Genomic DNA, 144179 nt, shown 5'->3' with positions numbered 1-144179 from the left:
CCTGGATCCCGTGTTGGCTTATAGAATAAATACTTCTAATCACCACTTTTGCCTGGCGTGACATCTTTACATCCACACACGCAGGCAGACCCGAGGAGCCATGCCACGGCTGGGCCGTCCTATGCGCCGTCTGCGCATGTCTGCGCATGTCTCGGCGCAAGCAGAAGCGCATGCGTAGCACTGGCCTTCGTCGTCAGAAGTACAGCCTGCGCAAGTGACATAGGGCAGTGTCTCGAACCCTTGAAGGTACGCATGCGCCTTACCTCGCCTTGACCAAAGAACTAATGTCTGCGCATGTCAGACAGTGCTCTGGCTGAGAGGCAGAACATGCGCATGCGCTATACGTGGTCACTGGTACACAACAGAACGTGTCACGGGAGTGAGCATGCGCAGTCCGTTCACTCAGGCCCCGCCCACCCTCCAGTACCTGCTATTTCACTTCCCATGTCTACCCCCCCAAGCGCCTAGAGGTCTCCAACCCGGTCAATGAAGCCCGCGAAAAACAGGAGCGCTTTCCTGCACGGTACGTGGCTTTCACTGCTCTGCGCAGTTTATACCCTGCTGTTTCTCGTCGCCAGATGTTGTGAAATGAAGGGCTCACAATGTCCCTCTCCAAACACAAGTCTTTGCTGGGGACTTTGAAATGGCAAAGCGGTAGGTTTTTTTCAAAGTTATTGGGGCGCTTTACATGAGCACATTTCACAAGGATACAATCATTTTTGGTAGGCACAGGAGACCTGGGACTCAGTGCAGTCACCCCCTTGTGCAGCACGCCCTCCCTCTGTGTTACTGTACAACTCGCTCCATTTTGGAATATGCAACGTTTTTTTCTACTTTAACGTCATGAGGCGTCACTCTCTAGGTTTCACCAGCACCCATCCCTGCACTTTTGATTTCTTCAGAACTCCCTCAATCCATGCTCTTCTAACCCTCCTTAGGGAGCCTCCACTCCCTCTTTATTGAGGCATTAAAAATACTTTTAAACTTCTTTCAGGTGCCATTACACTCCTCTTCTTCAAGAACACTGAGTCCCGGGTTCTTTTAATGTCCCACAGCCACAGAGACCTTTGAAAGAGAATGCACATCTCACCTGTGTTTCCGGCTGTCCCATCTGGTTACTGGCTAATGTCACAGTATGATTCTAGGACTTTGGTCAGAGGGTGTTCCTCTGGTCAGTCAGGCCAGGGGAAGAGGGAGAAGGGCCTGGATAGGGTTATTCCAAAGCTCCATTACTTGCCCCACCCCAGAGCTGAGAGCCAGAGATCCCATGCATTATAGGTGCAGCTTTCGCCCAGGGCAGGCAGGTCGGAGACCCCAGGCAGCTGCTTGTGAAGCACTCCTAGCTGCGTATCCACAAGGCAGTGCAGGACCACTCCTCTGACGCGGCACTGCCTGCTGCAGGGCTGTGGGTGAATGGTCAGTGCCTGTGGAGGGAGGCCTGTTTGTGACACATACAAGCATGGAGTGGTAAGCTCCCAGACTGGATCCTACGCAGACAGACTGTCTCTCCTGTTGTTTGTCTCCCAGAGTAACATTTACAGAGGTTGTTGCCGTCCTGTGTGCAAGACACACAGATCAGAGCACAAAGCTCCCCCACCCCATCTCCCCCGACACCGGCAGGATCTATGTTCACTCTAAATTGCTTTACATGAAAGTGTTCATGGCAATGAACCATGTGATTTTTCAAGTCCATAATGTTGATCTTTTCGTTGAAACCTTCTGTTACCGTGAAGGTGCGGCTTCCTGGAGGGGCTGCAGGTGCTCATGGTTACCAAGGTCGTCGTGTTTCAGTCCTACCCCGTTCCTTTTACAAATCCTTGCTTTGAGATGTTAGTGGGATTGTAGGGAGGCCTACAACTCCCATACTTCACATGTTGTTAGAAGCCCAGGAGAGGAACAATGATAGCCGTGGTCACATGGGCAGTCGCGGCCGGCACAACTTGTGGGTGGGGGGGCGCAGGATCTTGCGGGAAGGGGGTGGGTTAATTGAATAAAATATATATATATCGATAGATAGATAATTAAACTTACCTGGCTGGGTCCTGCGTCTTCTCTGATCTCCAGGAACAGGAAGCAGTAGCAGGCTCCCTCCCTCCCCTAAGCCAATCACAACGCTGCTCAAGCAGCGTTGTGATTGGTCGGGACACCGACCAGCCATGGGCTAATGGGGAGGCATTTTCTCCATGTAGGCTGCATGCATGCAGCCTACATGGAGAAAAGGCAGACAACGCATGACCGGTTTGGGGGGCCCCAGGGGGCGGACCAAACAGTCTTTGCGTACTCTAGAGTGGGCAGGCACACCACTCCTACCCTCCCCTGCTCTCATATCAGCCCGCCCATCTGCCTGCAACCAAACCTAAAATGGTAATAGGGGAAAGTTATTACCATTTTATGTTTCTGCTTCTCGCACTGCGAGAGCTGCTCCTGCACATGGGGCACCTGGAAACCTTGCCAACCATCCGCCTTGCCCCAGGTGACTCTTTTCTGGGGCCCCCAGCCGTCGTAGTCTTCTGGCCTTTATCTTGATTGTTATGAAGGGAGAAATTCTGTTACTATGCACAAAGATGAATGAACGAAATGCACTTTAGAATGTTATTAGTAAAGTGAGAATGGATACATTGCAATGTCTGTAGAACTCCGCAATCCATCAGCGACAGAGTAAAACCTGCTCTACTGCAAGATTCGCGTGCTCGGGAGGGAGACTGGTCATCTCGGGATAGATGAGCCAGTTCCAGTCTGGAGGAGACAGGCGGTGATCTGTGTGCAGCAGCAGGGTGACACGGCTGATGAAAGTGGGACTGCTAGGCTCCCCTGGTTGTACTCCTCCATTGGGCCCCCTTGCGTATTAACGAGGGACGTCTAGGAACACATCTTTGGGTATACAATGTATGGATGCCGGAATATGAATGAATGGTGACAGTAACTAACAGTAGGAAAAATGGGATCCTGATCCTGCTGAAAGCGAGGGACCCCATTCCGGGGCCAACCTTAAGGCTGAAACTTGTTGACCCACAAGATGGGTAAGTACTTACCATTCTGATGCATCACCTATGGTTTTATTGATCTTCCTACCACCCAACATTAAAAGGGTAATATCCCGGGGAAGGCAACTAAGATTTGTATCTCAAACTGGATTCCCCTACACACCTTGCAAAGACAGGGGACCACATGCCTTTATGGCCATTGATGAAGTATGACACCCAGGGTGGTGTCTGAGACCATGCCTTACACCGTTTTGTAATTCTTTGTTCCTTTTATCGATACCTATTTGAACAACAGGGTCCCCAACAGAAGGGTGATCCCTCCAGGCAGGGACCTCGTCATAGCGGTAGTCAGTCACATTTCCAACTGTGTGCTATTGGACCAGTTTTAGTGCCAACCGTAGTGCCCTAATCTCTGGCTGCCGCCGTTCCTAAGTGTTTTATAGCAATTTAGATGTACAGGGAAATAGCTGGTGGTAGCGCCTACATGCAGATGCCGCTCACCGAAGAGTAGAGTGTCAAGGGGCCACGTTTCCTATTTAGGAACTGAAATACTAAGAAGCTGGCCCTTTAGAAAATCAACAAAAAAATCTATCTATTTTGTAAAACCTCTGTAGTAATAGTTAATTTATACTAATTTTGTATAAAACGTCACCTACCTGTCGACCTTGAGTACTTTGAGGATTAGAGTGAAACCAGAATTAAATAAATATAAATAGCAAATTGCCATTTTAGTCAAACTCTTTTCTGAAACACTACTCTGGGCATCTAAAGCTACTCCCCTCCATAGGAGCGGGGAGAAGTAGCATGGCAAGTCCAGTGCTCCTGGTTTCGTGGTGGTGATAAGTTATCGATTGTGAAATACAAGCCACACATTATTTTCCTCTCATGTGTTTTTAAACTGCTCAAGTCCCGTTCTAAAACTGTATTTAAGAACAGCATAGAAGGATCGGATAATGCATCTGTGCCTAGGTTCATAGCAAAGTATCCGAGGCTCCGATGGTTACAGGTCTTCTCTGAGAGCCAGAAGATCAAGTTTTTAGATGGATCTTAACAGTTTGTTCTGATCCTGGTTGCTGTTTTTGGAGTGGATGGATGTGTGCTTAATTATAGATTTCCTGTTTTTTCTTTTTCACCATTTATGGATTCAGTGTGTTCATTCCATACTTGGTGTATATTATGGTTATTTTAACTCTGTGTGTTTTTTTTATTTTTTAAACAAACTTTATTGATTTTTCACTTTACATCACTTAGGCTCAAAATGTCGTCAGTTCTTGGCAGCATGAATCTCAAGTGCCTTAATAAGCATACAGTCCCTTAATCTATAGTGAGCCCCCACACCCACTTCCATATGATATCTCTTAAAGGACAGTTAAAAAATATGGAAGACACAAAAGATTGTGATTGACCCATTCCAAGAATACAACCGTTCTCATTAGGCTATGTCTACACGTTATAAACCCACTATAAAACATAATCAGTCTAATCTAATGTACCAAAGTTCCCAGCTACCCTCCTCCCCACCCCCCAGGCATGTCGCTACTAATATTATATCTTCCAACAATAACCTTCATCAACTCATGAATGAAATTAGTCCCGTGGTCTGGGAATGTGAACATGTGCGTTGCTCCGCTCCCTTATCGCCTATCCTATGCGCTGCAAGTGCATCCCCGTCTTTACTGTTGTGGGTTTGCGGGGTGTTGCTCTGGTTCCTGTGTGAGCGGTGCTGTATCATCTTCATTATCGCTATCTGGATCTTTCAGCAGTCCTACCAAGTGCTTCCATGCCCTGGCCGCCTCCAGTGCCCGCCCGTTCCCCGATCTCTTTGCCATTTGCAACCGCAGTATCCCATTGCATTCCGCCCATTTAATGAATTCTTTCTTCCATCTAACTATGTTAGGGGCCACTCTCGCTTTCCAGTGCATCGTGATTTCCCTTTTTGCCAACAATAACCCCATGTCTATGAACTTACTAGTGACCTTGGTTTTAGCCGTATAAGGAAACCAGTGTAGGACGCATGTCCCCAAGGCCAGATCCAAACCTCTATCCGTCACTACATTCAGCAGGTCAACCACCTCCGTCCAATTATTCACTAAAAACGGGCATCCCCATATCATATGTGGGAAATGCGCTCCCTCCCGTCTACAGCGCGGACACTCATCCGTTTCTGTGTTAAAATATGCTTTGATTTTTGCCGGGGTGAGGTAAGCCCTATACTGGCAACCCAAGGAAGTTCTAGGTTCAGTCTGGCCCTCCTTCCAGTGTGCCTGTATGGCTGCCATAAGAGCCGCATGCAGCAAAAAGTCCCCTCCTCGCAAGTCAAAGCGCTCCTGCAATATGTGGAAGGGCTGCATAGTCCAGTCCTCATATAGGTCCCCAATAGTTGTTAGCCCTCTCTCATCCCATTTGCTCAAATTGCGCCAGGAGCCCCCATGGGGAAGTGCCTCGCACATGGTAAGCGGTATATCAGGAGCATATGGCAATCTCATGCCCGCTCGTCTAACACTCCTCCTCCAACATCGCCTCGCTGTCTTAAGGTCCTCAGATAGGTCAACTTTCCGGACAGGAAGGTCCAATAGGATTTGTGAGAGCAACCCCAACTCTGGGGCTCCCCCTCTTTCTTGCTCCGGGCCTCGAAACCTCAACGCCATTGTCTGTGTCAACCACTGCATCTGCGCAGCTAAATAATAAGTTTCGAAATCCAGGACCGCCCATTCACCCTCTGACTGTGGACGCTGTAATGTAGATAGGGCTACCCGACGCCTCCCAGTGCCCCAGAAAAAGCCCGTGATCATGTATGTGAGTTACTTAAAAACCCGCGCCGGTATCCAAATCGGCAGTGTCACAAAGTAATAAAGCAACCGAGGGAGAGCCACCATTTTAAGTAAGGCCACTCACCCCGCCACCGATAATGGCAGCGTGCCCCAGAACTCAAAGCTGCCCACCAGCTCTCTCAGCGCTCTAATCACATTACCATCTAACAAATCCGGTCGTGTATGATAAAACTAGACCCCCAAGTACGGGTGGCATCTATTCTCCCACCTCACTCCTGCCACACTTTGCGGGCCACCCCTATCGCCGTCGGTTGGAAATAAGCAGGATTTTGCCCAATGAACTCTGAGGCCAGACACCTCTCCCAAGCTATGCAACTGCGCCTTTGCTCCCAATAACGCCTGACCCTTGTCCACTAAAAACATAAGTAAATCGTCCGCCTACAAGGTTATATGGTGGGTCTGTTCCCTTACTTGTAGGCCCTGGTAGGACCTCCCAGTCCTAGCCTTCATCGCCAAGGGTTCTATAGCCAGTGCGAATAGGAGCGGGGACAATGGGCATCCTTGCCTCGTGCCCCGTCTCACTTCACAAGCCTCAGATATCATCCCACCCGTTCTGACTCGCGCCGTGGAGGACTGATAAAGTAACGCCGTCCATGCTATAAATGTGTCTCCCAACCCGAAGCTGGCCATAGCATGAAACAGATACGGCCATTCCAAACTATCAAATGCCTTTTCTATATCAACGACAAATACAGTAGCAGTGTCTTCCGCATAAGAATCCGCTTCGAGCACCTGCAATAAGCGGCAAATATTTAAGGCCGTGTTTCGGGCAGGAATAAAGCTGGCTTGGTCCCGATGAATTAGGGTCGGCGTGTGTGGTAATAACCGAGTAGCCAATATGCGGCTTAATATCTTATAGTCCGTGTTAAGCATGGAGAGCGGGCGATATGCTGCCCTGTCTCACGCTGATTTACTAGGCTTAAGAAGAGGGATGATAACCGCCTCCCTCGTGGAGGCCGGGAGGTGGCCCAGGCGTCTCACCTCGTTATATAATTTTACTAATTGCGGAGCTAAGTGTTCAGAGTAGGTTAAATAGAATTCAATCGGGAGGCCGTCCATTCCCAGCGTCTTATTCCGTGCCATATGTTTAATAGCCGTACGCACCTCTTGCAATTCAATATCTGCGCCCAGTGCCTCCGCCTGCTCGTCCTCTAATCGCGGAAATTGGAGCTCGCGCATGAACTCCACTAGGTCATTTCCCGTTCTAGTCATCTTGCTCTTGTATAATTCCCTGTAAAAATCATAGAACAGCTCATTAATACCCTCCTGAGTAAAACGGGCATCTCCCTGGTCATCTCGGATCTTCAATATTGGCGTCCCTCTCTGCGACGGGCTAGCTAACCAGGCCAGAAGAGCCCCCGACTTGTCCCCCTCTACATGGGTACGGGTAAGATAGGCCTTATAGTCAAAGCAGCGCAAACGCTCCACTTGTCCTGCCACTAACTCCCTTGCATCCAGTAGTTCTGACTGTTTGTCAGGCCGGTCTTTTTCTACATCCAGCAGCCTCTGTTCTGCCTCTGCCACTTCTGCCAACAACACTCTACGCACTCCTTCCGTTTCAGCGATGCTTCGGCCCGTATCACTGCCTTAACGGCATCTCATTCCACCAAGAGCTTGGAGGCGGTCCCTTCATTGTCCCCAAAATATTGCGTGATAGATTCGCCCACTGCTTTGTGGAATACCTGGTCTTCTAACGCCTCCGGGCGCAGGTGCCATGTCGGGATTGGGGCCTGAGTTTATGTCCATTGCATCCAGATCAAGACAGGGTTATGGTCTGAGAGTGTCCTAGCAAGATACTCTCTCCCCTGCACTTCTGCATGCACATCCGGAGTACACAACAATGCATCTAGTCGCACGTGAAGGTCATGCAAAGCAGAAAAGAATGAATAATCGCGCTCCTCTGGGTGTTGAGCCCTCCAAATGTCCACCAATCCCCATTGTTGTTGCCAATTACGTCTAGCCTCTGCAATCTTATGTGTGGGAGCATTTGGAAGCGGGGGGTGCGATCGATCCAATAGTATGTCTGAAATGCTGTTAAAATCCCCTCCTAGCAACACGGAACCTGTGAAATAAGGAGCCAGTTTCCCAGATAACTGCGAGAGAAAGGCCGGCTGCTCCGTATTGGGAGCGTAAATGCTCCCTAGAGCAATGTCACGTCCATCCAGTTTCCCAAGGACCACTACATACCGACCTTCTGGGTCTATAGGTTTTTTCCCTGCATTGGAAGGGCACCCCCGCCCTAACCCAAATTAACACCCCACGAGCAAAATCAGAATAGGTAGTATAGAACAATTGATCACGCCATCTTCGCTTCAATGCTACTCCCTCCCGTGCCTGTAAGTGTTTACTGTAAGCATGCAATGTGTACTCCCCTCCGTATCAAGTAGGCATGTAACTTTTGATGGCACCACAAACAGTGCATACCCCGCACATTCTGTGATAAACACTTCAGGTTATTGGTGGAGCCCATCCCAACCGTGTCAAATAAACAATTCTGAAAGCGACTCTAGCGACATGCCTGGCCCAAACACTCCCCAATATTAAAGAACATCCCCAACTCCCCCTCCCCAGGACAGCTGCTCTGGAACTAGTACCCATCCAAACCTCAAAAACACACAAATTTCCCTGTCGGCTACAGAGGAGCAGGGGAATGCGGCTGGCCTGGCTCCCCCTTCTCCATGTGTATCAGCCCCCTCATAGAAAAAAGCCTTCCTGGCTCATTAATAGCATCTCCTCATAATCCGTAATCAAACAGATCCCCTCTTTTCGCCCTCAACTGGAGCCCTTCCCATCAATTAAGCCATCTGCCGTCTGTGGCGTCACCTCTGGCATGCGATCCCCACTACCCGGCGAAGTGTCTGAGTCATTATCCACTGAGTCCCCTGTGGTGCCAGCTTCTTCAGTCGACACAACAGCTCAATCTTGCACCAACGCCACCACTGCCTGCTGTGCCTCCGCCCTTTCCCCGCCATCTGAGAGTCTTTGGGCTTCTTCTGGGTTCTGTTATGGGGCCGCCTGCGTGAGCCCCTCGGCCTGTTCGAATTTCTTTCTTATGTGCCCTCGGGTTTCCACCTCTCGGTGCCTCCTTTCTGAGGATTCCAACTAGTCCCATGCTTCATTAGGGGAGTTAGTATAATGCGTAGTGCCATTCGGGATTATTCGCAGTCTCGCTGGAAACATCAGAGAGTACTGAAGGCCCTCATCTCTAAGCGCCTTTTTTACTGCCAGATAGGAGGCCCGTTTTCTCTGCACCTCCAGCGTGTAGTCAGGAAACAACGTGACCTTTGCATTATCCACAGTGAATGGCCCTCCCATTCTCACTTTTTGTAGGAGCAAGTCCCAGTCTCTAAAATGAAGTAGGCGAGCCACCATCGGCCTTGGTGGTCGTCCTGGGGCCAGCGGCTTTGCCGGAACTCTGTATGCCCTCTCGAGGGTATAAAAGGCCGTGAGACCCTCCGGGGCCACAACAGTACTAAACCAGTTTTCCAGGAATGTCACAATGTCGTTCCCTCCTGCCCCCTCAGGTAGACCCACCACTCGCACATTGTTCTGACGATTGCACCCTTCTGCATCCTCTGCCCTACGTTCAAGCACACTCCCTCTCCCCGTCAAGGCCTTTAGCTGCTGCGTCGCTTCAGTTTGTGCCGGTGCTATTTCTGCGATGGCCGCTTCGTGGTTTTTTTTTTTGTGTTTTTTTTAACCTTCTCTGACCGCTTTTTATGTTCGTCCCGCAGTAGTCCAAGACCCACTGCTACCGTGCTGATGTCTTGGTGGAGTGTCGCTTTCGTGTCTGCGATCGCCTCCAGTATCTTCTGGAACTGTAATTGCATCTGGTCATCAAGGGGCGATCGCAACTGGGTTGCTGGATCATCATCTTGTTCTTGGGCAGCACTGGCCACACGGCCCCTGGGTTTGCCCATGATGGCCGAGACCTGCTCCGCTCCCTCTCATTTCCTCCTATGGCTGGCTCCGACTGCTTCCAGGTGCGTTTCAACTCTCGTCCTCTTCGTGATGGCAGCGAGCTATGGTACCACGCTCCCCCGGTTCAGTAGGGCCGCACTTCCAGCCATCCGTTTGGGACGTCTCCACCGATGGCTATCTCAATGCTTTCCACCTCATTGGTCTACACGGAGAAATCCCCGAGTCTCCGGGAACCCGGGCCCACCTCCTCCTGCTGGGTCTAGCCCCCGCCAGGGGGACCCTCCTCCGGTTGAATTCCAGTTAGGCTGTTCATGCCATAGGCCCTAGATGAGGCAGGCGCAATTCTTGATTCATGCAGCCTTAGGGAATACATCCGCCACCTCGGCTTCAAGAGGCAGTCAGGGACCCCAGACAGCGCCCCCGTGCCAAGGCCTCGCCCCGCCAGCCACTCACCAGCTCATGTGCGGACCGTTCTCCAGGGTGGCATCTGCTCTCGGCCCCCAGGGGGAGAGTCAAGTGTGCACTGGAAGCGCGCCCGCAGCCCAGTTCCCGGGGAGGCACCGGAGCTCCACCCGAATGAGGCCCGCAAAGGCAAGAGGCGGCAGCCACTTTACCAATTAAGATCAACTCTCCATGATGTCAGTTGTTGGGGCATTTGGGGAGCCCCCCGCTCCGCCCCCGCAGCAGTTAGGTTCACCTTGAGGCCGCAGTCGGCAGGCCCGCTACGCGGTCGCCGGCCGGCGGTGATCCACCCAGCTGTTCTCTTGTTGCCCTGTCGGACCTCAGCTGCAAGTTAGTCCCAGACGAGGGCCGCACCGGCGTCCGATGCCTCCCGCAGGACCATGTTGGTGGGGCTCCACCAGCGGGGTAGGCTCCTGCTTCTTTGCCGCTCTTCAGTCGATCGGCCTGCCTTCCCCGGCCGGGGCTCCAGACGTGGCCGCCGCCTCCAACTTATTTCTTTCCCACCTCAGGTCCCGGCAGCATTTCTGCCTCGTGGGCGGTTCCTCGATACCGTAAACCCACTGCTCAGTTCGCTCATAGCGCCGCTCGATCAAGTGTCGTCCCACTTTTCCCCACAGCGGCGGGTCTCACTTATCTGGCTGTAGCACACTGCCCCCGCTTCTCCGAATGGTTCTCAGCCCCTAAGCGATACTGCGCCATGCACAGTGGGGACATCCTGGCCTCGCAGATTATCTTGGGGCCGCCATGTTAGTGGCCCCTGCTACGCATTTGCCACCGCCGGCTGCTGCGGTCAATCACCTGTTCCAACCCGGCTCAGGGTCCGTCCGGGTTCTCCTCGTAGTGGTCGATTCCTCCAGGGGACCAACAGGGTAATTCAAAGCGGCCCCAGGTGCATGATTTTTTAGGATAAAAAGTGGGCTGGTGCGGAGCTCACAGCTCACGCATCCCCCATGATCCTCAGCTAAGCCACGCCCCCCTTAACTCTGGGTGTTGTGAGGCAGTTTGATTGATAGTGTCTGAGGTACGTTTTTCTGCCATTAACAAAGAGGTGCTCTACGATCCACCAATAAAACCTGCTTTATCTCCTCGCGTAGGTATCCAGTATAGCTAGGGCCCCTGGAATTATGTGGCAATTGAGGACCATATTTTGTATCAGGTATGCTAATGATGCAGCAGAAGCATGCGTAAATTATTTGGTGAGCCCAGACATGTGCTACCTACCATTATCATAAACTAAATCTTCATCAGACTATTCGCAATAACACAGTTTGGCCCATAGAAACTCTTCAATTAATCACAACCATTAGGTCCTCCGATAGATCTTTGTAAGAGCTAATAGGGACATAGATCATTAGAGACAGATAGTCACTCCTTCATTAGGACCTGGAATAAAGAAGTGCCAAGCTAATATCAAAACTTTCACAATATCAATAATATCATCAATAAGAAACACAAACACATGGAATAATCATCAAATAACTTTATCTAAACTTCGATATGAATGGTCAAAGCACAAATAATACATTAGAATAATTTAATAGCAGTATTTCTTTAGTAGTGCAGGTAAATCACAATATATCACTGATTAGAGCAAATACATCATCAAAATAACATCATGTGTGAGGGAAAGAGAAAGTACATTGCAAATTACAATATGCAATTCAGAATCATCCAAACCAAAGATCAGTTGTAGATTTTCAGAATCAGGACCTGAGATGAGCCCAATAGAATGCTAGAGTACAGCGTACAATATCCAGAGTCTCGACTTCAGCAGCCGGGAAAGTGCAGAAGTTATCAGGAGAGTTCAGTTCACGGAAAGGTTGAGTTCAAACTGACAGCATGTCAGGTTCAGGATATGCAAGGAAAATGGCCAGGAGAAGCAGCACTCGTCCTTTTCCCACGGGGTAAATATACCTTTGTACGTCTGCACATACTTTTTCGGAGTTTGCATGATTTCCATTGGTCAAATTTTGTGGTGCCTCCGTGGTGTGATCGTTTTCTAACCCAAATCGCCCGGGACACAAACGTAATGCCTTTGTTAAATTGTCGCTGTTTTCTAAGAATGTACAATATAATTTCCTTTTGGAAATAGGAAATACATTTGCAACTTATCATGTCCGCTTAGCACGCTCACCTCTGTGCTTGCAACAAGGTTGATACAGATTTTAGTTACAGAGAAAATGTCCATTAATCAAACTGTAAGAAAGAAACTTCAACGATAATTGCTACAATGCAATCAAGTTAGCATTTCTAGTGCATCGGAAGGAAAAAAAATATATATATACTTTTTGAAATTCAAGGCCTACATGGAAAACTACTAAATCATCATTTTCTAATGAACAGACACGTTAATATTAAATACGTTTAAAGAAATAAAGGTGCATATATGAAACATCATTTCATGAAATTTATGAGCATAGTCTGATTACGATTCATTAAAATAGAAGCAAACACTTTCTTCTTAGATTTGTATGTCAAATAAACTATAGGCAGAACTGAATTTACTTAAACATTTTTCATAATCCTATTTTGCTAAACTACGATTTGTATTATTACTTTTCTTAGTACATTAGTAGGTTTTTCTCTGTCATGAATGAATTTAATTTCAAACCAGTTTGTGACTCTTCTGCATACTATTAGGATGCAAATTTTACACACTTCTGCATGCTTTTACGATGCAGTTTTAACTTTCACGTATTCATGAGACACTCAGTAATGTTTCTTAAGTAGGTATTAGTATCACACCTATTGGACAAGATTTGATCAAGTCTGATCATCTTAAATTATCACGCTCCACCACTAACATGTAGAAAAAAGACATCTTAAGCAGCATTACATGGCATAGTCTGTGTGTTTTATTTTACTATCTTTTGATTTTAACACACATTATACAAAAGGGATCACAACGATGTGCAAGATGCAAAAGTTTCTTGAGGGAGAAAACATTCCCCAGATCGTATTGAAAATCCTATTCACCAATAAATAATGATTCTGCTTTACACAGAAGTAGAGGAAAACTGTGATAGTGTCCCAGGTAATTCCCAGAGTAAAGTACTTTGTGTAATGCAATGTGTAAAAACAAAAAAAAACAAAAAAAGGCGACATATAAACACTTATTATTTTTTTAAAGTCACACAGAAAAGCATTTTCCATTACAAACGTATTGTTTTTTGTGTACAATTTAAATGTCTCAATAGGAGGCATTGAGATTCCGACATTACATGTAAACATGAGAAGTAAACTGTACAGACATTCTCTATACATCAAGTTTGCCTTGCAGATGAGGGGTGTTACCCCGAAACCGGTCCCAGGATGCTTGATTCCAGTCCAGAGAAAGGACCTGGCTTGGCAGTTCAGGCTGGACTGTTCCCATGAGGCACAGGGTCAAGACGATGATTTTCATATGGCTGGGTCCAAACTGGGGTAGCGAAGTGAGCTACAGAATGATGGATTTCAACCAGATCTGTAACTGGGAGTGAGTGACTGAAAAGTTTCAGCGCTCCGTCTATCGTCTCCTCGTGTTTGCAACGTTCTCTATACTCCCTGCCCTCTTGGAATAACCACCGTCTTGAGCAGTACTCTGATACCTCAAAGATGCTCCAAAACGATTATATTTTTAATCATGCAATCAATATAAAGGGATCAAGGCGTTTTGATACAAAGTCGGCCAGGCAAAAATGAGAACAATGCAAAGTGGAGCTACACATTAGGAAGTAAACACAGAACTATATACCAAAAATAACCAGAAGTTCAGAGAAGGGATTACCATCGGAGGGAAAGGACATTGAGACATGTCTCTTGGGTCTGTTGCTTGTTCTCACTCGCGAGGCGCGCTAGGGCCTCCGCCTCAGCACTTTCTGAGACTGGCTTTGAAGGGTTTGGTCATCACTCCCATGCTACGTGACGGGCCTGACAAAGGGGCCGAAGTCAAAAAGTGTTCACCTACAAGGTCACTTTCCAAGCAATTTCCAACACGACCTTTATCATCAAAGAAACAGGCCCTCTCTGTTAGATATTGCGGTATTTGCCTTCAAGGCCCATGCCACTGGGAGGATCGCCATTGAGCAGGACATGACAACAAAACCTTTGACCATGAGGATTTCAACATTGAACTGGTCCTTGCACTGCACCCATTGGGGATAGAGAAAAGACCTCTCTGGCTCGTTCCTCCCAAGAAGAGACGTCCCAAAAAGGACAAGTGGCTAATACACAGCGCTAGGAGTTCACTCCAGATAAAGATATCCTTTTCTACTCCACAAGAAACATTCAAGAAGAGATGCACCCAGACTCCTCAGACGCGCAATAGACCGGTGCTTTACTAGAGAGAGGACAGTGGTAACCATGACAGCAAGGCTCCATGTCCATATAAGGCACACACCGTATGAGTCATCAAGTAGGTTGTATTCTCCCACGTCATCAATTATAAGATCAACTATAAGCAATATTATATCTAGATCTTCTAGTAATTGTGGCCAGTAAATTCAATAAATCATTTGCTATTTCTCAAACCACTTTGGTTTTCAAGGTCTTGCAGCACAGAGCTTCAGAAAGATTGCTGATGCCTCTTACATCAGGTCAGATTTACCTAAAGATGGTGCTACTCGTCCTAATCCCAGCTACGATGATGTCTGCAGCCCATAGTTGTCGAAGTATGGACCACAAGAGCAAACACCTGTTTTCCTGATATCTGATTCCCCAATTGATTTAGTAATTGTGTCTGGAACGATGAAGCCAAGCTCGGTGTCAGCATCGTGGTCCGTACTTCTTCACAGGGAAAAATAAAAGGCAAAGGTAGTGGATAGATCTGTGGTACATCTTCCATGACCATGAAGATAGCAATCTTCACTGCTGTCCGGGACTTGTCATTCCTGTAATTAGGCTATTAAATGCAACATTTACACACAATATCACCTGTGTTAACTAATTTGTTTTGTGCTAGGGGCTGCTAAGTAATTATTGACTGGCACACATAACTTCCCTCCCTCTGTGTTCACTTGGAACTTTGGGTCACGTGCTAATTGTATTGAACTTTGCCAGGGCAGATGGTGAAAACCTGAAACTGTCCTGACTTATAGGGGATGCCTGGACACCTGGTCTGTGAGAAGCAATGCAGAGGGTCTTAGGTGGCCTTCCCAGAGACGATAATGTAGACTTCGTGAAGCTGCTAAATTCAAAGCCCAATTTTATCCATCAAGGATATCCGTGCCACAGTGTCTCCCTAAACACTCACCTTTCTAATACCGAATCACAAATGGGGCTTTGCAAATTTGAAAAAGTCTTTTTGCACTTGCGAACAGACGATTCTGCGAATTGGCCCATTCGCGACCACAAAAAGCCTCTGTACATGTCACCCGGTATGTTTAAGACTTCTGCTAACTTGAAGGGCATACTAAAGAAATGATTAACGCCAACTCAGTTGTTAGTAATCTGTTTAATCAATGTTGCATCGGCTTCAGTTACTGCAGATGAATTGTTTTATTCCCTGTACGCATTTGAATTTGGGTAAATGTTAGATAAAACTCAATAAAAAGAACTGTTAAAGAGCTATTGAGTAGTCCTAAATTCAGCTTATTTTCTCATTATTGAGAGTTGGGATACAAAACAAGTGAGTACCTACCCTTACTTTGATCTGTTCACATAAACATATGTTTGCAAATACTTAACAGGGATAGCCTGAGGCCTGAGCCAGGAGACTGCTATAGCGTGAATCTGCACCATTTGCTAATTTGCACAAATCATTGTTTTTAGGACTGCCAGGATGGTCCTGATTTTAGGTGTTTTTTAACTTGTTCTTATTCCAGTTACCTATAGAAATTGTGCTGTTTTAATCTGGGGAATCTTGTTTTGTGGGACTCTTAAAAACTCACCTGGGCTCTGAGGGATCTCCGCTGAACTTCGCGGTCTGCCCTCACGCTTAATTGTTCACGTTGGGCTCGTACTGGCCCTGTGGGATTAAGCGGAGCCGCCGTCTTGGGGGAACACTAGGTTAGCAGGCCAGCTCCTCGCCCTGTCTACCTACAAATGCGCTTGCTCATACGACCGCGCAGCAGATGCGTGCAGCGGGCTCGCCGCAGGCAAGCCCGTCTGCGCCCGTCCGCGCTCGGATCGCGCTCAGCGCCTGTCCCCCTGTATTTTTTTAAATCAGGAGTGGCCCCCGCTCTAAGTTACACTAGAGCACAGTTATTAAATGAGAGACCAATTTATAAATCTCCTGGGTGTTTGTGTCTGACGTGGGAATCATGTCCTCCCGCTTCCTTGATCACTTGCACGAACTGTGGTTGCACATTACCCAGAATTCTGTACCAAAATGCTAACCCCATAGCAACAAAGAAGCAAATGGATATGGTACCGGAGAATACAGCATTTAAATGTATTTTGCTGAACGCCAGATCTTTAGTTAAGCTCAGTATAGAATGCGCGGACTTAATTGAGGAAAGAGATATTAAAATGGCGTTTATTACTGAAACCTGGATTGACGAAGCCTCAGGGCCTGATATTGTCAAAGCAACACCTCCAGGGTTTCTCTGCCACACCTTAAACAGACCTGTCAGGAAAGGTGGGGGTGTAGCCAGAATTTATCACAACTCACTGAGGGCGGGTTTTTTCATTGCTTCGAACTCCGCCTGTGAGGCGCTTTCCTTTAGCCTCTCTTTGTCTGATCGCCATACTTTTAAGGGCATCCTACTGTACAGAACCCCCGGGCCCAGAACAGCTTCCTTGAGTCCATTGGGAATCTGTTGGAAGTAGGTCTATGCTCTGACTCCTTCATGATCCTGGGTGATTTTTAACTACCATCTGGAGGCACTCTTGGATCCCGATACACTGGCTCTTATTGACACAATGAAGAGTGGAGATCTCAATCTCAAGGTGACAGGACCTACGCACACAGCAGGCCACACTTTGGATGGTATCTTTTCTAATCGCCCTCAGTTGACATGTATGGGCGTGCTTCCCCTTTCATGGACTGATCATTCAGCCGTACTTTTTAAACTGACCTGTCCAGGTCACGGCGCCAGCAAGGGGGGCACTAAGAGACAAATTGAGAGTAGGTCATGGAACAGAATTGAGGGCAAAGAACTAGAGGCGGCACTTATAGCAACTTTGGGTCCGCTTCCCACAGGAATAGATGAGGCAACAACTTCTTATACTAACTGGTTGGGATCAGCTTGTAATAAACTAGCCCCTATAAAACTCCGATTCCCAAAAAGATCTCACCCAACAGCCCCCTGGTATACGGAGGAGCTGAGAAATCAGAAACTCGTATGTAAATCCCTTGAGCGGAACTGGAGAATAAAATATGAGGAGTCAGATAGAAAGAGATACAAACAGTCTTGCATCATATAAGGTTTTAATTTTCAATGCTAAGAAAAGTTTCTTTGCAAATCAAATCAATTTAGCAAGAAACTCGGCAAAAGAAATTTTTAAAACTGTTTCTAATCTGGTCTCCCCACATCCAGTAAAAATTGAATCTAGTCAGGAACTATGCGAGGACATCGCGAGGTTCTTCCTGAATAAGGTGGAGGTCATTTTTTCGGCATTTAATCTTTTAAGGGCCACAGATTCGGCAGTTCTGCAGGAAGGAGTTGAGCCTTCTAGAGACCCTCCCAATGTCTTTAATAAATTTACCGATATATCTCTAATGGATACTAAGAAACTTCTCATGGCAGCGAGATCAGGCTCGCCCTTCGAAACCTGCCCGGTTTCGGTGACGAAACTCGCCCCGACTCCTGTAGCGCAGGCACTTACTTCCCTTTTTGGCATTTCCCTAAATTGTGGAAATTCGCTTCAGTTCTACCCTTGCTAAAGAAGCCTAGCCTCGATCCCAAGGACCCAAACAATTTTCGACCGATCTCTCGCCTCCCACTACCAGCGAAGATCATTGAGAAGGAAATGAATATGCAACTCGGTGTCTTCTACGGGACAACCAAGTGTTGGACCCCATGCAATACGGTTTTAGAGAGGGTCACAGCACTGAGTCAGCATTAATAAAATCGACAGAAGAGATCAGGGAAGCTTTAGATAGGGGAGGTAAGGCTGCCCTGATCTTGCTTGACCTATCGGCAGCCTTTGATACGGTCCATCATGGCTTACTGATGGACCGTTTGTTGGCTTGCGGGGTTCGAGGTAAAGCTCGGATGCTCCTAAAGTCATTCCTATCGGAGCGTTCACAAATAGTTGCATTGGATAATTTTCACTCCAAGCCTTTTACCCTGCCTTGCGGAGTGCCTCCGGGGTCTTCGCTTGGCCCCCTACTTTTCAATGTTTGTTTCATCACTTGCTCCATTGATCAGCTCCTTTGGTTTTAAATTGACATCTTACGCTGATGACACACAGATTGTGGTGTCACTGCGGCCAGGCCAGGATACTGAACGAGATAATTAGTTCCACGATTGCATAGAAGCTGTGGAGAGGTGGATGACACAAAATTGCCTTAAATTAAATTCAGGCAAGACGGAGGTTATCCTTTTTGGGAATGATGCTAATTTTTGGACCCCGAATTTGTGGCCAATAACACTTGACACTCTTCCCACACCGTCAAGGAAGGTAAAAAACTTAGGCATCATGATAGATGACAAGCTCAATTTTGGAGATCAGATCAACTCAATTTCATCTGCCACCTTCCATGTACTTAGGATGATCAAAAAAATTCTCCCCTTTTTACCGCCTGACAGTCCACGAACAGTGGTCACAGTGCTTGTCCTGTCTAAGATCGATTATTGTAATGGCCTCTATGTGAGCCTACAGGAACGCTTTATGAATAGACTCCAAATGCAAAATTCAGCAGCAAGGCTGTTGTCCGGCACATCCAAATATACATCCATCTCCAAGGAAATCAGTAAACTTTACTGGTTGCCAGTTAGGAAACTGGTGTGTTCCAAGGCCTTGAGTATTGTGTTCAAGGCCCTTCAGGGCACAGGCCCTGAGTTTCTGAAACAAAACATTCGATGGTACTGGCCTAAAAGGACGCTGCGCTCTATGGAAGCCAAGTTGGTTATTGTACCACTTATAAGAAAAACCTCCTGGGGCGGAAGAAGTTTTGTTGTGCGGGCCACAAAAGCCTGGAATGCCCTTCCGTTCCAGCTAAGAAAAAGCCCAGACCTTCTGATTTTTAGGAAGAGTCTGAAGACCTGGCTTTTTAACCTGTAATAGCAGTTCACCGTCTCTTTACTTAGGAATAATAATCAGCGCCAGGACACCTCCGGCTAATCGTTGCGCTATAGAAGTTCCCTTAACATAACATAACATAGTAGATTTATATGATTTCCTTCATTGGGTAACATTTCTTCATTTAATACTGCACACCGCATTTGACGCACCAGCTATGTAAAGGTTCAAAATTACTAGTTTTCTGTTCTGTTTGTCCTAATTAGCAGATTTTTGTTTTTTTTTTTACTCCTCTAAATATGTAGGGGCTCCCAAGAATATCTTCATATTCTCAATGAAGGCATGAAACTGGTCATATTTGAATCAAGTACATCTCTTTATAGCAGCGCAAAGGTTTTCTCAGCTTTTTCCACCATACTCTGTTTCTTGTCTCAAAATGTTAGTCATTATTTCAACAATGCAGAATTTAAAAAGTGTTTTTGTTTTGCGTTCCAACAATTTTCACTGTTTTGTTTCGTTCAAATTCTTGGACTATAGGTCATTGCAGTATTATAACGGATTTGGCATTATATAAACATGTTGCTAGAGTGCTCTTTGGTCTTATTAGTGTGAACACTACAAGATTTAGATCCCACTGACTGATCACACTGAGTTTGCTTTGGTAAATGTTTGGATTCGGGGTCCACAAGTAAGACCTGGTGGAAGGGAGAAACAGTGTCCATAGTACTTCGGTAATAGTACCTTAAGTCTTGCACTACACTAGCACAGAGAAATAGTTTGGTTTGTTTACTTTTTGTTTACAGGCTAAAGCTAACAGTCTGACTCTCCTTTCAATCCATCAGGTCATTGGTGCAGGAGCAGAAATGCCGCTAAAAGGAGTCTGTTAAATTTCCCGAACTACTAAGGCAATGCAAAGTGCCACAGATGAAACGGAGTCCCCAAAATCTCAGAGAGATTTGACTATGAGCTACAAGTGGGTGAACCCTACTGAATGTGAAAGAAGTTTGATTTGCAGCACCTTCCATGTTATACCAGTTGAACCCCAAAGTGAATTGGTAGAATCGATGACCGATCAAAGGAACACATCATGCCTCCAAAAGACAGAAATCAAATCTGTAATCTACCATTCCTAAATTACTGTACTGTTTGCAATACATTTAATTCAGAAGGGATCCTGTCGAAATTCAGAGAATGCAAATAGACAAACCATTGCAGCTCACTTTTTATAAGAAACGTCGGTGGGAAGGAATGTCTTACTAACCATAAAGAATGCTGGCAGTCAAAAATCAGTGTGGGAAGAGGTCACATTGTAAGGAAATCCCTATGATCCATGAGAATCCTCACCAATGCACAGATTGTGGGAAGCGATTTAGACATAATATACATCTTTCAGACCACCAGAGAACACATACAGGCGAGAGGCCCTATCAATGCACTGAATGTGAGAAAAGCTTCAGTCGAAAGAGTGTTCTTGTTATGCATGAGAGGACACATACAGGTGAGAAACCATATCATTGCTTCGAATGTGGAGAAAGCTTCCGTTACAAGATGGGTCTTACAGTCCACCAAAGAACACATACAGGCGAGGACCCCTTTCAATGCACGGAATGTGGGAAAAGCTTCGGTCTGAAGCGAAATCTGAGAATCCACGAGAGAACACATACAGGAGAAAAACCTTTGACCTGTTCTGAGTGTGGAAAATGCTTTAGTGATAAGAAATCACTTATCTACCATGAGAGAACGCATACTGGTGAAAAACCGTTTCATTGCACTGAATGTGGAAAGCGGTTCAGAGAAAAGGGGCATCTTAATACGCATGAGAGAACACATACAGGTGAGAAACCTTACCACTGTATTGAATGTGGGAAAAGGTACTGTCACAAGAACTCTTTGACCATACACCAGAGAACACATACTGGTGAAAAGCCATATCAATGCACTGAATGTGGGAAAAGCTTTGCCCAGAAGGCAAGTCTTAATAAACATGAGAGAATTCATACAGGAGAGAGACCGTATCGGTGCAGTGAATGTGGCCAAAGTTTCATTGAAAAGAAAAGACTGAATGAACATGAGAGAATGCATACCGGAGAGAAACCTCACCATTGTGTGGAATGTGGTAAAAATTTTAGTAGAAGGGACAAATTAATTATCCATGGAAGGATACATACGGGCGAAAGACCTTATCAGTGTCCCGAGTGTGGGAAATGCTTAAGGTATAAATTAGATCTCCTGGTTCATAAGAGAACACATACTGGTGAGAAACCTTTTGAATGCACTGAATGTCGGAAAAGATTCAGCTGGAAAGCACATCTTGCTATCCACCAGAGAACACATACGGGTGAGAAACCATATGGTTGTGTAGAATGTGAAAAATCCTTCAGTGACAAGCGCAATCTTCATAGCCATGAAAGAACACATACTGGTGAGAAACCTCATCATTGTACTGAATGTGAAAAAAGCTTTGGTCGCAAAGATCATCTTACTAAACATTTGAAAACACATTCAAGTAACAGAGTCAATCCAAAGAAGAACAAATCATCCAAGCCTAAGCCATACTTTCAAAAATTAAAGCAAGATAGAAAAGTAATCTGACGTCTGAATTCAGGTGATAACAAGAAATAAGCAGAAGAACAAAGGACTGCGACCCAGCCTACACTGTCCATAATTATTACAAGAGAGGAAATTGTTAAAAGGTTTAAAAAAAAAAAAAAGGTCCTTTTGCAGAAAAAAGAACCATGGGTGTGTGACACATATATATTGGACCAGTGAGCACTTGAAAGAAGACAAAGTGGTGTTGAAGAACAAACTTCTAGTCTGTATTGGAACAGAAAGAAACCGAAATAGAGGTCCGCCAACTACAGATGTTACCAGAAATTAAAAGTACACTAACAATTGGGACCATATTCAGAGAATAAATCTGGCACTTAAACACATTGGAAGGGATTCAGGGGACATCACTAAAATAAAAATGTCTCCAAAACTCAACCGACCAGTTAATTACAAATAAAATATTAACATCAAAGAAGCATGTCAGAGTAAAGAAAAAAAACAACCACAACCCATATGGAAGCACAGAATAGACTGAGAGCCGATGTGCAGTGCTTGATGCGGATTTGAATAAAACTAGGATAACTACATTCCTGAAAAAGATTGAGGTATTTAATCAAGAAATCTTTACCTCAAACAAAGACCAGGAGCACACTATGGAAAACTACCTGTTCAAAGGAGATCTATGGGACACTGGTTGAAAAAAAAATCAGATTATAAAGCAAGACAGAAAAGGAACTTGAACTGTTGTATACGAAAGTATGAAAATCCTGTTATGCAATGTTATACTGAATAGCTGGGCTCACAAAGTGAAAGAATATATATCTAAATTCAAGTTTGATATAAGGGCCACGAAAAACAAAACAAAATTATAGAACACCTTAAAATGGTCTTAAGTTGGAAACAACAGTCCTGGGTGATACGCCAATGTCTGTGTCAAATAGAGAACATACATCAACTCGGCTAAGAACAAAAATTATATTTTTCTTCCCAAAATTGTTCTACTTCACATCGAAATTACAGACCTGTACACTATGGACACAAAACTTATATAAACTATAAATAACATAATACTGACTGGATGTACACACCCACAGAATCCAATAACACAATTGTAGCAGAAAAGAAGAGAAACTACAGGCGATAGTACAGAACCCAAGTCTGGCTAATGTTTAATTAATCCAACACAAAATCTCCCTTTCAGGGTGGGGGCAAGAGATTATCTTCCTTTACCTTCAGTCTCCCTACTCAACCTATACACACACACAAAGAAAATGGGAAAGGGGGGGGATTCAATAGGACCAATCTGTCCCTGTGTGCCGCTTCTTTTCCGTTTTGGAAAAACCAAATGGTTTTTAATACTGCCCTCACACACTAAACAGTGTAATGCGTCATCATAGGGCCACATCTACATCAAGACGCAGACCAACGTCATTTGATGAAGCGGAAAAAAAAACAATTCTCAAAAATAATTGAGGGGATTCATTTACACCCTCTAACCACACTGGTATCAGGATCCTCTCAACACAAAAACGTTATTCTTCCCTTCTCCTGGCAGGGTTAAAATCAGTATCTTGGGGGTGTATTGGCTATTTAGTATCCGTACCCCCCTTACATATAGTGTTGTTAGACTATCAACATGTTTCGGCCATCCTAGTGCCCCACCGGGTCTTTCTCTGTGAGGGCTTAATTTCTATGTGTGTTATTAATTCTTCCTGTGAAAATAATGCCAGAGGTTACCCAGCTTCATGAATCAGTGTTTTGTTTAATTTTATTTTTTAAATCAAACTTTATTTGTGGAAGGGCTTGAAATGCCTCTGAAGAAGCATTGGTAGTTGCAGGTTTCATTGAACAGTGGGACTGCTTGACATTCCTTATCAGGACAGGGATTTGGAAAAAGTTATATACCTATTGTGAAATAGCCCTTTTAAATCTCCTTGTTATGAAGCGAAGACAGTAATGAAATAATTGTGTTATTGAATATGGAGAGTGGTTTAAGACAAGGTGATTCCGTCTGTATTATTTACGTACCCAGATATATTGTGTTTGCAGTAAAGTAAATACAGCCCTTTATAGCAGAAAATGTGGACCTATAGGACATAGGATTTGATTGCATGTTAAAGGTTATTTATTTTCCGAATGTTTATACAAGTCATAGGTGAGATGTCATTTGTGGCAGACTTATTGCAGGTCACTCTGTGCGAGGGTTTGATTGTTTTTTTTTGTTTTTTTGTTATTTATACAGCTAGACCTGGAGGGATCTAGGTCTGTGCCATACGGTAAAAGAGTAAGATATGAAGTTGCATATTTCTATTATTGATTTGTTTATCCCCCCCAATGTGAGATAACACTTGTTATAATTTTGTGTGTTGCCCTGAGATAACATACGTACTGTAAATAGATTTGCTGCTGACTCACATTCAGCGTATGACGGTACTTAAAAGAAGTTTGTATCTAGGGTTTGTAATGCTATTTATTAAAAAAACACAAGTGTGTACTTATTTAATAAAAACTGTGTATTGGGTCGCAGTAAGTGTTTGCTATTGGTATTGTAAATGAAGATGATGTACCAGGCAATTGATTAATTATGCATTAAATATTTTGAAATTATCATTTTGATTGAATTAATAATAATTAAAGGTGGGCCAATCAATACATTAGTCAGTTTCTTCTACAATAACCATTGGCAAAGTCAATTGGTATGACCTTTCTGCCTTTGACTTAGCTTTGTGGTATATAAAAAACACTTACAAATACACATACATGATAGTGGGGGTGCTTTTGCATGTGTGGTGTATTGAGAAGGAGAATGGAATAATAAGTCAAAGAATGAATATTGCTGAGTGTGGAAACTACATGTTCTGATATGTGAAAGAAAGTGAGGTAAAGAACGATGATGGATTCAACCCAGATCTGTGACTGGGGGTGAGTGTCTAAAGTTTCAGCGCTCCGTCAATCATCTTCTTGTGTCAAATATGTCAAAGAGCCTATATGTTGACTTTGTGAAGACTTGTTGTTATTGTGCTTCCTGTCTGGTGTATAGGCCTTTTGCTAAGCACTCTGAATCCTTTCAGAGGTGGAATTAAAGACATAAATTAATTGAGAGACATTATCTCTGGGCCCTGGGGCAGAGTGGTTGCTGGGCAGAAATGGCCATGGACATTGTTGTTTACCATTTATGATGGAGGGCTTAAGATACTCTTTTATTCCATTTGCATAGCCAGATCCCTCCTGTTATCACTCTTCACCCTTTAAGGGTAGCGACTGCGAGCAGTGAATGCTAACTTTTAATATGTGGTGGAAGAACAAGTAGACAGATGAAAAGTGACACTGTAAGTAAGCATACTTATTGTTCAAGTTAATTAAAAAAAATTACAATAATAATATCTCTGTATTAAAAACATACATCTAAAAACAATTGTTAAAACACCATGGTAATCAAGTTGCATCGATGTCTAAAAGGTTTATAGATATTACTAGGTTAATTGTAACAGTTACCACGTTTCACAGTCTCTGTTGGTAATGTTTTACATACATGATGCAGCCAAAGTAAGAAATGTTATTGTGCAGCCAATGAGTTTATTTAACAGATCCCAGAAGCAGAAGGATGTAGTACCTTTTATTGTCCTTACTCCACTCTAAGGAAAAATTGGTTTTAAGTACTTGCTCCTTACGTCGGTGAAAACTAGGCAAAGACGTAAGATATGTTCACTTATTTCCATGTAGCCATGGTACAAAACTACATTTCCTATTTGTATTTCCGGAGTGTGGCCATGATCGTTCAAATTGTAATACAGGATGATTATGCAGTCTGAATCTTAAAGCTTTTTTAATCCATGATCCTTAAGTGAAATCCAAGGACACATATTATATGAGTTTTTCATTATAATTGGTGTTGTTGTATATGGCTAGGTGCTGCATTTTGGAATGGTATACTAATTTTCTTAATTAATAACTTCCTTGTGTGCTTCGTTTACCTTGCAAGTTCCAAAAATGGTGGAAGATTACTGTCTATTAGAACTTTCTTTAATCCTTCTTCTGATACCAGAATTCTTTTTCTTGCAGTTATACTTAGATCATCTTTTATTATCTGTTTGAGACTATTTGCTGGAGTGTTGTGGCAATCCCAGAGGTAATTCACTAAGTGTATTAAATTTGAGGCCTGTAGATGGGAAAGACTAACCTGACAAAGGGAAGTCGAAGATCGTAAGTGAAAGATCCTCACAAGTTTAAGAAATAGAGAGTCAAAGTTATGTATAATTTGTTTTTGAAGATTATTGCTCCGTATAGGAGTACCAGCTGTATTTTTGTTGCAATGGTGGTTAGAGTAGGGCCAACTACCTCTTCTATATTTACTTGCAAAACGTTCTATGTCTTAAAATGTATAATCAACTGCTGTTTATGTAGAGACCAATTTAATTTTGAGTCAATATTTAAAGCAAGACAGGTGTATTGTGATACTTGCTTTGTTCCCCAAAGTCCATGCATTGGTCAGTTTGCTTTTCCAAATGACAATGTTTTTGTCTTACTGTAATTTATTAGCAAACCATGTTTTCTACTGTATGCTTGTAGATTGTTTAATTGTTTTGTAACCTATGCACAGCAGTAGATGTTAGAACAAGATCTGCTGAGGCTAGTAGGAAGATTCTTTGCTCAACAAATTTGGGTGGATTGTCTCTACTTTGATTAAGAATTTTAGGAAGGTCTGCAGTGTAGAGCGAGAAGAATAAGAGGGACCAGAATACAACTTTGTGTGAACCTGTTGTTGATAAGCATTCTTGGCGTCAAACCTTTTTATTAGTCAGTTTGACTTGGACCCAAGAGTACGTGTGGAGCCACATTTAAAGATGTTATAGTGCATACTCTATTCCCCAGACCTGGAGTTTTGAGATAGCCTGCTTCTATCTACTTTATAAAAATCACTTGATTATTCAACAAACTAAGATTAGATTGTGAGTTTGTGTTTTCCATTGAGATAGTGGCAACAGTATCTAATGTAACCAGCGTTGGTAAATGCCATAGGTTTTGCCTATGTGATTACTCATATTTGTAGTTCTCGCCTAGCGACGCAGCGCATGCGCTGCGCACCTTGGCGAGACCTATTGTTGTCAGTTTGGTGGGCGAAGGGGGACAGGACGTGTGCACGCGTACAGACACGCGATGTGCACGTGTACGGCGTCTCTTTTGCTGAGGAGATGTGCACGTGTACAGACACGCGTTGTGCACGTGTACGGCGTCTCTTTTGCTGTGCGGTCCTAGTGGCTCTCTCCCTTCTCGGGCTGCGGGCCCGCTTTCGGATGTCTGGTTTTAGACAAAGTTTAGCAACTCCCAGTGGAACTGGATCAGTCACTGTTTGGAAGTTTGACAGGCGGATTTGTTTCCTGCGTCTAAGTAAAGGTAAAAGATTGAATGGAAACTTATTGCACTGCACCCAAGGTTACAGTCAGAGCTGCCCAGTTTCGATATGTGGAACCAGCTTCCAGTCTCTGGGTCGGGTCAAGTCGGATCAACATTCTTTGATTCAGAGCAAATTCCCCCCCCCCATACCTTAAAAAAAAATGTTCTTGTACAATGTCACTGGTGCTCATGTAGAGCACTCCCATATCTTCCAGTCGAGTTCTCGCTATATTTATGTATTTTTTATTTTTATTTTTTTAAACGTAAAAGAAGTGACAAAATGCTCCTCCATGGACTCTCTGATAGTGGAGCAAACACAAGTATAACTGCGTAATGCGCGTGCACGGCACACACAGCCACAATGGGTGCAGCGTGGCTAGGTAAAAGATTGAATGGAAACTTGTTGCACTGCACCTAAGGTTACGGTCAGAGCTGCCCAGTTTCGATCTGTGGAACCAGCTTCCAGGTTCGGGGTCGGATCATCATTCTTTGATTCAGAGCAAATTACTCCCCCCATACCTTAAAAAAATATTTTCTTGTAGAATGTAACTGGTGCTCATGTAGAGCACTTCCATATCTTCCGGTCAAGTTCGCGCTATATTTAAAAAAAAAAAATGTTTCAAACGTAAAAAGAAGTGTCAAAATGCTCCTCCATGGACACTCTGATAGTGGAGCAAACACAAGTACAACGGCGTAATGCGCATGCACAGCACGCACAGCCACAATGGGTGCAGCGTGGCTTGAAAAGAGGCGCGCACGCTTGAGGTGCCTAGAACAGACGAGAAAGAAGGGCAACCTCCATGGTTAATTGGACGGACATGGCTTTGAGCATAAGTGGCATAAAAGCAAATAAATGGAAGGTTGGTGGAAGGGTTATGACAAGTGATGAGGAGCACGGCCTGTAGTGTAATGGAGAGAAGCAGGCTGGTGGGAGTGAAGAGCAGAGGGGTTGTGCTGCACAAAGCAGGGAGTTAAGTGCTGTTTTGCAGCATGGAACTCCCCTGTATTGCAGGTGAGATGGCCCCTTTTATGAGTGCAGGTAAGCTTCTGCTAACTTGCATGGAATGGATAATAGTTATTTCTCTGTTCGTCCGCAGTAGCTGGGTGAATAAGAGGACCATTAAGCTGCCAGAGATGCAAGTAGTTTCTTTGACTTTCCTAGTGCTACCTGGACGGTCTGCTCTGGCTGATAGCATGTCGTGCACTTTGTGTGAGGCAGCCATCTTATGTTTTCAAGAAATCGTCAATGGCGCCATTTTACTTCTTCTCGCCAGAGCTCTAGTGCCGGTCAGTGGTGTAGGGTTCTTTTTATTACACTGTGTTTACATTTTAAGGCGCCCTGTCACCCCAATGTGACTTGGCTGTGGCACAAAGAAAAGATGGTGAATGAATGAAGACCCCTCGGATTCAGCACACTGCTCATGTTATGGGACTGCCAGGGGTGCCCAACAAAAAGGTGGAAGGGAGTATTGGGGGACTAGAAGATGTCAGCATGCTGTAAATGACTGGATGCCATCAGGTTTACAGACCGGAGTGAGGGCTAAACTATGATTATTTATGCAGTTTTATATAGTGCTGATGTTACCCAGAGGTGTTGGAGCACTTTACAATAGTGCTAGAGCATTACAAAAGCATAACCTTTTACACCAGCCATAAATCTGCATAGTACAAGAAATGAACAGGTGCAAGGCATGAAGAGCATCTTACAGGAATGAGGCAGAGGAGGGATCCAACGGGCACTTAGTGTCTCTCACATAAGAGGGATTTCAGTTCAGATTTACAGACTGACGTTGGACATGTCTGGGGTCAAGGAGTTCCCGACTGGTGGTGCTTCCTGGAACGGATTGAACCATAAATTGTTCCTTTTTAGGTCAAGCCTGGGCAGCGCATGTGCTGCTCAGGGAGGCATGCTGTATTGGCGTATGTATTTGAAGCCCCGCCCACTCTCCGCCCATATTTGTCATTGGTTTGTGTCACTCTCCTTCGTAAATGCTGGCTTCTGACTCATTATGAGGCCTGTTAGTCCCTTCTTACTACCGCCTTGTCTTCATTTGTAACCTCCCATGAGGACTGGACCTTTTACTTTGGTTGTTACACATATGTCTTCTTTAGTCTGTAAGCACTATTTTCTTTAATGTGTTTCTCTTACTGCAGGAGGGTTTCTCGTACACAGTTGTGACCACCGGCTTCTTTATTTAACTTGTAGCAACACGGAGCTCTTCAGGGGCCAGGTAGACAGAAGGGGCAGCTCAGCCATGCCTTCAAGCATTAATGACAATGCCTTTTATTTATGTTTTAAAAATAAAAACCTAAATAAAAGCATTGTCATTTACAATGCCAATAGCTCAAACTTGTGTAAATGCGAGACCTATTGCATAGCAAATGCCTGTTTGTTGTTGTGAGTGTTAGCTTGGTGAGCAATTGTGTTACTGAAACTCCGTAAAAGTGTTATTACTAGTTAACTGAGAAAGGCAATATTTGTGCATTTACTGATGGTACTATAAAGTGCAGAGAATTAGGTAAAGGGTGGAAGAGAAAGGAAAAAAACATGCAGCCGACAAGCATGCTTGAAATGTGTGCAACCACAGGAGATTAGGTGAAGGGCGTAGGACAAACCAAACAAGCATAGCGTAAACACTGTGCAGGCAAAACCTAAGCAAGAAAAAGAGAACGCATAGCTCATGCAATAAGTAAACAACTTGAGATGTTGAAGCAAGGGTGTGTGCACTAAAGCCAAGACAAGGTGAATGCATTAATGGTAATATTAATACTAAAGGTTCTTTCATACAACAATAAGCAACCTTAGCAAAGTGTGATGGAAAATGTCAGAAGGTTTGCTCACCACATTTGTGGGAAAACATTTACCTGCAAGAGTTTATTTTGAAAGTTGAGCTTACAGACAAAAACTCTGCCTGTATTTACAATTGTGCATAGCAAAGCCCAGCAAAAGGTATGCAAGGATTCTTTAAGTGAAATTTATGCTTGGAAACTGTGCCTGGTCAAAATGATCGGCATTCCTCAGTGTGGTTGTGGAATAAGTGATGTGCATGTGTACGGAAAAGATGTTGGGATGACAAACACTGTGCCTGCGTTGGGAATGTCACTGTATCCAGCTCTCAAGCCACTGAGCTGTTTTACCAGAGCAGGCAGGCAGACAGACAGACAGACAGACAGACAGACAGACAGAATATGGTGACATCGGGGGAGTTGCTGGCAGTGGCGGCACACCCTGTCATCAGCAATAACATAGATGCACCCTTGGAAGGACATGCTTGGGTGCTCAGCGGCATGGAGGATACACATTCCACAAGGTTTGTAAGGCAGATGTACAAGACCACACATGGTGCACAGTTATTAGATGTCTTCAGTTCTGTCCCGGTCTTGCTCATCATCACTCATGTCCTCTATGCCTGAGTGGACTATGCACAGAGGCGGAACTACGTTTTAAAAACTACTGCTTCTATTTCAGAGTCTCAAGAAAAAAAACCATGATAAAGAAAGCGAAAGCCCATTTTTAAAGTAAAACGCTGAAATATATGGAATAACCTTTAATTATAAAAAAAGAATGCATTAATTAGGGAAAGTCGACCACCATTCTGTCCGTGGGGGTCTAGGTTTCTAGCGCCAGACCTTGCTTTCAAAGCGAGTGTGATTTGGCATTTTAGTTCACAATTTGAAGTGATTTGAGACACTCTTCACAGACTTTAGGAAATTATTTTAACAAGTAAAACAAGCTATTGCTCTACGTGTACTGTGCTAGATGTATGCTAGATTCTCGAATGTGTTTTGTTGTAAGAATGCATCTGGTGTGTCTATCGAGGGAGTATTCACTTATTGTGAGCACCATGACACCCACTACATGGCATATTGGCGCAGCGTTTGGAAAAATACATTGTGGGCCATTTAGATAACAATGCAGTGTTTAGGGACACGTATGAATGCCAAATGTTAGCGTTTCTGCAAAATATTTAAAAAGCCAGATCATGCAAGCTAATCAGAAATACCCCTGCAAGTACCTGGAAAATGTGAGTAGTGTGACCCCCGAGTCCGGACGCATCCTCAAGCTCCTTGCTGAGGCAGAACACCGGCAATGCCGAATTTAACTATAGAGGCCATGAGCCCATGCCTCTGAAGAATCAGCGAAGAAAACCTGACCACCATGGGCATGGCAATAGCACCAGCAAAATGAAACAAGCAAGAATAAAATAAAATGAGGGAAAATTAAGAACTCGATACATAAATAAAAAATGGTGGGAAAAAACAGCTTCCTTAATTTTAGAGCAATGCCCTGCTAATGGGAACTACTGACTCAATTGGCAAGTTTCAATACTTGCAGCATGAAGGATACTGCGTTTCTGCTTTTTAGGTCTCGTCTGAGCCAGCGCATGCGCTGCTCTGCGAGACATTTAGTAAGTGGGTTTTCAAAGTGCTACCACACGCTTTTGCTGGCCTCAAGCTTGCGGTTACACGCGCAGCCGCCATCTGGCTTTTTGTTATGGCTCATTAAGCCTTACATTGCGCTGCTCGCCTTCAACGCTCCTCCGTCCCTCCCCCGCCGCTTCTCGCGTTAATGGGAAACATATGTGCAAACGCGGTTCTTTCACTTTCGCCGCGGCGGGCACGCGCGCGCACCACTTTTAAAGCCGGGCTTGTCTTGTTTGAGTTTGTTTGCTTTTTTGTTAATTGAGTTAGATTGTGCATTTCCGCGCTCAGCTTTTCATTTCTGATTCGTTTTGTATTTCCACACCTCATGGCGTAACCAATGAAAACCATTTGGAGAGCAGTGGAGACCTTTTTGGAGAACCTTTCTTTCATTTTCACAACTAGTATGTGATTCCCACTTTACATTTTCCTTTGCTCTTTAGCACGAAGTGCATTCATCTATTTGTACTCTCTTGTTTTTTTTAGTTTTAATTTTTTTATTTTATTTATTAAAGCAGTGTCCTTCTTGTCCCTCATCGACAGATTTGGTCCTTCTCTTCACCAGCCCTCTTACTGCTGTTCTTCTCACATATTGCATTAATTTCTACCCCAGATCCCGGACACACACATTTGCTTCGCCTGCACTCAGCCTGCTGCAGGTTCCGTTTGGACGGGCGGCCTCCGAAGCTAATTCTATTTCCTGTTTCTTTTAGTATCCTTTTCACAGTAACTGTTTCTCACCAGCAGAGGGCTCCATTTCCGAAGGCAGCACTTTGTCATGATGACAAAGAAGAGGCGGTACTCAGGGCAGTGATAAACCCACGTATATCTGTTATTATAAATACAGCTTCAGTGGATTACAGATGTGGAATTTGGGTTTCCTGAACTATAAAAACCTAATCTGCCTTTATTGTTTCTACCTCTATTCGGTGTCACGAAGTCTTAACCACAGCAAACTTTGTGAAGTTTGTTTCCAAACTTCAGGATCTCCAAGCAGTTAAAAAAGATTGCAAAGTTAAAAATCAAATGCAGGGATAAGAAGCCTTGCAAAATGAGGACTTGCAAGAAAATACCCTGCAAAAAACGTATTTTTCCCTTTAGTTTTTGCTTGGGACTTATAGCCTGCAGGGGAAGGCTTCCTTAGATGAGGAGTTATGTAAACTTCATAAAGGGTGAAGTTTTAAACATATCCGTCTCTAATTCATATCCTGTTCAATGCTTCTGGCCATTTTGATTTAAACATATGTCAGATTTAAACATATGTATTTCATATTTATATGCTGTCATGGAAGCAGTTCGGTTCACTTACCATTCTTAACTTGCAGTCATTTACCAAAGGCCTGGGTAGAGCTTTCTGTGCACTGGACCTTAAAGATTCCTATTCTTGACGCGCGCCTTGTGAAATCCCGTAGTAACAGACCTTGCTTAATTTGTAATAAAAGAAGTCCCGGGCCCCGGTCAGGAGGCCACTAGAGCTGGCCCCACCCACTGCCCCTGCCATCGCTGCCAAAGTAAAGCAATTAACCCTCACACTCCTAAAAGTGTGAAGAGTCCGATTATACCAGGCCCCAAAGCTGCAAGAATCTCTTTGACTGCAGTTATTAGTAATTTTTTATGTATAATTATTAATAACAACACAACTATTAAGCCTCACACTCCTACAAGTGTGCCCTGTCAGCATAAGGCCCCGCCCACCCGGACTGGAGATTTTGCTTGCGCACGCTTGTGCACGGCGTCTCTCCCAGACACGTGTGTTTATATATGCATCGCGCTTTCACTTAAGGTGAAAGCACAATGCATATATAAACAAGCGGCAGACACGCGCGATGTGCACACGCACGGCGTCTGTTGTGCACAGCGTCTCTTGTGCACGGCGTCTCTTCCGTCTTGTTGTTTTCTTTTTCACTGGTCAGCGGAAGCAGTTTTCATTTTGCCGGTCTCACTGCAGACACCTTTAGGAGGATTTTGGTTTCACCTTTATAATCAACTCGCACCAAAGCAGTGGTTTGTTTTACAACCCCCTTCCTCTTGTTCGCTACAGTTAAACACGCGTTTTACCTTTTCAGCTGTTCACAGGAGATTTGTGTTTTTTTGTTGTTAATAATTAAGCTTTGTCGCTTTTTTTCCTGTACTTGATTTATTTGGACGTATTTTATAATTCATACAATGTTTTGCTATCACGTGTTGCTTTAACTTGGTAAAGTGCCTTGTGGCGCCTGCTTTGCACACACTGTGAGGGCGGGGTGACAAAGGGTGTCTGCTGCCTCATGCCAGACAGGTGTATACCGCGGTATAGACACTCAGCCGCACATAAAGTGTCTACGTTCATGGTGTAATGGCTTCAATCCACGCGTGCTTACCACAGGCAACACGTGGCTTCACCCTCCCCTCTGCCTCGTTTTGAGCTGGCTCCATCATATATACATTTTACTTGTTTTCTGCACAGACCATCAGGTGTCCGAGGCCATGTTGTCTCCTGCACGTCACCCGAGTGATTTTGTCTCTCTGGGGCATTTCTCAAAGTTGCTCCGTCACGTGCGGCATATGAATAGTGCCTCTCTTGCGTTTTATGTTAGAAGTATGGCTGCAGATTTTTTTTTTAAATGTTATACTGTAAAGCAACTCCACAAAAGCGCCCCCCCCCCCCCCCCGAGCAACGCGGTTTAAAATACATAAGCAGTCGTTCATTATCTCGCTAGCTCCATTCTTCATACCATGTCACAGGAAGTAAACCAGATTTATAACACTAACCACAGCATATTGGGTAGAGAAAGGCGGCTGTGGGTGTGTGCTACTAAGCGCTGTAATACCAGGAGCTCTCATTACCAAATTTAGTGATACATTGAGGGCTTCAGAATTCTTTAGACCGAGGAACATGGGACAGCAAAATTACTTCATATGATGAGGTAACTCAGTTTAACCCTGAAATGACACAGGCAGAAGAGAGGTGAGTGTGCATGTGCAGGGTGGCAGCATCCGTATTTTTGAGTCTGACAGAAAATGGAGTTTGCTATTGGTAAACAGCCGTCTTCCAATGACGATTTTGTAGTCTCGTCTAATTTCATCACTTCTGGAAATGTAATCCGTATCCCTAGGGGCACAAAGTCTTCTGTGTTTGTTCCCTTTTTAGGTCTTGCCTGATTCAGTGCATGTGCTGGTGCTTGTAAGACATTTTGTTAGCTTAAAGGTGGCTTAGATATCCACCCATTACTTACCGCTGGTTGGCTTCATCTTCACTCACAAGAGTTTGAGCTATTGGCATTGTAAATGACATGCCTTTTATTTACGTGATAATTAGCAAAACATATAAATAATAAGCATTGTAATTTTCAAAGCCAATAGCTTAAACTCTCGCAAATGTGAGACCTATTGCATTGCAAATGCTTGTTTGTGTCTTGAGCTTGTTCTAATTATGAGATGATCAGGTGCAGAATGCCCATGATGATTTTTATGAAGTACACATAAGGGAGACCAAGCCCCTTTCCCCCTCTGTTTATACTTTCCCGCCCTCCAAGCGTAACAGCTCCAGACAGGAAGTGATGCAAGATGTCATTCGATGCAATGAAAATAGAATTTGAAAGCAAATAGAGGTCATACCTACTCAATGCAGCAAAGCGCACACAGAAGTCACACTAGAATGTGTTTTTGTTGCAGTTGAAAAAAGAAAACGATATTTACATATCACACATACCGCCACCTACCCTTCTCTACCCAAATAACTAACATATCCACGACTCAAATTACTTCATATTATACTATACTAATTTTCAACACAAATCCTTTATGGGTTCCGGAGTGGCGTGCTACTCGCCAGAAAAGCGCTTCAACACCCATCAGGGGTAACAAGTGCTATATGAATGCAAACCTTTCTTCCCTTTTATCTCTCCGCTATCTTTCTCACTCCAAATAACTGACTAATATCCACCACTCAAATTACTTTCATATTTCACCATACTAATTCACCACTAATCCTTTATGGGCTTCCTGAATAGTGTGCTTCAACACCCCATCAGGGGTAACAAGCGCTATATAAATACAAACCTTTTTTCCTCCTCTATCCTTCTGCTATCATTCCAAATAACTGACTAACCTATCCCCCACTTAAAATGTACTTGCATGTTTCACTATACTAATTCAACACTAATCCTCTGTGGGTCCCGGAGTAGCGTGCTACTTGCTGAAAAAGCGCTTTGACGCCTCGTCAGGGGTAGTAAGCGCTATATAAATGCAATTACAATACAATATAATACATTTCTAATAATTTTACATTCTTTAATAATACATATAATACCTATTTTTTATGAATCCGCATGTGAATATGCCAGTTTAACGGGTCTTGTTTGCCTGCCCGGGTATAACTTAGGAACTAGGGGCTGGAAATGAAACAAAGGCGCATGCGTGGCGGACATTTTGAATCGGGAGTGTGTCTGTGGGTGGGAGGGTCGGGATGTTAGGAAACAAACGAGTCCTGGATTGAATCATTTTTAACAGCGGTCATTGGGAGGAGAGACCGAGTGAAGAACATCTCAGACCAATAGAAAATGGGGAGATACAAGAGATCTGATCAGTAAACAAGTACTGAAGTGGGTCCCTGCTTGTGACTCGGGGGCTTTGTCCGCAGAAGGAATAAAAGGCATATCGGAGGATCTCTTCCAAGATAATAACAGCGCGCTCAGCACACAGCACTTAGACAGCTCTGTAACTTTTAAAGCATTAGTGTAGCTCTTGTTTTAATTTGGTTTTCTCAATCATGGCTTGAGATGCTTAAAAGAAGTTCCACCAAAGCGGATTAACACAGTACTTTGCCTGCGGGAAACTGATGAGAGAAACGCACATGGGCAAACTGGAAATAAAACGACTACAACTGATAGAGATCAGAAAAAGTAAACTGACAAGCACAAGGACCAATAGGAAGTGCAGGCAGGATGTAAGTCCATTTTAAGGTATATTTAATACAATAGATTTCACAAGCCTAAACCTAAAAATGTTGTTGACAGTTGAATATCTCAGTCCGAAGCCTCTTCCGTTCAAGGGGATTATTTCACTTGCGTCGGACCATTTTGTAAGAAACGACAGACGATGTTTGGCAAAGTTCTTACCACTGCATCTAGGAGTGCAAAGAGTCAATAACTACCCGGTCCTGTGTCACTGCCCTTTTTGAAAGAGTGAGCCTTTACAGGTAGGAAGGACCTGTCCATAAAAGAGTCACGTGGAACCGAGAAGATAAAATACAGCTCCAAAGATGGATGATTTCGTTGTCATTTGCAGACTACTGTTTGGGCGCATTGCATGTGAATCTTGACAACTTTTCATTAATAATTCCACCTCATTTTGCAAGATTTTTATTGTTGACTCAGTTCATAGGGTCATTTCTTAAGTATTTAGCAGCACTGCGGATTAAGTTCCTGATACAAGCTTTCCAACTGAGGTACGAGGTGGTACTCCATATTCTGTCTATGTTGCTGCTGCAAGGGTCTAAGATTGACCAGAATTTACGAATGTTCTTTTTGCTGATTGCTACTTGCAAATATATCCACGCACCTGCCATCGTCTTTTGCCTTATTTTGTGCACCTTCTTTTTGTAAACGTATTCATTTGCTCTTATCTTTTAACACTAGAGTCTTCGCTTCTGTATGACACTGTTTATCCCTGAAGGGTCTTTTTTGATTATCAGGGAGTTGGCAGGATTACCCTTTCATTCCCATTTTAAACTGGTCCCAATATCTTACCTAGAGGTAAAGGTCTCTAATGTCAATAGCAGTGTCTAAACAATGGTTGCGCTAAAGTGTACCCCATGTCAACACAGAGAAGAAACCATTCTGGATCATGGAATAAGCAACCATTCATACTCCTCTGACGAGGCACTCTTGTGGAAATGATTATATTGTCTCAATACCTAGTCTGTTTTTCAACCACTTCAGTGTTATCTAACTAAAGGGTTTAACTTTTCTTCTTTAAATCACGTATTACCAAATGTAAGTGGGCTAGGGTAAAAAAACATGTATGCAGAAGCAAAGATGTTGTGCTCTGTCCCAAGGGAGTGGGCTCTACCCTGATGTTGACAAATACCGCACAGAAGCAGAATTGGGAGCATAAAGTTTTTGGAAGGTGAAACGCTGACGCGATGGAGTATAAATGTAGATTTTTATTGACTTCAGGGGCAACGACCCATGAGGAGACCCGGCACCTCTAGCAATCGCCTGTCCTACGCCCCTATGGGTCCACAACCTAGAACCCAGTGGAGATGACGATTGGAATTCATATGAGGTTGCTAGGAGTCAGATGTAACACATATCTCCTCCCTTTAATTATTCACAAACAAACCATGTTTAAAATACATGCTTAATATACCTAGACAAACTCATCAAGTGCAGACAAAATTCTTCTGCCATGCTGGTTTGAACTTGATGAGCCCAGCTCTGCTAAACTCCTGTCCAGAATCAACTTGAACAGCAGAGGTGAAATATCCCCCCCTTCTTCCAGTCTTTCCCACTTCTGCTCCAACTTATTACACAATGTAACACGATGTATATTCCACCTACTTCCATCCTCCAAACGCACACAATTCCCCACTACTTCAACCACACGCCTGGACTTCGACCACTTTGAAAGGTTGGTTTTCTGGTTCCCAAAAAGTGAAGTTCTCACCCAGTCACCCACCTTCAATTCCCACATCTTCTTAAGCTTATCATTATGCCTATGCACATACTTGTCTTGGTAATTCTGGATTCTGTGAGCCAACAACTCTCTTCCCACACATATCGAACTGACCCTGTCCATCCAAGCAGTCGTTACCGAAGTGCATGCCTGCCGACCTTTGAGAAGAACAAAAGGAGTCTCCTTCATAGCAGAATGGGGCATGGTTTGATAACTCCACAACATCTCCTTGACAGCACCCCTGCACACCACACCAGATCCCTCAGCCAATTGCAAACATTCCTTCAAAACACGGTTGAACCTTTCCACTAGGCCATTTTCCCTGGGATTATATACTGCTGTGGTTATTTGAGACACACCAGAAACCGATCAATATTTTTGAAACTCGCTAGCAATGAATTGTAAACCGTTATCCATTATTATACATTCAGGGTAACCTTCTCTGCGGAACACCTCTTCGCAGAGTCCTATAATATTGGATGCCTTGACTTCCCTCAGAAACGCTACCTCCGGCCATTTTGAAAAGTAATCCATTAAAACAATGGCATATTTCTCCTCAATTCCTTTGACATTAAAAGAACCACATATGTCCATTGCTACTCTCTGCAACTGTCTATCCGGCAATTTGGTGGGTACAATGGGGAACTCACCCGACATGTGGGACTTATCACTACACATGCACGCCTCACAATTATGCACATGCCTTTTGATATCTCTGTCCATGCCCGGCCACCAGAAGTCACACCTTGCACGTCTCTTCATTCCAGACATTCCACTGAGACCCTTTTGCAGCAATTCCACCAATCTGGAACGCAGGTTAGAGGTGACAACCAATCTATCCATTCTCCTGATGATCCCATCAACTATCGATAACTCAGATGACACCATGCTGTAATCAGTATACTTTTTTTTTTACTTCTACATGGCGTATGGAATTTTTGACCAAATCCGGGATCATATGTTTTAACGTATCATCCTCCAACACACCACGTTTGCACTCCTCTCTACTCACTGCACCCTCACATGCTTCGTCCACGCTGACCACCAACCGCTCTTCTCCTTCCTCAACTTCACCCTCATCATCTGCACCATGATCCTGCACGGGTAACCGTGAAAGACAATAGGCATTCACATTCTTGTGTCCCCGGTACATATACCAACTGGAAATCATATTCCTGAAGGCGATAGAGCCCTTTGGCAATTCTTGGCGTGGCTTTGCCTGCACCTTTAGTTGTGAATATGTCTATCAGAGGTTTGTGATCAGACCTCAATTCAAGTTTGTTTCCACACATGTAACTTTTGATATGATTGACACACCACCAGCACGCCAGAGCTTCCTTCTCAATGACCGAATATGTAGGCTCTGCACCTTTCAGTGTGCGTGACACAAATGCCACAATGCGTTCACACCCATTCCTCTTTTGCATTAGAACTGCTCCTAAACCGTAAGCACTGGCCTCAACCACAATCGTGGTCTCATCACAGAGATCGAAGGGTTTGAGGACCGCTGCTTTGATGATGTCAGACTTTATGGTGTCAAAAGTAAATTTACACTCGTAGGATCATCCAAATGAAACACCTTTCTCCATAAGTGCCCTCAAACTGTATACCTTGTCAGCAAAATGTGCCACAAATTTTGAATAATAATCTGCTAAACCTAAAAAGGAACGCACTTGTTCCTTATTGGAGGGAGCTGCAGCATTTTCGATGGCATCCAACAGTTTTTTCTTCTGTTTGACCCCTTCACCTGGCACAGTGTGTCCAAATAGTCTACCTGTAAAACACCAAATTTGCACTTGTCTACACTTACAGTTAACCCTGCATCCTGCAGTTTCACCAGAACATCATTCAAGATTTCATCATGCACACTCATGTCTGCACCCCACAACAAAATGTTATCCTGGAAAATAATTACATTTGTTACAGCTCTAAGTATACTAGACATGAGTTTGTCTCTGGAAGACCGCAGAAGCGGATGCTAACCCAAATGGCATGTGTATAAATTGAAAAGCCCCCTTCGCTGTGACCACTGACTTTAAGTGTCTTGACTCTTCATGCAACAGGACCTGTGACAAATTGATGATAGAAAAATACTTAGACCCTTTTATGCTAGACAACATTTCACTTATCTGTGGCAAGGGATGATGGTCCACCCAAATATTCTCGTTTAAGTCCCTCAAGTCCACACACATGTGCAAATTTCCATTGGATTTGCGTGCTAACACAAGGGGACTGAGCCACTCAGATGCCTCGATTGGTTCAATCACCCCTGTTTTGCACAATCTATCAATCTCATTCTTCAATTGGGCATGCAGTGTGAAAGGTACATTCCTCACCTCAAGCACCATAGGTGTATAATGTGATTTAAAAAATATCCGGTGCTTAAACTTTTTCAAACAACCCATCTTGTCTCTGAAAAATTCTGGAAATGTCTTGCTCCACATAGTACTATTGGATTCAGTAGTTAACAACACTTGGTCAGGATCCAGCACAATACCCAAAGCTTTTTGTTCCTTCCACCCCAACAAAGCCTTGCATTTGTCCACAACATACACTTTTCCATTAGTGTTTCTGTCTTTGAAATATAACTGACACTTGAAATACCCCAACACAGGCAGTTTCCCTCCACAGTATCCCTCGGGTTCAACTTTGAGAGGTGACAACTTCCTCATGCCTACACTCTCCCACAATAGCTTATCCATGATGGTGAACGGGGAACATGAATCTGCCCAGACTGTCACTTCCTGCCCATTGACCTGTAGCATGCATTTGGGAGGATTGTAGTCTACCTTTGCTTCCCGCCCAGAAGTATCACAAATCGCTAATGCCTCAACATCATCTGGCTCTCCGCCCTCTAGAAGATCGTCTTCACTGACCAACACCGTATTTACTGAATTTACTGATTTCCTCCATGTTCCATTACCACCCATTTTACACATTCTGGAGAAATGTCCCATTTTTGCAATTGAAACACTGCACTCTTGTGGCAGGACATCTGTCAAATTCTGCTGTGTGTCTTTCACTACTACACCTGTAGCATATGCATCGGTTCCCAATAACTGATGAGCTGCTCAATGCGTTTCTTGGTACTACCTCAATTGATACATCAGCCCCCTTCCTAATTTTATGGATAGCATTAACTTTGTCGCTGTCTTGTAAGTTACCTTTTGCGTCATCCGTGAGTTCTTTTACATACATAGATGTATACTCCACCCGCCTGGCTACATCTATGGGTTTTTGCAATGATGGATCTTTCAACTCTAAAAGCCTCTCCTGGATGTTGTTGGTCCTGTTAATAAACTGATCTCTAATAATTTCTTCCTGCAGATCTTTAAACCTACAAGTAGCCGCTAAGGTTCTTAATGCTGAAATATATTGTCCTGCCGTTTCTCCTTGCAATTGAGTTCTGGAGAAAAATCTGTGCCTTTCTACCACTATACTGTTTTTTTTGCCAAAATTGTCCTCCAATGTCTGCATAACATCTGTGTACCCATCACAAATTACTTCATCAGAATTGGACCCTTCCTCATCTTCACCAGCCCGGTTAGATGAGACCTGTGTAATTTTAGGTAAAGTTTTCAAAACCTTCCTACCTTCTACTCCCAAATTGTGCTTAAGTAATGCCACTTTGCGTGAAGCTATAAAGGTTTCCCCTCCAATCGCCTTCAAATAAATTTCAAAAGAGTCACACCAGTCTTACCAAACCATTGTTGGAACACCAGGATTTTGTAAAAATCTGGGCGGTGCAGATTTAGACGTGGTTTCCATTGTTGTGTTCACCTATGATATCTATTACTCACAAACCAAATACAAAACCAAAACTTGTATCTGCAATCAACTGGTTAGTGCTAATGAAACATATGAAATCTCTAATTAACAAAACAAATTAAAAAATAAATGAGGTAGTCACCGCTAATCTTTGCCTCCTTCACACAAGAAATTAAAATAAATAACGTTGTCACCGTTGATATCCGTCTGTTCCAGGAAACATAAAAGATCCAAAATCCAAATGACTGAATGAAGCTCCGCTGACACGTGTTTCAGTAGGAAAAGCGTAGCTCGACTTCCTCTACTGCCCACAATGTACTGGTGCACGTACGCGTAGCTGTGCGTACGTCTAATGCAGCCGGAAATCAGACACTGCTGGTGTGACTCACCCACACGCCACATGACTTAGGAATGTGGAGCGCAGATCGAGTGGAATCCAAGGCATGTGATTGTGCAGGCGCACAGTATTCTAAAGACGGTACGTGCCGTATTCAAAACAAAACTCCACTGCATGTGCGAGGTACTTGCGGACAAAAGAAAAAAAACAATTTTGCCTTTACTTGCTAATGGTACTGCTTACCAGGTACTTGTGAACAGCCATAGGTGTAGCAGTTTTTTTTTAATTCTGATTTCCAAGCTTTATGGTGATTGTTTTCAGTAGTTGAATCTGTAATGCAGATGAATGGTTTTCCCCAAGGGTCGTCACGTCTAGCCGCTAGCTCGTCGCCACTTTTGGAAGATGAAACGCTGACCCGATGGAGTATAAATGTAGATATTTATTGTTTTAAGGGGGCACGACCCATAAGGAAACCCGGCACCTCTAGCAACCGCCTGTCCTCTGCCCTTTTGGTTCCACAACCTAGAACCCAGTGGAGATAACAATTGGAATTCCTATGAGGTTGCTAGGAGTCAGATGTAACACATGTGACCAATACATTCTGCATAGGAAGGTTTAATGGACAATACCTTTGTAGCTGGAATGGGTGAGCCTTACTGAAAGACTGGGTTTGACTTTAAGTTCGGGCATCCAATATATTTTAATAAAGTTAGGTTAGCTCTGCTTAAGAATTTGTTACAAACTGTCTCCACTTTGGGAAAGCCCTGCAGCTTGTATCGAATCTGGTGAGTGTGGGAAGTCTCTACCATGGGTGACCTAGTAAGTGAAGACAATGTGAAATCTTTTGAAGAACTAGACTACAATTTTCTTCTCCTCTTAAGAGGAGCTTGTGAATTGGCAGCTACAAGAATAGTTACAAAGCCAGCGTGACTATCAGTCAGTCACTTGCGAACATATGATTTCGGGTTGTCTGTCACTCAAGAATTTTTGGGCGTAGGAACAGAGTCGCTTGAGTCAGCTGGGAGTCACTCCTATCTGATTATAGCCAAATACGCCCTCCTCGGCTTCCTGGCGACATTTAAAGTGATTTGGGCTGAAGTCAACCAAAGAGTGTTCCTCTCCACTCTTACAGTCAGGAGGGGGATAGCTACAAAATGGAAGTATGAGAATCAATGGACTATTCACGGTGGGACAATCTCTAGTAAGAAAAGATGCTACTACATCAGTGTGGGTATAACTACAAACAAGGAAATTACTTTGGACTCGCTTTTATCCTAGATAACTAGGGACGAGTGACAAGAAAGCCAAATATTGAGTATTGAGCTACGCGGTGAGGATTGTTGGATTGCGCAAACCACTTTGAATTTAATACAAGCTGGGAGAAGGTGGCCTGGTATATGATGTCCACTTATGTAAGTAGGCACCTTGAACCAGTCCAGACAACTCTTATGGTGATTTAATAGGTCTTAGACAAATTTGGAAAGCTCTCTAAGTTGTAGCTGTGGAGAGCAGCCTTCAGACTTAGTACAGGAGTGTAAAGCAGCTTGTTTTACCAGAATTCAATCTTATAGTATAGACTAAGTGAAAAGAACCACACCAAGTATTTATAAAAAAATATGTATTTATTATATAATACTCTCTAATACGTTCAAGTATCTCCCACCTGGAGATAAACTCAATGCACACAATACTTTAGCATGAAATAAAGTAAATAGCACGGAATACACAGAGGGGCGAAGGGGGGTACCAGACGATATATGAAGAAAGTGGTATAAGAACCACAACTCGAGTCAGGACAATGTCGAGAAGACCTAGAATTGCTGGGGACCCACAGAACCACCCAAGGTGTGTAGATAGGGACCCCACGGAGAGCGTGTGCAGTTTGTGAACACGACTGCGTACTCCGTACAAGTCTATGTGAAAGTCGCAGTTGGATTTTTAAAGATTAAGGACCCCTTGGAAGACAGAAGGTTGGAGAGCCACCCCACCCGTGGACACCCTAGTACCCACGTTACCTACACCAGCGAAGCCGGGTGCATACGTGTGAAGTGGTGTCAGAAACTGCTGTCGAACCCAATGAAGGACTTTAGGAAATTGCTGCTGTGGAAGAAGGAAGAAGTGTCTGATGGATTCCAAGGGTGTATTTTTGATGAGAGGTACCTGCAAGCAGAGGGGACAGAGTCTATGTCACTCTGGGGTGACCAGGAGACTTGGAAGACGAATGCCCTCCGATGTCGGGTGTTGCAGGATGGATGACGAGGACCTTGACTCTGCGGCTGTGAGGGCCAGGCAATGCTGAGGAGGACCAGGAACCGTGCACAAGCTGACCCACAAAGGATGTCGAGTGCTGAGGGGTCGGTGTCCAGCGGGAGTACCAACCAGCCTTGACAAATGCAACCAACGCAGGAATCAAAGAAGGAGCAACGTCGGGACCAGCAAGGTCCAGGGTGCTCACCTAAAGCAGGGGTCCGGGCAGACCCCAAGCAATCAGGGGAGCCCAAAAGAAACAAGCGTGACCCTCAGCTGGACCCACAGGCCAGAGGCACTGGAGTCTGGAGAGGACCTCAAGCACCTCACCAAAAAGATGCAGGCCACGATGCACATGATGCGGTGTGGCTGAAGATTCGGGTGACAGGAGATGCTCGATACTGGGGCTACTTGGAGCCCGAAGATCTTCTTGGAAGAAAGCCAACAAGCCTTTGCAACTGCAAGTTGGACGGGGTGCAGAGGGGTTTGGTTATTGCAACCCCCACAAGGGATACTGACCTCAAACTTGGTGAGAGGGCAGGGCAGGCCATGGGAGCTGTGGAAAATCACCACCTGTGATGCAGAGCCCACGGAGTCCAGAGGAGCTCAGGATCTGCAGCCAGGGCGACTTAGTTGTGATGCCTGCGAATGCAGGAGAGTTACTTCTTCACTCCAAGGGAGATTTCTTCAGGTGTCTTTTATGTTTAACAGGCCTTGGAAGGTTCCTGTATGATGCACAGGCACAGACGATTCAGCAGACTGTAAGTAGACTAAGTCAGGCCCAAATGAAGTCCAGTGAAGTCCAGAGTGTCCAGACGGTAGAAGTAGAAGTGGTGTCTGATCCGAATCTTATCCCACGACAAATCTAGGGACCTACACCCAGGTAAGCCCTTAAGTACCCTAAGGGAAGGGTTGGGAAGATTCAGGTGACCCTCACAGGGGAGGGTCTGGACAGGGGGGAGGTTCCTCCCATGTCCCCTGTCCAGTTTTGCGCCAGAGCGGGAGCCAACAGCTCCCAGAACTGGTTTGGACTGGACTATGCACAGGGACACCAAATGTGCTCCACATGCGGACTTTCTGGCACTGGCAAGCGCACCCTCCCGGTCCCAATATACTAAATCCTTTCTGGGAGGTGGCCACATCTCCCTGTGACAGGATGCCTATTGTTCCACCTGCTGCTCAAGCTTGGCTCAGCAGCAGGAGGGCAGAAATGCGTCTCTGGTCGGCAGCAACCATTTTGTGCTGTCCGGGTCTAGAAGGTAGGCACCAAGAACTCTGAGAGCCTAACGGAGGGCTCTTCCAGTGCCTGGAATCGTACCTCCCACACCCTGACGAATACCAGAGCGACCCATTTGGACACGACAAATATTGGCAGAAACATGTTGGTATCTGCAGTGGGGTTATAGGGGCCGTTACCTTCCCTAAATATCCCAGATCTTATGTTTTAATCCTTCCAGGGGTTAACAAGAATGTAAATGGAATGTTGCCTTCTAGGGAGTTTTAATTATATGTATATGCACTTTTTGGTCCCTCTCATATACAAATTGTTCCTCTAATTTGTGTCACTTTTTTGTGTTTTGCTTTGTATTCCTTTGTATTCACTCTACCCTCACCACTATTCTTCATTCAAAAAATCATTTTGCGCTCCATCCAGGGTGTTGGTCTGCACCTGGATGTATGATGCGGCCCTATGATGAAGCATGACACTGCAAAGTGTGTGAGGGCAGTATTAAGACATTCATTGTCTTTTCTTTTCTTGTGTGTTGTCTCAGTTGAAATGTGGTATACCCCCCCCCCCCGCATTTTAACGGGTTTATGAATTGTAGCAACCCCCGGTTTCTCATTACGAGGAACATAGTTTACTTTTTGTACACTTCTCTGTTAAGTGAGGTGTTGATCTCTGCCTTGCGCTGCTTCTGATTGCAGCGTTATCTTAAAATTGGCTTTAATTTGCGAAGTAGGGTGGTACCTCTTTTTAAGGCCTTCCCAGCAGGTTCCTGGCCAATGATGCGTAGACTTCACAGTGAAGCTTTCGCTATCTTCAAATGCTTTACACAGGCTATGGTTGTGCTTTGACTCCACATACGCAAAGCGTTGATTCAGCATTTCGACTCAGGCACACGTGGCAAGCACAAGCAGTTTGCTGGACCACGGTAAACTCTCTGAGATTTGCATAGTCAATGTTCGGGTTACTTATCCCCCGTCTCCTCGCCAGCTGTAGTGTTCACCCCAGCCTGGGTTCCCGTTATTGACAATGCCACACACGAAGCTTGGTATTACCCATCTTTATTCTTCTGCTTGTTACAACGAACTCTATTCTAAACCTGCTCTCACTTCACTACGGTCTAACGCTTATGTCCCAGGTCTACGGAGTCTATCAGGAGCCACAAGAGTTCTGTTGTTGCTAACTCACACAGCACTATACTGGTAAGTCTGGGGATGGGCCTAGGCACCCACCCCCTCCTATCCTCCGTTCTCTATGGAGGCGAGAGCCCAATTCAAAACTGCTGCCACCACTTACAAAGCACTTTATTCCTCTTCAACCTCCTACGTAATTGAGAACCTAAATAGTTGGGTGCCTAGGGAGGCTCAAGAAACGCTCAATCCCTGACCCTTGAGCCCCTCGCCTTTAATCAGGAGTATTGCATGGCAGAATACTGCCTACACGAACTGCTGATGATGCATCTCCCTCCCCATTTACTCACTCTGCCATCTTCCCATTCTTATCTTTGTTACCCATTCTCATGATTCTTATCTTTGTTTCCCATGGTTATATTTGTTTCCCATGGTTATATTTGTTTCCCATGGTTATATTTGTTTCCCATGCCTATATTTGTTTCCCATGCCTATATTTGTTTCCCATGCCTATATTTGTTTCCCATGCCTATATTTGTTACCCATGCCCCATGCCAATATTTGTTACCCATGCCTATATTTGTTACCCATGCCTATAATTGTTACCCATGCCTATAATTGTTACCCATGCCTATAATTGTTACCCATGCCTATATTTATTTCCCATGCCTATATTTATTTCCCATGCCTATATTTGTTTCCCATACCTATATTTGTTACCCATGCCTATATTTGTTTCCCATGCTTATATGTGTTACCCCGCATGCTTATATTTGTTACCCATGCCTATATATGTTACCCATGCCTATATATGTTACCCATGCTTATCTTTGTTTGTTACCCATGCTGCGATTGTTATGTTTTTGGTTCTCTTGTAAAGTGCTCTGATGCCTCCGGGCAAACTCTGCTCTGTATATAAGATTAATAAACCACCCACCGCTCCTCCCATGGTGTCCCGCAAGGCGGCAGCTACTGCCAGGCTCCAGCGAGAAGCGTCTGTGGCTCTGCGCATGCGCAGTGCAGTCTAGTGCTATTGGCGGAGGAACCCAGGGATCTCTGTCCTTGTTCTGCGCATGTGACATGCTGCAGAATAAGGGTTATTGACTAATAATGTATTGAGAACTAGTGTTCGTCGTTCTACGCATGCGTAGTAGGTCTACGGGCTGCAGGTCATGCCCGTCAGAGGTGCGCGCATGCGCAGTAGAACAACGGGCCTCTTGAACGGAGGGGTGTTTGCCGGTGTATCTTCTGGACCTTGTCCCTCTCTGCTCGGGGTCAGTGCGGCCCAAACCCGGCCTCGGAGCCCAGCGACGCCAAGTACTCGGGGATCGAGCCAGTGATGCCGACGCCGCAGCCCGACGAGGTGAGCTGGGCCCCTGAGCATTGGGTGGGAGGGAGGGAGGGAGGGGGGGGGGCACAATCTAAAGGCTTGCGAAACTCAGAGGCTCCTGGGGACTGAGAGGCCGGCAGCAGCTCATCAGTCTCACAGCGAGCGACATCAACCACACACGTGGGAGCTGTGGCAACAGGCGATACAAGCGTGAGCTGTGAATAACAACAGCACAAGTGTGAGCTGTGAATAACAACAGCACAAGTGTGAGCTGTGAATAACAACAGCACAAGTGTGAGCAGCAACAGCACGAGTGTGACCTGTGAATATCAACAGAACATGTGTGAGCTGTGAATATCAACAGCACGAGTGTAACCTGTGAATATCAACAGCACAAGTGTGAGCTGTGAATATCAACAGCACGAGTGTGAGCTGTGAATATCACAGCACGAGTGTGAGCTGTGAATATCACAGCACGAGTGTGACCTGTGAATATCAACAGAACATGTGTGAGCTGTGAATATCAACAGCACGAGTGTGAGCTGTGAATATCACCGCACGAGTGTGACCTGTGAATATCAACAGCACAAGTGTGAGCTGTGAATATCAACAGCACGAGTGTGAGCTGTGAATATCAACAGCACAACAAGTGTAACCTGTGAATATCAACAGCACAAGTTTGAGCTGTGAATATCAACAGCACGAGTGTGACCTGTGAATATCAACAGCACGAGTGTGAGCTGTGAATATCAACAGCACGAGTGTGAGCTGTGAATATCAACAGAACATGTGTGAGCTGTGAATATCAACAGAACATGTGTGAGCTGTGAATAACAACAGCACGAGTGTGAACTGTGAATATCACAGCACAAGTGTGAGCTGTGAATATTGATAACCAACAAGCGTGAGCTGTGAATATTAACAGTACAAGAAGCGTGAGCTGTGAATATCAACAGCACAAGTGTGAGCTGTGAATATCAACAGCACGAGTGTGAGCTGTGAATATCAACAGCACAAGTGTGAGCTGTGAATATCAACAGCACAAGTGTGAGCTGTGAATATCAACAGAACATGTGTGAGCTGTGAATAACAACAGCACGAGTGTGAACTGTGAATATCACAGCACAAGTGTGAGCTGTGAATATTGATAACCAACAAGCGTGAGCTGTGAATATTAACAGTACAAGAAGCGTGAGCTGTGAATATTGACATCACAAGAAGTGTGAGTTGGGAATATTGACAGCACAAGAAGTGTGAGTTGGGAATATTGACAGCACAAGAAGTGCAAGTTGGGAATATTGGCAGCACAAGAAGTGTGAGCTGTGAATATCAACAGCACTAGTGTGAGTTGTGAATATTGACAGCACAAGAAGCGTGACCTGTGAATATTGACAGCACAAGTGTGAGCTTGAATATTTTTTTCAACTCTTTTTAATAAATGTTATAATGTACATTACAGTCTTATGCATCACTTCAGATCAAAGACAGACTACAATTCAATACTGAACATCTCATCTAGTGCCCCCCTCTCCTTCCCCCATTCAGGATTGTGTCATGCATGTGTCCGGTCCATTTCTTTGTTCTGACTGGGAGGTGCAAATGTTACCACGATATGCATTCCATTTCCCCCATATCTTATCCCACTTTTTGGGGCAACCTCTATTCGTGTAGACTCCTCGCTCTGCCAGCATATACCAATCAACATCCCGTTTCCATTCTACAATCATTGGTAGTTCTGAAACTCCCCATTTATGGGCATTATTACGCTTCGCAAGTGTAAAACCGTTGACTGCCCACAATTGATCCATACGGTTGAAGTCAGTGGCGTCCCAGATGTTGAGGAGACATGTCTTGGGAGATAGTGTTAGGGCAATTCCACTCACCTCACTCACTACTTGGTTAACTGCCTCCCTGTAACTCTGTATCAAGGGACAGTCCCAGAATATGTGGTTGAACGTACCCGCCTCCCCACATCCCCTTCTATAGTCTGTCGAACTACTGCGCCCCATCTTGACCAATGTTGTGCATGTAATGTACATACGGTGTAAAACTTTCAATTGTACCAGTAGCAGCCTTGACGGTATGGCTACCTCGCGCGGTGAGGACTGCGCATCAAACCAGTCCTCTTCCTCTGAGTCTCCTTCGTCAGTCTGCCAGCGTATGTATAGGGGGGTCATCGGGTCTGGTGAGCTATTGATTATTTTCGGGCATGTGCGGGAGATTGCTTTACTCTGCATGGGATCTGCCAGTAATTCTGTCTTTCAGGGGGTGGCATCCGGGATCCCATCTAACTCTTTAGTTGCTTCTAGTAAGGCATGATATATTTGTAAGTATCAGAAGGTTTTGTCTACGGATAGTTTGTACTCTATTTGCAGTTATGCAAAGGTCAATATTTTACCTTTCTCTATTAAGTCGCTAACTTGTGATATTCCTATGGTGTCCCATTTATCGAAGCCTTTACATCTACTTAAATTGCCCAAAATGGCAGCATGCCATAGGGGTGTCATTAGCGTCAATTTATTTCTCCAGCCAAGTCTTGTAGTGGTAGTGTGCCATATGGCAACCGTTAGAGCAGTGGGCCCAGTAAGCTGTTGACGCCGTCATTTTTTGTATAGTGCCTCTCTGTACCCTCTGTGGCCCATCAGCCATCTATCCATCTGACAAGCTGGGTCCTGTTGCGATCCATATACCCATTTGGCTATGATTTACAGTAATAACGTCGGACGTCTGGTAGGGCAATTCCCCCCATCACACCACCCACGGACAAGTTTCGGCCCAGAGATACGAGGAGGCTTCCCGTCCCAAAGCAGATTCCTGATTACAAACACTACATGAAGGTCCTAAGTCGAAAAATAAACAAAATGCCGCATGATGCTGTATGTGCTGTCCCTTACATCAAAACATTAAAGCATTACTGCATCACCAGGCAGGGACATTAAAGGGTCTATCGGGCCACCCTTAATGGCGGAGCTTCGTCATGTACGACCCTCGGGGATCAGAGTCAGGGCCCCTACTCTCTTGAGCCACCCGGCTCTACTGGGTACCCGTCCCAATGTGTGCAACAATATTTCAAAGAATACAAAAAAGTGCAGTGCGATAATGTGATAGTGTACTAAAAATGACTACGTGGTCAAAAAATATGTTTAATGTGAATTAAACGACCTAGACAGACCAAGTCAGGAAGTAGTCATTTATAAGTTTTTTGACTAATTTGGTTTTTTAGACATGACACCTGGTCAATTCACATTAAACATATTTTTTGACCACGTAGTCATTTTTAGTACACTATCACATTATCGCACTGCACTTTTTTGTATTCTTTGAAATATTGTTGCACACTTTTGGCAGGAGATTTCCTCTGTTAGGGATCATTGGGACGGGTACCCAGTAGAGCCGGGTGGCTCAAGAGAGTAGGGGCCCTGACTCTGATCCCCGAGGGTCGTACATGACGAAGCTCCGCCATTAAGGGTGTTACGACCAGGCATGAATCCAGATTGGTCTGGTAGTACCAACTGTGTGCTGACTGGTAGCAATCTGTTGGCTAACACGTTTGTGAGAATTTTAGCTTCAACATTCAGTAAAGATATCGGTCGGTATGAGGCCAAATCTTTAGCCGGTTTCCCTGCCTTGTGTATTACAACTAAGGATGCAAGCCTCTGGTCTCTGGGGAGCATTCCGATCGATTTGCTCTCAAGGTAGATTTAAAGGAGGTGTGGTGCCACCTTGGACGCTGTTACTTTGAGGAGTTCCAGTGTGAGACCATTGGGACCCCCGGCTTTCCCTGAATGTATGTTGAGTATGGCGGCTGTGACCTTCTCGACAATGATATCGTCCTCCAGCAGTTGCTGGTCATCTGGGGTTAGAATAGGGATTTGCATATCGGTTATTTTCTCCTGTACTTTTTCTATAGTAACTGCTGCAACCGGTGAGTAAAGTTGCGTATAATATTCTGCAAACCCGTCTGCTATATGTTGTGGGTCACACAGACCGGTCCCATTCTCATTGTTTATTACTCTGATCCAGCGGTCCGCCCTTTCCTTCATATCTAGCCATGCTAGGAGTTTACTGTCTCTGTCTCCCTGGTCCTATATTTTGAAAAGTGTGGCATGGTGTTTGAGCTTGGCAGTTTCATTGGCTAGGCATCTGTACTCTTTACGTTTAAGTTCCAGAATGTGATTCTCTGCCTCGTCTCGGCTGACCCCTAACGCTTGTTCCCTTGCCAGGATGTCCTGCTCCAGTCCCTCTCTTTCCTGCGTCCTACTGTGAGTGACAGTGCTCGACCCTTAATTATTGCCTTATAGGCCAGGCCTCCCACAGAATCTGCGCCAACTGAACCGTCCCCACATTTTCAGCGAAGTAAAAGTCTGTGTCTTTGATCAATGCATCTTTGAAAAAGGGGCTCTGAAGGCACCGTGGGTTGATGGGAAGTGTCCTGCGGGTGGGGGTAGCATATACTGCATATCATGCCTTTACAGGAGCGTGGTCAGAGATGCCCCTCACTGTAGGAGAGTAGGGTCTGCTATCCTATGGTCACCCCAAATTTTTGCTTTTTGCTTCACTGGTTTTTGACATATTGAGGCTGTGGGCCTGCCAATCAGACCCCCAGCCTGCTGTTCTCTCTACTAAATTAAAACTATGCACCCTAGGTGCATAACCAATTGGAAGTGGATCACCCTGTCAGCCCCTGTACCAGTGTACACTAGGTACCCAGGGCATTGGTGTACCCAAGGCCTGCCAAGGGCTGCAGCATGTATTATGCCACCCCAGGCTTGGCCTAACAATCTGACACAACTGGCTGATCACTCAGCTGGGGTAAGTTGGTGTAATCACCTCTTACTTAGGTGTAGTATACCTATACCTAACCTTAAATGGGACACCTGGTAACCTATAAGTCACTCCTATGGCAGGCCTTAACAATCCTGAAGGCAGAGTGCTTGGTTCCATGTGAGATGGTGCTCTGGCATGAGCTGAGCCTGTCTGCAGTGGTCGGAACAACTTCCTTCTACTGTTTCCAGATATCGTCATACCATATACTCTTAAGTGCATTATGAACCTCGCGGTTAAATGCTATCTTTGGTTTGGCTTTATCAAAACATGTCGAGTAAGGTGTCATACGAATTGGAATACTAACCCCTCGCCAATTCTGGCGACGGGGTTAGCATTCCACCCTTCTAGAGGGACACGACATGTACAGTACCTGAAACCCGGGTAAAATCAGACATAGCCTCAGCTCCACAAAATGGATGCTGCCACCACAGACACAAGTCTGCCCTCCTGCTGCTGGGAGTCCTTCCAGCTTGGGAGGTGTGGACAAAGGGTTTCCTGCCAGGGGAGGTGCATGCACCACCCCAGACAGGATTTTGTGTATTGGTCAGGTAGGGCTTGAAAGAAACCAGACATGCCTGTGGCTCACAAGGAGCCTCGGTGCATATGCCAGTTCAAACCGGTCCTGGGGCACACCAGTCCCGGGCCTGGGGCGAGCTTGACAAAGGATTGGGGGTGTAACCACCCCCCTTCCTGGTCCCACCCATAGGGAGGGACCTAGCAGGTAGTCCGGCCCCTAGAATCCGAATAAAGGTAGGAGCTGTGTCCTAAGACTTCAGACATCCTGGAATCAACTTGAAACTAAGAAGAAGACGGGAACTTCGACATTCTGCTGCACAGAAGACTGAAGTAAATCTCCCCTGTGGTCAGGGAGTGACCACCTTGCTAACGCAAGCACCATCCAGCGAATCACCGTCTGCTTTGCCGCCGCCTCCCGCCGGAGCCCGAGCCCAGAGACTGACAAGACCTGGACCTCCAGACCTCTCACCGCCCGATCCACAGTCCCTGCAAAGAGGAGACCCGTGGAGGCACCGAGACACGTGGAGCCAGCCATCTTGGAACGACTACGACAAGCTGACCAGTGCAACAACCGAGGCTCCCTCCAAGTTGTGCTTTGGGTCCTGAGAAGCCCAACCCTCGAGCAGCATCTGCACCAAAGGTGAGCCCTCCAGCATCTCCACGATCTGCGTGGGGCCCTTCTGCATTTTGCCACTCGACGCGCCTAACCGGTTGCTGGCCCGCTGGCTAGTGGCCATCTTGGCGACGAAATCTACGACAAACACCGCTGGTCTGGTTGCTCCAGACTGGCCCTTGCTCCCCTCCAAAGGAGCAATCCCTCTGACCTTGCTGGTCAGAACCAACAGCTGATTTCCGAATCCTCCTGCAATTGCTTTTGCCAAGGCTTGTTTGCTTCGATCAAGTCGCCGACACCGCCGACAGCGAGAGCCTGCGTGGGACAGCTCGTGAGCCGACTCCTGGACGTCGTCGACCTTCAGGGACCACGTGGCTGCGGAGACAAGCTACCCCTCATCACCTGTTTGCACCCGACATCGCCTGGTACCCACCTGGTGCCACGCTGGTCACTGGCTAGTGACTGTGAACACTGTCCCCTCTGCTTACAGGTCTTCAACATCTCCGATCCACTCTTGGATCCACTGCATCTCTTCCCGACCGACCGCCTGCAGCATCTTTGTCCCAGGCTCAACGGAACAGATAGAAGAAACCCGACGCACTTTGAGGCCTATGCACCCGCTTCCTGTGGGTGAGGTAAAGCTGGTACTCCGGTGCCCATGTGTAGTAATACATCTCTAGTGCCTGTGTTCCAAATCTTAAGTTCCTAGGTCATCCGGAAGATTCCTTTTGCAGTAACTTTGTACTTTTTACGCACCCATTGAAACCTATGGGAGCCCGCGTGTGACCATTTGCTCTGCACACGCCACCCGTGGACCTCCTGGTCACTAACTGACGTTAGCTCCTTGTAGGCCCAGCGATTCTAGAGGCCCTAGGCCTTTTCCCTTTTCTGTTCGTGGTACTTATACCACTATTTTAGTATATGGTTTGAGTGGCCACCAGGGCCTATCCATATAGAGTGCAACTTCTGTGTATTCTGTGATAATCTTGTTTGACGATTTGTGCTCCTGTGCTCATAAAGAGACTAGGGGTTACTTTGAGAAATAAATACATATATATTTTGAATATATATCTGTGTGGTGTCCTTTCATTGGTATAAAAGGGGGTTACTATTGGTAAAACAGCTTGCTTAACACGCATCACGAGTTTAGCCTCAAAGACTGCTTAGCCTACGCTACCACTAGGGCAGCTAGTCCAAAAAGGTTGACTTACAACCACACCATAAGGGTTGCTTGGCATGGTACAAGGTGGTCACTAGAACTAGTGAACAGCATATACCAGGCCAACTTCTCACATTGGTGGCAGCGGTGGGATTTGAGCTTGCTGTGTTTTACCATTGTAATCTCTTGGTTACCAATTGAAAGATCACATAGGTACCTGTAGGTACATATAAAACAAGATTAGATATACTTAAGTTCTACTGAACTTAGTTGTTGTAGAGCAAAGGGAGTAGCACACCCTGACTACAACTACTAGATAGGTTTAGTAGGTAAACCCAAGTGTAGGTAGATTGCAACACATCCACCCACACTTAAGAGCAATGGCCGGGGCAGAGGGGTCCACTGTACCCATCTCTGTTGAGAGTGACCCCCAGAGGGCACCATCCAGCTTTGCTACCCGTAATCAGAATGAGCTCAGGCATTTGGCAACTCTTAGAGGCCTTAAACAGCCCAAGAACCCAAACTCTGCTGAGCTCAGAGAGCTCTTACAGAATGATGAGAATCAGAGAGCACTCAAGAAAGCTTCCCAGTTAGCCCCCTTAGGGTCAGGAACAGGAGGCCCCCCTTCTGAAGATACTACAGAGGTACCCAGTTCCAATAGTCACCCCTTAGATGGGATGCCTACCACAGAGGATGAGAGTGAAAAGGATACTGACAGTAGTGAGGATGAAGGGAGAACTAGCCCAGTGCCAAGTATTATACTTGGCCCAGCTAAACCAAGGCTATTGGGGACTGACAGTGGGTTCAACCCACTGGATCTCCCCAGTGGACTTAACACAGGGCTTGGAAGGCAAAGGAATCGCTCAGGTGACTCCCATGCTTCCCATGGCTCTAGAGGCTCTCAAGGTCACTCCAGGAGAAGGATGACCACCCCTCAGAGGAGGGAACATGAGGCCAAGATGCAAGAGGCTCAGCTGAGGATCAGGAAGCAGGAGCTAGAAGTAGCCCTGATGGAAGAGAAACTTAGCAAGGCTAGACAGCATAAAGAGAGTGGGTCTATACCCACTGGTGGCAGCATTGTCCCTAAGGACAAAGATAGGGTCTTTGACAATAGGAACCTGTCTAAGGTTGTGCCCCCCTACAAAAGTGGGGATGACATCCACAAATGGATAACTGCTCTTGAGAGAGCCTGCAAAGTGCAGCAGGTTCCTGAAGACCAGTGGGCAGCAATCTTATGGCTCTCCTTTGAGGGGAGAGGCAGAGATAGACTCCTCACTGTTAGAGAAGAGGATGTCAGAAATTACAGAGTCCTGAAGAGTGTCCTAGTTGATGGGTTAGGCTTAACCACTGAACAGTACAGGTTAATGTTCAGAGACACCCAGAAGACACAGACTCAGGACTGGTCTGAATATGTGGAATGTGCCACTAAGGCTTTGGAGGGTTGGTTGCTGGGAAGTAAGGTGTCTGATTATACAGGATTGTACAATTTGATGATGAGAGAGCAGATTTTAAGTAATTGTCAAAACCAGCTTCTCCATCAACACCTGGTAGACTCAGATTTGACCTCTCCCCAAGAATTGGGAAAGAGGGCAGATAAATGGGTCAGGACCAGGATCAGGCCTAAAAACCAGGGTGGTGACCAAAAGAAAGATACCACCAAGCCTCAAGAGAAGGGTGGGGATAAAGAAAAAGAGAAACCTTCCTCAGGGCCCCAAAACTCCACACAGGGTGGTGGGTCCCAAGCTCCCTCCTCTACCACAGCCAAAAAGCCCTACTGCCATGAGTGTAAAACTCCTGGGCATTGGAAAACTGACAGCGGTTGCCCAAGGGCTAAAAACAAAACTGTTCCTCCAATTACTCCTGTCACACCACCTATTACTGTCAGCAGTAATCCCCCAGGTGGTGGGAGTGCCCCCAGAAATCTGGGTGGGTTTACTTGGGGAACACAGGGGGACCCTGGCTTAGCCAATTCCCCTGCAGCAGATACTCTTGTCTGTGATGGTGGCATGGGGTTTGCCAACTTCACTGCCTGTCCCAACACTTTGGGTAGGTACAGACAGGAGCCCTACATCAATGGTACAAAAGCTGAGGCCTACAGAGACACTGGAGCTAGCATCACAATGGTGGCCCATTGGCTAGTTCCCTCTGAGCAGCTTTTGCCTGGTTTCTCCTACCAGGTGACCAACATTGATGGCAAACAGAACAGTCATCCCATGGCAGAGGTATGTCTCAGCTGGGGAGGTGTCACTGGCCCTAAAAGGGTGGCAGTGTCCCCAACCTTGCCTGTAGACTGCTTACTGGGGAATGACTTAGAACTCTCAGCTTGGGCTGGAGTTGAACAAGACACCCATTCTAAAATGGTAGGCCTGTCACAAAAGGGTAGGGGGGTTGTTGAACCTCAGTGAAGTGGTTTGCAGTGTCAGCCAGAGATAGTACGTGATCAATACGGCAGTGTCTTTTGTGAGCGGTCGAGTAGTATGTATACTGCCGTGTCTGCGGGTGAGCTGTCCGCCATATATCTGTCCGGCGCAGTGCTGATGTGAATTCAGCCAGTGTGTTTTGTGTTCGTGCAGCAGCGCCCCGCGGGGGTATCTGTCAGCTTGGTCACAAAGCGTCATATTGAGGTCACCACCCAACACCACTTCACCTTCTGGTAAGGCTAGAATCATCCTACTAAGTTCTGGTAAAACTAACTTGTGTAAAGCAGGAGGTATATACACGGAGAGGACATTCATAGTTCTACCCTCGCAGGTCCCCGACATCCCAGCAAAGCGTCCATAGTTATCTGTTTGCGTCTGAGTTACAACAAATGGGAGATTTTTCTTCAATAGTATCCCTACCCCGCTAGACCCAGTAGTAAATCCTGCATGGACTACAGGTTTGTATCCCCATCTATCAAGCGCCTTACGGGTGTTCCCGACGAGGTGGGTTTCCTGCAGTAGAACCATGTCTGCCGCCTGTCGTTTGATATATTTTAGCACTACCTCCTCTTAATTTTATCCCCTAGCAAATTGACATTCTAGGAGAGTAGAGTTAGTGTCACCTCGAGTCTCATGTCACAGGGGGCATTGTTAGCCGCCATTATGGTTGTATGGGGTTCCCACTAGTCCCACCGCTTCTACGGCACGGAGAAGTTAAACATATGCATTGCAAACAATCTCCGGTTATAGCATATGCATAGGCTGTCCGGAATTCGGTTAAAACCGACTGTGCTCGACAATACCCTACCGACGGAAAATCAGCTGACCTGGTTAAAACCGAGTCTCACTGATTTTTCAAATTTATTCCACAGCGCGACCACTTGAGGGAGCCAAAGCAGTACAAACAGAACTGTACTGGAAACAGCAATATGAAGCAAACCCTCACTCCCACCCTCTCTCTGCACGTCCCATCTGCTCCAAAATCTTCAGAGCGCCTCGCACAGCAACATCTTAGCAGGCTGCAATGGCGAATTCCGAGATGGGGTAAGGGTTGGATTGGGATCACAGTTAGAGCCGGGCACTTCAGAAAAAATGTCCTGCATTCCCAGATCGTGCCTTTATAGATCGCTGTTTTTTTACCAGATTGATCAGCGTTAGAATGCCCTGACTAACATGAAACTGTGTACTAAACCTGGCTAGATATTTTGTGTAGTTTTATATAATGTGATCTCGGCCCACAGGCACTAGATAGATTTACATGTGTGCCGAATACATACAAGACAAAGTTTCATTTTATTGTAGGCCTTTAAAGATTAAGTGAGCTGCCCAGAATCACAGACTGCTGAGCAGACGCTCGGATTATGTCACTTCACCGAAGTATACACTGGGGCCGATGTGACAATACCTGGGCCCCAGCAAGCCCCTGCATACTTCTTCCTCTCCCACCCACTATGGCCTGCATGCGGCAGCCTGACGGGGAGGGGTGGGTTGGAAAACACTGCTGCTGGGCCGGTCTGACACTTGAGGTGCTGAGGTGTGAATGGCTCAAGAGCCGGAGCAACACCTGGCCCCCACCCTGGCTCAGGGGGAGGGGGTCACTGAGGTGACGATGGCCCAACGGACGACGCTGCTGTACTCCCCCCTCCCCACTGTCTCGCTTCAGTTTGTCAGTACGGCAGGGGAGTGGGACAGCAGGGAGGGTTCTGTGTGCTGGTTCACTAAGGTCCTAAAAACATCAAACAATTAGCCAACATGTGATCATTATCGGCTTGCGGGCAGAAAAGCGAAGTTAAAATGAATACGGAGGTTTGTAGGAGTCCTCTTTAATTATCATGTCTAGGCCTTTGCACGTCAAGCACTTGAGACTGCCTCCATGGCATTGGGCCCCTTTGTCCGGGTCATGGGCCTGTGCTTGCAAGTACAGCTACTTCTTAGAGGACCGGATGCACAACTTAAGTCTTTCTCAAGATCCCATAGTCCTGTGTCTGATATCTGTCTCTTTTGGGCTGGTGCACAGCTGGCAGTCCAAGTCTCAGTAAATAACAACTACAGCCTGGGTGTGGCAGTAGGATACTGCTGCATTCTCCATTTTACAGAGCGCACTTTTACCCCCTAAAAAGGTTTTATAAAAAACAATATTTTAAACACTGCTGTTCGTGGTGGCAAATATCTAATGGCAAGCTGATGGTGATTAACTATTACATAAAGCGAGTTTAATATCGAATAAGGATGACATAGCCATGCCTGACACCAAGGAAGCTCAGGAACCACTGAACGTGACTGGCGCACAGTAGTTTACATCACAGATGGGCACACTAGAAATTAACAGAACACAGATTCAAAGAGCAAGATTGCAACAAAAAAAGGCGCTCATGTAAAGCACTCCAGTACATTCGGGTGGAGTTTGCGCTATAAAAAATTGCACAAAAAAGCATATATATTTTTATTGACCGAAAATAGCAAGGGAATAAAATCTGGAGGGCATTCTCAAATGTCAAAGTAGCATATCTAACTAGATATTTTGTGTAGTTTTATATAGTGTGATCTCGTCCCAAGGGCACTAGAGTGATTTACATGTGTGCCGATTACATACAAGATAAAGTTTAGTTTTATTGTAGGCCTTTAAAGATTAGGCAAGTTGCCCAGAATCACAGGATGCTGAGCAGGTGCTGGGATTCTGTTGCGTCAAAGGGAGGCCCAAGCAAAGGCACACCCCTCCACCAAAGCCTAAGACACTAGGGCCGAGGTGACAACACATCGAGGCCCTGCATACTTCTTCATCCCCCACCCACTATTGCCTGCATGCAGCGGCCTGAGGGGGGGTTTAGAAAACACTGCTGCTGGGCCGGTCCGATACAAGGGGGCCGAGGTGTGAATGGCTCGAGAGCCGGAGCAACACCTGGCACCCAGCAACACAGCTTGTGGGCATGAGATACGAGGGCTTTGTGTTATAAAATTGTTTCATTTTACATGAGGTGATATAATGAATTGGGGATCATAAAACTTTGTGATGCTCAGTATTGATACAGAAACATTCTGCCTAACAACCCTGATGACTAGCAAGAGAATATAAAAATTGCTTGCTTTTTTAACAAACATTGGAATCCCGGTCACCACAGGTGTGCTGCCTGCCAGAAAAGATATTAACAACTTTTGTTTACTAAGTAAGCGAAGGCAGAGTTTTAGGAAAAATATATGTTTCTGGAACATGGAGAGAAAAGGAAGCACCTTAAAACAATAAATGTAGGAGACCAGTAACAGACTCCATGGGGGTGGGAGGGCAGCCATGTGGCGGGATTAACGTCTCATTAATCCTGTGAACTAAATTGAGCACAGAAAATACTTTCCAGTAAAATTGTTTTTGTAGTAGACTTTTTGAGCTCAAATAAATTTTATACGAAATGTGTTCTCCCTTGATGCCCCCTGAATAGCAGGTTCTCGCTGCGGTTTCCTACCATAAATACCTACATTTATAGTGTTTCTCAATCACAGATCTGTGTTTTGGAAAGGTACAATAGGATCGCACATCTGAGAGCATAAAAATGTGTGTCAATTAATGTGTTTCTTTTAAGTGTAGAAAACATGTAATGCTCCAGGTGCGGCATCTAACTTTTATTTCTGAAACACATGTGCCTTGTCCTTACTCTGGTCCCATCTCACCTTTGATTAAAAGGAGGTAATAACTCGTAGCCCCATTCCTCCAGCACCCCCTGCTTCGGGGCTCATTACACCACTTCCTGGGCCAGCCATGTCTTGCTCCCACGCTGGCCAGATAACCGCACATTTGGAGTAAGCACAGATTTTAGAAATCATTTCTTGTACGTTGGTAGGATGCGACTTTGCAAAAACGGTTTTGTGAAGTGCCTAGTATTAATGTTACTACTAGTTGTTATATGGGGATGACATGACACGTCTTGATTACTATATATCAAATCCACATGTTCCTGTTCATGGCACTGGCACACATATAATTATTATTAGAGCATAAACCAGAGGTACACTGTCTATATACCATGCATCAGTGAAGAAAGCGAGCAATAATAAAAGCGATGCATTCCATAAACACCGGTAAAACACTGTTTCTTCTGTTTTTTATGGCGCGCAAATGAGTAACCACTGAAAAGCACTGTTTTTTAAAGGTATTGAAATCACTGGAAAACACTGAAAAAAACCCACCAGAATTTACCAAAAATAGAAACTGAAAACAGGAGCGCCTACATATGAATTTCTTGTACTCAGCCATTCCCAGTCCTGGGTGTCTCCTCTCCGTTTCCTCAGCAGCTGCCGTTAGACTTCTCCAGGTTGGATCGAATACCAAACAGTCCGGCGAGGAGCTGCAAATAACGTACGGCTGGCAACTTATGTTCCTCTGCCTGCTTTAGCTATGTTCCTGTTCCCCCTACATTATGCAGGACCAGTTTGGGCAGTCTCTGTTCGCTCTGTATCTGTGGTATCGCCTCCCTCTCGTTAAGACATTTTCACTTTGTGGTCCTTTCCTGTTCTCATTCGACGTCTGTCCCAGTTATGCGTGCTTCCAGCCACTCCCAGACGCCCTCCGGCTCCGTGAAGAACCATGCCTTGCCTTCAGCTTCTACCCTGAGTTTTGCAGGGAACAACAGCGCATATTGCAGCTTTCTATCCCTCAGGGCCTTTTTAACTTCCAGGAAACTTCTGCGCTGTTGTTGGACCTTCAGGGTGAAATCCAGGAAAAACATGATGGTGCTATTGTCAATCTTGATCGAAGGAGCACGTTGCGCAGTTTGCAGGATTATGTCCCTATCACGGAAGTTGAACACTCGGGCCAAAATGGGCCTGGGGGGTTGTCCAAGCTTAGGTTTGCCTCCCGGCACACGATGCAGGGCTCGAAAAATCCGAAAATTTGTACTAGTCTAGTGCCTTGGAAAATCCCCTCGACCTCACTTCAACCTACTTGACCTCCGTTTCCGAAAACGGAGCAAAAGTGACAAGATAACAAGATTTAAAGGCATCTTTATTGCTCATTCCCTTTGTGAGCAATAAAAATGCCTTTAAATCTTATTATCTTGTCACTTTTGCTTTGTTTTCACAGACAGAGGACAAAAGTTAGTTTCTCTTCCTACTTGCCAGAAAGGGCGAGTAGGACCTAAAAATAGCTTGTCCTCATCAATTCTCCCTCGCAAATGCGAGCGGGCGAGTGGATTTGTCGAGCCCTGACGATGTGTGCGTTCAATTGAAAAGTATTTGGAGAGAGTCTTAGGCTGGAGCCGCTGTGTGATTAGTTCCTCCACGAACCAATAATTCACACATTATTCCTCCTGGCCCTTCCTTCGTAGTCATCGAGTTGGTCCTCAAGGTCCCTGGTGGTATTCTGCAATTCCGGGACCTGCTTCTTTAAGCCCTTGGAGGTGGTAGTCAGGCTTGGAGTCACTCCTTCCACTTCAGTGTCACGATCACTCATTTTGCGACAATCCACGCGGATGAGGCCAACTTCAATGGAGACGGAAACAATACGGGATTCTAATGACATGCGTACCGATGTGACAGCATTGAGAATGTCTTGTAGTGTAGGGTCCGCTTGCGCTGGAGGGGTGTCGCGGGTTCCAGGTGGTGTGTCCACTTGCAACTTGGGCCTCTCCTGATTCTTGAGCCATGATATCTTGCCCAGTTTGGGCTGGTGTGAGCCACAGTTGCCTTTGGTGCTGGACATGGTTGCTCCCCTGAGGAATTCAGGTAGTACTACGTGGGGGGGGGGGGTAACCGGTGTCTCGGGGCCTCCCCACCGCCTGCCCGGCGTCGTACCCCCGTTGGCCTTTTGGCTTACCCCAATAGACCACCACTTCCCCACCGATGATAACAGTGCTATTGCTCCAGCCCTGAATACCACAAATCCCCTCGCTACAGACCAGACCACAGATCTTTTCAACGACCAAATTTCATTCACTCATTCACTGGTGGGGCCCATAACACCATTCATTCATTCTACTTTCAGATCAATGGTCCTCGAGAGAGGGGAGTCCTTTCTCTATTCCATGCGCTGGAAATGGGAGGAAGATTGCATCAATCACCTGATGAGTAACAACCAGTTTACCTATAACTCCGTACCTCACCAGGGTCTCAATACATTTAACCTAGCAGTTCCTCCCATACTATTGGCCATGGATCAGCTAGTTGCTGGGAATAGCATCACTTAACTCTTCTAAACAATATACATCGAAATACTTCAAATAATAACCCGACACAGTTCTTTATATGAAATAATATGTTTATCTAATTAAAACAGAAGGAAAATCATATAGCATTCAATATGTTTGGCTCGCATATTTACCTAATCTGGCTAAATGGCGTCCTCTATGTTAAATTCAGATCTTTCGTCTCTATGCCCATAAATCAAAGAATCAGTTCGTAAGTTAATTGGGCATCTGACCAGTCCATCAGAGTCTCTGGTAAGCAGCTGTCCAGCAATGTCACCGTCCTCTCCGTCAGCATAACGTCGGGCAATCTGGTAAAGTGAAGGTGTGCGAGGGATAATGTCCTACCCTCTCTAGTCTACTTTTATAGTAAAATTTTGACAACAAATGTTTCAATACCTGTTTTAGAACAAATTTGATTGGTTGAACCTGATTCCCATGCATTAGATGTTGCATTAGATGCAGCTCTCAATTTATTAATAAAATAGTAACAGTTTCTAGTCCATTCAGGGCATGTTGATTCCCATGCGGGTTTGTGTCCTTAGTGTCATCAATTATAACAGTTCATAGTTTAAGGAAGTTCTTTGTTTAAGGCTTGGCACTCCTCCCAGGGCGTCCTTCATGAGTACAGTCTGCCTGGGGTCAGGACGAGGTTATTGTTGCTCATCTTTTAGCGCAGGCGCACTTCACTCAGTGACTTCTGTATCTTGTCTGTGCGTCAAAATAGGGATGGCAGCCATTTTGTGGCCGCTCCAGAAAGGTCAACTTAAGCAAAGAGACACAAAACGTAATTAATACTTTGAAATGACTATTAAAATGTTATTCCCTCACTAAACCCTCTGTGTGTGTGTATTTATCTAGCATAAGCAACACGCATTGCGGTTCATACTCACAATTTAAAGCACGATTCACAAATCACATCACATAAGCAATATATAATATACAAATTCTAAATATCTGACATTAGTATGCGTACGAAATTAGTTTACGTATCAATCAGGCCATGCAAATGCAATTCCCCCGTGTATTTTCTAATTAGTAATGTTGATTAATTAAACACACAGCAAACCATTAATACCATTAATACTACTCAGTTATTCATTTTAATTCTAAATGATAAAAATGGAGGAGGTATACAATTCTTTGGGAAAACCTCGCTCCAGCACTATCCCCTGGCTGAGAGTAATTGCGCCACAACCGGTCCCGTCCACAGTGATGGCACTGCAAGGGGTGTAATCACGTAGGGCCATTCATTCTGATGCAGCCAGTTATGCACAGAGACGAGGGAGATTCTCCGTGCGGCTAGGCTCTATCAAGTGGATGGCGATGGCAGTAATATGGCGTAGGAATTCGGCTATGCATCCATGTCTCCCTGCATGTCGTCTAGAAATGCCTGATTATTCTATGCCTCTATTATTTGACTGGATCCGGCGCACTTGTGTGTTATTTCAGGACCGGGGGTCCGCGAGGATCCCTCTATTTTATACTAGGCATATGGTATGCTGCTGTTTCAGCTGGGCCCACGTGGAGCTATCTCCCGTCGAAGACCGCACTCCGGTTGTCCCGCACTCCCACAGCACCTCTCTCCGCGGCTGGGCCACAGGGCACACCCAAGGTACGCACAGACTGGCACTTGCCGTTTTCGTGGTGTGTCCTCTGCTGCACTGTGTCCTTGCGTTTCGCTGTACTGCAGAGCTCTTCGTGTTCAGGCTCCGGTTGGGGCGCCTACTTTTGCTTTCGAGATGGTCGCAACTCCCGGCTGTGTGATTACGCAACACCGGGGCTGCACGCGCCAAGCAGGCCGCCAATCGCAGCACGATACAAGTGTCTGTCTGGTCCCGTTTCAACACCGGATTTCGGTCTCTGACCCTCGCACCGTTGATTACGACTGAGACGTGTCTGCAGTGAAGGATAGGTGTGTGGATATTCAGGGATTTAGGGGGATGAGGGCCGGAGCCGCACTACAGTGCGGCCATTAGCTCCGGCGGTTGGCCATGCCCTGTGAGCTGTAAATATTGACAACACAATATTTGTGAGTATTAACTACCTATGAATCGTAATGTCCACATATGGTGGTCCGCTGATAAACAATACATTCCCCTGTGTCCTCTAGTAATCACAATTTCAAACAGCTAGACGTAAACCATAAAACAGGGAATGAGTCCACAAATAAGAATATCAGTAAATTCAAGAATATGAAGAAGGGAGAAATGAATGAAGTGAAAGGTAAGAGAGCAAAGGGATATTATTATTAATTAATATTTATAGAGCGGCTGGCTACCCTTAGGCATCCCTGCGCTATCAGTGATGAGCAGAGCACAAGCACAGAGAAAATGAGCTGATTAAGGCAGACTCTGAAAAAGCCAAGTCTTCAGCTTCCTCCTCCGGAAGGAGAGATGGTGAATAGTTGCACGCAGCTGAGCGGGAAGAGTATTCCATAATTTAGCAGCGTTGTAAGAAAACTGGCTGACGGAGACATCTTGTTGGATGATAGAAGGCCATAAGAGAGTGGTTTATCTTGGGACCTGTCCTCCAAAGTGTTTTATGTGCTCTGCACAGAGGTTTAAATTTAATCCTTTAATTTATTGGCAGCCTGTGGAGTTTTTTTTAGGACCGGCTAACAGATTGCCAATAAGGGGTGTGATACAGCAGCTTGGTTGCACAGTTCTATACCACCTGTAGTTTCCCTATAGTGGCCTTTGTGGTGCCTAGGTGGAGGGAATTCCCATAATCTAATCGTGAGAGCACCAATGCCTGTACAATAACTCTGCGTGCCGGAACCGGGAGCAGTGGGGAGGTTTTCCTCAGCATTTAGGCCATTTTAGTCCCACTGATTCCATTGAAGCGCAGGGGTGGTTATCTAAAATCATTAACTCAGTCTTGTCTCCGTTAAGCTTAAGACAAGACTGATCCATCAAGGTGGCCACTGTTTCCATACAGGTTTCAAGATTAATTGGTGTATTCATTGGGTGCTTTAATGCTACTACCAATTGCGAATCGTCTGCGCATGTGACAATTTGAATCCCATAAGGAAGTACTAATTCGACCAGGGGTTTAAGATAAATATTAACAAGCATTGGCATAGCCAATTGGTCTCGCTTTTGGGACCTTATGCAGCACAATATCCTTGGTGCAACCACATCAACTGTTGCATGGCTAAACACTTATAAGGTCCCAAAGGCGAGACCTATTGGCTATGCCAATGCTTGTTCTTTCTTATGATCGTCTATATAGGTTTCAATTTAAAACATGTCTTGCATACCTCCGATGTACTTTGTCTGTCCACACTGTACCATCATATCTGAGAAGCAAACTCCAGAGAAAGATATGAGGAAATTATTGACCGGCTTAAAGATCCAGAACGTTGCGTCTGAATTACAGTGTACAATCTATCCTTGACTACTGTATGTGGCTCCTCTTACAGTGCAACTAAAACAATGACAAGCATGCAGTGTCTTACCCTGTAGTGAGCGTCCTGTGAAATGTCCTATTCAGAAGATTATGACACAAGCTCTCTATCTGTTGGGCATTCCGAGTTCAAGCCCACTTATGTAGCGACCTAATTCTTGAGTTGCGACATGTTAGTATAGTGCTGCGCTTGCACGTCTCACGCATCAGATACCACAAGCCTTTAGTTATCCAGGTCCCAGTCTTATGGGGTTAGTAATCGGGGAGGTAAAAGGGCTGAAAGCAATGGCTGAGGGTTTTTGGAAAGAAAAAGCAAAGACGGGAGGGTGAGGGGTGCGGGAACTGAAAAAAGTAAGGGAAGGATGAAAGTAGAGTAATTGAACACAGCGACGGGAGGGGGCACGATTGAAAACAAAGACGGAAAGGTTAGAAAGCAGCAAAAAATAATAAATAATGGCAAAATCTGCAAGATTGAAAACTCACCAAGAGCACTCTGTAATATCACATGGTGACGCAGGAAAGCGAAAGTGTTCTGCTTCTGCTTAATGAGGAAGAGGGGGGTGCGGGTTGGCGCGGCCCTGAAAGTGATGCGGGAAAGCGAAAGTGTTCTTAGTAATTGGGGAGGTAAAAGGGCTGAAAGCAATGGCTGAGGGTTTTTGGAAATGAAAAGCAATGACGGGAGAGTGAGGGGTGCGGAAACTGAAAAACGTAAGGGAAGGATGAAAGCAGAGTAATTGAACACAGCGACGGGAGGGGGCATGATTGACAAAGACGTAAAGGCAGAAAGGTTAGAAAGCAGCAAAAAATAATAAATAATGGCAAAATTAGCAAGATTGAAAACTCACCAAGAGCACTCTGTAATATCACATGGTGTCGCGGGAAAGCGAAAGTGTTCTGCTTCTGCTTACTGAGGAAGGGGTGGGGGGCGGGTTGGCGCATCCCTGAAAGTGACGGCGCGCACACAACAGCAAAATTGAAAGCAGGCTGGCGAGTGGCAAATGGCAGCTGTGCACGTCGCGCGCGCTTGTGCGCGTAACAGCAAGCTGGTGGCCGGCAAAAGCCTGTGGGTAGCACTTTGAAAACCCACTTACTAAATGTCTTGCCAGAGCAGTGCATGCGCTGGCTCAGGCGAGACCTAAAAAGTGTGGGGCTCAATGATGAGCCCTGGGGGACTCCACACGTGAGTGGCAGACATTTGGATGTGTAGTTCCCCTCAAACACCTGGAATACTCTGTCTTTCAGGAAGATTTAATCCATGGCAAGACCTTGCCTGAGACTCCCACCATTCAGAGCCTGTCAAATAAGATGTTGTAATTGACCATATCAAATGCGGAGCTCAGGTCAAGTAGGATAACTGCCATTGTCCCTCCCTGATCAAGGATTTTACTGGATTCTTCCACTACTGCCAGCAAGGCTGTCTCTGTCCCATGGTTTGGCCGGAAGCCTGTCTGGGTGGTATGCAGGAGGGAGTGATTCTCTAGGCATTCTGAGAGGAGTTTATTTACTTATTTCTCAAGTATTTTGCTATTCCCAGGAAGCAGGGAGACCGGGCGATATTTACTCCATACCTCTGGGTCAAGGTTGGGCTTTTTCAAGAGAGCTGCTATCATAGCATGTTTCCATGCCAGAGGTACCTGGCCACCGGATAACAAAGAATTTCGTGCCTCCAGCAGAACTGGGAGAATAGTTTCTTCTACTTTGCGAAGTTTATGAAGGGGATCCGGGTCTAAAGGGGAACCTGATTTAACCTGCGCAAAGAGCTGGGATAATGTGGCCAGATCCATTGTTGGAAAATCTTCCAAACGAGGAGTAGTGCCACAGTTGGGGGATCTATTTCCTGATCCCACTTGTCTATACTCCGCCAGTTCATCGCATCTTGTCTGTGCAGAATCTGAGGGAAGATCTGGCGCCGGGCACCTAGTAAGCTAATTTGTGATTTGAAATATTTCCCTAGGCGCATTCACTACTGCTGTTATTTTCTCCTTGAAAAATTGGGCTTACGTTCTTTTTATTTCCTATTGATGCAATTTAATAGCCTGTCGGTATATCTCTTTTTTTTCAGCATTATAGTCTTTCCTCTAGACTCTCTCTAGTTTCTTGCATTTTTGTTTAAGTTCTCTCAGTTTGGGTGAATACAAAATAACAGAAAGAAAGCCCACCTAACCTCTGTCATGACCAGTGCTGTGTGTCACTCCTACGTGTGTTTTGTATCAGTCTCCAGTCATAGCCATTCACTTCTGGGAATTGCAAGCATATCTATCAATGTGCCCCAAAAGTGAGAAGGGTGGTTGGGGGAGTGGTACCTTGATCTGGGGAAAGCGTTTCCTTCTGTGCAACTACTTTTTTCGCTCTGCTACGCTCGACATAACAATAATATCCATGTGATGCTATGTTTAAATGGTTTAAATTGTATTTATATAGTGCTTACTATTCCTGATGAGGCATCTAAGCGCTTTACAGCGAGTAGCACGCTACGAAGGAGCCCAGAGTTAGTGGCCGTCCATTAGTTATAGGGGTTAGTTTTGCATGCTCATTCCTTCATTCAATCCAGTTTCTTTGTGGTACTTTGTTGTGGGATCATTAGCGGGGGTTTTGTGAGACGCTTACTGGAAGTAATAGACATTGTTATGGTGTCTAATGAGCTTTAAGGCAGATAGTAGGCATGAGATTTTGAGTAGCTTGTATACAGGAAAGGCAGACAGATAGAAGGAAGCAGAATTTGAAAGAATATGACTGGTTGAGAATTATTGCCTGCAATTTTTGGATGTAAACCCGTTGAAACAAACGGTTTCAAATTCTGCTTAGAAGGAATATAGCTTTCACAATCATTCTAGAGGCACTTAAGGGGTGATACAGCTATTTTCCACAGTTTTAAAAAAGCACATTGTTTGTTGAGACTCCTTTATTTCAAGCAGTGTGACAAGAGACTATTTTTATATATACACACTACAGAATATTTAATACTATAAAGTATTGTTACTGTTTATGCTAAGCATACAGACCATAAACAATATATAAATAATATAAACATATGTTATGTAGACGCCCACCGCATTAAAAATATAACAAGGCAATTGATAGACACATTGCAGTTATCATTAGTATATTCAGTGCCCGGTTCGGAAGGTGCTGTCCTCTGGTATGTTTTAGTGATCAACAAATAATCATGTTTTTGTGAGTGACTTACACTGTCTTGTAAATGTGTCAAGTTCCGTCTTTTGGATCCTGAGCCATGATTGACCATTGCCTGGCCATATGTCAAATGGTCAAATAGCGGCAGGTTTCATCTCGACGCCAGAGAGAGGTCCCGTATCTGAAGATTTACATTTTATAAGTTGCCTTCTCGCAGTGTGCAGTTTGTTGGAGCCATTCATCACCAGTGTGGGCAGTAGGTGTCCGTCAGTGTCTTAATATGCATTTCTTAGCTGCCGCCAAGGATGTAGCAATCTATCTGCTACTGCGTACCGTCAGCCCTACTACATCTCACACATCATGCAAATGGCCATATTTACAGTTGGCTGCAAGGCAGCGCTACTGGTACATTGTAATTCAGCCCAGACTGGTGATCAAGCAGTCTTATACGATATGCTATATATTACATGTATTAGAGGTACATTTCCAGCATTTGGCATGAGTAAGTCATTTACATCTCTTTAATTTGTGAGGGTCCGATACCAGACCTTAAGAATTTTGGGCTATAATAAAGGAAGTTCCTATGATGATCTTGTGGTAAGGAGGCCCAGCCTACTAGAGGGTACTCTCTGCTCACGAGGGTTCACCAGAACAGTCTAGGGCACATCTCATATACATGAAGTACAAATCCATAACAATAGCTCACAGGGGCAAGAGGCTGCCCTACAGTGAAGTCCACACAATCCCAAACACTGTGTAATGGGTTTATTGGTTCTGCCCCAACCCAATCAGTCAAGGATACGATTGACCAGCTGTTGATACTTGCAGTTGTCTGCCTTTTTCAAGCCGTAATCTACTTTCCTTCCCAGGAATAACCTGGATTAGGAATCCTTCCTTCAAAAAACGGTAAATATACGTAGAGCTTCTTCAAGTCAGTTTGACCGATAGATATCTTTTCCACCAATCTGAATGCCAGCATGATGCCATGTAGGTGCTTTCTTTTAAAGGTGTGAGTGTATTCTAACTAACCTTTGGATAGATTTCCAGGCCATAAACCTCTCTGGTGCAATAGAATAATGATTGTAAACCAGGGGCCGTATTACGCATTGGCATTGTTTGCGCCCAGCGCATCTTTGAAAAAGTGCGTCGGGCGCAAACAATGCCAATGCACCTCATTGTGGTGAATGCGCTGCCCTGGAGACAGCCGTGAACTTGCGCTGCCCTGGGGACCGCGCATTCATGTGAAGACACGGAGCAGCTGCTCTGTGTTTGCGCAGTGCGGGCGGCACCCGCCTGCACTTTCAAAAGGGATTAAAGATCCCCCCGCAGGCGGGTGCAGTTAGTGACTATAACCGCCTGCAAAGGGATGTCTGGGGGACCATGGTACCCCCTTTGCCCCCTGCAGAGGGCTGCTTTCAAGGGGGCATTGGCAGTATGCCACCCTTTAAATAGCGCACTGTCAGTGCGCCTCTTGAGGGTTTCTTTGACTCTGCGCACCCGCCTGTTATATGGTGCGGGCGCAGAGTCAAAGGAATTCCCTCATTTGCGTAGGGCACGCCCCTATGCAAATGAGGGAACACTGTTGATAGTGCTGGCGCTTTAAGTGCGCCAACGCTATCAGTATTATAGAAGGGGACGCACAAGCGTCTGCGCCCCTTCTATAATATCAAAGTGCCCCGGGGCCACACAAAGCGGCGTAAACGCCCTTTGCGCCCCCGGGAACCTTATGTAATACGGCCCCAGGAGTATTGAGTCGAGATATAACAGGAGTTTGCATTTTAGAGACATCAGTACTGGAGCGTCTATTGGGCGCTGTGGAAAACATGCAGATAGATATAGATGAAATGATAGGCAATAGGTTAACCTATTCAGCAGCCGGAGGCCTCCACCTGTGGTATGTGCCCGTAGTTTGGATGATTCATTCTAGGCACGCATAGATTCGGATGTCTTGGGTCTATTCGGACCAATTGCTGCTTAGGGATCTTTATTGGTGGCGTACAGAGAATATAGCTAAACCTGGGTGCAATCTTCATTCTGATTGTCTGCATCTGGCCCACAGCGAGAGCGCCAGATGTTTCCATTTCACAAAGTAAATTTGGTCCAAAGCATTGGCGGAAGCAAATTATCTTCCATTGTTTTCGTCAGCCCCATATTAATACGTATACGTAGATATCATAGTCCCTCTGCTGCCAATTGCATGTCGGAACCATAGAAGCGAGCCTCGGTGGCATCACACAACATTGGCATGGCTTCATATTTACTCCCGTTGATATTATAAACAGCGGAACTTGAAAAGGTGTGAATACAAGACATAAGTCGTAGAATAGAGGCATTTGTCTGCGCTTTGATTTGCCCTGCCTTAGTGTCTCACCCTTGCACAGCCTTAGATTGCCCAATTGTGGCCCATAGTGGGTTCAAGGTTTGGAGAAACAAAGAGGTGATAAAGGGCAGGCCTGGTGTGTGCCTCTACTAACCTTTGGTGTTCTGGATAGAAAGCTCCCATGGTTAATGTCTGGAGTCATAAAAGCAGCACACTTTAATTTTAAATCTGTTCCTAGTCCAGCTCTGCTTAACATTCTAAAAAGTAAACACTCAAACCGGTCGAACTCCTTATCAGTGTTTGAGATGAATGTATGGGAACCGAGCCCACTTGGGAGTCATGGACTAATGTGCGTGTTACTGTACACAGTAGATCCAATGTGAATAGGTTTGCTAATTTCATTACATATTCATTAATTAAAGGTATTGGGCAGTAACACGCATTCAAACGTATCCCCCCCCCCTTAGGGAAAAGAATGATAGTGTATTTGTTAGATATAGATTCTGGAGAGACTCAAGTTCCCTTAAACACTCAACATAGCATGGGTGTTATAAGGGATTGGCCTGCCCTGTAAAAGTCCCAGGAGAATCCATCCTTCCTTGGTGATTTACTAGGGATCAAGTCTGAAATAGTTTCCGTAATTTCCCCTTTCCTGTTTTTGGATGGCTCCGTCCTCCTCAGATAGAGTAGACCGATGGAACTCCCCTTCCTGTCGTTGAGTGTCTGTCTGCTCTGAAATGTATGCTGGTTCATAATAGTAGGCAAACCTTTTGAATATATCGAGGGGTTGTGTAAATATTAGGCCACAATCATCCCATATGGCTGCTAAAGACACTTGTGATTCCTTCAGACGTAGTTGTGCCGATAACATCTATCCACATTGTTTCCATATTTATATTGCTGTTTAATCAGCGCATGTTCTGCCACTTCAGTAGAAAAGGAGTTGAGGCAGGCTTAGTTGTTTCTAATATTCATTTTAGTAGTTGCAGGGCAGGGATTATCTCTTTACTTTTTATTTACGTCTTCAGTTTTATCTTCCAGTGCCCTCTCTTCTTTGACCAGTTGTCTTTTGGCAGTAGCTGAGTCACTCATAAGGAGGCCTCTCCACTGAGCTACTGTGGCTTACATGGTTTTCATCGAGAGGATCAACGCATCAGTTTCCTCCGTGCATGTATTAATATGAGATGTGAGTGTGCCTCTGCCTTGGGGGTATCTGTAGGCCTTCGCTCACATACACCATCGTCCCGGTACAGGTCACTATGTCCTCTAGTGTCTGCAATATACTGGGATATGATTGGTCATGCCTCCTTCCAGTATCTCACATTGAGAGACATTATGAAGCAGTATCCCTTGTATTTGGAAGTAGAGCATGTTGTCTGTGTGTGAAAGGGTTTAAAGGGGTGACAATGAAAGGTATAGACCCCGTCAGTGAGACATAACCGGTGCCATGCATCCCACAGGTTGTTGTTGCCTATGATGTCTTGAAGTAGTGATCTGTTATCGTGATTATACATAGCTCTGTGTCCAGATCGATCCAGAAAGAGACAAGTGCTAGAATCAAGTCCTCTCCGGTATGGAAGTACAGTCAAACTCCTTCATTCATCTAGAAGGTTGTGCCAGAAAGTGTTGTTTGCAAGTATTCTGGGCACAGATTGTTTCGAAGACCACTATTGTATTCAATATTTTCATTTTAGCGAAAGCTCATCATCCTCCATCTGCTTATTTCCTGAGGATTTTATGTGGTAGTCGTTTTATAAGAATTGCAAAGCTGCAATTTTTAGAACAATTGCATTTATCGGGGGTTCTCTTGTTTATCTTGTTGCACCATATGACCATGTTGACGCTTCCTGTGTGAGTTTTGGGGATTCTATGACCTAGATCTCCGATCCATAAAGCAAAGTGATATCAATCTGTTCTGTATTTAAATATTGTAACACCTTTTTTCCGCATTATGATGCGTGATATTTCATAAACCCTTAAAGTAAAGATTGTTAATGCTGTAGTCCGATGGGATTGGGTGGATATGGCATTATAAGTGGGTTTATTATGGTAGAAATAGCATATTTCTGATGGAAGTGATGGCAGGGCACTGGAATTTCACTAAAGTAGTGCACAGGTGTGAAGTAGAGAAGTGTGGATGTATGTGGTTTCTCAGTCCTATTGGGACAGAACAGATGTGCCTGCTTCAAATTTCTGTATCAGAGGAGCCACGCTCCTGTGACACAAGATCTCCCTTTAAGCTCCTGGGTTTGCATAACATATATCGTTCTTTTTAGTGAATGGGAAATTCAAGTAGGTGAAAGTTTCTGGTGGTGTACCTACGGTTACTACTTCTACCTATTGGAGAATTAGTGGTTAATTCCCGTCAACGTACACCTACATGAGAAAGTGGTATGTAAAAGGTGTGATGAGCTGGCCAACCTATTAAATTGGAAAACTCAAGAGGTATGCACCAGCAAAGGGTCTCTTTGGCAGAGATCTTTTTTGATTAAGCCGTAGGGTGAGTGCAGGTGTGTTGGCTAGGTAGTGCGGTGAGTGTGAAGATTAAAATAGGTCTAGGGCAACCCTAATTAATGTTTTTATACCCAGGGAGCACTAGCCTAACTAAAAATTGTGAACCCCGCTGGATGTAATGATCCGATATGGCTAATGTGGTGCATAGGGTCGACATGTTTCACGCCAAAGTAGCCTCTAACGGGTCTGGTGGCACTTCATCAGGACCCAAAAGGGAATTGATAGTACTCTAGCACTACCGCAATACTGGTTCAAGGATTCATATAGTTGGCTAGTAACCAGATGCAGTTGATTAAACCGGGTCCTATAGATCCCGAGAAAGAAGACCTGAAAAGGGAAGGGGAGGAGATAAAAACAAGAAACCAAGGTCTAGTTTAGAAAATACTAAAACAAGAATGTTTTTTCTTGTAATTCACACTTACATTTAGATTAGCTGTCATTTATATGTTCATGCTTACAAAGCTGTTGATAGCCATACGTTTTGGGTCTCATGTGAGGATCTGGGTTGTTGTCCCCAAGGTATATTCTTTTTATGTAAACACTCCATTCAGTTGTTACAGTCATTTTCATTTTCTTTCAAGTCTGATTTAAAGAGTGGTCTAGATTTGTTTCTGTCTCTATTCAGTGATTCCTCAATTCTATTTCAGGACTGGAGGCTCCGATTACGCTTCTCTTTCTTTGCCTCTTTATTTCAACAGCCAATCAAATGTAAACTTTGCTAAAACACTGCATTGCCCATGACCACCTATAGAGGGCCCTATATAACTTTCAAACTGTAAAACACCTTCCTCTTCTTTCTTTGCTGCTTCGCAGCCAGTTAAGTTTGTCCCCTCGCTTTTGTCTTAACTTGTAGATTGAGTTGATGCTATGGCTGATTTGTGTTTTAATAATTGTGATGTTAATTTAATGCGATGCATTGTACATTTATTTACTGTTACTTAGATTCATGCAGCCTTTTTCTTAGGTTTATAGCTTTATTGCGTCATGGTTTTACATCTAATTAAATATTCCACCGTGCTAATGTTAGCGTGCTCTCTGCGTACACCCTGGGGGCGTTATTCCTCCCATTTGAGCGGCTTGCTGCACCCACTTTTCATCTGTGGCATAGGAAAAGGGGAGTGAGGACGCGCGGTCGCCTTTCCACTCTGTCCTCTTTCTATTACCGTAGAGGGGTGTCCCTTGCGCTTGCGCGATGCTCAGCTTTGATAATTCAGCTCATTGCGGGCTGATTCCAACGCGTAGCAACGCATTTTCTCTTGCTGCCTCTTCCCATATCTGCTGCTTCTTGGCGACGCTCTGGTGGGTTTGAATCCCCCCCAGGGTTGAAAAATTGTGCTGCAGGTCCTCTCTTTACGCTCTACAAATGTTCTTAATAGTCTAGTAGACTGTTGACCTACTTTGGGGTTCTTATAGATTTTGTCAATAGTACGGCAAACCTCTAGCGTGGCAATATCGCCTCTGAGGCCCTTTATAAGTCAGATATCTCTACATTGCATAACAAAACATAATGTGGTAAAGACAATTGGCATACACCCAAGTATCCCCTCCCCTTCCCCCTTATATGAAGCTGTTCTATCCTACATTAGGTATGTATTGAGAGCAAGCATATTACTGGTCGCCAAGTCCAATTTGTAGATGCGTGTCACGCACTGTCAAGGCGGAATACATGTATAATATGTGGACTCAAGAGTAAAGGAATAAGCCCGACTCATAAGGCATAGGTGGAGTTGGTACCGGTGAGCCCTTTGGGGTGTGTTCTCGAGAATCTGGGTCTGCGTCCCTTAAGGAGTCCATCCGTGTCTCCCAAGCCCTCGCTAAGTTGATGGATCGAATGCCTCTTTTAGCTTCTCTGAGGATCACTTCCTCTTCATACCCTGCCCATTTCACCACCTACTTTTGCCACCCTGCTACTTTGGACCCTTTTGGGGGCTTCCAATTTCTTGTAATCTCTCGCTTTGCCAAGATAAAAGGCAAGTTCTGGAATCTACTTGTTACTTTAGGTTTGGCGGTATGGGGAAACCAGTTTAGTTTGCAATGCCTATTATGCCGGAGACCTCTCTGACAATCGTATTTGCTACTACTGCTGTGACCTCCTCCCAATAAGGTACCAGTGCACCTCGGTAGGCCTCTCCCAATGTATGGAAGTATCCATTGATGTGGCTCTGGGTCATGTATTCTCTAGGCAGGGAAAAATAGTTGATTAGCTTAAAGCGTGTATTTCTGAAGACCTTTGGTACCCTCTCTAAAATATTGCCCAATCCTTCTTTTAGGATGGGGATCCCCCAGCCCTCCACCCATCGAGCCTTTAGAGTCTCCAATGGTTCCATTAATGTCTCCCCCATATTGCTCTATTCAGGCAAGAAACAACCTTTACAGTGCTGTCCGCTCGTACCATATAATGATAGGTATTGTGGTGGTGTGGTTTAGACAGTCCGGCTTTCCAATGCACCCAAATCGCTCCCGTCACCGCTCTGTGCAGCAGGAAATGCCCACAGGAAGATAGAATTCTTTGCAAAACTCTTCCAAAAGGAGGAGTTCATCTTTGCGAAATAGGTTGCCCATTGTCTCCACTCCCGCCTCCCTCCACTCAGTCAGGCCCTCCCAGCATCTGCCATGAGGTAAGCAGTGCAGCATCTTCAAGGGCATGGCTGGGGTGCAGGAGATCCGCGTGCACATTTCTTTTTTACAGCAGGTCCTACAGTGCTGCACCACCTTGATTTCTGGCGCATCGCCGCCTGATGGCCGCGGAATGCGTAGAAATGCTCCTGGGAAGATCTGGGACAAATGACCCCCTACTTTATCTGGATCTAGTCTGCACGCTAGCCATTCAGTGTGCCATTGGAATTGAGCCGCTATATAGTAGTATTCAAACTCGAGCACTGCCAGCCCTCCATCATCTGATGGGCGCTGTAGTTTGGCTAGGGCCACTCTTCTCAAACCTCAGCCCCAGAGGAACGATGTCACCAGTGGGTCGAGTTCCTTGAAGACTGCCCTTGGAATCCAGACCAATAAGACCGTAAAATAATACAAAAGCCGGGGAGGGCTACCATTTTAAGCGGGCCACTCTGTCTGCTACAGAAAGTGGGAACATTTGCCAAAACTCAGCACAGGTCCCTGAGGAACGGATAGCAAGTCATATGTTACCATCTGGCAGGTGCTGCCGGTCATGATATATCTTTACTCCCATATATGGTGGACAGTTAAGTTCCCAGTAAAGGTCCCCCAGCCTTCCTGGCAAGGGGATAGCGGCCCCCAAGTTGAAGAGCAGTGATTTCTGTCAATTCACTCTCAATCCTGACCAGCCTCCAGATGCTTCTAGCATAGTTCTAGCTCCCTCTAGGTCCACCGACCTGCTTTGGGGTTCTTCTCTACTTCACTCCCCTTTACTGCTCCGGATTAGTTGGTTTGAGATGCCAAATTCATATATTCAGCTCCTTTTATCCGACTGAGGCAATTGAATATCCACTCTGCAGGCCCTACAAAGTATTAATACTTTGATGAGGAAAAGGAGGGTTACTACTATGATGACCCTGAGGGGTCTTTGGAGGAAGACCTGGTGGAAGCCCTAGATGCTGGGGTGCAGCAGTCGGTTAACAAAGCAACAGTAAAGGCCATAGGCCCTCTTAAATGTCACCTGTGTGCCAACATCAAGCAACAGGGTTGGATGCCTGTGCCCCCATTGGGGTCTCTAGTTGGCAATGGTTTGCACCTTTGTCCAAGTAGGGCCCCTTCCTTCTATTCAGGATAAGGGGGATACACTACTAAAATAACCCCTGCTCACCCTCACCCCCTTGGTAGCTTGGCACGAGCAGTCAGGCTTATCTCAGAGGCAGTGTGTAAAGCATTTGCACATAACCAACAGTAATCTAGTGAAAACACCACAAAATGTGAGTTCAGGCATACTAAACCCTATTTCTCCATATTGTCCCAATGGGAAGATATGCTTATAAGATGTTATAAGTAAACTCCCATTCTAACCGATGGGACAGATAGCCTTTCCATAGTGAAATACGAATTACGCTGTAATTCACTATCAGCACGTCACACACACCAGTAAATGTCCTACCTTTAATAAACACAGCACCCTGCCCACAGAAGTACCTAGGGCCTACCTTAGGGGTGACATACGTGTAAGAAAAGGGAGGATTAGGGCCTGGCAAGTGGGTGCACTTGCCAGCTCGACATGGCAGTTACAAACTGCTCGCAGACACTGCAGTGGCATGTCTGAGAACCCTTTCCAGGGCTGCTTGTGTGGGTGGCACAACCAGTGCTGCAGGCCCACTAGCAGCATTTTATTTACAGGCCCTGGCACCCTCAGTGCACTTTACTAGGGACTTTCTAGTAAATCATATATACCAATCACTGCAACATCAATCCATAACACAATTTACAATAAGAGCACTTCAACTTTAACACTGAACAGCAGTGAGAAAGTGCGCAGAGACACTAAACCAGCAAGTCAGAAAGCAAAAAAACAGGGGAAACACACCAAAACATGCCAGGGTTTACAGGAAAATATTGTTCTATGGGAGGATTCCAGGACTGAAATATCTTGATGGTTAGACCACATGGATGCCTGGAATGGCAGAGTGATATTTGGATCGACTCCAAAGATGGGAATAGAGTCCGATGCCAGTCAGTGGGGTTGGAGGGCATGTTGTGGTCAGATCTCCATGGGGGTTGCTGGTTCAAAGCGGAATTGAATCTCCATATAAACTGCTTGGAACTCCTTGTGGGTTTTTTTGCAATTGGGAGTCTCTCTCTGCAGAAGATTGATTGTTGCATTCTCCTTTGTATGGACAATGTTTCCGCGGTCTGGTATGTGAACATGTTGGGTGGGACCAAATCGCGCCTGCTGGCGTAGATCACCACAGATTTTTGGCACTTTTGTCTTTTAGATCTAATATCAGTAGTGGCAGAGTATTTCCCGGGCCAGCACAATATGATAGCGGACTGGCATTCTCGCCTTCTGGGGAACTACAGCAACTGGAGACTTCACCCAAAAGTTTCTCATACGCTTCTCCACCGTTCAGGACCATACTTGGTGGATCTTTTTGCATCTCGCCTCAGTTGTCAACTTCCGACTTTTTTCAGTTGGCATCTGTATCCGCAAACCCAAGCCACAGATGCATTTCTTCAAGATTGGTCCCCCTTCCCGAGTTATGCATTTCCCCCCTTCATGATGATTACCAGGGTTTTAGCACAGATCTTGGTGACCCCACTTAGGAGAACACAAGCTTGGTTTCTGGTGGTCCTGGAACAGATCTGTGCTTGTCCAGTTCTGACCCCTTTCCCTTGGAAACTCCTACTGGATCGAGTGGGCCTTCCACATCCACTGATCCTGTCGGAACACCTCTCTCTGGTGGCTTGGACAGTTTCCGTGAAGTTGGGGTCTCCCAGGCCTTTTGCAGGAGGATAATGCTTGCATCAAACAAGCCTGGTCCTCAGTAACACACAAGTAATTCTTCAGCTTCGAGCCACTGGTGTAATTGGTGCTGTGAACGGAGTGCAGATCCCCTTGATGCAGATTGTAGTTTGTTCGTAATTTCTTTTATCTTCGCTGGCCTCAGCTGGCATGGCTTATCGATCGGTTAACAATTTTAGGGCAGCAGTGTCATTTGCCAGTTCATGGTAGACCCGTGGGCGAACATCCTGTTGTGTGTAAATTATTGAGAGGTATTTAGAAGGTGAAACTTCCTCAGCCAAAGTACTCTGTTTTGTGGGACGATAACGTAGTCCTGAGGTCCTTGGAATGTTGGCCAAATAATAAATATCTATCAAGGAAACAATTGTCAGCCAAGTTAGCCATGCTTTTGTGTCTGATTTCATGTAAGCGAGTGTCTGGCATGGTCTATATTTGACAGGGAAAGTTGTTTCTCCTGAGAGTGTTCTCTTTTATGTTTCCAGATGGACTAAATGTAATTCCTAGTCAGTATCTTATCTGGCTTTTTCATTTAACTCTAAAGTTTGCGTAGCACAATGTCTGAAGGCTTATGAGGTGAGTACCGCAGAGTTTCATACAAATATGAGAGGTCAATTGTTGATTGCTTTGCAAAAACCTTTTAGACCTGTGGCATCTGCCACTTTAGCTAAAGGGATGCATTGGCCGGTATTGATACCTCTGTTTTTGGCGCTAACTCCGCTAGAGGGGCCATGGCTTCAAAATCATTTGCTTAGCGTTTTCGTTTGGAGGGTATCCTAAGGATGGCAGGTTGGTCGTCAGAGTCCATGTTTAAGTCATTTTACTGTAAACCAATAATGGATGTTGCTATGGTGGTGGCTCAGCTTTAAACGAGCATAATCGGAGCCTCTGGTCTTGACATAGAATAAAAAACTTATAGCCTTCGTGACAAGAATTTTCAATTCTATTTTAAAAACACGGATGTGAGGATTATCCCACCCGTATATTTGCACACATATGTATTTGAATAAATTGTCTGATGTATATCTTTTCCTCCCTAACATTGATGATTATTTCATGGTAAATGTCTTATATATGGACCAGTGTTTCCGGATTTGGTATTATACTTCCTATACTAGGAAACGAGGACAAGCAATTCGTTCTGTGACGGAATTCCAACTCTCGAGGAGTGGTCTTCAATCGTATCTTGGTTCATCATGGGATAATCGCCTTCCCACTGTTGCACACAGAGACCTTCGGATTCCTTGGTTCCAGGATCTTCAAATCAGGCTCCTGTTGGGCCTGTTGTGGTTTTCTAATTTGTTGATGATCCTGTCGTTATAGGGTCTTGAACTGTTTAACTGTTTTGCTGAGATTGAAGCAAAGAAAGAGGAAGCCGTATTGCAGTTTGAAGGTTGTATAGGGCTGTGGGCTCGATGGTTGTTACATGTGACTATATGGTGGTCATGGGAAATGTGGTGTTTAAAGAAAGTTTACATTTAATTGGCTGCTGAAATAAAGAAGCAAAGAAAGAGAAATGTCCTTAATAGAATTGATAATTCTTGTTGCGAATGCTAGGATTTTTTTTATTTAGTGCTGACAAACCTCACCTATTTCTCGCCGTGTCATTGCAGTTGACCTGTTCTGTTTTTTGTGACCTTTCATCGGTGGAGCAGTGATGTATCCTGTGAATTTTCAGAAGTGCGTGAGGCATGTATTGCAGCAGCATCCGTTGCAGATTCATTCTGTGCATCTGAGAAGTCTTCTAGGTTGTCCCACTCTGTAAACTCTCTAGGTTTCTGTCCATTGTACGGATGGTACCTGCAGGGTACAAGTCGTGCATTTCAGCAGTATCCATTGCAGAATCATCCTGTGTTTCCGGAAAGTCTTCTAGGTCATCCGGCTCCGTAGACTCTCCAGCCTTCTCTCCATTGTAAAGATTTGCCTGCAGGGTGCAACAAGCCTTGCATTGCAGCAGCATCCGTTGCAGATTCATCCCTTGCTTCCGAGAAGTCTTCTTGTCGCCCGGCTCTGTAAACTCTCTAGTCTTCTCTTTATTATAAGGATTGTGCCTCCAGGGTACAACGAGTCATATTTGATGTGCCACTGACGTAGTCTGGGCCGCAGTGCTAAGAATTGTTTACGTTAACTTCTAACAAAAACGGGCCATTTTTCTTTCTAGTTGCTGGACATTTGGCTGTAGTATGCTGGTGGCGCAGTGTGCACGGTAATATTGGCCGACGCTTTACTTCAATGTTCACATTCTTTAAGCTTAATTGATGGGCTTTCTGAAACTCAAGTGGGTCTTTGAATTGTTTATTGAGGAGTCATGCAATACATTTGGTTAGAAATCCTATTGTATCTCCTTCTCCGCTTTTTCAGGTATGCTATAAATTCGGATATTATGCCTTCTGGGCCTTTTTTCTGGTTTAAGAAATTAAACATCTCATCCCTCATCAGGAAGCCTGTTGTATTTAATTTGTTTTGTCTTCAAGCCTCTTTTATGTTGTATCAAGGTGTCAGATCTGAATGAACCCAATTCATAACTGTAGGTAAGTCAGTCATTTTAATGTCTAGCTTGGTGAGATTGCTACAAGCAATAGAAATTTCCCTAAATGGGACTTCCGTTGTTCTTCCAGACATTTTTGGTGCTCCAGAATTTGTTGTTGACTTGGCATCAGATAATCCTTCAGAGGGCAAAAGTTGACGAGCTGTATTATATGAAGACGTGGTCCTCTACGTTCGGATCCAATCAGCCTATGATGGTGCGCAGTGCACCACCCCTCCTGTAAAGAATATGCCATTGGTCGCTCCTTAAGGCATTAAAGGGTGTGCTAATGACTGGTGTCAGTATGCCTTTTTTATGGCTAGCGATTTATCTTGGCATGTTCTTGGCTGTTGCTATTACTGCTGCACCAGTAATAAGTTAGCCTTGAGATTAGACCAGGTGCCTTCAGAGTAGAGGACAAAGTCTTACCGTAACATGAAATGTATGCATTCCACTTATCTCCATATATATGCACTGCCCTCCTCTTGAACTGGCACAGCTCAGTCTTTGTTGGTATGCCCTGTAACACCTAATGCTAGGTGTCTGTAAAATCCAATCGGTATATAACATTTATATGCATATTTAAAAATCAAAATGGCCCCACACAGAGTCCCAGTACTTGTGACCTTTTAGTACTATATGATGGACGTGCCTTTGAATCCTTGACTTCGCACGGTCTGTACTGTAATCCTATGGGTCACGTGGTATGGCACTTTCAGTTGGTTGTGTGACCAGTCAGTGCGACAGCTCAGTGTGGGGACTAAATCCATCCAGGGCCCTTGTACCTTGGGAAGGTAGGATGCATTTCAATGAGGTCACCATTTCTTTTTCCCCCCCCGCCCAGTTGCCGCTGATGTAACTGTGCTTCACAGCACACTCGTTAGTTCGTCCTCGCTCCTGACGGTACAGTCAGCCTCTTTGACGTCACCAATGTTCTGTTTGCCTCGCTGTTGTCCTGTTTTGCTGTCTTTCTCACTGGCGCCGCAGAACTTGAGCTGGTGCAGTGTACAGGGTTGATGATGTCTTTACTCACAAGCCACTCTGCCGCTGCCTGTGACAAAGGTTCTACTATCCTGGCGATTACTGCATCCCCATGACAGCTGTTTGGCTTCGCTGAATAGCCTACATTACTGAAATAGGGTGGGGTTTCAAGGCAATGTACAGAGTTTTAGCATAGAATGTCCGCCTTGGGTACATCCTGGGACCTCCTCTCCAAAGCGTGGTGTGCTTCTGCTGTGGACGGGGTCGCTTCCTGAAGACCCAGCAGCTCCCAAAAGCTATTCCTCACACAGCAGAGATCTGAGCAGAGTAACATTTAGAGTTCAGCTCTAGTCCTTCTCAGCAGGTGTGGCATTCACCCTTCGATGAATTAGAGCTCAGCTTTTGCCTCCACATGTGTGGGTCTTCATCGCGATGAGTGAGACTTGAGATCTTTTTTCACAGCCTACTCCGAACCCTCCAAAATATTCTTTAAGAAAGTGTTTGTCTCAGGTCACTCAAGAAGTCAACCTTCCCCTCATAATTCAAACACAATATTTAGATTTAAGTCAATGAAAGGAACAACCTCGTAGCTATTTAAACCATTGAACAAAGAAAAGAAGACTGAAAGAGACCCGTTTCATAGGCGGAGCTGCCTAATGGATCTGCATCTGGTGTGAACCTACCTGCCAGTGCTTGCCTTTCAGTCAGCGTCACGCTACCCCTGGGACACAGAGCTGCGATAGATATGGGGCACAAAGTGCTGTTGGGTGTAAAGTGAGACTGAATATGGACAGGCTGTAACAACACAAAAATAAGATGGGCAGAATGCTGAACATTGTAAAACATTCACCCCCAGTACAGAGATCTGGGCCTAAGTTCATCATTGTTTTTCTCACCACACCATTCAAGTTTGGACCAAGACATATACAAATCCCTCTTGACCCTGCTCCCCATGGGAACAGTCCAGCCCGAACTGCCAGGCCAGGTCCTCCCTGGACTGGAAACAAGCATCCTGGGACTGGTTTCGGGGTATCACCCGTCATCAGCCAAGCTACTTGAGTCCAATGGTAAAGAGAGCATGGACCCACGTCTGGGCACACACGTGCCACTCGGGGTGACTATAACAACACAAAAAGATGATGGGCGGAATGCTGAATATGTACAGGCGACATGACGCTACTTAGAGCTGAGAATAGGCTGGCCTGATTTTGGAGTGTAAAAGTGGGCCATGGCCAGACATAAAAGGATACAATTTGGCAGTTCGTCCTGAAAGCAGAAACGTCCTGAGATATGTCCCTACTTCTAGGAACACCAAGTCTGTATACAGATATTTAGATTTTTTTTATTTGTGCCACTTTCTCAATTTTTTATCAAATTTGGGGTATATTTAGACACTCTTGTATAATTTGTGTTTTCTATATACAAATTGGGGAAATTGTTTATGTTCTAGAGCAGAGGTCTCCAACCTTTTCTGTAGTGAGAGCTACTCCTGATCAGTGAAAATCATTGTGAGCTACTGAAGGCTTAGCAACTCGCGTATTGCTACCAGACACCCACACTCAGTATTATTGACTTTAAGCCTAATGTCCATAGAGCCAATTGTATGGTTTGAATAAAATACTTTGACTAGGGTCTCCATGGCAGGGCTGCCATGTGTGTCAGTGAGAGCATTGTCTTTGGGGATGTATGAATGTTTTTGTGAATGAGATCAGGCCTCAAAAAATCTATTCGCCCACTTGCTATGGCCGGTCCGGTTTTATCGGGTCGACCTATATTTAGGACCTACTCGCCCTTTCTGGCGAGTTGACAAAGAACAGGTGTTCTGATCAGTCGGAAAGGGAAGGAGCAATAAAGATGCCTTTAAATCTTGTTTTTATCTTGTTACATTTGCTCTATATTCAGATGCAGAGTTCAGAAATCAGTTTACGGCTTCTTACAATTACGTTTCCTTCTCTGACTGTAAAGTTCCAGGATTCTGTAAAGTGAAATGTCAGACCTGCTGAACAAAGAGTAAATTAAAGGTTGTAGGGTATCAGGTTTTTCGTAACACACATTTAAATAGCTAATAAGTCTATTGTACTAACATTTCAAAATATATTTCAGTAGTTGTGAAAGCCCTTTTTTTAAACTTCTGTGTGATGAAAAAAATATTTTAATAGCATGAAAAACAAATCAGAACACTTTACTTGATGATGTGCACATGATAAATATGTTTCTGAAACCCTTTTTTACAGATTATTGTTAATACACTATATAGTTTTTTCAGTAAAGCTGCAAGGTAGTGGAAAGGTTTTGACAATTTTTGGGAAATTTACTGTCTGTAAATGACTGTGCGCTACCACATCATGCCTTGGTAATATATTTATTAAGGGTTAGTGTTTAAACATGAACTGAGAAACACTCCTGTCCCTGCCTTGATGGTAATGTATTAGTAAATGCTACTAGTAAACGAAGAGGTAGTCCGGGATCATGTGTACTCTATATGTGGGCTTGATTTTTATTACACATGAAGCAAATGTTTAATCAAACAAAAGAGTTTTGTTTTGTGTAGCATGAATGCTGAACTCACATATTTGAAGGTGTACTAATGTGAGAATGAAGAAAAAAGCAAATCTAAAATAAAATATTTGTCAATGATCACACAATTTGAGACCAATTTACGGGTCAAGTGCATTACAGTTAGGTCAAGTAGATTATTCAATTTACTGGACTTGCAGGTCTAGCAAAATGTTCATGATTTTTTGAGGCCTGAAGATAAATGTATATGGGCGACTGGGAGCCTGTGTCGTATGTACTTGTGGCACACAAAATACCTTTCGCCGTGGCACAGTTACATGTATAACACAAACATACAACCATTTTGTTTTTTTAATGTAAGCGGTTTAAAGTGCAGAAAGATGTTCTGCAAAAAGGTTCATAATATGGGGCATATTATTTTTCTGCACTTGGCATTCCCCCCACTTAAAATAACACCTGTAGTTTTCACTTATAAATATGGCACAGTGTCTACCGGCCACTGAAAGCAAGATGCCTGCTGTGTGTAAAGGCGAGATTTTGAAATGGGAGAAAATTAAACTGGAGTTAACTTTATGTTTATGTAGATTCCATAAAACTCCTCATTTAAATGTATTCCAATTTCATAGTGTCACATTGAGAAACACCAGGCATCTGGCACCCAGTGGTCTGTAGACACGGTGCCATATTTATAACTGAAAAAAATACAACCATTTATCTAAATTAGTGGATTTTAAAGTGAAGAAACATGCTTCATAAAGCATTAAGATGTAACTGGCTGAATTGAAAGTGGGGAAAGACATTACAACTCAATGTTTAATAGAAATATTTCTCTTCACTCTAAATTTATCCCAGAAAAAATTACTATTTTTCGGTTATAAATATGGCACAGCGTCTTCTGGCCACTGGGAGCAAGAGGCCTGCAGTTTGAAACTTTGAAACGAAAGAATACTAAAGGTAACTTTTCATTTTCATTTTCTCCCGTTTAAGAGCATCCATAAACATCATTTTGTTCTCTACTCCAATATTGACTTGACAGGGACTTTTATTTGTGTTAAATATTTCAATGCTTCAGTTCTTCACCTCTGTGACCTAGCCTGACCCGTACATCTGACTGAGCACTGCTCATTTTTAGTCCTGGCAACCTGCAGCCTGATGCTAATAATGTACAATAAACACAGCCTTCCCTTATCTTTAAAAGGAAAATGGGACCCTGTGCTTATTGAAAAAAATAACTGAAGGCTGTGAGCTACTTTGAAGGAGTCTGTGAGCCACTGGGAGCTCGCGATCAACTGCTTGAAGACACCTGTTCTAGAGCATTTCACATGGATGGGTGTCACCTGCTCACAAGTCTTCCAGGTCATACAAATGGGGCATTGGCCAGCAGAGCTGTTGCTCTGGGCACTGTGCATGCGTACTTACCCAATAATCGGCATCTGTTCCTCATCTTAAGTAACACTAGCAGGTCTGTCCCTCTGATTGTACATATCACACTTTACAGAGCAGGGCTTTTCCAAAAATCGGAACTGTTCTGGCTTCTGAAAGCAGAGATATCTCTCTAAGTAAACCAATCATATAAGTTCAAGCATCACACAGCAGAGCTAGTACTTAACTGCAGTACTAGTCTATTTAACCAGTTTTTACAGCAGCATTCTCCCTCGGATTGCTTATTTCCTCAGGCTTCAGAAAGCCCAATATCACCCATGTTGGACCAATCATATAGGTTCAGACTTCATTCTCCAGAGTTATCCCTTAGGTGTGAAAATAAAGTATGGTTGATTAATATCCTCTTTTGTGTGCCTCAAAGCGAGTGCTGGGGCGCCCCTATCCAGGACTTTCAGGGAGCCGGCTTGGGGCACTCAGTTTCCCCACTCCCTCCCCTGACCACAAGTATATAGCAGAATCCTTCCATCCCTTGTCTCCTCCCTTCAGGTCACTTGGTAGCTTGTTGGTGTGTAGAGAAATGAACACGTTACCTTCCTTGGTTTTTAGTAGTAAAAGACAAATCCTCTTTCCTTGCACTATTGAAGCTCGCACTTGGAAGTGTCCCTTGTATGATGAGTAAAACAATTCCCTTTCTCATGCAGCGACACGTCCCATTCACAGGGGTAAAGAGCCTTGACCTTGTCGCTTGCCTGAAGGCGAGGAACCCGTTCACTTGGCCCTGTTTATTCTACACTTTGAAATAACTAACGTCCTACAGCTAGATGTTGTTAAAGCCCCTACTTGATTTAAGGGGAGTATCACACTTTATGGGGCCACGGACTTTAAGGGCAGTTGCAGTGGTTGTGAGGTTTTGCCTGAGCCATGCCCTTGGATCTCTCCATGGCCCTTAATCACAGGGCTGGTGTTGAGAATCCAGGTGAGACCTCTCTGGAAGGAACAACACTTTGCTGAGTTTACTACTAATCTCTTGTCTTTGTCCACGTCTAAAGTAGGATGCACTCTGCATCTTCAATCAAACAGCCTTGTGGAACTGGGCCTATTTGGCTTCGCATACAGGTGATGCACAACATGAGTTGTTTTCTCTTGTCAGAGAAATGGTGGCTTCCTTGGGAATCCCTCAGTTTCGTTCACCACAAACAGACATCTACGCTTCAAATCTCTAGCCTCCCATCCCCACACTTACCCTGGTACCCAGTTTGTCTCATCATCATCTTCTCGCAGTCCTGCCTCTGCATCACATCTCTCACCTGATCGAACTGTATTTTCTTCATCAGCACTGCTTCTCTCTTTGTGGAAAATAGAGTGTCTTCGTTGACTAGTTGTGGGCCACAGCTGGCCTCCAGAGCCTTGTGTCTTAAGCCTTTTCTCTCTGGTCTCTTCTTTACCACTCTTGCCAGGCTGAATATTTTTAATTGGCAGGCTTCAGAGCAATAACCTCCTTTTTTGCATAGTAGGATAGACAATTCAGGCCTTTCCTCATTGGAGACAGACTACTGCTCCTAGAAGCTGAAGCTTCCCAAGCAGGTGCTTTGTGATGTGTGTAGGTCCCCCCTACTATTGTCTCTACTTAATAGTGTCCACCAGGTCAAAAGGCGTTCTTTCAATCAACAGACTTCTGTCAAGTTTGAAGAACATGCCGTAAAAAGCATTGTAGGGTTGCGCTCACTGTGCACTTTTGTAAGTTCTTTACTTGGAGAAACAAAGCAGTATCATAGCTTTAACACAGACATCAGTGGGAACTCTTACTCTCAAGACATACACATGCTTTTGGGCAGAGAAAAGTATCTCCTACCTAATTCAAAGATGTCTAGAGCACCATGTTTATTTACCAGTCACCCTCACTGGTTGCTATAGGAAGTTTTTGAATTGCATGTTAGAATAAGACGTGCTCTAGGTGTATGTATGTGGTATTTGTATAGCACATATCTAGCCAAGCCTAAAGGCTACAGAGCACTCTACAATGTCAAAGGCAGGCAAAACGTGAGCAAGTGATAAAAGAGGTAGCTGGTTAGTGCATTCTGATGTCGCGTTCTTTAAAGAGGGGCATATACAAATATTTCCTTAATTGGAGCGGCGATGGGCATTCCTGATGGATACAGGGATATTGTTCCAGATCCTGGGTGCATAGATGGAAAAACCTGCTACTTTCTTTTTACACTTCTAAGTCTGAAGTCTGAGGGTGCCCTGTCATTGAGTCGGAAGACCACCAAAGACGGTGAGCCTGTCTGCTAGATGAGCAGGGTGCTGGTTGTGATGACTTTGTAAAAGATGCATCTAGTTTTGAAGACGGTACAGTGACAAGTGGAACCAATGGAGTTCCATCAGGATGGGGGCAGTGTGATCGTATGGCCTGTAGGAGGCCCTTAAGGGGCACCAGTGTGGAGTTTCGTCGCTCAAGGGGCAAGGTGCTAGCACCATCAAGATGAACAAGTACGAGGGGTTGAACAGCAGTTCTGAAGTTGCTTTATGGAAGAAACAGTTTCACTTTCTTTAGAAGAAAAAGCGGGTACCAGGCCTTTTTAGGTCTCACCTAGGCATCGCATGCGCTGTCTCTTCGAAACATGCTGTTATCTAATCTGTGGGGTAAGTGGATGCACATTGCTGCCTGCCTTTGTAGCGCCTTTCGTAAAAGTGTTTTTGACTGGTCACTTATTTGTATTTGTCCCTCCTTTCGTTGCTTGGTTTCCTCCCTTGGGGACTTCCACTGTTACATCTATGCTTACTCTTTTTTTTAATGTTGGCGCACTATTCCTTTGCTTGGTTTGGCTAATTTTGAGGTTCAGAATGGCTACATAGACGCTCCCTTCAAATGAAATGCAAGTCCGGCATCCAGCCGCTAACGCGCTTCCTCATCCCCTCAGCACTCCAAGCTTGTTTAACAGGAGTCTTGCTGTTTGTAACTGTGCCTTCTCCACCCTCGAATTTAATTATACATTGTTCTGCTTTTTGCAGTATGTCGCTCCTGATTTCCGTGGAGCCATGAGGCATTGCAGCCCCTCCCACTCCCCATTGTGCTTTTCCCATCCCTCGCCCCTCCTGCCATGTTACTTGCTTGGTGCGAGCCCTCCTAGCTGGATTCTGGAGTGTGCAGCTGCTCACACTTAATCAATCAATCAGGGGTTTATAAAGTGCGCTACTCACCCATGAGGGTCTCAAGGCGCTGGGGAGGGGGGGGGGGGGAAGCAGCTCTGGATCAGCCGAAGAGCCAGGTCTTGAGGTCCTTCCTGAACGTGTGCAGGGTTGGGGAGCGTCTGATGTTCACAGGGAGCTTGTTCCAGGTCCTGGCTGCGATGTAGGAGAAGGTCTCCCGCCTGTTCTGTTTCTGCGGATGCGGTGGACCTCTGCCAGGGTGAGGTCGGCGGAGCGGAGGTTCCTCTTGGGTACGTGGAAGGATATTCTCTCATTGAGGTATTTGGGTCCGATGTTGAGGGATTTGTAAGACACTCTTACAATAAACATAAAACAGACTAATTTGCTTGCTTTGATGTCCTCCTTCGAGCCCCGAGACTCTGGAATTCTGCCTGATAGGATGTGGCCATAAACCCCTCCTCCCATGTTAGTTGTTTCCCAGAGCCTGCTTCCCTGGGGTGTGTGCTGAAGCGTGTCAGGCACAGCAATGGTTTGGGCTGGTTTCACTTTTGGATGTAGACCCTCAATCTTGTTCTCTCTGCCCCTAATTAGCGCTGTGAAATGGCTACAAAGAGGTATCGAGCACAATAAGAAATAAATACATATATTTTTAAGTTATCACAGTGAAGGAGAGAATTATCTCGCCTCTACTTGGTGGAAAACTGATTTGGACACACATCGCCGTAAAAAGGGTTGCAAGAACATTCTTATTATTAACTTCTCAATCGTGGTGGCTTCTCAGTTACCAAGTTCTTTATGTTCCTCCCCTTATTACGCTTCGGCTCAGGCCAGGGTTGGTGCAGGGAAGAGTCACGGCAGACGGCACAGCACAAGTGAAAACTGGGAGTGTTTGCACTCACATGTGCACAACAATAACTACGGTCAGTTAGGCGGAATGTTGCCTTAACTGTGGAAATGTATGCGTGCGTCGAGTGAGTGAGAGAGACATTTGACCTCGGTTTCTAAAAGAAACGCTAAAAGGCAAACTGAGATCCGGTGTATCTGTGGATGAAATGTTCAGAATAGATGCAATTGGCAACCCATAGTTGGAACGCAAAAAGATTGGTATTATTTATGCTTAGACTGTCTAGCTAAGGTTTTTTTTCTCTTTGTACCTTCATGTCTTAAAAGTCTAAACTGTGTCCTTCCTTTTTCCCTTCTTTCCTTTATTCCTTTCCCTCTTCTTTCCTTTCTAGCTTCCACCCTTCGTTTCTTCTAGTCTTTTTTTCTCCCTAATCTTTCCTTTCATTCTTTCTTTTGTTTTTTCTTTCTTTCTTTCGTACACCCTTCCATCTTGGCTTTCTTCCTTGTTATTTTTCCTTTCTGTATTCCTTCCAGTCTTTTTTCCTCTTTCTTCCTTCCTTTCCTTCCTCTTGTCCTCTTTTTCTTCGCTTCCTTCTTTCCCTTCTCCTCTGTCACCTTCACCTGCTTCTTCCTTGCTTCATGTCTTCCTACACCGCATCAATCCTGTCCTCATTCCTACCCTCTTTCCTTCCTCTCACACTCCTTCCCCTCGTTTGACTTCCTTCTTTCCCTCGTACTTCCTTTTTGCCTTCCGTCCCTCATCCGCTTCTTCCTTTCCTCATGCCGTCTTTGGTCATTCCTTTGTTCTTTCCATCTTCTCGCCCCCCCCCCCCCGCTCTTTTCAGAGTGCTTGTAAAATGGAGCCTTCATGGTGTAATGCTGTGCTTTTGTGTGAGCTCCTTTTAGGATTGGACAGGTTGATTTGAATTTGCTGGAATCTCTTCTTACCCCCGCTGATTCCCACAAGCCAGGCAGGCTCCAAACGTCCATGACAAAAAATATTTCTACATTTCTGTACTGGTGAATCATATTTCCAATTGAGGTTTACAAACAAGTTACTCATTGCTACAGAGCGAATTCCACCGTAACTCAGTAACCACCAGCAACGGGTGGAAAATACATAGCTGTGGTATTTTTTAAAGGGCTATTTAACAATGTGGATACCTAGCCGCTAACATTTTAATTTTAACATAGTTTACAGCACAATGTTAAACATCACGTTATTAGCTATTTTAAAAATAAAATGCAAACCGCATTCCAAACTTAAAAACTACTATTGCTTAAAATTGTGTGTCTTTTTGCTTGTTTACATTAGTCAAAACTTATTTTTGTACTTTTTATATTAGACACTTTTTTGTTGGTTTTATACAGATAGAGGAGTTCAGAGTATGTAAGGAAATGCAATACTTTCATACGTAGATAACTCACCACTTGCCCAGTGATTGTATTGAAAATGTCTTACTTGAAATTGTGGGAATGTCCGAATAATTAGCATGATTATGTCCTGCATGGCTAAACACTTATAAGGTCCCAAAGGCAAGACCTCTTGGCTATGCCTGTGCTTGGTTTTTTTGACAGTGTGTTCCCTGAAGGTGAACTTTTTAGTCAGGGTTATTCCAAGTGACTTGGCGTGCAGTGAAAGTTGGGGGTTCGATGCCATCAATATTCATGCCATTGAGTCAGGTTTGTACTGTGTCTTTCTTGGTGTTCTTGAAAATAACAGGGATTCTTCTATTGGTTGGGTGAGCTTGAGGTAGGTATTGAACATCCACTCTATACTGGTTGGGGTGAGGTAGGTATTGGACATCCACTCTATACTGGTTGGGGTGAGGTAGGTATTGGACATCCACTCTATACTGGTTGGGGTGAGGTAGGTATTGGACATCCACTCTATATTGGTTGCGGTGAGCCGGTGGTAGGTATCAGACATCCACTCTATATAGGTTGGGGTGTGCTTGAGGTAGGTATTGAACATCCACTCTATACTGGTTGGGGTGAGCTGGAGGTAGGTATTGGATATCCACTCTGTACTGGTTGGGGTGAGCTGGAGGTAGGTATTGGACATCCAGTCTATATTGGTTGGGGTGAGCGTGAGTTAGGTATTGAACATCCACTCTATACTGGTTGGGGTGAGCTGGAGGTAGGTATTGGACATCCACTCTATACTGGTTGGGGTGAGCTGGAGGTAGGTATCATACATCCACTCTATATTGGTTGGGGTAAGCGTGAGGTAGGTATTGGACATCCACTCTTTATTGGTTGGGGTGAGCATGAGGTAGGTGTTGGAACATCCACTCTATACTGGTTGGGGTGAGCTGGAGGTAGGTATCAGACATCCACTCTATGTTGGTTGGGATAAGTTGTAGGTAGGTATTGGACATCCACTATATATTGGTTGCGGTGAGCGTGAGGTAGGTATTGGATAGCCACTGTATATTGGTTGAGGTGAGCTGGAGGTAGGTATCGGACATCCACTCTAGTTTAAATGCACTGACGACTGCCCCTAGCGCTTGTGGCTTTCCGAGCTGAGACGAGCAGGGCAGTTGCAGGGACAGTGTTTGAGAGTCTTTTGCACTGACGACTGCCCCCGGCTCCTGTGGCTTTCAGAGCTGAGACGAGCAGGGCAGTTCCAGGGACAGTGTTTGAGGCTCTTTCCTTCCCCTTCTGCTTCAGTAACAAGCCTTATTTATAACCATCCTTTACAGATTTCTGTTTATGGGAAACAAAAGAGAGGGGGGTGAGTGGCCGGGTACAATGGAAGCAGTGTTTACTTACTAAATGTATGCTGTATGTCACTGTCTTGAATGGCTCAGTGTAATGTGAACTTGTCTGTTGCAGGTGCAGATCACCATCCAAGACTCCTTTGCCTGTTTCTCTAATGAGGAGTGGAAACTTCTACAGGAATGGCAGAGAGAATTGTACCGAAACGTGATGAAGGAAATCCACCAGGCATTGATTGCTCTGGGTAATGTTATGAAGCCAGTCCTTTGCAAGTGGAAATAGAGTCTGTGACCAGACTCGCTTGTTATTTCAGATTTGTAACGCAAGTTCTTAGTTGCTGGGTTAGAGAACGAAGTATCTTCCTTGCCTTGAGGGGACCCTGGTGGCACGTGCTGTAATTGCTGTGGACGCAATACTCATAGGAACTTCATATAGAGTCAGAAACAAGTCTGTTTGTAATTCATGGAGCTGCGCCACTTCTTCCTGTTATGTCGAAGCTGCTCCTAGATATCACAGATGGGACGGGGTTGTATCAGAGGATAATGTTCAAGGAGGGTCTTATGTAGAAGCTGCTGCTAGGTATCACCGCCGGGGCGGGGGTTGCATCGGAAGGATAATGTTCAAGGAGGGGCTTAATGTCTAAGCTGCTGCTAGGTATCACAGCTGGGGCAGGGGTTGCATCGGAAGGATAATGTTCAAGGAGGGTCTTAATGTCTAAGCTGCTGCTAGGTATCACAGCTGGGGCAGGGGTTGCATCGGAAGGATCATGTTCAAGGAGGGTCTTATGTAGAAGCTGCTGCTAGGTATCACAGCTGGGGCGGGGGTTGCATCGGAAGGATAATGTTCAAGGAGGGTCTTGATGTCTAAGCTGCTGCTAGGTATCACAGCTGGGGCAGGGGTTGCATCGGAAGGATCATGTTCAAGGAGGGTCTTAATGTCTAAGCTGCTGCTAGGTATCGCAGCTGGGGCGGGGGTTGCATCGGAAGGATAATGTTCAAGGAGGGTCTTGTGTAGAAGCTGCTGCTAGGTATCACCGCCGGGCGGGGGTTGCATCGGAAGGATAATGTTCAAGGAGGGTCTTATGTAGAAGCTGCTGCTAGGTATCACAGCTGGGGCGGGGGTTGCATCGGAAGGATAATGTTCAAGGAGGGTCTTATGTAGAAGCTGCTGCTAGGTATCACAGCTGGGGCGGGGGTTGCATCGGAAGGATAATGTTCAAGGAGGGTCTTATGTAGAAGCTGCTGCTAGGTATCACAGCTGGGACGGGGGTTGCATCGGAAGGATAATGTTCAAGGAGGGTCTCATGTCGAAGCTGCTGCTAGATATCACAGCTGGGTCGGGGGTTGCATCGGAAGGATTATGTTCAAGGAGGGTCTTATGTCGAAGCTGCTGCTAGATATCACAGCTGGGTCGGCGGTTGCATCGGAAGGATAATGTTCAAGGACGGTCTCATGTAGAAGCTGCTGCTAGGTATCACAGCTTTACTTTTCTTTTCTTCTTTCAGCACTTCATGAGAGTGCATGCTCTTCCTTGATCTCTCCCTCTGTACTAATTTTTCACTCTAATGCAGCCTCCACACACCCCGTTTTTGCTCCTTCCTCCACTGTCTCCGCACACTGTTCCCGCCTTTTCTGCTTTTAATTTCATTTGTATCTCTCTTTCTGCCTCTGCCTCCTCTTTTTGCTCCTCCATACATTCTTTGTTGCTGCCCCACATGAGTTCACTTCATCCCCATCGGTTCCTCAGATGCTATCCCTTACACCTCATCCCTTCCTTTGCGGTCCTTCAAAAAACATCTTTATTTAATATTTAGTTTTTGGAGGACCTGGTAGTTGCCATTTGCTATTGAGCTGCTTCATTTTTTTAAAGTGCTTTTGTGCACTTTAAATGTATTTGTTCAAATTTACGACTACTCTACTTCTTTTCTCTGCACCACTGTTTGAGTTATATGTATCTCTCTGCCCTACTGTCTGTATTGTTTTACGTACTCATTCTGTATTGTTTTACGTACTCAGTAAAACATCGTCAAACCCTCAGCGACTTACAGCACCATGTTTCATCACAAGGTCTCCTTCCAACTACAGTTGAACATCTCAGTCCAAAGTGTGGTTTCTAGGAGGTGGTGGAGGAAGGAACTTTCTACTCTTCATTAGTGTGTACAACATCACACACCTACACCCGATGATGAGGTGACCGCCCAGGCCGAAACTAAACCCTTAACTCTTAGTTATGACCTGAGTATCACAAGTTTAAATACAAGAGGGTTTTATTGGGATCCTTCATTAGACGTGAACCCCTTCTGTTTTTAGCCTTGCTCCCTTTGCATAGTTGACTTCTCTTGTGCCTCGATCTCCATTAATGTCTGTTTTCTTATTCTTGACAGGTCCTCTTATCGCCACCACAGTCTCTTCATTAACAACCAAAGAAAAGCAAGAGCTGCATTCTACGGACACCCAGGAGTCTGAGAGAAGCCATGGTATACATTTCTCTTGAGTGAAGAGTGTGGTAGCTGCTAGCTGGCTGCAGACTTGGGCATAACTTCCAATGTCTCATGGTTGGAAGTGCAGATTGATGCAGTTTTGGGGACAGGAACAGAAGAAATACAGTCATATATATTATATCGCAGACACACTTAGAATTGCTTGCTGCAGTAGCACTAAGGCTTAGACCTGCGATGGGGATGGGCAAGAGACATCGCATTGGTGACACAGGAAGAAACTGCCGTCTGGTAGTCCCCTGAATCAATCTTTATCATCCACAATTCCGCTCTGTTATTCTTGCATACCAAAAACGTCCTTTTATCTTGAAGTACCTTCTAAAAATGAAAAGAAAGGACTTATTAACAATGGGAATGACGCATAAAGGCTAGTCAGTGGGGAAGGTAAGAAGACAGCAAGAAAGTGAAGAAAGAATGCTATATCTTATCTTGTAAAGAAATGGAGAGCAATTTAAGCAAGAGTCGTTGATTGGGCCCCTAAAGAATTGGACACAAAGATATAAGCTGTGAAACGAGGGCAAGGTATCAATGAGTGAATAAATTGCACGATGGTAGGAAACAAACAAAACATTAAAAGTATAAAAGGAAAAATACCTGGGAGACTTCGAAACGAGGAACCAGCCATAGTCTAGAGACCATGGGAGTGAGGGACAGTGAGAGAGCAATACTCAGTGACACCCCCAGATTAAGCGATTAGTGTTGCCCCATATAGAAATACAGCTATGAGAAAAGGTTTGACCTACTTAAGCAAAAAGACAGGAATGTTAAGGAAAGTAAAAGTGATGGAGAAAACAAAAAACCCAGAAGAAGCATATGGAGGAAAGAAATGAGGGCGGCACCCAGATGAGATAGTGTGAGATACCACACAGAACCCAAAATGCATCCAGGTGCGGGACAAGAGAGTTAGAAAGAGGGGAGCTGTATGTATGAGTGGGATGTGAAAGACAGAAAATAAGAGTATCAAATGTGAGAATAGCTCTGGTCAGAGAGAAGGATGCTCAAGGGAGTGTTGTAGTGAAACTAGAACAGAAGAGGAAGTGCAAGAAATGGGGGTATTGGTTGAGGGGTGGAAGCCCCATTCAGGCAACAACCACACTCCTTGTCAGGGGGAACCACCAAAGTCACTAAATTAACCCGTGCTTAACCCTCTGGTAGCGTGGCATGAAAGCAGCCAGGCTTGACTTACAGGCAACGTGTAAAGTATTTATGCAGATCACAAACAGCATTAAAGTGAAAACACAGCACAGGAGAGACCCCAAACCAACTTAGAGCCATAGAGCAAACTTACAGGCAACGTGTAAAGTATTTATGCAGATCACAAACCGCATTAAAGTGAAAACACAGCACAGGAGACACCAAACCAACTTAGAACCATAGAGCAAACTTACAGGCAACGTGTAAAGTATTTATGCGGATCACAAACAGCATTAAAGTGAAAACACAGCACAGGAGAGACCCCAAACCAATTTAGAGCCATAGAGCACATTGTATTGAATAAAATGATACCAGAATGACAACCATCCAATCAGTAGAACCGGAGATGTTCATTTTGGGAGTTTTAGGTGAAAATGACTCCTAAATGCACAAAGCGCCGCTCACGCTCATTTGGTGGCGCTAGAGCGGGAGAAAGTCACAAGTTGAGGCAGAGGGGGGTGGAGCGCAGCTCAGATACAGGGACCAGATCAGTCCTACTGAAGAGGTAACTTCTGAGTCTGGCGTGAAGAGCTTGTTGTGTCCTTGTAGATCACACAGGAGGTCAGCCAACTGACCCTTGGAGTCCGTCTGGGGAGCCTGGGATGAAGTTAACCGGTCCAGTCTTTCTTCTCAGACAGCAGGGCAGGCAGCAAGCAGCAGGGAAGACCTCTGATAGCAGGACAGTCCTTCTTTTGTGACATCCACAGAGTGTTTTGAAGAGTGACTCTGGAAGTCCAGAATTTATACCTGCTGCCATTGTTTGTGCGATGGGGACTACAAGGCTCCAAACTGTCCTGAGGGTGACAAAAGGCAGGGCAGGCCTGGTGTCAGGTGCATGTGTCTGTGTGTGTCCTCTGAAGTGCAATCATCCTGCCAGGGTGGCCCATCCACTTATAAGCCGAGCCACTCACATTCATGGGACTCAGGACACTGGCTGAAAGGTACAGTTGGCTGGGATAAGGAAATGCCAATGTTCTAAAACCTGGCCACTATTAAATAAGGTTTTAAATTACAATTGATTTGAGTGTAAACGGCATATCTCGATCTTCTCTCAATCCACAGTTATTACTTACTACATGTAATAAGATGACCGGTACAACAGTGAAAAACGACTTTAGGCGTGTCCACTGCCAGGTCATGTAAAACTTAAACACACAAGTCCTACTTTTTAAATACAATGCTCCCTGCCCTATGAGCCTTTCTGCCTGACATTTAGGGCCGAATCCCTCCCGTGGATCGATCACCGGGTGGTGTTCTTTAGGGTAGGGGCCCTCAAAGACCCACCACGATTATGTTCAGGAGATGGAGTAAGGTCACATACTCATCCCTCACCGAGGCGCTGGGTAACCCCCCCCCCCCCCCCCCACCCTTGATACTAATAATGAGATGGCTGTCGCCCAGTTTACCGATTGGATTACTAATGCAGTCAATCAGGTCGCCCCCTCCAGATAGCCACCCGGATCAGGCGTCCTCCTGGTGTTCCTTGGTATGGTCCGGAGCTTAAACTTCTTAAGGTGGAATGCAGACGGCGGGAACGGCTCTGGAGAGTGGACAACAATGGGGTCTGTAGGCAAGCTTATAACCAGGTTTTGCATAATTATAAGCAGGCCATACGGATAGCCAAGAAGGACTATTTTTCCCAGAAAATCTCGGAGGCAGGGAATTCCACCAGAGAACTTTTTAAAACTGTATCCCTCCTGGCGAATCCCCAGCAGACCAATCGGTTCAGCCCGGATCAGTCCTTCTGTGATCAGCTGGCTGTCTTTCTTTCAGAAGAAGGTAACCACCATCTATGACGAATTGTTAAATTCAGCGGCACCTAAAACTTCCTCACAGGAGATATCTACCTGCAGTTTTTCAACTATTGACCCGTTATCTCGAGGTCAAGTTTTGACATTATTAGGCTCCATAAAGTCTGGGGCCGTCTCAGACCCCTGCCCCCCCCATATTATGCACCTGGTGGCTGATAAGATTATTCCTAGTCTCACGGTCCTGATCAATCAGGTACTAGCAGCTGGACCATATCCAGCCACATGGAAAACGGTGAGTGTTAAACCCCTTCTCAAAAAGGCCTCGCTGGATCCCTCTGAATTTAAAAGCTATCGCCCCATCTCCGGTCTCCCTCTGGCGGCCAAAGTCACCGAGAAGGCTATAAACCAGACCTTGATGGAGTATCTTGATAAGAATGCCCTGCTGGACAGGTCTCAGCTTGGCTTCCGACCCAGACACTCCACAGAATCGGCTCTTATAACCGCAGCTGAGGGTATTCGAGCTACAGTGGATGGAGGGGGGAGAGCTATTCTCGTCCTCCTGGACCTGTCCGCTGCGTTCGATACCGTTAATCATGCGATGCTGATGCAGCGTTTGAGGGAGGTTGGGATTGTGGACCGGGCTCTGGCCCTTCTCTCATCCTTTTTGGATGATCGAAGACAAAGTTTACAATGGGCCGGCCTACACTCGGCTAATTTCGTTCTACCGTGCGGCGTTCCACAAGGGTCTGCCCTTTCTCCGACCCTTTTCAACATCTATGTCAGACCACTGGCCAGTCTGGTCAGGAGACATGGTTTTATGCTGGTGTCCTATGCTGATGATTCACAGCTAGTGATATCAGTTGTGGACCACCCTGATCATATAGCGGCCAAATTCCATGCCTGACTTGTTGGTGATGTGATGGATTGGATGCGATTGAGCTTTTTAAAGATTAACACTGAAAAGACTGAAGTGATGGAGTTCAGGAAAGGTCCCTCAATCTGGAACACTCTCTGGTGGCCTTCGGAGGCAGGGCAATGTCCCCGCCCGGTCACGAAGGTGAGGAACTTGGGGGTGACCTTTGACGAAAAACTGGATGTGTCAGCCCAGCTTAACAGCCTAACTTCATCATGTTTCTTTCTGTTAAAAACTCTGCGAAACATTTTCCCATACATCCCGCTGGCGCTTCAGAAAACTGTCATGGCCACTTTATTTTTGTCCAGATTGGATTACTGTAATGCCATGTTCCTGGGGATGGACAAGTTCCAGGTTGGAAAAATCCAGTCCTTGAACGCCGCGGTTCGGGTGATCCTGAACCTGCCCAGGGGTTGCCCCACCTCGGCGGGCGGGAAATCTCTTCACTGGCTCCCGGTCCAACAGAGAATCGAGTTCAAGGCACTCTGTCTGGTTCACCGGGCCCGTTTTGGGGGTGGTGCTAATGATGGAAGCGACAGGTTTAGACCCTACATCCCGTCCCGTGCTTTGCGGTCAGCCAACCTGGGCCTCATTTGAACCTCTAGATTTAAACTAGCGAGATGGGGCGGTCGCTCCTTTGGCACGTGTGAGGCCAGACTATGGAACCATTTGCCTGTGGAGATGCGACTCCAACCTAGTTATACCCTCTTTAGAAAAATGTTGAAACATCGCTTATTCCAGGCCCAATAATAACTCGCCTCCTGCTGACCACTCACACTACAGCGCCAAGACACCCTCTGGTATTCGAGCGCTTTATAAGCTTCTTTTATACTTATACTTATACTATACATATAAGTGTTAAAAAGATCAGTTTAGGCCTGACAAAAGGTTTACTTTGCCAGGCCAAAGGAGAGATTTAAACAGCATTACTGGCTGCAATGGCAGGCCTGAGACACGTTTAAAATGCTACTTTATTTGGTGGTACAATAACTGCTGCAGGCCCACTAGTAACATTTAATTTACAGGCCCCAGGTACATGTAGTGCCACTTTACTAGGGACTTACAAGTAAATTAAATGTGCCGATTGGTTGTAGTCCAATTTTCCTTTAGCGCTGGTTAGCAGTGATAAAGTGCACACAGTCCTAAAGCCAAAACAGGACTGAATGCAAAAGGTTTGAGGGAATACCACGCCAAGGAGGTGAGGTCTAACAGGAAGATATATTGGATCCAGCATGGGGGAAACAGGGAGTCATCCAGGAAAGAGTCAACTAATCCAGAAGAAGAGCGACCTGAAAGATATCGAGAGAAAGAGACTGCGAGAGGGAGATACATATATATTCATATGCAGAGAAGAACCACCGTTGGTAATAGAAAGATACGCAGAACCGTATCAGTGTGGAAACAGAACCACTCTGGGGAGAAACAAGCATGCCGTCTGAGTGAGAAGGAAGCACAAACACCTATATGAGAAAAGAGAGACTGCGAGAGGGAGATACATATATATACATATGCAGTGAAGAACTACCGTTGGTAATAGAAAGATACGCAGAACCGTATCAGTGTGGAAACAGAACCACCCTGGGGAGAAACAAGCATGCCGTCTGAGTGAGAAGGAAGCACGTACACCAATACGAGGAAAAGAGGACGTGAGACATGGAGGGTAGAAGGGGCAAAGCAGACAGAAGAATACACCCCGGGGTGCAATCAACGTCACTAATAGCATGTGACAAAATGCACACGTACAGTGACTCCGGTGCCAGACTGTGTGTTATTAGTACAGCACCCCAAATGTGCTCCAGCATTGAATGCTGGAATATCCCTTCATGACACTGGATTTCTTTGTGACATTGTAAAGATTCGCATATGCAAATCTGGAAATATACAAACTTTCCACAAGAAAAGTTTCAGCCATTGGACATTTTGTTTGCTCCCACTTTCGGCGGTGCATAGGTGACCTTTCCAAAATGTCCTAGAATTCTTAATTAAGGAGATTATTTCATATTTCTCTCCTGACCAAATTGAGGAATTTTAGTTACTCATTGGCATAAAAAGTGCTGACTCCGTCTACTGTAGATAACTTGTGTATCATCCGCAAACGAATCAAACCCGTTGCCTCCGTACTTAGGGGTTTCATAGTTATTGGAGGAGTGTTGTTGCTGAAGCAGATATTTGGCATGGTATATGCTTTCAATTACTATTTAATTTTTTAAAAATTTTAATTGAAATAGTTTTAAGGACAGTTAAACTAGACAGGATCCTTTTAGGCTAGTTCTGTGGGATCAGGGAACATGGGTGCAACTGGGCAATCCTTGTAAAAAGGATTGCTTGTTGTCCTGGAGCCGCAGGCGCGAGTCCGACTCTGCGCTCAGTGGAATGCTGTGGGACTGCTCTTTAGGCTATTGGTTGTTTTATCCTAAGGGGGCTAGTGCTAGCTTAGTGGTGGTCTTAGGCTTTCATTAAGTGGTGGCTTGGATTTAGGAGCAGACAGTTAGGATCTCTTAGACTCGGGTCCAAGAGTTCATGAGATTATGACTTATTACTTTGGTTGGCTCCAACCTCAAGGGCCTCTGTCCTTAAAATATATCGGCCTAATTGTACTTTGGTCTGAGTTAGTGTAATTGACGCTGTCCAAGTGACCCATATTTGTTAACATAGCACACCTTGTTCCCCAGCAAATCTTTCTCTCAAGAACAACACGTGTCCAAAGAGAGACGAAGAGCCCATTTCAGTGTTCGTGGATCGTCATTGGATGGAAGTTGAAAGCAGCACTGACCTCAGTTTCGGTGAGTTTATTTTCAGACGCTACTAACAGCTTTCAGTGCATGGATTGAGGCTGGATTGATCCTTTTCAGATGGTTATTTCTCCTGTAGTGGAACAGAGCTGACATTAGCTGCCACGTGATCCCTTTCAATCGGCCTCTCTGTTGATACTGTACTTGCATTAGTCACAGTCTCACCCATGGATTGAGGCTGGATTGATCCGTTTCAGATGGTTATTTCTCCTGTGGTGGAACAGTGCTGACATTAGCTGCCCCGTGATCCCTTTCAATCGGCCTCTCTGTTGATACTGTACTTGCATTAGTCACAGTCTCACCCATGGATTGAGGCTGGATTGATCCTTTTCAGATGGTTATTTCTCCTGTAGTGGAACAGAGCTGACATTAGCTGCCCCGTGATCCCTTTCAATCGGCCTCTCTGTTGATACTGTACTTGCATTAGTCACAGTCTCACCCTTGTTCAACAAGTCATCTTTGCTTCTACATTGGTGTGGTTCTGGCAGTAGGCGCCACTAAACAACTCCTTTCCACGATGACAAGGTAGGTCTGAGTAACTCCGATCGTGAGCTACATGAGTAAGTGATCCATTGTTTGTTAATGCCTATTAATAGCAAGCGCAGCAGGATAAATATCTCTTCCAGATGTATTACTGCATGCTTAGTGTGTGATTGTACCTACTTCCACGCCTCTTTCGCTCTTTAAAAGGACTTTTATGGACATGTGCAAGGTGATTGGCTCCCCGGTACCTTGAAGCTTCTGACATGACCATCTCAGAGACATGTACTAGGTGATTGGCTCCCCCGGTACCTTGAAGCTCCTGACATGACCATCTCAGAGACATGTACTAGGTGATTGGCTCCCGGGTACCTTGAAGTTCCTGACATGACCATCTCAGAGACATGTGCAGGGTGATTGGCTCCCGGGTACCTTGAAGTTCCTGACATGACCATCTCAGAGACATGTGCAAGGTGATGGGCTCTCCAGGAGCCTTGAACCCTCCCCCACAAGCACACAGCTCTTTGATAGCCACAGTTCTTCTAGTGTGATTCTTGCATAGTCATGTATGTACAAAGTGTGCAACTCTGTTAGGACCTTGAAGTTCTCAACACAACCCTTCGATATGTACACAGTGATCAGCTTCTCAGTGCCTTTGGTAGACCAGATCTTGGCCCGGTCTGGGGACCTCTTCATAAGACCTTTAGATAGAAATAAAAAAGCTCCTGTCAGCTCTCTTCGTTCTATAGTTGTCTCCATACTGAGCGGCTCAGTGAGACCATACATCTTCATGTTTCTGTTTTCTCCTTGCACTAGGGCATGAGATTACCCCCGTTTACATTAAGGAAGAGGAGGAGGAGTCTATTTGCTTGGATCACCAGGATGATAAGGAGCTCAGGAGTGCCAGCAGCCAGGCGGGTGAGCGAGTCTTCCTTCACTTCCTGGCATCAGAAGTGCTTTACTCTTCAGAGAACACATTTTGTTGTTCTTGTGGAAAGCCGTGTTGCAGACGTCTCTTTCAGTGTCACAAATCGATTATTCAGTAATGCATTGAAATGAAATAAAGTGTGGTTCTCCCTATGACCAAGTGCTGTTGTGGAATTAGGTTCCTTAATCAAGTTAACATGCAGAGCATTTACAGTATGCATGAATGTGCACAGCAAATATGAAAAAAATAAGGCACTAACCGATACGAACAGCACCACAGTGGTGATCAGCCAAGGGCAGCCTGCCATAATTAGATATTGCCTCTAGCTGGGCAGGCATTTTTCGGCTAAGTGGCTTTCATTAAGAGGTGGCTTGGATTTAGGAGCAGACAGTTAGGATCTCTTAGACTCGGGTCCAAGAGTGGCTTCCACCCCGAGTCTAAGAGATGCTTCACTGAAACATGTTCTTGTGCATTAGAACCAAGCAGCTCAACTTTGGTCTCATCCGTCTGTAGGACATTGTTGCAAAAGTATTGTGTTCAAGGCATGTGGGCTGCTGAATTCATATCTGTGCATAGATCGCCGCCTAGTGTTGGGTCCGGATGTTTGCACGTTGTTGTCCTGGAAGAGTCTTCGAAGTATCCTGAGATAGGTGACTCCTCCCCTGGACCACAGTGCGCATGGGCATCCTCTCCATCCTCAGATTGGTTTTTTCCGCCATTGGGTTCGGATGTGCTTATCTTGACTCAAGTTAGGAAAATTTAGTTTTCAGGCCAAAAGGCCTTTAGTTTTCGTCGGTACTGTTCCCGATCGGTATCGACAGTTTACTTGCTAGTTTAGCGACTTTAACAACTTTTTCGGATCCATGATATCCGAACATCGACCCTACATCGACGATGGAATCGAGGACCCCATTCAAGCGGTGTCCTGTTTGCCACGCGAAATATCCACATATCGACGTCCACCCGGTGTGCAACAAATGCCTCTCACCGGATCACGACGAATCGAAATGTATGGCCTGTGCCCGATTCAGATCCAAGAAGACTCTCCGGAATCGTCGAGCCGCGAGACTTGAAGCGCAGCAAGCGGCACCGGCCCCGACCAACATCTTCAGCACCGAGGACGAAGATGTTGAAAGCGTGGAAAACGTACCCTCCAGCCCCGCTTCCGAACACGGTTCCAGATCGGAAGACGTAGATGAAGAGCTTTTTCACAGGGAAGAAGCCGACGATGAGGTAGGAGACTACGATGAGGCCTTAGGGGCCGAAGAAGGTAGCTCTGGTGACGAGCAGGGCCTACCCGTCCAAACGGAGGATATCCCAGTGCGTCAGTCTACGGCTCCGGTCGAGGGATCGCCTTCGGGCCTTACCCAAGATCAATCCCGCAGTTCTTCGGCCCCGCCCTCTGGCCCGGCCTCGGACATCCAGCGAGAGCCATTATTACCCAAAAAGACTGGTTTCCCTTCCACGAAACCGAAACCAATCGTCGCACCGGTTCAACAGAAACCGAAAGTGAAACTAACACTGGTCGGCTCGAGGACCACCACACCTTCGACGCCAGCCAAAACCGTCGGCTCCGACCGCACCAAAAGGGACTTCGGTGCCGAACTCGCTGCAGCCGATGTCGGCGCCGACCCAAAGAGAAAGGCCATCGGTACCGCCAAAGCGCCTCGGCCCTCAGCACCGAAACAATCGGCACCGACCACCAAGGTTAAAATGCCCGCTGTATCGCAATCCACCTCGAAAGCAGCGACTACGGTCCAATCATCGACGCCGTCGACAGCCACTACCTCTCCTCGACTCGATGACTCGACTCGATGACCCTGTGGCTCCAAAGAAGTCCACACCTGCCTCTACAGAACCACTCGGCGCCAAAGAACCGTCAGCGTTCCAGGTGCGACAAGTTGCAGCGTCCTTGCAACGCATCAGAGAAAAGGCAGCCCTCCAGGCCACGTTGTGCTCCGAGCCGAAAATGGTTCAAAAGGCACCTTCGGCACCAACCAACATCACCTTTGGTTTGCCGCCATCCACGGCGCCGAAACTATTCGAGATCAGAACACGTGTCACACAGACAAGGTCCCCATCTTCTGAACACTCTCCTACTGGGACATCACCGTCCCACTTCATCGACGCCGACACCGGCAGGCTCATGCTCCGAAAGCGGAAGATCACTTCCGAGCAGGCTTTGGACTCTTACAGGATCCCGCTAAAGCAAAAACTGCCGGCGGAATCGGAACCAGTTCTTTATCAACGCCTCCACACCTCTTACCCAGATCCACAGTCCTTCTCTCCGACGCACTCCGACACGGTCGCTATAGAGGACTACATGGGTGACGACACCACCTACCCCAGGGATATGGACCCTGAAGGCCAGCAGGACCCTGATCACGCTTGGGATGACCCTGTAGACCCAGGTGCCGCTATGGATACACAGGACACGCAGCTTTATGGCGCAAAAACGTCTCCCACAGAGGACACTGCTGCATTCAACGCCCTCATTGAACGTGCAGCAGCCAATCATGGAGTGCAACTCCACTCGGACACAATCGAGGACGATTTCTTGGTGGACACTTTCGCATCCTCAGAGAGGACTGTAAAGACTCTGCCCATGTTGAAAGGTGTCCTCAAGCCAGCAAAGGACATTTTCAAAGAAACCACCAGGGCACGGGTAATAAACCCCAGGATCGAGAAAAAACACAAGCCGGCACCTGGGGACCCTACGTACATTAGAGGCCAGTTACCTCTGAACTCCATCGTAGTTGCTAATGCTCGCAAACGGGCACACTCGCAGACAACTGGTGATGCTCCTCCCCCGGACAAAGAGTCCAAGGTGCTAAAGACCTCCGGCAAAAGAATTGCAGCCCAGGCGGCAAACATATGGCGCATTGCCAATACACAGGCGCTCCTAGCTCGCTACGATCGCTCCCACTATGACACGTTAGAGACCCTACTCCAACATCTACCAGACGAGTACAAAGAGGCAGCGGAGCTCCTCATCAGGGAGGGACAACTTCTCGCAAACGCATCCATTAAATGTGCATTGGATGCCGCCGACACAGCTGCGAGAGCACTAAACACCAGCGTCCTGCTACGACGACACGCCTGGTTACGAATCTCCGGATTCAAACCTGAGGTTCAAAATAACATCCTCAATCAGCCGGTCAACCCCAACTACTTATTCGGACCAGAGGTTGACACCACCCTAGAAAAGATAAAAAAAGACACAGACACTGCAAAGTCAATGGGGGCTCTGCAAACGCAGACATTTCGTAGTGGCTCCATTCGTCGCCCCGGAAATAGAGGAGCGGGTAGAGGACAGGGGTCACAGCAAACCTACAATAAAGGAGGCACACAAAGTACCTACGATAAAAACACCCGAGGTGGATATCGTGGCTCCAGTACAAAGGGCAGAGGACGCGGTTACGGCAATACCAGGTCCTCCCCCAAAAACAAACATTGACGCCCTCTCCCTTCCCCCCGACCACATAACACCTGTCGGGGGAAGACTCCAGCGGTTAGGGTCCACGTGGAATACCATCACCACGGACAGGTGGGTCAAAGATGTTATCCAACACGGTTACTGCCTCGAATTAACCTCCACTCCACCCACAATACCGCCAAAGCACCGTCCTATGTCCTCAGAGCACTTAGCATTATTACAGCAGGAAGTGCTAAGTATGCTGCAAAAAGGCGCAATAGAGGTCGTGCCCGTCCACCAGCAGGGGACAGGGGTGTACTCTCTGTACTTCTTAATACCAAAAAAGGACGGGTCACTCAGACCTATACTAGACCCGAGACCCCTCAACCACTACATTCTCTCAGAGCATTTCCACATGCTCACCCTACAGCAGGTTCTCCCGCTGCTCAGACAGGGAGACTTCCTAGCCACGCTAGACCTCAAAGATGCGTATTTCCACATACCCATACACCCGTCACACAGAAAATATCTCAGGTTCACTATTCAGGGGCAGCACTACCAATTCAAAGTCCTTCCCTTCGGCGTGACAACAGCACCCAGAGTTTTCACAAAGTGCCTAGCTACTGTGGCTGCACATCTACGGAGGCAACACATTCACGTCTACCCTTACCTGGACGACTGGCTTGTTCAGGCAAAGTCAGCCCAGCAATGTGCCAGCCACATGTCCCGCACCATTCACCTTCTTCACAGTCTGGGATTCTCACTAAATTACCCAAAATCACATCTCCAACCCGCACACGTACAACAGTACCTAGGTGCGACCATAGACACTCTGGCAGCCACAGCTCAGCCAAATTTGGTGAGGATCAACAGCATGCAAATGCTGATCTCAAAGTTCAAACCCCAACACTCCCTTCCTGCGCGAGTGTTCATGCAGTTGATAGGCATGATGGCCTCCTGCATTTTCATAGTCCCGCACGCGAGACTACATATGCGCCCGCTTCAGGAGTGCTTGGCACGTCAATGGAATCAGGCTCACGGGCAATTAAAAAACCTAGTGTTGGTGAGCGGTCGGGCATACAACTCTCTGCATTCCAAGAGCCTATTCCACAAATAATACTGACAGCGGACGCCTCTCTCCAGGGTTGGGGAGCTCATGTACTCACTTACACAGTGCAGGGACTATGGACGACACAACAAAAGAAGATGCACATCAACGTTCTGGAACTGATGGCTATCTTCCTCGCCATGAAGGCATTCAAAGTACACTTGTGCAACAAAGTCGTGTTGATCCGGACGGACAACATGACTGCCATGTACTACATACAGAAGCAGGGAGGAACGCACTCTCCACAGTTGTCTCATCTGGCTCAGAGCATGTGGAAGTGGGCCATTCAGAGGAACATATCCCTCATGGCGGAGCACCTCCCCGGCAAGGACAACCAGATTGCGGATCTGCTCAGCAGACACAGCCACCAGATGCACGAGTGGGAGCTACACCCGTCAGTACTCCAACCGTACTTCCAACAGTGGGGTCATCCAGAGATAGACCTATTCGCCACAAGCGAAAACGCAAAATGCCAAAGCTTTGCCGCCAGGTTCCCACATCCACAGTCGCAGGGCAATGCGATATGGATGAACTGGTCCGGCAGATTTGCGTACGCTTTTCCCCCAGCACCGTTGATACCGCTGGTGGCACGCAAACTGCGACAACACTCACTGACACTCATCCTGGTTGCTCCAACATGGGCACGCCAGCCATGGTACACCACCTTTCTGGAACTTTCCGTGGTGCCGCATCAAAGGCTGCGGATCAAACCCGCGCATTTGACGCAGAACCATGTACAAATTCAGCACCCAGATCCGCAACAGCTGAACCTGGCGATCTGGCTCCTGAAGTCCTAGAGTTTGGCTCCCTAAACCTGCCACCCGACTGTATGGAGATCATTAAGGAAGCTAGGAGACCCACTACCAGAGCTTGCTATGCAGCCAAATGGAAGAGGTTTGTCATTTATTGCAATAACAATGACATTAACCCGCTAGACGCATCCATTCAAAACATAATCTGTTACCTCTTACACCTATACCGATGCAACCTGGCATACACCTCAATACGTATCCATTTAACCGCAATAGCAGCCTATCTCCAAAACAGGCAGCACCTCTCTTTATTCAGAGTGCCTGCCATCAAAGCCTTCTTGGAGGGACTTAAACGAGTAATTCCCCCAAGACACCCACCAGCACCAGTGTGGAACCTCAACTTGGTCCTCACCCGACTGATGGGTCCACCCTTCGAACCTCTCCACTCATGTGAGATTCAATTCCTCACCTGGAAAGTAGCTTTCCTAGTGGCAATCACTTAGTTGAGAAGAGTTAGTGAACTCCAGGCACTAACCATTCAAGAGCCATTCATACAGGTTCACGCAAACAGGGTCGTACTACGTACCAACCCCAAATTCATGCCTAAAGTAATATCGCAGTTCCACATGAATCAAACGATTGAACTGCCTGTTTTCTTTCAGAATCCACAAAATGTCGCTGAAAGAATGCTCCATACACTAGACGTCAAAAGAGCCCTCATGTACTATATAGACAGAACTAAAAGCTTTAGAAAGACAAAACAACTTTTCGTTGCCTTTTCCCCACAACACAAAGGCAACGCCATCTCCAAAGCAGGTATAGCCAGATGGATCGTTAAATGTATTCAAATTTGCTATCAAAAAGCTAAACGCACATTAACGATTCCCCCACGAGCCCACTCAACACGTAAGTTAGGGGCCTCCATGGCTTTCCTGGGAAACATTCCTTTACATGATATATGTAGAGCAGCCACATGGTCCACTATACATACATTTACCAAACACTATTGTGTAGATGTACACTCAAAACAGCAGGCAGCTGTAGGACAGGCTGTTCTCAAAACTCTTTTTCAGACCGCTGCAGATGGCACTGGTAGCCGCCGCTAATGGGAGGTACTGCTATGTATTCTATGCACAGATATGAATTCAGCAGCCCACATGCCTCGAACTGAATATGCTACTTACCAGTATGCATCTGTTCTTGGCATGTAGGGCTGCTGACATTCATATCGCCCACCCTCCTCCCCGGCGCCTGTAGCAGCTGCAGCTCTCAGAATTACTGTATAGCATGGTCATCACTTTCTGTATCTACTCCATCACTGCCACAATGGCGAAAAACAATCTGAGGATGGAGAGGATGCCCATGCGCACTGTGGTCCAGGGGAGGAGTCACCTATCTCGTGATACTTCGAAGACTCTTCCAGGACAACAACGTGCAAACATCCGGACCCAACACTAGGCGGCGATCTATGCACAGATATGAATGTCAGCAGCCCTACATGCCAAGAACAGATGCATACTGGTAAGTAGCATATTCAATTTCATTTGGATACTGTTTGCCAACTTAAGCTGTGCAGCAATGCCCAGGAAAGCCATAATTGTCTAGTCTTAATATAATAATAGAGTTAGGAATTGTAATATTTACCATGAAGACAGAAGTCTTTCAATATCTGCATATAGATTTGGGATTCTTTGCCATCTCTAAGAGTAACATAAAGTCTGATCTTGGGGGAAATTTGCTAGGGCTGCCACTCCTGCGGACATTGGCATCTGTGTTGAGGGTTCTCCATTTGTAAATAATCTTTCTTACTGTGAACTTCATATTTTGGGGAAATCGCTTTATAACCCTTGTCAGACTTAAGAGCAGCAGCGGTATCTTTCAGAGACTGACGTGGATCTCTTTCGACTTTAGCGTGATGTCTTACCACCGAGTACTCCAGACCAAACTGACACCGATTCTGATTTTATATACAAGTGGTCACACTTCCTGTTAGAAATGGGGGCCTCCAGCTGGCAGCGGCTGGCGCGGTGTTAAATAGTGACCCTTCTTCCGAAGTCAGAGTAAGGGGGCTACACCCTTTGATAACCCCTGCTCAACCCTGTGGTAACGTAGCACGAGCAGACAGGCCTATCTCAGAGGCAGTGTGTGAAGCATTTATGACTATACACAATAACGTTGGAAAGACGCTACAAAACGGACACCACAAGCAAGTATAGAAAAATAGTTATTTTGATATAGGTTAAGCACGAAACTGAGAAATGCTCAAAGAACCACAATGCACATAATTCATTCAGGGCGATGGAAGCACTCGTGCGTGCGGGTGGAATGGGCTTAGTTCGAGATCGGTGCCTAGGTGGCCCGGTTATGCACAATGTACCTGGGATATAAAGGGGGCACTGCGCACAGTTTCACGGGGAAGGTGCGGGATGACAGGCGGACTCTCAGCTGCCACAACTCCTCGGCTTTAGCAGTCCGCGGCGTGCAATCACGCTAATCCTAGGATGGCGTTAGAAGGCGGCGCCTAGCGGCACACACAGAAGATGGCAAGCTTCATGACGTAGGGGCTAGCGTGGGCGCTCAGCGGCACAGCTCTTCAGCTGCAGCAGCCCGCGATAGCAATAGCGATGGTTTCTGTAGTAAAACAAGGGTGGGCACTCAGCGGCACAGCTCCTGAGCAGCGGCGGCCCAAAATAGGGATAGTACTGATTCTCGTAGTGTCCTCGTGGTAGGACCAATGCGGGCACTCGGCGGCATGACTCCTCAGTGGCAGCGGCCCACACTAGCAACAGCAATAGTTTTCGTGGCAAGGCCAAGGCGGGCACTCAGCGGCACAGCTTCTCAACTCCAGCGGCCCACAATGGCGATAGCAGTGGTTTTCGTAGCAAGTCAGATGCGGGCACTCAGCGGCACAGCTCCTCAGCTGCAGCGGCCCACAACAGCGACAACAATGGATTTCGTAGAAAGGCAAATACGGGCACTCAGCGGCACAGCTTCTCAGCTGCAGCGGCCCACAATGGCGATAGCCATAGTTTTCGTAGCAAGTCAAATGCGGGCAAAATGCGGGCACTTAGCGGCACATCTCCTCAGCTGCAGCGGCCCACAATGGCGATAGCAATAGTTTCTGTAGCAAGTCAAATGCGGGCACTCGGCGGCACAGCTCCTCAGCTGCAGCGGCCCACAATGGCGAAAGCAACAGTTTCTGTAGCAAGTCAAATGCGGCGTTCCCCACAGTAGGACTAGAGACCCTGGATTTCTCGACAGAGGCCTCACCTGCAAGTAGGATTCCCTTCAAGAGGAATCCGAGCTGCTGACGAATGAAGTCTAATGTCCCTGAGACTTCAGCAGGAGGCAAGCTCAAATCAGGCCCTTGGGTAGTTGCTTCAGCAGATGGATGAAAGTTTCAAAGTCCTTTTCCTCTTGTTACGCATACAGAGGTTCGTCTTCGCATCCCGAAGTTACACACCTCGGAGGTGTTTTAGCTCAGATCTTTATACCCCAAAAGTCTTTGTTCTTAAGAAAGTCACAAATCACTCGACCCGGCCAGAACCAGTTTGTTGTCGACTTGGGTCACTTTATTTAAATGTAAATGGGTTGTACTTGTATAGCGCACTGTTACCCTAGGGTGTGCTGGCGCTGTACTCATACCGCTGTGGAACCCTTCCTGGCTTTTCCCTGTGAAATGTCCACTCCTGGGCACCCCCAAGGTGAAGCCAGGCATCCCAGCGCTGTTGGGGCCGTTGTGGAGATTAAGCAAGCTATTGCCCAGAGTTGCAGAGTGGGACCCATGATTAGAATAGGCACAGAGGCGAGAATTAACAGGTCCGAGGAAATTGAGCCCAAGACCCGCCGAGGCGGGAGTTGAACCCTGGTCCCGGGCCAGACCTTTGCATCAGGGTCTGCCGCTCTAACCATTGAGCCACACTTCTCCTACGAGGCGGCATCCTCCCTTTCAGGGAGAGGGGGCTCACCATCAGACGCCCAGTGGGAGGTGGAGCCATCATTCACCTTGCCAGGCACAGCCCTGCTAAGATCAAAGGGGTCACCCCTCCCCATATTTTAACGGCAGATTCCTCCATTCAACCCAGGTCGGCCTCAGCCTGCCCTGGCCTTCTAAACCAGATGGCCAATACACATACCAAGAAAACACACAGGAAGGTTTAGACAAAAAGATACCTGCTTTCCAAAAGCAGTAATTGCACACTCAGAATATAATGACAATCACCACTACCAGATGCACGTTAATATTTGAAGCTTAAGCATACCAAATTTGACTTTCCTAACATGTTCCTTGGCACTACTAAGACTATACTAGTTCATACAGTTAATTTATAAAAAGGAGCATTCGCGCTGTGACACTGAATGGCAGTGGCACAGCGCCCAGAGCGTCTAACGCCAACAACCACGAAGGAGACAAAAAGTGACAAAAAATAGAAGGGAGACCTACGCCAATGGTGCCAGGTCTAACACTTCCTAAGACTCCAGTAATAATATGCCCATTTTTAGCAGCACCTGATTCTCATTGCCTTCTTCCATAATATGGAAGCAGTTACTTTTTCCCAGAAGGCCTCTGAATGCAAGTGGTGGTAAAGTGAATGTTATGTGTTACTCGTCACAAGGTTAGATGTAACTACTGTTACGCCATTCGAGGAACGTCAGACGTGCTGTATTCTGTAAATCTTAGAATCGTAAGATTTTTCTTTCTGTTTTACATCCATGTATATTCCTTGAATAAACATAAATACCCAGCCTAAGTTTCCCTGTCGTCTGGTTTGTTTCATGAAAGATGGGACAGCCATTTGTAATGGTGTTTTATTTCGTTGTGAATTAAGTTTACTCTTCTCTTCAACCAGCACTCATTCACTCATTCTTCTTGTGGTTGTGCATTATTAGAATCAATAACTATGTTATCTCGTTTCAGGGCAACCAGTTATTTCATCTATCTTTTCACAAAAAATAAAATCAGAGGAAGGAAAGTGTCGACAAGAGAATGCCAAGAACGAGAGGAGAATCTCAGGTGAGTCACAACGCATAACTGGTGAGAAGATTAGTTGACAATCGGTCGGCTTCAGGAGCACAGAGCGCCACCCTGCTTCATACTACAGACTGTTGCATGAAAAATGGGATGTTTGCAAAGTGTCATCTTCCTGTAGGACATTAGTAGCCAGATCCGTTTGTGGTGACTCAGATTCATACCTCCAAATCTGCTGGGGAGGATTTGAAATGTTTGTTACGAGCGCCGGTGAAGTGCCCCTTGTCTTGGCGACCTCTGGCTGGCATGGCACTGCACTCTGCTAGGAGATGGTACAGCCAGTGCTGAAAAGGTGGTCTTGGGTCACAGCCTTCCAGGAAGGCCATCAACAATCCCTAAATGTCAGGCAGCAGAGAAGGAAAGAGAGGAAGCCATAGGGAGGCGACCGACAAATCTTCCGTTAGAAGCAAATTGAGAACAGTTATCCCCGTGCCTCCTGCCTCTCTGATTTTTGCTCTCATAGCGCCGGGACACCTCCTCGTGAGGTAGCTGTTCGCGCTCTACAAATATCAGTAGTATTATTATTATTAATATTATTATTTATTTTATTATTATTTATTTATTTAAAAGCGAGGTTAAAGTTTGTTGGGGGGGGGGGGGGGGCAAAGAAGAATTAAACCTGACTATAAAGAAAGGTCTTCAGCTTTTTACGAAAGGCTAAGGGAGACCGACAGATCCTGAGTTCCAGCGGAAGGGAATTCCACAATTTAGGTCCAAGGTAGGAGAACGAGCAGCCACCCTTAAGGGTCTGCCGCACTCTAGGAACGGAGAAAAGAGAAAGGCTGGTCGATGTCAGTTTACGAGTGGGTTGGTAAGGCTTGTCAAGACTTTGTGTGTACAAGGGGGCCAAGCCATGCTCAGCTCTAAACATATCGCAAAGGGCTTTGAATTCAATATGTTTGTTTACCTTGAGCCAGTGAAGTTGATGGAGCAGAGGGGAAACAGAGGCGTGAAGAGGCAACCGGAAAAGCATGCGGGCCGTCGCATTTTGAATGAGCTGGAGACGGCGGACGGCGGCCTGAGTTACCAGGTTCACAGTTCACTCCGGCAACCTCAGTTTTGGCAGGTTCAATTAGGATTTTGTTTTTGGAGCACACCTGTACTTCTATATTGAAATAATTAGACCTTCGGGTCTGGAGCATTTGGCTTAGGTAATTCTCTATTGATCTCTCAGATCTTTACATTATCAGTAACTGATGATAGCGTTATGGAAACCCTTATCCCAAATGCATTCTCATACAACATATTGCGAGTGCACAGAAGGTGTTTTATTGGGTTACAACATTACGTTATTTGCTAGTGTTCAAGAGGTTGATGGTTGGGACCCTGTATTTCCACTACTGGTGGGTTCATCTAGACTCATGCAGTAGTGCTGATATTGTCCCAGTCAAACTCGGGAGATGATCGCAGTTGTGCCCACTCCAGTGGTTCTCTGTCATGTACCACCCGTCTCACCTGGTGCTACTTGCTTGTGGAAACGGCAATGCTAGCGGTAATAATGTTTGCAGAACCAGATGCAGTTACCTTTTACATGCGCCATGCCTTATTATTAGCCCATATCTGAAATTGAGTGGAGAACATGACCACAAGGTAGCAATCATCCCCTTATTGCGATGGGAGGTATAGGGCAATGACCCGCAGTACAAACGGTGGGTGCCGAGGAGGGATGGGGAGTGGGTGGGGGGGCCTGTGTAGAAAGCCCTGCAGCACTGGGGCAGAAGGATGTTTCATTGAAGTCCCCCCCCACGCCCCAGAGGTCTGTCCATATGTTGCTATATTGTCCCAAGCCTAGCGGAAGGTTCAGGGGAATCATTGGTCCAGCTCAAACACAAAACGTTGCACTGGCTATGCTCCCATGCCGGTTTCTCCTACGCATATGCACGTCAAATCTTGACGGTCACGAGAGCCGCCTGGGTAAGGTCCGTACCCAAGTCCTACAGGGGTCATTTTTTTGTTGTGACCTTTAGGGACCCAGTGACTGGTTGTTGTCTATTCATGTCCAGTACACAATCAAGCCAGGTAGGATCTAACCTCGTTCTGCAACTCCTGGGCATCTGCTATAGACACTAGAACAAGAGGAGTAGTCTAGTCTTACAGCCACCAAGAATAGGCCAGTATCGTAGAGTCTGGGGGGGGCAGATCCTGGCCCGCGTAGAAATTCTGTTCCACCTAATCCTCCTTCCCCATTAGCAGAGGTCGATTGACTCCCTCTGAACCATGTAGATCCTATAATTAATGGTGCTGGTCCTGGACACTCTTGCCTATACAGTTATGCCCCTGTATTTGGATTCCTTGTATGTCCGAGGACTGTTCTTCTCATTGGCCAACTCCTATTCCCTTATGCTCATTAATATCTACAATGGGAGTAGTAGCCATAGACAAGAATCCCAAGTATTACATCTCCTGGATTGAATAATCGGAGAGTCTACAAGTACCCGCCGTGTGGTTGTAGCGGGATTTTAATTTCATATTTTAGCCAAGTAGTTTGGGTAGTGATCTGACTAGAGATGAGACTATGGTGTGGGGCATTCCAGACTGAGGCCTCTCCAACGGGAGACCTCTCTCAAGAGTAGCGCTCCAGGTTGTGGACTTGACTATTATCCATGGGATCAGGGCATGTGATGACCGCTCTCTCTCAGATAAGCACCTGACCCCAACCTTTAGAAGGGGGGCCTACCAGAGTACAATCGATTACATCCGTTTAGATGTAAGAATATGTACGCTGGATGACATGGCCGTAGTGGAGAGAGAAGAGAGCAATCATTGCCCATTGACGCTACGGTTAAGGGCCATGGGCAGCTTGCAGCCATGAATAGCAGAAGTAATATGGGATGGGAAGCAGTAAGCTCCTCGCCTGAGCGAGTCATGGCCCTGTACTCAATTTTGGCTGCCCATATGGAGAGAATGTGTGCAAACTGGGAGAGTAATTACCTGGTTCTGGCGGATCACCTCCTGGTATTTGATTCTAATTAAAGTGGGGAGGGTGGGGGGGGTCCCAAACCACAAAGAGGATGGTTTAATGACCGTGTTAAAAGGCCACGGTAGACCTCTAGCAAGCTATAAAAAGAGGGAACGTCTGAGCCATTAGGGGGTGTAGGGCGAGTTACCAGGCAATCTTGAGAGCAGCAAAAGCAGAATGGGATGAGGACACGTGAGCAGATCCACTGGATTCTGCGGTAAACAATGACCAGAAAAGGTTTTGATTCTTCATTAGCAGGAGCAAAGGAGATCTGGATAATCCTGCAGAAACGTCCATTATTCCCTGTAAGTGGGTTGCACACTTTGGGAGATTGTATGTGGGAGATGAGAGCCAGGGTGAGGGTGCCCCCAGCAGAATGAATCAGACACAGCATCTGGTAATGTTATCTCTTGAGGAAACAGAACGAGCAATGGCCTCATTTAAGCTCTGGAAAGCCCCGGACCTTGCAAAATCCCAGCTGTTGTTTTTAAGTCCGTTCTCAGGGTATGGGTCCCTTACATTAATGTGGTCTCCAACACCATCGGTGTGTAGGGAGCAAGTCCCCCCTCCTGGAAAGGGCCGGAGATTATTCCAATCTTTAAAAAGGGGAGACCTTATTGTGTCCTCCAATTACCGCCCTATCAGTCTGCTGGCCATCCTTCAAAAATATTCAGCAAGCAGGTGTTGAGGAGGTTGTTAGATATGTTTGAGGAGAACCAGATCCTTTCAGTCCTCCAGGCAGGTTTTAGGCAGAAAGTCAGTGCTGTTGATCAGGTCTTTCGGTTTGTTTTGGTCAAATCCAAGGTGGTGGATTTGGCCAATGGCGACCTTTATGTGGCGTTTATTGATCTGCGCTCCGCTTTCGACTTGGACCCCAAAGAGAAACTTTGGGAAGTCCTCCAGGCAATGCGTGCAACATCTGACTACCTTCATTTATTTTTTTATTTTATTTGTTTATAAAGTTTTGTATAGCGCGAACATGACCCTTACGGGTATCAGAGCGCTTCACAATTTTGGGTGAGAGGGATTCAGTATTGGGAAGCAAAAACATTTGTTCGTTACATAATTATACAAGACGCGTGCACGACTCCTGTAAGTGTCAGACCTCTTCACATAAGGTTAGGGCGGAAACAGCAATGGGTGAGGGACATTCAAACATATGTATGTACAATGCATGCTAAACAATGGTATTCCCGGGTATATAATCATGTCTAGGAGGGGCCTGCAAAATTTGGTTGATAATTTCAATCAATTTTGCAGAGATTTTGGTCTTGAAATTAACATCTCTAAGACCAAATATATGGTTTACTCCAAGAAAGGGAGGGCGAAAGGGGTCATCCAGGTGGGCTGTGAGGTATTGGAAAGGGTACACGAGTTTGACTACCTGGCTATAAGGCGAGATGAGACCATAGAACCCCCAGATTTTAAAAAGCACCTTAATAGTGAAACACTAGGCCGGTACCATACAAACAATTGCTAAACAACAGCTTGGGGGTAAGCACTTTATGGGGCAGAACAATGAGGCCATTGGAACAATAGCCCCTTAACCACAGCAGGAAATAACTTCCTCGGAGAACTCTTGAGTCTAGGGAAGGATACGTCATTGGTCCCCCCATTTAGATTTAGGAATCCATGAAATAGCAACAGTGCTAGTGTTAAAAACTTTACTGTACTGGAGTCGAGGGTTTGAGATACGTGATCTCGGCCAGTGGAGTGGGGAGAGTTGGTTGGTTAAGGGGGCTCAAAAAGAGCTGGCTTGATGTGGGTCTAGGGACGTTTGGAGTGAGCCTCAAACCATTCAGAGAGGGGATGTTATTGCAGTGAAAAAGCCGGTAGAAGAGAAAGCTAGCAGCCTTATAGACCACACGTCCTCTGTCGGGTGCGTGACGTGTGTTTCTCCTCCATAAGTTTGTAAGGTTGAGGAGTTTCTGGATTTTAGACGCCCAGGATGGGCGTGAACCCTCTATTTACAATTCAGGCAAGGGTGTTTACCTGTAGCAGCCTTAGAGATCACACGTCCTCTGTAGGGAGCTTGAAAAGTGTGTTTCTCCTCCATAAGTTTGCAAGGTTGAGGAGTTTCTGGATTTGATACGCCCATGATGGGCGCGGCCCTATATTTACTATTTTGGTATGGGTGTTTACCTGTAGCAGCCTTTGCTGTGAATTGGAGGAAGGTGAATCGGGAGACTGACTGCTGCCCACACTACACAACTACTCGCAAAAGTGATGAGCATGTGTTGTTTTTTGTCCCCTTTATGCGAAGCGAAGGTCCAAATGGATTGTCCCTATGTGCAGCTCCCTCTTTCTATTGACGAGGTGAGAGGCATATAGAATATGCAAAAGTGACACCACATTGATTGTGGTTGTAGCGGTCTCCACATTCCTGCACTCAGCATGGATAATCAGAAGTAAAGCACTGAAAGCCATATAAAGATAGGCACTGAACGGTTCTTATGTGACTATAATTGTTTGGCGGATATCTGTACATGGGTCTTTTAATTATAGGTATTGTTGCTTTTATCTGTTTTATCATTTAGTTTTAACTGTTTTTAATTAATTTATTTTTGATTATGAAACCAATGGTTCGAAATATCAATAAACGATACGATACTACCACAGTTTCTTCCTTGCCCTGACCTGTCTGTATTAGCTGTGGAGTATGGCAAGGAGCAGGGACTCCAGCCAGACTACAGCGGGCCTTAGCGCTCACCCTTCTCTGCTTCTCCTCGTCACTTCTAGAGAAGCGGACTGAGATGCTAGTGTGGCGATACAAGCAGGACTTGAGGGCTAAGTTAGGTGGATCTTACCTTTCCTGCTAACCACTGTTCCTCTTATAATGAAATGGCCGTTCCTTCAGGGCCCATGTACGCCAGCATTAGCATTACCTACGGTTCCTGCCGTCCACTTATAGCATCGCCACAGGTGGAGCCAAGTGGAAGAGACCCACTTGATTTGTTTTTCTCTGCTTGTTATTGTGCCAACCAGGATGTACATTAATAAGAGAAAGGAGATAGTTGTTGGCTTTCTTATTTGCACCTCATAAAAGAAGAACTATATTTTAGTGGGTACAGTACAATTACAATTCTCATGTAGTACAGGAATGTGGTGCTATCAGGTTACAAACACCCTACTGCCCAAGGTGTGATTAATACACCGGATCCTAGTGATACCGAATGTAAACAGTTATTTTAAAATAACCAAGCACTCCAAAAAAGTTGAGCATAGAAATAGGGTCCAAACGTTAAGGACTTATTTTTCCAACATAAATTATAGTTTATTATCTGTACAACAATTGGTTAACTTCAGTACATTTAAAGATTCACACGTTTCTTTCCTTCAGATACAGCCAACACGTTTCGTCACACACTGACTTTTACAAGGCTGTGAGAAGTTAAAAAAAGATCAATTTATAAACTTGAATCATTGACTATATGTTTGTATAGCGACAATAAAGTAGAAAAAAGAAGTAGGGACTGAATCGAGATTTGAGATATAGAAAAGAAAATAGGGAGGAATAAGCAAGGAATCTCATACTTAAAATAACATCGCAAGGAGAGAGGAAACGACCAGTGCTCTTAAAGTAACGCAACTATCCCGGGAATAAACCCAGTGATGCAACGCTATGTTAAGATATAGCAGTGAATAGAGGAGATGACACAAATGAACCATGATGCCCTGATGATGGAAACCTTTATGTGTTAATAAAAGAAAGACCATGCAAATGAACTGTGAATATTGTATAATAAGTCCATGTGAACAAAAGTCAGTGTCGATAATGCCCCTTAAATTAGGGAACCAACCATCAAAATTAGTGGACAGAAATCAAGGTCCAAATAGTAGGCGCGGTAAGTAGGTATCTTGGGCAACGTCATATGGAGAAGTATAGTCTTATCTTGTGGTACCGCAGGTATTGGATATTAGTGAACAGCAAATGTAGATATTAAAATGTAAGTTTAGCTTTAGGACGAAGTGGATGGCCTCGCAGTTAGAAGAGAACTTACTTGAAATGGCCGTAGTGGGCTATTCAAATAGAAGAAGAGGTTAGTGATCAGTCGTATGTTGAGATAAGTGAAGACAGTTCTGTATGTATTCTTATAAGGTCTTAATGTGTCATTCCTGCCATAAAAGAAACATGTATATCAATAAACCGAGAGAAGGGGACACATTTTTGTACTCGCTAAATAGAAAATGTGCTTCCCAACGATATATAATAAAAACCTATCCTCCCAGGGTGATTGAAGGGTTACAGCAACAAACACATTAAATAAAGTGTAATACCGCATAACTTCCATGCTTGATACACTTCACTAAGAGGCACCACAAAAAGCACAATAGCCCTGCCCATCTCGTGACGTGGCGGAGGAACCTCAGGGCACTCAAGGCCGCTCCGCAGAGCAGGTGTCTGGGTCGGCTCTGCGTTTCCCTCCCTTTCCAGGGCCGGGTGTGACCCTTGCCCAACTCAACGAATTTTATGACGCCATGTGTGTCATAGTTGGGCGGCCTGACCCTGCCTGCTCTCCTTCACGCTCCACAGGCTGATATGATGGGGGGGCCCCCATGGTTCCCTTGCCGGCGGCTCCGTCCACGGTCTCCAAGCGGATCCATTCCCAGATCCGGACCAATGGCAGTTGCACCTCCACAGCGACCTTCCCCGGCGTAGCGTCAGGCGCCGAGGCCCTCGGCGGCGGCGCCAGGCAGCGGCACCTCCCCGATCCTCATTCCCAGTGCAGACGGAGCCGTACAGTTCCATGCCATTTTTTCTGTCATATTTTGAAGGGGTAGAAATGGAGGAAGAGGGTTGGGAGGCGGAGCCAGCACCCTTAGAAAGTCCACCTCAGCAAGACCTGGACTGGTATGGGGAATCGGGTGACGCCAGTGGTCTGGACACCTCCCCAGATTCTGGCATGCTTTCCCCTCCTACCCTGGCTACGGAGGAGGGAGCAACTTTTGCCAAGGTGGTGCGTAGAGCTGCGGAGGTCCTTGAACTACAGCTTCCTACAGTGGCAGTCAAGACTAATGTCTTGACAGAGGTCCTGCAGCCTGGGTTTTCTTGCTCGGAACCCCTACTGCCTTTCAATGGGGACATGGTCCAAACCCAGCACAGGGGCTCCTGTGAAAAGGACGATCGCCCGCTGCCATCGCCCTGGGGGAACCACTTTTCCTCACCACCCACCCCACCCCCCAAAGCTTAGTAGTCCAAGCTTCCACATCCTGAGGCGCATTCCTTTCTGCATCCCCAGACAGGGAATCAAGAGGCTGGAAAACTTCGGGAAGAAGATTTTCTCTTCCACCAGCCTAGTGCTGCAGTGGGTGAACACCGCATGCTTCATGGGCCGTTATTCCCATTCTATATGGGATACGGTTGCGCAGGTGCTGCCCAGAGTGTCGGTGGAGGACCGGGCTCTACTCTCCCAAGCTATATCCGATGGGAGCAACGCAGCTAAGTTCGCCATCCGATGTGGTTTGGACACTACAGACTCACTAGGTAGAGCGACTTCCATGACAGTGCCAGTTCGTTGCCACGCCTGGCTGAGAACATCTGGTTTTTCGTGGGATGTCCAAGACTAACTCATGGACATGCCTTTTGATGGCTCCCGTCTCTTCGGAGACAAGGCAGATACTGTCCTCAAGCGCTTCAAGGACTTGCGGGCCATGGCCAAGTCCTTGGGCCTCATTACTGCCCCCAGGGCTTCATCCAGCTTTCGCTCCTTTCGTGGCTACGGAAGGGGCTACCAGCTGTACCAACCCTTTTCTGGCCAGAGGGCCCGCAAGTTCAGCAACCTCCGCGGGCCGTGGAAGCGGCTCACCCCGGCCTCGTGGGTCTGGGAACCAGAAATTGAGCCAAGCCACCATCCCATCCTCCACCGCAAAACCTTCCTAGTTCGATCCTCCAGGAACACTCTCTGCCAGTTGGTGGCAGAATACGCCATCACTTCCACCACTGGCAAACCATCACTTCGGACAGGTGGATGCTGCAAATAGTCCGGAGGGGCTACTCCCTCCCTTTCTAGACTACCCCTCATTATACGCATCCAACATATGATCGGCTGACGGAGGATCACCTTGCCTTAGTACGCAAGAAAGTCAATGCTCTCTTGGCCAAGGGAGCTATAGAGAGGGTTCCCTGGCCCGAAGTAGGCAGTGGTTGCTACTCCCGCTACTTCCTGATCCCCAAGAAGGACGGAGACCTTCGTCCTATCCTAGATCTCAGAACCCTCAATTTCTTCCTCAAGAAGGAGAAATTCAAAATGCTCACCCTTGCTCAGGTCCTGTCTGCCCTGGACCCAGGAGACTGGATGGTAGCTGTAGGAGAGTAGGGTCTGCTTCCTATGGTCACCCCCACTTTTTGCTTTTGCTTCACTGGTTTTCGACTTAGATGTGGCTGTGGGCCTGCTAATCAGACCCACAGCCCAGCTGTTCTCTCTCTAAATTCATACTATGTACTTTAGGTACATAACCCAATTGATAGGGATCACCTTATAGGGCCCTGTACAGTGTGCCTTAGGTACCCAGGGCATGGGTGTACCCTAGGCCTACCAGGGGCTGCATCATGTATTATGCCACCCCTGGCTGGCCTCCCATCATGACACAACTGGCGGATCACTCAGCTGGGGCAAGGTCGTGTAATCACCCCTTGCTTAGGTATAGTATTCCTATACCTACCTTATATATAGACACATGGGTAACCTTTCAGCCACTCCTATGGCAGGCCTTAACAATCCTGGAGGCAGAGTGCTTGGTAACATGTGAGATGGTGCTCTAGCATGAGCTGAGCCTGTCTGCAGCTTTCGGAACCATGTCCTTATAGCTGTTCTATGATATCGCCTACCATATACTCTTAAAGTGCCTTATAATCCTCGCGGTTATGGTAACTATGGTTTGGCTTTATCAAAACATGTCGTGTAAGGTGTCTAACACTTTGGAATACTACCCCCACCCCATTTCTGGCGATGAGGATAGTATTCCCCCCTTCTAGAGGGAGAAGACATGTTGAAGACCTACTACCCGGTTAAAGTTAACCAGAGCCCCAGCATCACAAAATGGATGCTGCTGCCACAGACACGAGTCTGACCTCCTGCTGCTGGGAGTCCTTCCAGCGAGGGAGGCTTGGACAATAGGTTTCCTGCCTTGGGAGGTGCTAGCACCACCCCAGACAGGCCTTAGTGTATTGGGGCAGGGAGGGATGAAAGAAACGAGAAACTGCCTGGAGCACACAAGGTGTCCCATGCATAGTCCGGTTCAAACCGGTGCTGGGGCACTCCAGCCCCAGTCCTGGCGCGAAACTGGACAAAGGGAAGGGGGTGTAACTACCCCCCTCCCTGGTCCCACCCATAGGAGGGACCTAGCAGGTAACCCAGCCCCCCAGATTAGTATAAGAGTGGGAGCTGAGTCCCTAGGACTTTGGATTATCCTGAATTGAAACTAGACACGAAACTCTGGACCTTTGACATTCAACAAGAAGACTGAAGAATCTCCCTTGTGGCCAAGGAGTGGCCACCCTGTGCAAACAGGCACCAACAAGCGACCTGTCGTTTGCTTTGCCCAAGTTCTACGAGGAACCGACTGCAGAGCCCGGCCAGCGCCTTGACCTCCAGACTTCTCTGACCCTGATCCACCTCCACAGCCAAGCTGAGATCCGTGGAGGCGACGAGAGACGTGGGTCCACCTGGGAAAATTGGCGAGTAGCTTCCAGCGCAGCTTCTGAGGCATCCTCGAAGTTGTGCTCTGGGGATTGAGAAGCCCCAACCCCGAGCACCATCTGCACCGAAGATCAGCCCTCCACACTCCACGAGTTTTGCTTGGGGCCCTTCTGCATTTTCCTGCTCGACGCGTCTGTCCGGTTGCTTGCCCGCTGGCTAGTAGCCTCAGTGACGACGAACCCTTGACTTTTCACCGCTGGTTTGGCTCCTCCAGACTGGCCCTTGCTTCCCTGTGAAAGAGAAGCACCTCAGACCTTCCTGGTCTGCACCTGAAGCGAATTTCCCTTTCCGCGTGGGTTGCCTTTGCCAAGGCTTGTTGACTCCAATCGGGACGTCGACTCCGCCAGCAGCAAGATCCTTCGTGGGACAGCTCGTACCCTGGTTCTGGTTGTCCTCGACGCCTTCTGGTCCACGCAGCTGCAGAGACAAGCTTCAAGACATCCCCGGTGTGCTGCACGACATCGCCTGGTTCCTTACGGTCACTGGCTAGTGACCCAGACTTTGTCCCCTCTGCTTGCAGGTGTTCTTCCTTCAAGATCCACCCTTGGATCCACCGGACATCTTCCTCCTGGCCGCCTGCCAGCATCTGTTCTTCAGGCATCCATAGGATCCAGCGACGACACCTGACACATCTTCACACCTATGCACCCGTCTCCTTTGGGTGAGGTAACGCGAGTACTCCGGTGCTCCAGTGGATATTGACTATCCAAGTGTCTAAGTCTCTAGTTGCTCCCTCCTAGCTACTTCGGAAGTGTCCTTATTCTTCCTATTTCTAATTGCTACATTCCCATTGACTTTAATGTAACCCGCATGTGTGTTTCCACACTGCACACGCTTCCCGTGGGCCTCCCACTTCCTAACTATTGGTAGGGTAGTGTAGCCCCAGCGATTCCCTAGGCCCTAGGCCTACTCCCTGTTCGTGACGTGGTACTTACACCACTTTCTTAGTATATGGTTTGCGTGGCCCCTGGGCCTAACTGTATTTTTCCTGTGTAACTTAATGTATGCTACTTAAGAAATTGTTGTGCTTTGACCTCTGAACTCATAAAGAGTGCTCAGGGTATATGTTAGAATAAATACATTCTAATTTTATATATATCTGGTGTGGTGTCCTTTCATTTGGTATTCAAGGGATTATAATGGTATAACAGCTGGCTTCACATGCCATACGGAGTTCAGCCTAAGACTGCTCTTGTCCATGCTACCACTAGGATAGCTGGTCTATAAGGTTGACTTTACAACCAATCACCATAAGGGTTGTTTGGACTGATACAGGGTGTACACTAGAACTAGTGACATCATATATCAGGCCAACTTCTCACAGTAGCGCTGGATTTGCAAGATGCCTACTTTCATGTCCCCATTCTGCCTACCCACCATCGCTACCTGCGGTTTACGGTGGGCCACGAGCACTTTCAGTTCACAGTGCTTCCCCTCGGCCTCACCAGTGCCCCTTCGGTATTCACGAAATTTATGGCAGTGGTCACAGCTCATCTGCGGGGATTTGGGGTCCCAGTTTTCCCCTATCTCGACAACTGGTTGTTGATGGCGGGTACGCCCCAAGCAGTCATCTCCCACCACCAGACGACGGCAAACCTTTTTCTTTCACTGTGGTTCGCTATCAACGTGCTGAAGTCACACCTGACTCCCTCTCATTCGCTTCTTTTTATTGGGGCGCTTCTGGACACGGTGCAGTTTCTGGCCTATCCTCCCGATCGGCGAGTCCAGGATATTCAGGCTATGATACTGATGTTTCAGCCTCTATCCTGGATACCGTTGAGACTCACCCAACAGCCTCATGGCCTCCTGCATCCTGCTAGTGATCCATGCAAGGTGGCACATGTGGGCTTTGCAGTGGGACTTGAAGTTTCAATGGGCACAGCATCGAGGAAATCTTGCCGACCTGGTCCAGATTTCAGAGGGAACTGCGAAAGATCTTCAGTGTTGGCTGACGGACCGCGAGTGGTTTAACAGCAGATCCCTCTCCCTTCCCCACCCAGATCTCATAGTAGTGATGGACGCATCTCTTCTGGGCTGAGATGGCCATCTAGGGGAGGTGGAGATCAGAGGACTCTGGTGTCTGGTGGAAACCAAGCTCCATATCAATCTGCTGGAGCTTCGGGTGATCCAACTGGCACTAAACCCTTTTTGCCATCCATAAAGGGAAGGCTTGTTCAAGTGTTCACAGACAACACTACCGCCATGTGGTACTGCAACAAACAGGGCGACGTGGGGTCGTGGACCCTCTGTTAAGAGGCCCTGCGGCTCTGACTTGGCTGGAACATCAGGGAATTTCCCTGGTGGTTCAACACCTGGCTGGTTCTCTGAACGCTAGGGCAGACGAGCTCAGCCGAAGGTGCCTTGCGGATCACGAATGGCGTCTCCATCCAGAGGTGGGCCAAGGTCTCTTTCAATTGTGGGGAGAGCCTTGGTTAGATCTGTTTGCCTCCGAAGAGAATGCGCAATGTCAGCTGTTTCGCGCGTTGGAGTTTCTAAGGTGTTACGAGTAGAGTTCTGGCCTCCTATATGCCTTTCTGCCCATACCACTTCTGACCAGAGTGATTAAGAAGATCAGGAGCGATCGGGCACAAGTCATTCTTGTGCCCCGGACTGGGCACAGAGAGTTTAGTATCCCGCAGAGACAGCCAGGGCGTTTAGTCCTGACCCCTCTGCACAATACCAGGCTCCCGCGCTGGGGGGCCCAACTGCTGAACTTATGCACCTCTGGTCACAGGCTGGGTGGGTACGCTGGCGGCAACAGCCGCAGAGACTGCTGGGGCTTGTAGTCCTGCCCCCTCTGCACAATACCTTTGTGGAGAGGAATTAAAATTCTCAACAGATTACACGGAATCCCTATCCCCTGAAGGGTAGCCCATAACGTGTCCCTTGGAACTAAGCCAAAGGCAGCACAGAGGTCTACAAAGGTCACAAAAAGATCATCACAACCTGTGTCAATTGTTTTCCATTTTATTTGCAAAAAGCGGAAAACTTCATTGATGGAGCTGGTCAAGAGCCTAAACCCTGCTTGAAGGATGGAGATTACGTGGTTATCCTCAATCCACTCCACTAAACGATTCAGGATTTACTTGCAAAAGACTTTCTGGAGATTACTCGAGAGGCTGATAAGGCGATAGTTGGATGGATCACCCGGGTTTCCCTTTTTGAAAACTGGAACGATCTCGGCCCACTTCCAGGTAGATTGAATCAGTGCACCAGCTGCAATTATATTGGTAATTGTATTGATGTATGGAACCCAAACCATATTACTATATTTGTAAAGGTCACCAGGAATCTTGTATAGGCCGGGTGGCTTCCCCAGCTTAAGTACACTAACTGCCAAAGTGGTTTCTTTAAGAGAGAACTCTAAGGGAGCAAAGGGTCATCACAAGGAGAGAGAGGGGCAGATACTACCGATTGTTGGTCAGTATCGCACAGGCATGAATAAAGGCTGCTAGAGCGAGCAATCCAATCACAGGGACGTATGGAGGCCCCGCAGCAACGCGGACACTCCTGCTGCCGCTGGTCAGGAGGCGCCCAAAGCTTGCCTGGTCATTATTCTGTGACGCTTCCCGCAGCGTTGCCCGGAGTTTACTGTCCCAGCCTGCTTTTGCATCTTGTATCTCCCGCCTATATGCAGCCCTTGTTGCCCTAATCTCTCTGCAGTTTCTGTTTTTGATAGCTTTAACCCCTTCAGTGCCCATGACGAGCTGGACTCGTCATGGGCCGCGGTTGCGCTGTGCCCATGACGAGTCCAGCTCGTCATAGACCCCGCCCGCTAATGCAACGGCCGGCACAGGGCGGGGAAAGGGGCGGGCACTGAAGGGGTTAAATAAACTATCTTTGGCTTTCCTGCTGGAATCATTTAACCATCCAGTGATTTTATTCTTATTTCTTGAGCTTGTGATTTTAAATACGAAAATGTCCCCAAGTCAATTAATATGTTTAGCATGTTCCATGATGATCATTTCACTGCCCCCTCCTCCCCCACCCCCCTCAAGTTTTCGTACATGAACTCCATATGTTTCGCTAAGGTCGAATATAGTTCAGGCAACATCAGGAGAGCGATTAATAGCCTTCCATTTTACATTCCTGCAGTTGTTGGTAGCCTTCAGCTGTTGGTCATATCTTTCAGAGGGTGGAGCGGGGGTAAGTATTAAAAGGCTGTGGGCGTGAAGTGTTAAAGGTTCATGATCACTCTCATTCCTTGTAATCACCACCATATCCACCATTTGTTCCCCTAATCTAACATCCACTAACACATAATCAATATAGCCTATATACGACCCACGCCCGAATGTAGGAAAAGGTGTATCGGAGTTCAAGCGACCCTTGCAGGCCTGTAGGCCGAAGGGATATCCAGCACCTGTAGGGCAGCCCTAGAAACAGATTTTGCAGCTCCAGAAAACTCCAGAATGGATCCTCCTCATAGGATAGATCCTACACTATTGCATTGGGCTCGAAGGCAAGGTTGAAATCACCGATAGCAGTTGTACAGTGAGAGCCTTGGAGACCCGCCAGGATATTATTGAGTGCATGCAAAATTGGAGACTCACAATTCTTCCCTGTGCTTCTGTTATATGTGCAGTTAATTAGCACTATTGGAGCACCTTTACAAGGGGAAAAAACTAGCCCTTGGCTATCTCCGCATTCCAAGGACAGGAGATGATACACTCGCCCATGCAAGGAGGCCACCCGATGGCCGACCGGCCATCGATCCACTGGCTGGATCCCAGTAGCTCTTATAGCCACACCTGTGAATTGGGTTTATAACCCATGTCTCTTGGAAGAGACAAAACTGGTGTTTGTCTGTGAATTTCCCCCATGTTAGATTATGTGTGATCTAATACCCGCAATATTCAAACTTAAGAGACCAACCAGGTTGAGGGATTCACTACGGAACTGGCCTCGATTTGCGGGCTTCTAGAGGATGGAACCAGTGAAGGTTCTCTAGGTTCCTCACAGTCACACTCCCCCACCAGAATTGTATCTCCAGGCAGAGAAACGCAGCTATCTGTGTCAGTGGTGAATGACTCCAGCAGTCTATCATGTGGACTGTTATAAAATTTACCAGAATTAATATGTGTTAAGAGTCATTGGGCTTAGTTGCCTAACAGACTGCCTAGGGGACAAAGAAACCTTAGAATTCAAGGGGCCATTTTTACTGAGTCAGTCAATCTCAGTCAAGAGAGAGTGGTCATTACATTGCAGCGGTAAATCCCTTTTGCTGTTCTCTCTATTGAGGTTCCTAAAGTGTACACTTCTCCTCATCTGGAAATGGAGGAGCAATTTGGGTGTTCAGGGATGGATAAAAGAAGATCAGCGGGCGGAGAACTGTGCCAGATTGCGTGTTACCAACTGCGTGATAATTTAACAATAATTGTTGGACGATGGAAACAGTATTAAAATTTACAACCACACAGTTTCCTGGGAAACACTTCAGGGAAGCATATACATCAACATGCTAGATGCCATGGAGTGCGAGAAGTTAGTATGCAAACTTAGCCAGTGAAGTGTTTTATTATTCAGCTGGGTCTGTGTGGATGACTCAGTAGTATTTGCAGACAGGCCTGGTACATTAGTTATTAGTGCCACTTATGGGCGTGCTTCAGGCGGAAAATCTAATACTATGGGATGCCCTGGGGGTTTGAGATTGCCCCTCCCATCTTTGTTTGATCCCTCCCTTTCTAACTCTTTTCTACCCTCCGTTGGGCAAGGCCGAACAGCCTCTTGGGAATACGGGGATTTGTGCACCTGCACTAGAGGAGGGGCATTATGTATAGAATGTCACCCCCACCACCTCTCCCCTTCCCTAGCTTGACTTCATTGATTTTCCCTTCAAGGGATCTTCTAATTGATTGCCGAACCCCACCCGTTAATTCCTCGATCAACTCCATTTGTTTTGCTATCTCTATAGACCCACTAGCCTGGTCATCAATAATATCTTTCCCTTCACTAAGCGTACCATTATCCTGTGAACAAAGAATGGCTAACCTATTTTCACATAAAGCGTCCAGATCTACTAACGTCACTTTATTCTTTCTAACCAGCAGTTCCAATAATCAGGGTTTGGCTTGAAGAAGATTAGCTAGGAGATAAAATCAAAGTCTTTTTCTTAGTGAACATGTCTGGGACTCTCTTCTTAGACATTTTTAGGTCTCGCCTGAGCCAGCGCATGCGCTGGTCTGGCAAGATATTTAGTAAGTGGGCTTCAAAAATCCGACCACATGCTTTTGCTTGTGGCCTAAAGCTTGCGGTTACGCGTGCGGTTACGCGCACAGGCGTCATCTGGCTTTCCGTCATGGCTCATTAAGCGCATCGCTCGTGGGCACCCTTACAGCGCGCTAATCACTTTCATTTCCATGCTCCTCCACCCCCTGCTCTCACTACAAATGCAATGTTGCGCTTTAAACAGTGCCACACCGTGCATTGCGATACTTATTCCTTCTGCCATTTTACATCCTCTTTCTACATTCAGACAAAAGTGGCATCTGCTAGCACTCACTGTTCTTCGTGTCTGCTATTCCACTATTGTTGTTTTCTACATTTATAAAGACAGACGTTCTTTCGGTGTCTAGCTCATCTTGGATTTCCACATGACCAAAACGTGTTGTTTTCCTTTGATGATGTCATGTGAGTCACGGGCTCAGCACAAGTTGTCACACGCTCTTGTTTCCTGGTTTCCACTAATTGGCCACCAGGCTTTTATTGTGTTCAGCCTTTTACTTAAGAGGCGCCCCACTGCAGAAGACTTTCCAAACAAAACACGCTCTCCTTGCTTTACCTTAGAGTAAAGCTATTAATGGGATGTGACCGTGCCCAGAGGAAGGTTAGAGCAGATTATGTGCACAGCATTTCCTTTTAGCTGGTCCGCCACACACTTCCGAGTACAGAGTCCCCGATTTGTTCTCGGTCACAATACTCAGAGCGCGCGCCCGTGTCCTGGTGCAGCCCGCCTGTCTGGGCCTTACTGAGAAGCACGAAATGGCTGTGTGTGTTTCTTCCAAGTAATCATCACACAACACAACTCCGCACCCACGTGCTCTCATTGTTCTCTTGCAGGAACAGCCAACTGTCCCCAATCACTAGAATTCTATCCGTTCAATGGATTCTATTGTCGCAAACATAACAGATGTGTATATTTCAATTCACACGTATAATGGAAAATACTTTTTGAAAAGTTAGAAATTAAACAACAAATCAATGCTTGCATAGTGAATACAATACTTCAATTGAGCAATATCTGTAGTGAAATCTGTCAGAGTCCAGCTGTAATGGGGCCTATAGTCCACATTCCATTACATACAATTCGTATCAAGTCAATAGAAACAAGCATTTGCAATGCAATAGGTCTCGCATTTGCGAGAGTTTAAGCTATTTGCATTGTAAGTGACAATTCCTTTTATTTATGTTTTAAAAACCAACACATAAATAAACAGCATTGTCATTTGCCAGTGTGCCAATATCCACCTTGTAGCGTTTCTCATTACGAATGCTCTGGTTGTGTTAATAATGAAGACTTGTATGAATCAACGCAGTCAAATATATCATATATTCCTTTCCGCTTTCTGGCTTATTCACCACTACATACTGGAAGTCATCCACCTCCATCCATATCAGAGCTCCCCATCCCCTTTCTCCTCCAGCGAGTCTTAACCCTCATGATCGTATGGTTTGACAACCTGAAGCGTCCTTTCAGCCTACACTCTAGAAGTTAGTTGATAATTATCAGACCGTTTTCATATAATTATTTTGGTTTTTGTGACACATTGGCTATTCTGATAATGTGTTGCATGGCTAAACACTTATAAGGTCCCAAAGGCGAGACCTATTGGCTATGCCAATGCTTGTTTTCTTTGTAGAGAACTGCTGTGAGCTGGATGGAGCAGCTGTATTCAAATCATTGAATTAATGTATTATTTCCTCTATTCCTCTTAAAGGCCATCAATTCTATCCATAAGACAATCCCCTCCTACTGAACTAATGCCTTTTTATACAGTGAGGGGCCCAGTTATCACCGCCGAGGCCTTTCTCTATCCCATCACAGAGTCTTGTAAGTATAAGCAGGAGATAAAGACAAAGAAAATGCTTCCCTGCCTGCACTCAGTCTGTTATAACACATGGAGGACCAAACAAGGTAAAGGAGAACACAGCACCATAATATTCTGTACCTTAAAGCAAGATGTTCGAAGGGTGGCCCATCCCAGCATCCTCTGGACTGTGACGGGCGCTGCAAGAGCAGTGAAGGCGCTTTATAGTGCTAATCTGGTTTTGGGCGGTAGGGACTGTAGGCTCCTCCTCCAGCCGCCTTCAGGAGCAGGGGACACGTAGTCCCGCCATGAACAGCACAACCACAAGTGAAGGCACTAGGGCATACTTCAACCAGGACGGTAAGGGAGATACAGACTTACTCAACTCAAGAATCATTCCTGCGCCTCACAGGCAATTTGGTACTTCTCAGAACCAATCCAAAATTCATTTCCAAGGTTCCCTCGGATCACCTCAAGGAACCTATCGTATTTCGAGCTTTTTTCCCGAATCCAACATCACCAGATGACAGTCTAGTCATGTGCTAGTTAACAAAAGATATCAAAAATTCTACTTACATTGCACTTAACAACTCAGGACAACTGAGCAACTGTTGGTCTCATATGAACACTTAAAAGAATGCTCCAGTCACAAAAGCAACCATCGCCGGATGGATTTCAGCTGCAATCGAGTCCTGCCACTCATAGCGAAAACCAGGGCACATTCAACCAGGGCAGTTTCCACCACAACTTCTTTGTTTGCAGGAGTGTCTCTGCAAGAATCACGTCCAGCTGTAACTTGGAAGAGTGTGCATATATTCATGCAGCATTATTGCCTGGAATTGGCACAGTGCAGTGATACAGCGGTTGGACAGGTTTGATTACGGCACTTACCTCAATAAGGGGAGCCTTTTTGGTTCTATGTATTTGCTTATGTATTTATACAAATTTATATATATGATATATATGGCTGTGTGTGTTTGTGTGTGTGTGTGTGTGTGTGTGTATATATATATATATATATATATATATATATATATATATTGTGTGTTTGCACTTATTAATATATATATAGTGATAGAATGCTGCTACTCCAGTTTCTTCTCCCCACCATGACAGGAATCAAGCTTTACCACAAGCATGGATTAAGTATTTTATTTGGATGTTCTCACTGATAGTGCATACAAACGCGACAGTCAACACATACAAACCGACTGCATACAAACAGGGGACAGTCGTATTTTTAAAACATTGCATTTAATATGTTATGTATATATATTTTTACCCACTCGCCACTATTTGTGCTAGGTATACAAATACAGTGACTGCTGGCTATTCTGATTCAAGCAAATGAATCTATGAAAGATCCAATACTGGAGAAGGAAATAAGTTACTTCCCTGTAACTATAGTTCTCCAGTATTGGTATCTTTCATAGATTCACATGCGACCCCCCCCCCCTCACTTGAGAAGATCCCCTTATAGCTCAGGATTATTTTATTCCCACTTGTGTTTGAAAATCTGACGATTTAGCCTCTTTTGGGAATGTTCTAGATGGTGCTGTCGCATCATTAGCTAACGTTTGATCCTTTTTTTTTTTAAAACAAACCGACATATATAGGCTATTAAAGTGATTGCTCGACAACGGGGAATGATCCAAGCATGTGAATCTATGAAAGATACCAGTACGTATATGTGCTGATCTAAGTGCAATGCATTCTTTTTCTAGTTTCCCTGTTGCCTGCTGCTCAGCCAGTGTGTGTGATGGAATGGAATGTTGAGGAGTGCCTGGCCTGGGAGAGTGTGAGTTGGAGGGATCGGGCTGAGCAGTAGAATGCTGCTCCTGGTGGGGCAAATACTTTACCTTATAACCGGCTATCTTCTTCAATAAATCCATATCATATGATCTGATTTATATGATCATAGGTTATATGATAACCTACTAAGGAACTATCCCTATTAGCAACACTCACTATGTGAAACTGTTCTCTTGAGGCTGATAACAAGATCAGCGGATTTTATATCGGAGATGAAAGGCTACCTTTAAGTTGAGGCGATAATTCATAAACATACAGGCATCCCCATATTACCTCTGTGCTAATCCCAAAGAGACTAAATTGGCCACTTATCTCACACATATGCATTTCCAAAGAGGATTGAACAGTTACTAGTTAACAAAATCCTGAAATAAATATTCAGTAGCACTTCCTACTATCATCCTTGCTACCCGACTTTTCCTGTGGTTATTGTCTGATGTCTAGAATGAGATGCTTTCTTGCAGGGGTAAAACCGATGGCCATGAATTGGTCACGTCCTTTCTTCTACAACACTTCTCAGTGAGATAGTACTTTAGTTAAAAGAGTAACCTTGTTATTTCAATATTAGCAAGTTAATCTCAACTAAATAAAACTGTAAAATTCACCTATCTACTGAAAACATGTACAAAAAACCTGAATGGATCTATGAAAGCTTACCAAAGAACAGGCTTTGTTCTCCCTATTGGCTTGATCTTAATTTTCTTTCACAAGCATCATATCATAATCTGTGAGCCATCCCTTCCTTATGTGAAACCTTAATGCTTCCATCTTCTTTTTTCATCCAGCAGCTGAAGAAAGCAGGAACGTGAAAATGAAAGCCAACTACTCGGTTGGAGGCTCTGAGAAACCAGCCCACAGAGAGGTGCAGGGAAGAGCCAGAGTGAAGGATGTAAAGAACACAGAGGAAGGAACACACGCCAGAGGTTATTTGTGGTCAGAAGGTAATGAAGAACCGAGAGCAGAGGCAATGACTCAATGTGACAGTGTTTATGTGCTTCCAGAACATTGCAAAATCGAGCCCGGGACTTCCAACATTCAAAGATCCGATAAAAACAAGGATTTTGAAAGCAGTATGTGGAACGCAAACCTTCTCGCAGTGCACCCAAACGCACAGATCAGTGTTGCGCCACACATATTCCCTGAACAGGAGTCATCTTTTAAAACAAGATGGAAACTTACCAGGCATGAGAGGGCAGCTTTGTTAGAGAGGCCTTTCATTTGTACAGTTTGTGGTAACAGCTTCAGCCGGCGGCACCATCTTACACAACACCAAAGAACTCACACGGGTGAGAGACCGTACCAGTGTACCGATTGCAAGAAACGGTTCAGTATGAAAGGAAACCTCAATAGGCACCGGATAATGCACATGGTGGCGTCCCAAAAACGTCAACCTCAAGGCTCCATCTATGTCAAGAGTCCAAAAAAGGCTACTTTAAGATGCCATTCCCCAGAAGAGACCAAAGAAACCTGTCTCAGTGGACCACCCCTCTGAAGATGGAAGATGCCAGCCTGAAGGCCCCATCCCTCTGAAGATGCAAGGTGCCAGCCTGAAGGCACCACGCCTCTGAAGATGAAAGGTGCCAGCCTGAAGGCACCACGCCTCTGAAGATGAAAGGTGCCAGCCTGAAGGCACCACCCCTCTGAAGATGAAAGGTGCCAGTGTGAAGGCACCATCCCTGTGACGATGCAAAAGAAGCTACCCCCAAGGCGTTCTCCTTGTGGAGATGAGAAAGAGGCCATCCTCGAGTCACTAATACTGCAGAGAGCACATGTCAAGAAGTGAATACAGTAGCTGACAATATCAATTAAAATAATGTGAAAAGGTTTTTTACCAGAAAAACCGGAATGGTCACATATCACTGCCTTAAGACTATTTTCAGGAAATAATCATGGTCTTTACAGACATACAATAACCTGAAAGTAGGCCTCAAACAAGAACTTGAAGTGAAATTGAAAACCTAATATGAGTACCTTATCCCATGCCTTGACTCTACTTAGGCTCTTTAATATTATGACTTGTGTAAAGTGCTGTCTGACTGAAACACGGAGAAGGGGTATATTATCTTGTACTTGATGTAAATATTTCTCTAAAAAGAATATGTAAATGTTTTATTTATCAAAACGTGTCCAAACAGAAGCCCTCTCCACATCTTTACTTACATCCCCATTCAGAAGGTACTATGTGTGAGTGAGGCTTCCTTATAATTGCATGTCTGACAGACAATCCCACAATGAAAACACAGGTATCCTTAATCAAACTTCAGTTTTTTCCTACTGCCCTAATCAATTATATTTAATGTCCTTTCTCGTTGGCAAGAGGCTGACACCACACGTGTGATGTTTCAGAAAGCTGGAGTCCTGTAACACTGTCAAAGTAAAGTTAATACTTCAAGTGATCACAGCGTTGGATGCCTCTTGTGACATGGGTGGCTTGGTGTACACATCAGATTACAGGTTGTTCTTGATGTTTGGTAGCTGGTAATGTTTTTGGCATGGTATGGCAGCGCATGGCTTGGATTTGGAGGTGTAAAATTAGCATCATTCAGTCACTCTATGCGCTTTGAACTTTGTGCTTTGCTGTCTGGAAACATCGAGTGAAGCACACAGCGAGTGTATCCCTCAAAATACAGTGCCTGACCTGCTGAACAATGAAATGCTAAGTATGGTGATTGGTGTAGTATTGAATGGCCTGAAAGATTGTAATTTGGAGTGACCGAATGGGAGTAAAGGACATGTTGATACTCTTTTTTCCCCATCTTAGATTAAAGAGGGCCCATCGTCCCAGGCACATGTTACTGTGTCTTGGCATTTAGTGACATGTGGGATTGTTGAATGCTCACTTGACATTGTGAGGTTAGAGTTCACCTCTCAGTTCCTTTCCAACTGGTTGAGTAAAGAGAGTCTGAGATCTTCCCTTGGAAAAAAAAGTGTTGAATGTTCTTAGAAAGAAACTATATAAGAAGGCAGGACGCGCAAACACTGCTCGACAGAAGAAGGAGTGAAGGGATAGTGGATAAATGTTCTTACAAAGGAGTACAAAGGTGATTCCATAGATAAGAAGGCAAATACATTAAACTATCAGGAAAAAAAAGCTAAACATGCAATTATGCTCACCAAAATTGTGCCTGAGCAGGTTGGCAGAAATGGCAATGCCCTCTCACTTGCAGGACAGCTGAGAAGCACTTCCTGGGACTCCTGGAGGGTCTGTGGTGTAAATAAACCTGCAATCAGAAAATACCCTCAAAGATTATTTCATCTGCAAAAGCTAAGATAAGAGAGAAGATTGACATTGAGTCACACCCATCACCTGGCTTTTGTTTAAATATTCTCCAGAAGGGACCAGCCACAAAACACATCCTGGGCTCTGGACCTGCTACATCTCTTCCCACAGCGCACAGGTCCATGCTGGTGTGACCTGTATCTGGTCGCGTTTAGGGCTATTTCAGGGAATAATAGAAATACGTAACAAGGGTTGATGTTGTATTGGAACATAACAAAAACACTGAGTGGATCCATATTGTCTGAGGTTTAACTATCTTCCTGCACCTATCGTACGAAGCACTCGAGGTGACAGGTCGAAGGTCACTGGGAAGAAAGAAAGTGGTGATGAAGGTCAGGATTCTCAAGAAGCTGATAATAGTGGTGCCAATGAAATCCTGGTTCCAGACTCCCAAACATGATCCGTGGACAAATGACCCAATGTTATGGTTCCTACGGTGTTTATATCTCCAAGGCAGGAGGGATGGTCGAATATTTTGGAGATTAGCTAGAGGATGGGAGTGAGGTTTATAGAGGTGTGATCCGGAGTCTGACATTTCAGGAACAAGAGTCTTTATTTGACAATAACTTCCAAGGGTTGTCCAACCTGAGGTGATCCTTCCAGTCCTTGAACCTTGCTGAACTGAATTGTAACTTAACATCACAGCAGTGTCTTTCTCTGGTTGAGCAGTTTCAAAGCCATCACACTGAAGATGTATGGGCAGATATATACATTCCCTCCTCCCACCATGAGCTTTTCCAGTGCCTATCAACGGAGAGTTAAAGGGGCGCCCCTGAGATGCACTGATGATAACCTTTGACTCTTAATTTAGTGATACAGGATGTAGTGTTCCCTAACAGTAATAGCATCCTGCTGTTGATTCCTCTCCATTGAAGACTAAGTCGGAGTTAGTGAGAGCCCAAAAGCAAATGTTTATTTCCTCACAGAAAAGAGAGTGATAAAGCGATAACTGGTTCTCTTAGGCTAAGTTAGAGTTTCTCATTATAGCCAAAGTAGTAAAATATTGGGCTGTCACCTCGAGTAGTACTAGACGTCCGTTTATTTAAACATTTGGTTTGATAAACTGTTTTACATACAATACATGACTTTACTTTTTTTTAATTTAAAAGGCCCCCACCTCTCCTCTAGGCCAGTAGAAACACATCCACTGCATAGGTTTTGTCCAAACATTTCATGTCTTAAACAAATCTTAGTACCTCGGCCCTTATCACAATCCCACATTTCATAGAAACAGGTTTTTAAAAAACTCAACATCCTAAAGATAAAATGTATAAACAATCTATTAAAATGTGCACTGGAGAACAGCGCATTCCTAACACACAATTACAAATCCCTTCCTCTGTCCATAACCTTAACTCTCCCACATGCCCTAAATAAACCAGATTCAAACCCACCCGAAATCTTAGAATTGCTGAACGCTTTACTGGGTCGGGTTCCTTAGAAAAGTAGGGAAAGGGCTAAGAGAAAGCCCAGGAGTCTCTTAATCAAACATTGGACCTCTTAGTCCTCAGATATTCCAAGTATCTGTCCCGGTATTCCAATACGTCCCCCTTTCCCTTACATTTTTTTTGATAGCTGCTACAGGTCTTCAATTTTACAACTCTGTATTTTAAACAAACCAGCCATCCTTACCAGCTGATCTCTTACCGGTCTTGCCCAACATAACTCACTAGTGCATATTTCTTTGGAATATAGAGCGGACACTTCTATATCACTCGCTGTTTTTAGTTTATGCCAAAGACGGAGGCAGAGGATGGAAGCGGTAATGTTCCAGGAATTCTACTTGCTTTCAAACCTAATCGCCTGGATCTTAAAGCATAAGGCGAGATCCAAGAGTTTTTTTTAAGACACATTCCTTCCAATTTCTCCCAATTATGCACAGATCTAAAGCCAAGAATCTTCTCCATAAAGCAATCGAGGGGGTACCCTTGCTTTATACGCTGCAATGACAGGGTCGAACGAGGGTCCTCCAAAATCTGTTTTAAATGTCTTCAGCCCTCCTACCATAGCTGAGACGCAGGTGCACCCCTGCTTTATACGCTGCAATGACAGGGTCGAACGAGGGTCCCCCAAAATCAGTGTTAAATGTCTTCAGCCCTCCTACCATAGCTGAGACGCAGGTGCACCCCTGCTTTATACGCTGCAATGACAGGGTCGAACGAGGGTCCTCCAAAATCAGTGTTAAATGTCTTCAGCCCACCTAACATAGCTGAGACGCGGGTGCACCCCTGCTTTATACGCTGCAATGACAGGTTCGAACGAGGGTCCTCCAAAATCTGTGTTAAATGTCTTCAGCCCACCTACCATAGCTGAGACGCGGGTGCACCCCTGCTTTATACGCTGCAATGACAGGTTCGAACGAGGGTCCTCCAAAATCAGTGTTAAATGTCTTCAGCCCACCTACCATAGCTGAGACGCGGGTGCACCCCTGCTTTATACGCTGCAATGACAGGGTCGAACGAGGGTCCTCCAAAATCAGTGTTAAATGTCTTCAGCCCACCTACCATAGCTGAGACGCGGGTGCACCCCTGCTTTATACGCTGCAATGACAGGTTCGAACGAGGGTCCTCCAAAATCAGTGTTAAATGTCTTCAGCCCTCCTACCATAGCTGAGACGCGGGTGCACCCCTGCTTTATACGCTGCAGTGACCGGGTCGAACGAGGGTCCTCAAAAATCTGTCTTAAATGTCTTCAGCCCACCTACCATAGCTGAGATGCGGGTGCACCCCTGCTTTATACGCCGCAATGACGGGGTCGAACGAGGGTCCTCAAAAATCTGTGTTAAATGTCTTCAGCCCACCTACCATAGCTGAGACGCGGGTGCACCCCTGCTTTATACACTGCAATGACAGGGTCGAACGAGGGTCCCCCAAAATCTGTGTTAAATGTCTTCAGCCCACCTACCATAGCTGAGACGCGGGTGCACCCCTGCTTTATACGCTGCAATGACAGGGTCGAACGAGGGTCCTCCAAAATCAGTGTTAAATGTCTTCAGCCCTCCTACCATAGCTGAGACGCGGGTGCACCCCTGCTTTATACGCTGCAATGACAGGTTCGAACGAGGGTCCTCCAAAATCAGTGTTAAATGTCTTCAGCCCTCCTACCATAGCTGAGACGCGGGTGCACCCCTGCTTTATACGCTGCAATGACAGGGTCGAACGAGGGTCCTCAAAAATCTGTGTTAAATGTCTTCAGCCCACCTACCATAGCTGAGATGCGGGTGCACCCCTGCTTTATACGCCGCAATGACAGGGTCGAACGAGGGTCCTCAAAAATCTGTGTTAAATGTCTTCAGCCCACCTACCATAGCTGAGACGCGGGTGCACCCCTGCTTTATACGCTGCAATGACAGGGTCGAACGAGGGTCCTCAAAAATCTGTGTTAAATGTCTTCAGCCCACCTACCATAGCTGAGATGCGGGTGCACCCCTGCTTTTTACGCTGCAATGACAGGGTCGAACGAGGGTCCCCCAAAATCTGTGGTAAATGTCTTCAGCCCACCTACCATAGCTGAGATGCGGGTGCACCCCTGCTTTATACACTGCAATGACAGGGTCGAACGAGGGTCCCCCAAAATCTGTGTTAAATGTCTTCAGCCCACCTACCATAGCTGAGACGCGGGTGCACCCCTGCTTTATACGCTGCAATGACAGGGTCGAACGAGGGTCCCCCAAAATCTGTGTTAAATGTCTTCAGCCCACCTACCATAGCTAACCCGCGGGTGCACCCCTGCTTTATACGCCGCAATGACAGGGTCGAACGAGGGTCCTCAAAAATCTGTTTTAAATGTCTTCAGCCCTCCTACCATAGCTGAGACGCAGGTGCACCCCTGCTTTATACGCTGCAATGACAGGTTCGAACGAGGGTCCCCCAAAATCTGTTTTAAATGTCTTCAGCCCTCCTACCATAGCTGAGACGCAGGTGCACCCCTGCTTTATACGCTGCAATGACAGGGTCGAACGAGGGTCCCCCAAAATCAGTGTTAAATGTCTTCAGCCCTCCTACCATAGCTGAGATGCAGGTGCACCCCTGCTTTATACGCTGCAATGACAGGGTCGAACGAGGGTCCTCCAAAATCAGTGTTAAATGTCTTCAGCCCACCTAACATAGCTGAGACGCGGGTGCACCCCTGCTTTATACGCTGCAATGACAGGTTCGAACGAGGGTCCTCCAAAATCTGTGTTAAATGTCTTCAGCCCACCTACCATAGCTGAGACGCGGGTGCACCCCTGCTTTATACGCTGCAATGACAGGTTCGAACGAGGGTCCTCCAAAATCAGTGTTAAATGTCTTCAGCCCACCTACCATAGCTGAGACGCGGGTGCACCCCTGCTTTATACGCTGCAATGACAGGGTCGAACGAGGGTCCTCCAAAATCAGTGTTAAATGTCTTCAGCCCTCCTACCATAGCTGAGACGCGGGTGCACCCCTGCTTTATACGCTGCAGTGACCGGGTCGAACGAGGGTCCTCAAAAATCTGTCTTAAATGTCTTCAGCCCACCTACCATAGCTGAGATGCGGGTGCACCCCTGCTTTATACGCCGCAATGACAGGGTCGAA

General features: G+C 45.8%; 2 protein-coding genes across 6 annotated transcripts; both read left to right on the top strand.

Moving 5' to 3' along the window:
* Positions 1-396: 396 nt before the first annotated feature.
* LOC146813542 (uncharacterized) lies at positions 397-24458 on the top strand. Of its 2 annotated transcripts, none has more exons than XM_085620320.1 (2): positions 397-523; positions 20146-24458. In XM_085620320.1, the coding sequence occupies exon 2, from the start codon at positions 20573-20575 to the stop codon at positions 21893-21895; it is 1323 nt and encodes a 440-aa protein (XP_085476446.1). In that variant the 5' UTR covers positions 397-523; positions 20146-20572; the 3' UTR covers positions 21896-24458. The 2 variants fall into 2 exon arrangements, with proteins under 2 accessions (XP_085476446.1, XP_085476447.1); XM_085620321.1 differs by lacking the exon at positions 397-523 and adding an exon at positions 541-654.
* A 23747-nt stretch (positions 24459-48205) lies between these two features.
* Positions 48206-138736, top strand: LOC146813541 (uncharacterized). 4 transcript variants are annotated; one of them, XM_085620323.1, is made up of 7 exons: positions 48207-48396; positions 95101-95227; positions 97367-97459; positions 104011-104121; positions 105427-105528; positions 115732-115827; positions 137129-138736. In XM_085620323.1, the coding sequence occupies exons 1-7, from the start codon at positions 48373-48375 to the stop codon at positions 137830-137832; spliced, it is 1257 nt and encodes a 418-aa protein (XP_085476449.1). In that variant the 5' UTR covers positions 48207-48372; the 3' UTR covers positions 137833-138736. The 4 variants fall into 4 exon arrangements, with proteins under 4 accessions (XP_085476450.1, XP_085476449.1, XP_085476448.1 ...); XM_085620322.1 differs by having other exon boundaries at positions 137126-138736; XM_085620324.1 differs by lacking the exon at positions 105427-105528 and having other exon boundaries at positions 48206-48396; positions 137126-138736.
* The last annotated feature ends 5443 nt before the right edge of the window (positions 138737-144179 follow it).

This window comes from Triturus cristatus, chromosome 7, assembly GCF_964204655.1.
Source record: "Triturus cristatus chromosome 7, aTriCri1.1, whole genome shotgun sequence".
NCBI lineage: Eukaryota > Metazoa > Chordata > Amphibia > Caudata > Salamandridae > Triturus > Triturus cristatus.
Note: the sequence above shows the minus strand (reverse complement) of the source record. Positions and strands in the feature narration are given on the sequence as shown.

What these genes read in the sequence shown, in the direction of transcription:
- LOC146813542 (XM_085620320.1), top strand. Translation starts at nt 20,573, where the DNA reads ATGCTGGCAGTCAAAAATCAGTGTGGGAAGAGGTCACATTGTAAGGAA.
- LOC146813541 (XM_085620322.1), top strand. Translation starts at nt 48,373, where the DNA reads ATGCCGACGCCGCAGCCCGACGAG. An exon ending in CGACGCCGCAGCCCGACGAG is followed by an intron (nt 48,397 to 95,100) that starts GTGAGCTGGGCC and finishes TGTCTGTTGCAG; the next exon opens with GTGCAGATCACCATCCAAGA. An exon ending in CCAGGCATTGATTGCTCTGG is followed by an intron (nt 95,228 to 97,366) that starts GTAATGTTATGA and finishes TATTCTTGACAG; the next exon opens with GTCCTCTTATCGCCACCACA.